The sequence below is a fragment of the Bombina bombina genome, chromosome 4 (genome assembly GCF_027579735.1).
Source record: "Bombina bombina isolate aBomBom1 chromosome 4, aBomBom1.pri, whole genome shotgun sequence".
In the NCBI taxonomy this organism is placed as follows: Eukaryota; Metazoa; Chordata; class Amphibia; order Anura; family Bombinatoridae; genus Bombina; species Bombina bombina.
Genome location: NC_069502.1, coordinates 277,587,558 through 277,731,736, shown reverse-complemented (window position 1 = coordinate 277,731,736; position 144,179 = coordinate 277,587,558).

The window sequence follows — 144,179 nt, the reverse complement described above, 5'->3', positions numbered from 1 at the left end:
CATTGCACTTCTCTGGTGAGTATTGCAAGTCTCCCCCTGATCTGTCCAACACACGAAATCTCATCTTCAACACACCGAAGGTTCTCTCGATAGCACTTCTTGTACTACGGTGTGACTCGTTGAATTTGATCTCTGCACGTGTATGGGGCGATGGTACTGGTGTCAAAAGCCAAGGCGTACACGGATAACCACTGTCACCTACAAATAAAAAAATAAAAAAAATTATTACATTGGAAAAAAATTAGTCGGAAATCTATATGCACTTTTAGCAATACAGAAATTAATGAAATAAATAATAAAATAAATGAAAAGATAATAAAATTATTTTTCAAAAAAACAAAAAAAAAAAAAAATTTGTCTAAAGGGTATATACATATAACAAAAAAGCAATGTCCTTCAAAGTTGAAAACCAAAATTAAACATAACACAATAACACAAAAAAATATAAAGTTAAACTCACCCAATAGCCAACCATGGGGCATGTCTCCACGTTCAAACGATGTAAATAATGCTGATTGTTTGAGGATATGGTAATCGTGGCAGGAACCAGGAAATCCTGAACGCACAGCCCAAATTTTTAAGTTGGCATCACAAACAGCCTGAACATTCAGTGAATGGAAGCTTTTGCGATTCCTGTATTGCTCCTCCCTTAAAGCTGGTGGTCTTAAAGCTATGTGGGTGCAATCAATTGCACCAAGAACATTAGGCATACCAGCTACTTGATAAAATGATGCCTTAACTGTGTGCCATTCTTGCACATTCCTGGGCACAAAAATAAACTTATTCAGATGTTTCAACACTGCTTTTAAAACGATTCTTAGATGCCTGCAAAATGAAGGCTGGCTAATGCCCACCACAGCACTAGAGACTGCCTGAAATGAACCAGTTGATAAGAAATGCAAAACTGCTAATAATAATAATTTTAAAAGTCCAGGTATCGCCCTTGTTCTTCTTGTCCTAGGGTCTATGTCATTTTGGATCAGAGAGTAAAGATTTATTATACTCTCCCTATTTATACGAAATCTTTGCTTTATCTCCTTATCAGACAATGCCTGTAGTCCACACCGGGGTAAAAAAACTCTAGGCACTCTTTGGCCTCTCCGTATGGGCATATTACCATCAGCAAGACGATTTTCACGGCCCCTTGCCAAAGAAATAGCAGCCAACAGTAGAAAATATTCCATCTTCTCTCTCGCAAAAAATGAAGTAAATGAAATGTTCTCCTCAGTGGATATGGAGAACTTGGAGGGCATAATTGTAGGAGAATATTAGGTTCTCCCATGGCGCAAAATAATGATAAATATGAAATTTGGCGATCTGCTAGTCGATTTGATGAAAATACGACCGAAAAAGTGCTGTTTTAAGCTTCAATCGGCGCACATGTGCGCCTTGGCGAGATAGAATAGAGTGGTCAGATTTTTCGGTCGTAAATCAGGTGTTTTGGTCGTATTTTGTTTAATAAATAGGAGAGAATTTACGCCGGCGTATTAATAGGCGTAAATCTAGGAGAATTGCAATGATAAATGGAGCCCAATATATATGCAATATACTCCAAAATGTTCCTTATACATTTTTTCTTTTGTTGTAAAAAATGTGTTTTGTATTTTGGTGTGTTTTGATTTGGAAACAAGATTAGCAGTAGGGGATATTAATATCCTGCATAAGAAACATGGCCATGATTTTTATCATACCCAACAGTGGGCTAGATTACGAGTGGAGACCAAGGCTTTTTGCGCACATAGGGTTGCGCTTTTATTCAAACTGAAAGTTTTTGTGCAATCATAAACTTGACACCGGCAACAAAATTATCGCAACAGCATTAACTTCTCCTATAGAAGTCAATTGAATGCGAAAACTGCAAAAAAAAGCAACACCCATACTTGCTCGCTAACCTGACCTTGTATATTCAAGATTGCTAAACAGACAGGAATTACTAATATTTCATATTACAATGTTCTTCACATAGCATTCCTTATTATTCTTAAATACTTATTTCTATATATACACACCTGTATATATCCATTCACATAGTTTGCATTAAAAAGTTATAAGGCTCAAAGTGTTAGAAAAGAAAGGCTGCAAGGGGCTTTAACATAGAGATAGATACACATGTCTAAATAATGTACTTCCTATTATTAAATATATAGTAATAATACATATGTATTATTATTATGTAAAATACATATCTATACATATATATCTATATGAATGAATATATAGGTATATAGATAAATATATATAGAAATATGTATTTACAATAAAAAGGACATTATCCTATAAGTGAAGAATGTTGGAATGTAAAATATATACAGTAAATTTACAGTAAAACACTGAATACATCTGTACACACATATAAGCATACATATAGATACATATACATATTTAAAGTGTATGTATCTCTATGTTGCTGACTTTTTTTTCTAATACCCAAGACCTCATATCTTTGAGCCCTTATAACTTTTTTGTACATTTTTTTTTAAAATGATCTTTATTAGACAATGTTATTGGGATTGTAAATGTACTTTTAAAGATATTTTTGATGTGCTTGTGCAACTTTTTTTATCTTGCGTAACAATTAACCAGAAGTCACACTAACCCGGCGCGCGTTACATTCAATTGCTCTCAAGCGAGCGTGTTTACTTTCAACTCGTAATAAGCACACTACTTCAGAAGCGTGCAAAGAGCCACAATATACCCCTTATTGCTTGTGCGCAACAGTTAGCGCTCCACTCATAATCTAGCCCAGTGTGTCTTGAATAATTTCTTGCATTGTAAAATGTTTCATAAAAAGACGCTGCTTCTAACACTGAAACTAACGAGCCGCTTCTTTCACGTTGTACCGATCGCGTTTATGAAAATCTATATTGTACTATACCGTTTTACCGTTTATTCAATCCCGATTGTTACAGTGAGATTTTATAAACACGTTTAAATATTGAAGACATAAATCTAAAAAAGTTTTGTTTCTGTAAGTAATGGGTGCTACAATATTTAGACTTCCCCATTATCTATCTTATGTCTTCTCCTGAGGACAGTTAGGGACAGATATAAAGGGACATAAAACAAAAACATTGTTTTAATGATTGAGACAGAAAATGCAATTTTAAACAACTTTCCATTTTATTTCTACTATCCAGTTTGCTTCCTTCTCTAGGTATCCTTTGTGGAAAATAATAATACCTAGGAAGGCTCAAGAGCAACGCATTACTTAAAGGGACACTGAACCCAAATTTTGCAATTTTAAGCAACTTAAATCATTATTTGGAAAAAAGGCATCTAAGCTTTTTTTGGGTTCAGACTCTGGACAGCACTTTTATTGGTGGATGAATGTATCCACCAATCAGCAAGAACAAACCAGGTTGTTCACCAAAAATGGGCCGGCATCTAGACTTACATTCTTGCATTTCAAATAAAGATACCAAGAGAATGAAGAAAATTTGATAATAGGAGTAAATTAGAAAGTTGCTTAAAATGTCATGCTCTATCTGAATCACAAAAGAATAAAAATTGGGTTCAGTGTCCCTTTAAGCAATACAAGAAAAAAACAACCATTTGTATTTTTTTTACATTGTTTCACAATGCATTACTTAGAGCTAGCTGCTGATTGGTGGCTGCACATATATGTCTCTTGTCATTGGCTCGCCAGATGTGTTCAGCTAGCCCCCAGTAGTGCATAGATTCTTCATCAACAAAGGATGCCAAGAAAATGAAGCAAATTTTATATTAGAAGTAGATTTTTTAAAATGATATCCTCTATTTGAATAATGAAAGTTTAAATGGGTTGTATGATCCTTTAACTTGTTAGATGCCCATGACGAGGCATGCTCATCATGCCCATCTCTTCTGCAGTGCGTGTGAAGAACACAGTCCTCCTGGGGACTCCCACACTGCAAATGGGGAATGGAGACTGCGAAAGCGATATTTGAGCTCCATTGAGTAATACCAGCACACGCTAATGTGCGCTGATATTACAAATTGAGCGTAATGTGAACCTGAGCTTGCATTCGCATTGCTGGGAAGCATTGTGCTCATGAGAGCGAGCTTCCATAAGCTCCAATGGGAGCCTAGTTCTCATGCTGAGAGACATGGCATGAGAACCTAGCACAGCGAAGGGAGCGCAGCTATGGCCAGCAAATTTAAATATTTATGTATACGATTATATATACATACATACATACATATATATTTATGTGTAACTATGTATATACACATATTAACATATAAATATATATGTATACGATTATATATATACATACATACATACATATATATTTATGTGTAACTATGTATATACACATATTAACATATAAATATATATGTATACGATTATATATATACATACATACATACATATATATTTATGTGTAACTATGTATATACACATATTAACACATAAATATATATGTATATACACATATTAACACATAAATATATATGTATATACACATATAAACACATAAATATATATGTATATACACATATAAACACATAAATATATATTTCTTTCATGTAATTAGCAAGAGTCCATGAGCTAGTGACGTATGGGATATACATTCCTACCAGGAGGGGCAAAGTTTCCCAAACCTCAAAATGCCTATAAATACACCCCTCACCACACCCACAATTCAGTTTTACAAACTTTGCCTCCTATGGAGGTGGTGAAGTAAGTTTGTGCTAGATTCTACGTTGATATGCGCTCTGCAGCAAGTTGGAGCCCGGTTTTCCTCTCAGCATGCAGTGAATGTCAGAGGGATGTGAGGAGAGTATTGCCTATTTGAATGCAGTGATCTCCTTCTACGGGGTCTATTTCATAGGTTCTCTGTTATCGGTCGTAGAGATTCATCTCTTACCTCCCTTTTCAGATCGACGATATACTCTTATTTATATACCATTACCTCTACTGATTCTCGTTTCAGTACTGGTTTGGCTTTCTACAAACATGTAGATGAGTGTCCTGGGGTAAGTAAATCTTATTTTCTGTGACACTCTAAGCTATGGTTGGGCACTTTGTTTATAAAGTTCTAAATATATGTATTCAAACATTTATTTGCCTTGACTCAGAATGTTCAACATTCCTTATTTTCAGACAGTCAGTTTCATATTTGGGATAATGCATTTGAATTAATCATTTTTTCTTACCTTCAAAAATTTGACTCTTTTTTCCCTGTGGGCTGTTAGGCTCGCGGGGGCTGAAAATGCTTCATTTTATTGCGTCATTCTTGGCGCGGACTTTTTTGGCGCAAAAAATCTTTTCCGTTTCCGGCGTCATACGTGTCGCCGGAAGTTGCGTCATTTTTTTACGTTATTTTGCGCCAAAAATGTCGGCGTTCCGGATTGGGCGTCGCTTTTGTCTCCACATTATTTAAGTCTCATTTTTCATTGCTTCTGTTTGCTAGAAGCTTGTTCTTTGGCATTTTTTCCCATTCCTGAAACTGTCATTTAAGGAATTTGATCAATTTTGCTTTATATGTTGTTTTTTCTCTTACATATTGCAAGATGTCTCACGTTGCATCTGAGTCAGAAGATACTTCAGGAAAATCGCTGTCTAGTGCTGGACCTACCAAAGCTAAGTGTATCTGCTGTAAACTTTTGGTAGCTATTCCTCCGGCTGTTGTTTGTATTAATTGTCATGACAAACTTGTTAATGCAGATAATATTTCCTTTAGTAAAGTACCATTGCCTGTTTCAGTTCCTTCAACATCTAAGGTGCAGAATGTTCCTGATAACATAAGAGATTTTGTTTCTGAATCCATCAAGAAGGCTATGTCTGTTATTTCTCCTTCTAGTAAACATAAAAAATCTTTTAAAACTTCTCTCCCTACAGATGAATTTTTAAATGAACATCATCATTCTGATTCTGATGATTCTTCTGGTTCAGAGGATTCTGTCTCAGAGATTGATGCTGATAAATCTTCATATTTATTTAAAATGGAATTTATTCGTTCTTTACTTAAAGAAGTACTAATTGCTTTAGAAATAGAGGATTCTGGTCCTCTTGATACTAATTCTAAACGTTTAGATAAGGTATTTAAATCTCCTGTGGTTATTCCAGAAGTTTTTCCTGTTCCTAATGCTATTTCTGAAGTAATTTCCAAAGAATGGGATAAATTGGGTAATTCATTTACTCCTTCTAAACGTTTTAAGCGATTATATCCTGTGCCGTCTGACAGATTAGAATTTTGGGACAAAATCCCTAGAGTTGATGGGGCTATTTCTACCCTTGCTAAACGTACTACTATTCCTACGTCAGATGGTACTTCCTTTAAGGATCCTTTAGATAGGAAAATTGAATCCTTTCTAAGAAAAGCTTATCTGTGTTCAGGTAATCTTCTTAGACCTGCTATATCATTGGCTGATGTTGCTGCAGCTTCAACTTTTTGGTTGGAAACTTTAGCGCAACAAGTAACAGATCATGATTCTCATAATATTATTCTTCTTCTTCAGCATGCTAATAATTTTATCTGTGATGCCATTTTTGATATTATTAGAGTTGATGTCAGGTTTATGTCTCTAGCTATTTTAGCTAGAAGAGCTTTATGGCTTAAGACTTGGAATGCTGATATGGCTTCTAAATCAACTCTACTTTCCATTTCTTTCCAGGGTAACAAATTATTTGGTTCTCAGTTGGATTCTATTATCTCAACTGTTACTGGTGGGAAAGGAACTTTTTTACCACAGGATAAAAAATCTAAGGGTAAAAACAGGGCTAATAATCGTTTTCGTTCCTTTCGTTTCAACAAAGAACAAAAGCCTGATCCTTCATCCTCAGGAGCAGTTTCAGTTTGGAAACCATCTCCAGTCTGGAATAAATCCAAGCCTGCTAGAAAGGCAAAGCCTGCTTCTAAGTCCACATGAAGGTGCGGCCCTCATTCCAGCTCAGCTGGTAGGGGGCAGGTTACGTTTTTTCAAAGAAATTTGGTTCAATTCTGTTCACAATCTTTGGATTCAGAATATTGTTTCAGAAGGGTACAGAATTGGTTTCAAGATGAGACCTCCTGCAAAGAGATTTTTTATTTCCCGTGTCCCAGTAAATCCAGTGAAAGCTCAAGCATTTCTGAATTGTGTTTCAGATCTAGAGTTGGCTGGAGTAATTATGCCAGTTCCAGTTCCGGAACAGGGGATGGGGTTTTATTCAAATCTCTTCATTGTACCAAAGAAGGAGAATTCCTTCAGACCAGTTCTGGATCTAAAAATATTGAATCGTTATGTAAGGATACCTACGTTCAAAATGGTAACTGTAAGGACTATCTTGCCTTTTGTTCAGCTAGGGCATTATATGTCCACGATAGATTTACAGGATGCATATCTGCATATTCCGATTCATCCAGATCATTATCAGTTCCTGAGATTCTCTTTTCTGGACAAGCATTACCAGTTTGTGGCTCTGCCGTTTGGCCTAGCTACAGCTCCAAGAATTTTTACAAAGGTTCTCGGTGCCCTTCTGTCTGTAATCAGAGAACAGGGTATTGTGGTATTTCCTTATTTGGACGATATCTTGGTACTTGCTCAGTCTTTACATTTAGCAGAATCTCATACGAATCAACTTTTGTTGTTTCTTCAAGATCATGGTTGGAGGATCAATTTACCAAAATGTTCATTGATTCCTCAGACAAGGGTGACCTTTCTGGGTTTCCAGATAGATTCAGTGTCCATGACTCTGTCTTTAACAGACAAGAGACGTCTAAAATTGATTTCAGCTTGTCGAAACCTTCAGTCACAATCATTCCCTTCGGTAGCCTTATGCATGGAAATTCTAGGTCTTATGACTGCTGCATCGGACGCGATCCCCTTTGCTCGTTTTCACATGCGACCTCTACAGCTCTGTATGCTGAATCAATGGTGCAAGGATTACACAAAGATATCTCAAATAATATCTTTAAAACCGATTGTACGACACTCTCTAACGTGGTGGACAGATCACCATCGTTTAATTCAGGGGGCTTCTTTTGTGCTTCCGACCTGGACTGTAATTTCAACAGATGCAAGTCTCACGAGTTGGGGAGCTGTGTGGGGATCTCTGACGGCACAAGGAGTTTGGGAATCTCAGGAGGTGAGATTACCGATCAATATTTTGAAACTCCGTGCAATTTTCAGAGCTCTTCAGTCTTGGCCTCTTCTGAAGAGAGAATCGTTCATTTGTTTTCAGACAGACAATGTCACAACTGTGGCATACATCAATCATCAAGGAGGGACTCACAGTCCTCTGGCTATGAAAGAAGTATCTCGAATTCTGGTTTGGGCGGAATCCAGCTCCTGTCTAATCTCTGCGGTTCATATCCCAGGTATAGACAATTGGGAAGCGGATTATCTCAGTCGCCAAACGTTGCATCCGGGCGAATGGTCTCTTCACCCAGAGGTATTTCTTCAGATTGTTCAAATGTGGGAACTTCCAGAAATAGATCTGATGGCGTCTCATCTAAACAAGAAACTTCCCAGGTATCTGTCCAGATCCCGGGATCCTCAGGCGGAGGCAGTGGATGCATTATCACTTCCTTGGAAGTATCATCCTGCCTATATCTTTCCGCCTCTAGTTCTTCTTCCAAGAGTAATCTCCAAGATTCTGAAGGAATGCTTGTTTGTTCTGCTGGTAGCTCCGGCATGGCCTCACAGGTTTTGGTATGCGGATCTGGTCCGGATGGCCTCTTGCCAACCGTGGACTCTTCCGTTAAGACCAGACCTTCTGTCGCAAGGTCCTTTTTTCCATCAGGATCTGAAATCCATAAATTTAAAGGTATGGAGATTGAACGCTTGATTCTTGGTCAAAGAGGTTTCTCTGACTCTGTGATTAATACTATGTTACAGGCGCGTAAATCTGTATCTAGAGAGATATATTATAGAGTCTGGAAGTTTTGTTCCTTTTGGCAATCTCTTCTGCCAGAAGAGTTTCTGAATTATCTGCTCTTTTTTGTGAGTCTCCTTTTCTGATTTTTCATCAGGATAAGGCGGTGTTGCGAACTTCTTTTGATTTTTTACCTAAAGTTGTGAGTTCCAACAACATTAGTAGAGAAATTGTGGTTCCTTCATTATGTCCTAATCCTAAGAATTCTAAGGAGAAATCGTTGCATTCTTTGGATGTTGTTAGAGCTTTGAAATATTATATTGAAGCTACTAAGTCTTTCCGTAAGACTTTTAGTCTATTTGTTATCTTTTCCGGTTCTAGAAAAGGCCAGAAAGCTTCTGCCATTTCTTTGGCATCTTGGTTGAAATCTTTAATTCATCTTGCCTATGTTGAGTCGGGTAAAACTCCGCCTCAAAGGATTACAGCTCATTCTACTAGGTCAGTTTCTACTTCCTGGGCGTTTAGGAATGAAGCTTCGATTGATCAGATTTGCAAAGCAGCAACTTGGTCCTCTTTGCATACTTTTACAAAATTCTACCATTTTGATGTATTTTCTTCTTCTGAAGCAGTTTTTGGTAGAAAAGTACTTCAGGCAGCGGTTTCAGTTTGAATCTTCTGCTTATGTTTTTCATTAAACTTTATTTTGGGTGTGGATTATTTTCAGCAGGAATTGGCTGTCTTTATTTTATCCCTCCCTCTCTAGTGACTCTTGTGTGGAAAGATCCACATCTTGGGTAATCATTATCCCATACGTCACTAGCTCATGGACTCTTGCTAATTACATGAAAGAAAACATAATTTATGTAAGAACTTACCTGATAAATTCATTTCTTTCATATTAGCAAGAGTCCATGAGGCCCGCCCTTTTTTTGTGGTGGTTATGATTTTTGTATAAAGCACAATTATTCCAATTCCTTATTTTATATGCTTTTGCACTTTTTTATCACCCCACTTCTTGGCTATTCGTTAAACTGAATTGTGGGTGTGGTGAGGGGTGTATTTATAGGCATTTTGAGGTTTGGGAAACTTTGCCCCTCCTGGTAGGAATGTATATCCCATACGTCACTAGCTCATGGACTCTTGCTAATATGAAAGAAATGAATTTATCAGGTAAGTTCTTACATAAATTATGTTATGTATATACACATATTAACACATAAATATATATATGTATATACACATATTAACACATAAATATATATGTATATACACATATAAACACATAAATATATATGTATATACACATATAAACACATAAATATATATGTATATACACATATAAACACATAAATATATATGTATATACACATATAAACACATAAATATATATGTATATACACATATTAACACATAAATATATATGTATATACACATATTAACACATAAATATATATGTATATACACATATTAACACATAAATATATATGTATATACACATATAAACACATAAATATATATGTATATACACATATAAACACATAAATATATATGTATATACACATATAAACACATAAATATATATGTATATACACATATAAACACATAAATATATATGTATATACACATATAAACACATAAATATATATGTATATACACATATTAACACATAAATATATATGTATATACACATATTAACACATAAATATATATGTATATACACATATTAATGCATACTGTACATATATATGTATATACACATATTAACACATAAATATATATGTATATACACATATAAACACATAAATATATATGTATACGATTATATATACATACATACATACATATATATTTATGTGTAACTATGTATATACACATATTAACATATAAATATATATGTATACGATTATATATACATACATACATACATATATATTTATGTGTAACTATGTATATACACATATTAACACATAAATATATATGTATATACACATATTAACACATAAATTTATATGTATATACACATATTAACACATAAATATATATGTATATACACATATTAACACATAAATATATATGTATATACACATATTAACACATAAATATATATGTATATACACATATAAACACATAAATATATATGTATATACACATATAAACACATAAATATATATGTATATACACATATAAACACATAAATATATATGTATATACACATATAAACACATAAATATATATGTATATACACATATAAACACATAAATATATATGTATATACACATATTAACACATAAATATATATGTATACGATTATATATACATACATACATACATATATATTTATGTGTAACTATGTATATACACATATTAACACATAAATATATATGTATATAAACATTTCAGTGCCTTTTTTTTCTAACACCCCACACCTGACACCTTTAACCCCCATACATCTGCTTTTTGCAAAAATAAAGATGCTGCTATATTTATTTTTTTAATAAAGTATATTACACTCTATTTTTGGGGCATTTGGTGGACATTTATAAAATTAAGTTTTAACTAGAGATCTTATCTCTGTTTAATTTTTATAAGTGCTAAATGCTACCGCAAGCTCGTGGTAGCAATAACCAGCCACTTGTAATGGCTGATTATTTATTGTGTGCCCCCAACGGGCAAATTTGCGATAAATTAGAGCTCCACTTGTAATCTAATTGAGGTAAAGGGGTAGATTATTAGTTGAGCGCTGCTTCTTAACTTCCGTTTCAGGCGGCCTGAAACGATGGGGCTCTGTAGCAGCATCCGCTGTTTAATAAATGGAGCCCATAATTTGAGTGGGTACTTCACAGAATATTTTGTGTAAATGTAATGAATGCAGCTGAAAACACCTCTAGCAAACGAATGTGAACGTGGCTCAGCAACGAAAGGGGTAAGACCATGTTAAAAGAAATTTGGGACATTCTGTAAAACAATTCGGGCTAGATTACACGTTTTCCCATTTGCGGGTGCGCAATAAATAATCAGCCATTACAATTTGCTGGTTCCTGCTACCACAAGCTAACGGTAGCAATTAGCGCTCAGAAAAATTACCAGAGATCAGATCTCTGGTTAATTTTCTAAAAGTGCCCAAAATGTCCTCAAAAGAGGGTATTATAGTTTTTTTATTTAAAAAAAAAAAAGTTGTATTTTTTGTTTTAATAAAAAACAATTGCACTAGGCAGTTTTAAGGGCTTAATAGAGGCGGGTGTGGGATGTTAGAAAAAAAAAGTAACTGAAAAGTGCCTTTACATTGCGGTCTACGGGAACTGTTTGTTCCCTGTAAATATATACAGTATGTATATGAATATACACATTAACACATTAATATATATGCAAATAATCATACATATATATTTAATATTTGCTACCATCGCTGTGCTACTTACTCCCTTCGCTGTGCGAGGTTCTCATGCCATGTGTCACGGCATGAGAACGAGGCTCCTATTAGAGCCTATGGAAGCACGCACCCTGGAGCGCAATGCTTCCCAGCAATTGCTGTCAACTTGTAATACTAGCGCACATTTGCATGCGCTGGTATTTCTCAGTGTAATAACCCCTATCCCTCCGCTCCCGGAGTCCATCACAACTCTAATAAAGTTATTAACCCCTATCCCGCCTCTCCCGGAGCCCACCGCAACTAAATAAATGTATTAACCCCTAAACCTCTGGCCTACCACATCACTACCACTTACTAAACCTTTAAACCCCTAAACCGCCAGCCCCCCCACATTGCCATAAACTAAATTAAGCTATTAACCCCTAAACCTAACAACCCGCTAACATTACATTAAATATTAACTCATCCCTATCTTATAATAAATGTAAACTTACCTTGACGTCATTTAAAGGAAACTTCATTCTTCAAGAAGAGGATGCTCCGCGCCGGATGTCTTGAAGATGGAGCCGCTCCGCACCTGATGGATGAAGATAGAAGATGCCATCTGGATGAAGACTTCTGCCCGCTTGGATGAAGACTTCTGCCGGCTTCGCTGAGGACTTCTGCCGCTTGGATGAGGATGGATGTCTGTTCTTCGAAAACTGTAAGTGGATCTTCGGGGGTTAGTGTTAGGTTTTTTTTAAGTTTTTATTGGGTGGGTTTTAATTTTAGGTTAGGTACTTTGGGCAGTAAAAGAGCTGAATACCCTTTTAAGGGCAATGCCCATACAAATGCCTTTTTCAGGGCAATGGGGAGCTTAGGTTTTTTTTTTTTTTTTTTTTAAATATATTTTTATTGAAGAATAAATAACATTACAGAGTACAAATAATACAATTAAATCACAAGCGTATAAAGAGAAACGTTTGTTGACAGGATCCTGCCCCAAAAAGGCACATCACAAGTTGTGGAATCAATTATACTAAGAAGTCTAATAAGTTTAATATAACATTAACTGAGTGTCTGAACAGTGGTGGAAAATGCACGCGAAAGTAAAAAGTGAAAAACTTGGGCTCTATCTGTCAGCGTGCTGACGAGAGAGGGACTATGTGGGAGAACACCGGCGTTTGTGGAGAATAGGGCGAGAAGGAGGAGGAGGAAGAGGAGAGGGGAGAGAGAGAGAGAGAGAGAGGGAGGCAGAGAGGGGGGGAGGGGGAGAGAAGGAAAAAAAAAAAGTAAGGGGGAGGGGAGTATCTTAGAGACGTAAATAAATAAGTTCATCGGTAGTGTGGCTGGGGTGTCTTGAGGGGGAAGGGGGGGATCCAGTAGGGCATCCTTATGGAATGCAGATTAGTAGTGTGGGACCTCTTGTCCCCCGTTCAGACCACGAGTATCGCCTCCTCACCCAGGTGGTCCCAGGGCTCCCATGTTAAAGCATACAGATCAATTTGGTGTCGGGAGCCATAGACATAGCTTTCCATGGACCGAAAATAGGAGATGAGGCGAACCACGGCTTGCCAACTGGGGCACTCTGGTTTCTTCCAGCTCCTTGCAATTGATAATTTAACAGCCATCATGATAGTTATGAGCAAGATGCCGCTCGTTGCGGGGCAGAGCTTAGACCGGTATGAACAAGTGCCATTGCTGGGGGGAGAGAGTCAACCGGGAGCTTAGGTTTTTTAGATAGGTTTTATTTCGGGGTGTTGGTTGTGTGGTTGGTGGGTTTTACTGTTGGTGAGTATTTGTATTTTTTTTTAACAGGTAAAAGAGCTGATTTCTTTGGGGCAATGCCCCACAAAAGGCCCTTTTAAGGGCCATTGGTAGTTTAGTGTAGGCTAGGTTTTTTTTTTATTTTGGGGGAGCTTTTTTATTTTGATAGGGCTATTAGATTAGGTGTAATTAGTTTAAATGTTTGATAATTCATTTTTTATTTTGTGTACTTTAGTGTTCTTTATTTTGTGTAACTTAGTTGTTATTTTTTTGTAACTTAGTAATTTTTAATAGTAGATTTAAATAACTTGAGTAGGGTTAGGTTTTTAAATATGTAATATAGTTAATTTAATTTTTAGTTTAATGTAATTGCAGTATAATAGTTAGGGTAGGTTAATTAGTAGTTTAATATAGTTTATTTTAATTCTAAAGGTAAGTTTAAATTTATTATAAGATAGGGATGAGTTAATATTTAATGTAAAATTAGCGGGTTGTTAGGTTTAGGGGTTAATAGCTTAATTTAGTTTATGGTGATGTGGGGCGCTGGTGGTTTAGGGGTTAATAGGTTTAGTAAGTGGTAGTGATGTGGGAGGCCAGGGGTTTAGGGGTTAATACATGTATTTAGTTGCGGAGGGGTCCGGGAGTGGGGGGATAGGGGTTAATAACTTTATTAGAGTTGCGATGGGCTCCGGGAGCGGCGAGATAGGGGTTAAACATTTTAGTATAGTAGTGGTGTTTGTTGACAGGGTATAAATAAAGTTGGGAAAAAGCCGAATAGCAGCGAGATTGATAACTGCTAGTTAACAACAGTTTGCTGCTCATCGCCCGGTACTTGGTGCACGGCTTTTTGACAGCTTTTTTTTCATAAATAAGGAGAGCGTATTCAGGTCCGCGGACGCGATGTTAGGCGAGCGTATTGGTGCCGTCGAATGCAGCATAGTTGACGGCTTGATAATGCGGCTTCTTAGTCTTCTACATATTTTTGCTTGCCCTCATATTGTCTATGTTTATAAATCACAATGAGAAAGTGCTTTCCTTTTTTAACATTTTTATTAAATATTCATCAGCAACATGAACTTATAGACAAGAATTAAATTGGAAAAAAGAATATTCTCTTTTTGTGCAATTTCTCATATGCCACAATTCTTGTATTAATTAAAGTACAAAATGAAATTGATGGCAGATGAGAGATGTTTGATATAACTAGCCTTCCAGTGTTCCCAATTTAAATCAAATGTTAAACTTTATTTAGATCTTGGCCTTTTCTTCTATTGCATGTTAAAACCAGGATTATTTTTACATTGTTCTGTATTAAAAAAAGTATTAAAGAAAATGTATTATTAAGGGACAGTAAACATTAGGGTTTTATATTGTAAAAATATGCTGATTTTTTCAATAGACTTAAAAGGGACAGTAAAGTAAAAAAAATTTTTTTTCATGATTCAGATAGAGCATGCAATTTTAATTCTCTTGGCATAATTTGTTGAAAAATATATCATACTTAGATAGGCTCAGGAGCATCAATGCACTACAGGGAGGAGCTGCTGATTGGTGGCTTTAAATATATGCCTCTTGTATTTGGCTCACCAAATGTGTACTAGCTCACAGAAGTGCATTGTTTTCAACAAAGGATACCAAGATTAAGCAGATTTGACAATGGAAGTAATTAGGAAAGTTAACTGCATCAATGTGCATGATCAGCTGTTCTTGTCATGCAGGGGATCACTGATCAGAATATGTTTTCTGTGATTGCCTACACTACAAGCCGGGTATTGTCGGTGGCCTAGTGGGGAGCACTCCAAAACTTTTTAGAGAAGTGCCGGTGATGTCACAAAGGGGCGGGGTCATGGTAGCTGCAAGCTGCTTGAGGGAGGTTATTCAGCCCTTGCAATCTCATCTGCCTTGGCAACTACAGATGATTGAGACCCTTAATTCGAAAGGGAATCAAGTCCCACAAAATAAAAAACAAACATGGGTTTCCCTGGGGAGGGTATCTTTTAGGACACCTTATAAAAAAAATCTAAAATGTTTATAGACCCCCCCAATAAAGTTTATTTTATAATGTACACGTTCCTCTTTTTTTTAAAAAAACTGAATAACTAGGTTGTCATTGTGGTGACAGTGATCACCTTCCTAGCAGAACAAAATGTGCTTTTATTTAAATTCTGGCACAAAGGGACCCTCTGTTTTTTGTTTGTTTTTTTGTTTGTTTTTTTAAATATATTTTTTTATTGAGATTACAGAGAATTACAGCAACATAATTTGTCCATTTACAATGACAAATAATGCACATGTATGTATATAATAGGCAGTTGGTATATTACAATATTATCTATACAACAAGTTAGGGAGCTTAAGAAATATCTGTCAGTAACCATTTCGTTGAGGGAAGTAGTGGATATCTAGGTGGATAAGCACTTGCTGAAAATCCCTTCATGTATGATGATATATGAACACTTATGTAAATACTCAAAACATAGCTATTAGTCAATAAATGAGAGAGTAAATGGACTATTCTTAATGAAATCTCTTTTTTGGTGGAGTGAGAGTTTAAATTGAAATAGTAAATATAAAGGAGAAATTGGGGGGGAATCAGCGGGCAGGAGCCGCTAGAAAATTAAGAGGGGGGGGGCGAGTCCAAGGGATTTTAATAATATAATGGAAAGTATAATTGGACCTATTAATAAGCATATATCTTTTAGGGCCTACATAAAGCTAGAGAGGCGTATAGGAAAAAGGCCTACGTATATCAGAAGGGTATTCCCAAACAAAATTACACTGTGGGGAGTGTATGGAAATATATATTATTATGGAGAGTGTCGGCTATATATCATCTATACGTAACAGGAGGACTCATCGCCTGTAGAATGGGAGCTCTAATTGACTCAGATGGATGATTAGCATCTATTAATGTGAAGAAGAAGAGAGAAAAAAAGGTGAATAAAGAGCCTGACACCGCTGCAAATACAAAAACAGGGGACTAAGTACAGTTAATGTTCATCTTTATGTCAAATGTGAGGTATAGCTCTAGCTCTAGGTTGTAGCTGCTAGGGGGTGTTATGTTGGATGTTGGACGCTTCAAATGGGGGTGATTAAAGTGCAACACAGTCCCTTATATAGTCAATAAGGAGCTTTCTCAATATCTATTAGGTACCTCTAAACTATGAAAAGAAGCATGAAGCAAGTTAAGAGTGACTTGTTATCTGTTTGTAGGGAGCCCTGTATATAAATGTATGAACTCCTATGAAAGTTTGGGCTACTCTGTGTGTGCAGACTCCAACAATGAAACTATAGAGCTGGTAGAATATTAAGCCCGATGGTGTGCCTGCTTAGCTATCTCATCCAACCGTGTAGCTTAGGGTGCATAGTATATTGTATCAGTATGACATAAACTCTGAACCTCAAAAACATATTCTCTTAAACATCATAGGAATGTTAACAACCAAGGTACAAGACATGAGTATATAGCAGAACATATTAGGTATTTACTTTTATATTAGAAGTGAGGTTTTAAATTACCTCTGTGAAAAAACAACAGACTAATATAGATTCCTATATAGCCATAAAAGTAATTGGTCCCAGGTACTAACATTAAGCTAGGGTAACATACACTATTATTTAATGTTAATAAAGAAAAACAGACGTGTTGCAAAACTATGATATCAAGTGAGCAATAATGTCTATATCAGTGGGGTGGTAGTATAGTTGTCTATTATAGACCCAACAAGCTGTAGTTGCCATGGTCTCTCTTAATAGCGGTGAACTGTGAGAACTAGCTTAGAGGTTGCACTTGGGGACCCTCTGTTTTTAATACAAACCCAAAAGCATGTAGGGTCCCCTCTTTCATATCTGGAAAACATGACAATTTAGTAAGATGATTACAGCAGTAATAGATGACACCTGGCTATTTACTAATTTATTTCAATCTTAACATTTTTTGTATCACATGCCTTAAAATATAAATATAATAATGGTATATCCTCAATCTGCTAGACCTTCTGATAAAAAATATATAATTTCTGTGGGTCACTCACTTAAATATGATTTACAATATTATTTAAATTTAAACAGCAAAAAAAAGCTAAAAATCAGCTTAGCAAAGGCTTAGAGAAAGGGTTAACATTTTATGATCTGAATCATGAAAGAGAAATTTGGGGTACTGTGTCCCTTTAAAGTAATAAAGCTTATCAACAAGCTTCTTTTATGTATTTATTTTGTCATTGAAGTTGCATCCTGTATGCTGCACACCTCAGGGGCCCGATCCGATATGCAGCGTCGCCCGCAAAAGCCGGCGACGCCAAATTTTGCCCTGGTTTGGTATCACATATACGGTGTATCATACAACTTACGCGCGTATATTTCTGCCTTCGCCCGTATTTTTTTTTACCCATAGACTGACATACAAAACACGCGCAGTTTGGTATCCAATATACAGCGTAAGGACTTACGCGCGCAGAATTCAGAAAATCTACTCCATTCTCATCTCGCTACAAATTGCAGGCGCAGGAACCCTTGCACTGACTAAAAAAACAACGTAACTCCCTGGAAGCCTTAACAAACCCATACATTTAAGCAGCATCTCAAGGTTAAAGGGACAGTATACTATGATATTGCTTTTTTAAGGTTTATTTGTGTATTTGAAATAGTTTCAAGCCACAACATAATCAAATGGATTGAGCTTGTAGGTACTTTATCACATTGTGGACATATACTTGCTTATTTACTTTAAATTGGATTACCTTCATCTCTTTAGAACCCACTGGAGTGTAATTTATTCTAATGCTAACACAGCTTGGCACTGATGCCAAAATATATAAAGGGACAGTCAAGTCCAAAGATAACCTTCTTCTTTTAAATAGGGCATGTTATTTCAAACTACTTTCAGATTTAATTCTAACACTTGCTTTGTTCTCTTGGTATTCTTAGTTGAAAGCAAAACCTAGGATGGCTCATATGATCATTTCTAACACCTTCTTGAAGGCTGCCTCTTTGCAATTGTGTCAAACCAATCACAGACACCACAACCTCTCACCTGCAGACTTAAAACACCTGATAATGCCCACCCTATCAGTAACATCACTACTATATATACCAATGTGTCAATTTATATTGGATGTGAGATTGATTTACATCATACAAGTGAATATTACTATATGTACCCTTCAGAAACAACTATTGTGGATGTGAGTTATAGTACAAGAATATGTCAGAAACAGGATAATATTACCTTTTTTGGGCCATTTCCACACAGGCCTTATTATATGTTTAAACAATATTAGTGTACTAAAACACCCCTCACATGGACGTGGATGACAATTATATGGTAAATAACAGAGGACAAGATTTATGGTGAACTATAAGAATATTTTTTTTCCGGCTTCTTGGATGAGGGGGCTGAGGTGACTGGAGTGGATTTCCTGGTTCTCCTGGTTTGGGAAGCTTCAAATGATTCTGCTGGAGTGCTGGCCACAGATGATAGGCTGGAGGCAGTGTCCTGCTGGTGTGTGAAGTGCTCAACCAACACACCCAAGAGTTGGTTTTGTTCCCGCCATCTGTTGTCAATCTGCATCTGCATATCAGAAATAACTCTCATCATCTGCGACTGGTTTTGTACTATACCATTTAATGATGCTGCCATGTCCCTCTGCAGCTCTATGGTACGCTGGAGTAACCTCTGTTGGCTCCTGTGAAACCTGTGTTGGCCTTTTTGTATGCTCTTGCAGCTTGTTATGAGCCTCCTCTGGAGTGAAATGTATTCCTCGCCCAGGGGAGAATACAGTGGATCTACAGGCTCTTGAGCAGCAGTGATTCTAGGTGCAGGTTCAGCTCTATCTGCTGGTGCATCATGGACAACTGCAGCTGCTGGTGCTTCAGGGACAACTTCAGCTGCTGGTACTTCAGGGACAACTTCAGCTGCTGGTGCTTCAGGGACAACTGCAGCTGCTGGTGCTTCAGGGACATCTTCAGCTGCTGGTGCTTCATGGACAACTGCAGCTGCTGGTGCTTCAGGGACAACTTCAGCTATATGCTCATCTGAGGATGATGGAGCTCTCCCGAGGGAAGCGGATGGTGGAGCTCTCCCAAGGGAAGCGGATGGTGGAGCTCTCCCAAGGGAAGCGGATGGTGGAGCTCTCCCAAGGGAAGAGGATGGTGGAGCTCTCAGGCTGGATTGGTAGTCCCATTGATGACTATTCTGTGACCATCCAGCCTGTCCAGTTTGCATTTCTTGTGACATCCCCTGTGTGGAAAAGCCATGTCTGGCCTGATATTGTGTTGGGGGGGTTAAAGACATGGACCCTTCGTGGCTAACTTGGCTCCCCCTCAAAGCCAAAAGGATATTCCTCAGGCCAGGTATCTTGCCAGGGGTCGTATGCCAATGGTGGTGGCATCACTTCTGGGTCCTCAATGGAGGCAATCCAACCCTGCTCATGCCTGGGAGCATACTGTCCATGTTGCTGCCTGAAGACTGGTGGTGGAGGTTGCTGCATGACTGTGACTGGTGGTGGAGGTGGCTGCATGCCTGTGACTGGTGGTGATGGTGGCGGCATGCCTATTTGCAGCATTGTGACAGGAGGTTCTGTGGAGGAGTCAAATGATGATAGGGATTAGTACAGTCATATATATGTCCATGTGGGCATACAATATACATTGATACATGCTAGGGACAATAATCATTCTCATGTCAAACTGTATAACATGCATGTGCACAATGTGATTTGTGATATGAGGGATTTTAATCTGCACAGTATACAGGTATGTGTTTCATACAATAGTTATGTGTACATTTCAGTGATGGAGAAAATGTGTTCTTTAAGTGACACTATGGTCACACAATTTACTTTAGCCTGATGTAGGCACAGAACCTGCTTTCTGAGCTAAAAGTATTGTGATGGCTATAGTGTCCATTTACTGAAAACTCAACATGTGGCTTGTGGCCTGTGTTACTCTGAGACATGTTAGTATTGCACTATTCCACCTCATATCATGAATTGCATTGTGTTAAGTAGCATTAATGTGAAATATAATTGTAGATGTTTTTGTTAGTAGGCCAAATACCATGCTCCTCATTGTGTACATGAATGTGTGACATTAAAATTTTTTATATCTCAAATACATATAATACTGGTGTGTGGGATGTTACTCACCAGCATGAGGTGCTGTGGTTGCAGCCCCTGAGTCACGAGCCCCTGGAAGTCCACGGACTGCTGTGATACTCAGGGACATGCGTATCATCTCCTGCCAGGTGTTGTATTCGGTTTCCAGGGGTGGACCACCGCCTGTTCCCCTCTGGTGCATGGCTTCCTGCCCCATCTTCTCTTTTCACCCGCCTCTTACAATCGTTCCACCTTTTTTTAAGTCCCTCGACAGTCCTCCACTGGGGCCACACTGTTTACAGCATCCTCTACCACCAACCATCCTGCCTTACGCCTTCGGGCAACACCTTTGCCCTTCTCCTGGCCAAAGAGGGCACTGTGGTTGTCCATGATGGCCTGGACTAGCGCAACATTCTCATCAAATGAGAAGTTTGGGCATCTCATGCGCTCCTCCTCTGTGGCCACCTGGCTTCCTCCCTGGGATGTCCCTGCTGTGGGTTCCTCCCTATCCTCTCCCTCCTCCCCCCTGCTGTCCCCATGTGCACCCTCTGTCCCTCTTCTAAGTGTGCCTGGTCTCTGGGCATCTCCCCTCCCATCATCCCTTCTAACTCTCCCTCTCCCCACTCCACTAACTCCCTGACGGGGACCCCGCTGCTCCTCCTGTCCGCTACAATACTCCTCTCCCTGCAACTCCGCTCCCCTCCTCCCCTCCACCCTACCTCTCTCTGCCATCCTCACACTACACACACTCACACTCACTCCCAGTTCAATCACAACCAAACACTCAGCCTATCACACTGTAAAATTGAAATAAAATGTGTGAGGTGTTAGAAAAAAAAAGTGTTGCGCATTTTTAGATGGAGTCGCGGGTAATTTTTACGAGTGTTAGCCAAATTTTCATAAAACTACACTTTATTGAGACTTTACGTGAACAAAATACTGGTGTAAGTACTTGCGACGACTAAAATGTGTATTTGCGCACTTTTCGGAACAACGCCAGTTTGTCCTATTTACGCCACTTTAGCATCTGATGGCGCCGTATATTGGATAGCCCGATGTGCGAGGTGAAATTACGGGCGGCGTAGGTTCCCTCGCTTGCGCCGAAAACTACGCCATATATCGGATCGCGCCCCAGATGTAGGCCTTTCGTCATTTATTTTAACGAGCAGTACAGCCAATAGCCAGCGTGTAGTGTGCTCTCCTGTGTTCTCTATATGCTCTCAGTGTTTTTCTGCATAGACCATGTATGCTCAGTTTCAACCATCGATCCAATACAAAAAAAACAAAAATAGTGAATCACAAAGTCATATGCATTACAATAAATGACTACTTATGATTACTGATTAACAGCACTTGTATACTTTTTTTCCATTTCCACCATGTATAAGGACGGCCTTCAATAGTTACTAATTAAACTGGCTGAGCACACATATCTCAGCATATCTAGCAAGAGCTACTTTGGCATAGACCAGGGTAGATAAAAATCTATTTTTTTTTTATTTGATTTTTTTTATTTAAATCAGATATTATTTTTAATTTATATATTTTTTTTTTATTTAAATATGATTTTTTTTTTTTAAATAAAATGCTTTTTGAGGAAAACTTTTTCTAAAGATAGTTTCTATTTGAGACACATTATAATCTTAAGGTTATTCATCCTGAAATATAAATTTGTTTTTACTTATATATCAAGATACTGTATATTCATGGCTCTAATGTGTAATTTATTTGGTAGATTAATTCAATTAATCCACTCACAATGTAATGCTCTCCCAGAGGTTTCTGTCAGATTATTCTGGGCAGCTTTTCTATCTTAAAGATCTATCTGAAAGATATTATCACATATTATTGTTTTTTGTAGTTCTCAAAACTGTGAATATGTATCTGCAGAAATAACATGCCCCTTCTTCGCAGCCATTTTTTTTATAAAATAGACATTAAAGGGACATAATCACGAAAGAAACCATTTGGGTTTCAAATAGAGCATACAATTTTCAGATTTTAGCTTTACTTATTTTCAAATTTGCTTCATTCTCTTGGTATCCTTTGTTGAAGGAGAGAAATGTTGTACTGGGGCCTAGCTGGACACTTTGGGTGAGACAGCAGCTAGCTTACAGTTTTGCATTGCTTCTGAGCCTACCTATGTATGCTTTTCAACAATGGATACCAAGAGAACAAAGCAAATTAGTTTAATTTTGACTTTATTGTCCCTTTAAGGGCATTGCTCCCCTGCAAATATATGTACACAGAATTAACCCATACTAAATTTCAAGAAGCTCACTAAATAGAAGATTGCTTGGAGAGGAATAGATCTGCACAAGGACCTAAGTGTGAGGAGGGAGGGACAAGCATTACAAATATAATGTTATTGTTTTAGTTAAATAAGACTGTTTAAATTGTTATTATTAAGGTAATAATTTATACTTCCAATAAAGTACAGCTAAAAAGTTTATCAAACAGGAATGATTAAACTGGAGATAGTTCACCTCCTAATAATTTAATTCATTTCAATGATCTATCTATGCATATCTAATGATATATAACCAAATCAGTAATGGTATAACTGGAAAAATAATCTGAAAAAGTTAATATTCTAAAAATGAAAACCTTGACTTAAATCGATTGAAATTGGTCTTACTGACTAGTGATTTAAAATAGTGATTTTAATCAAATCCATCCTGGCCTAGACCAACTAGGCCTGTGCCTAAGGCAATAGGATTTAATGTGCACCAATGTATAAGGGGTAGTTCAGTAGCATTATTTCTTCTCACTGCTATGCTCTCCGAATCTTTTATTTGTTAATTGTATTACAAATCAATGATATCTGGTTGTCTAATGGTGATAAATGACGGCTCCATGTGCCTCTGGTCTCTGGTTGTGGGAAACAGATGAGGTCATTATAAGTTATGGGGGTTGGGATGTTCGGATACAGCAGATGACCCAATGCCTAGAGTAGCCCAAAAAATATAATAAATCACATATATTTAGCATATACAGATATGTAAACATATACATATAAAACACAGTAAAAGTGCAGTAATGTGAATATTGTTTTATATTATCAGAAAACAAAGTACAATGATTTAACCTCATAAATAAAATATGGAACATGTTAATAAATGATCATTTAGAAGTAGATGTATCTGCACCAGTCCTATCAAAGTGGTGAGTCTAGTATTATGGTCACTTCTTAATTTATGTAATTTTATATATTAAAGATATAACCTTTTAGTATATATTCTATATTTTCTTATGGTAAAGTGACAGTTCTGAAATTCTAAATTCTGCGAAACTCATCAAAACAAACCAATTTCCTTTTACAGCAAGCGGCAATAATTATGATGATCTCAGACACTCTTTAAATAGACTATTTAACATATGATTCAGTAGTAATCAATACTAATCTATAGAGCATAAGCAACAAAAAGCTATTCAGGCTATTCCGAACTCGTTTCACAATGCACGAGAGCTAATATTGTTTTCACATATGCATTTTAACCTAGAAGAGTTTATCCTTCTCTGCTAGTTTGTGAAAATATATTTGTTACTCAGACGTTGGGTCCAAAGTTCTAAGTTCATCATCAACAGCTCGTTTACTTGATCATTTTTTTTAAAAAAGTAGTGGAATATTGTAATTAGTTGATAATTACTATTCTACTAGTGCACCACTCTTTCATAAATTCAAACAGCCAAAAAAAACAGATGAATACAGAGTTTTTGAACACCAAATTCTGACCTATATTACAAGTTGTGCGGTACGGCTATACCACTGAAAAATTGTCCTTTGTGAGCGGAATAGTCAGCTCACCCGTATTACAAGTCGCGCAGTATGGCTATACTGCTAGCGTTTTAGTCTATACCGCAACAATCCATTCCGGGTTTTACTGTTAGGGTTCATTTGTATTTTTTTTTATATAAAAGCTGTAAAACAGGGCAATGCCCTACAAAAAGGCCCTTTTAAGTGCTATTGGTAGTTTAGTGTTAGATTAGGGGGTGTTTTTATTTTGGGTTGGCTTTTTTGTTTTTATTGGGGTATTAGGTTAGGTTTAATTTTTTTTTTTTGGATAATTTCGTTTAATATTTTCTGTAATCGTAGTTTTTTTTATTTTTCGTAATTTTAAAGTTTAATATTTTTTGTAATGTTAGGGTTTTTTTTTCATAGTGTTAGTATTTTTTAATTTTGTAATTTAGGTTTTTTATTTTTGGTATATATATATATATTTTTTTTAAATAGTAATGCTAGCTTTATTTATAGTTTAAGCTTAGGTTTTATTTATTTCACATGTAAGTTTTTATTTAATATAAGGTAGTTATATTGTAACTTTAATTTTAAGTAAGCGGTGTTAGGTTTAGGGGTTAATTTGATTATTTTTGGTATGAGCGATGGGGGGGTCGGCGGTTTAGGGGTTAATAGGTTTATTTTAGTAGTAACAATGTGGGGGGGTTGGCGGTTTACTGGTTAATAGGTTTATTTTAGTTGTAGCGATGTGGGTGGGTGGCGGTTTAGGGGTTAATACTTTAATTCAGTGTTGGCGATGTTGGTGTGCGGCGGATTAGCGGTTAATAGGTTTATTGTAGCGTTGGAGATGCGGGGGGCGGCGGATTGGGGTTAATAGGTTTATTGTAGTTTTGGTAATGCCGGGGGTGGCGGATTAGGGGTTAATATCTTTATTTAGTGTTGGCGATGTCGGGGGCGGCAGATCAGGGATATTTAGACTAGGGGTTAATGTTAGGGTGTTAGGTTTATACATAACCTTCTTGTCTCCATAGACATCAATGGGGATTGCGTTATAGCGATCGCATTCTCCAATCGTAGGTGTTAGTTTTTTTCGTCACTTTTCTCCATTGATGTCTATAGGGGAATCCGTGCACAAACCGCATAACAAAATAAGTAACTTGTAATGGCAGCGCTATGGAAAGTGCGGCAACTTGTAATCTTGGTCTCTGATTGGAATGGTAGCCACTATATATATATATTTTTTAGTTAACAAGCAAAGAAATTGCCTTTCTAGATGCAAATTTCAACTAGGCTTCTATCTAAATATGAAACTCGTGAATGCAAATAAATAGTGAATGCATTAAACTTTTCTTCTATTCTGTCGTTTATTATTAAAATGGAGACAGGTTTTGCACTGCGGATGCCAAACCTGTGTGCGCATTAGAACTCTGACCTTTTTGTTCATAGAAGTGTAGATAATAGGTTAGTAGCAGGAACGTTTAAGCAGAGCAGCACAAACCACAGAAAACCTTTATACATATTAAAATTAAGAAACATTTCCTTAACAATTTAAAACATGCAAAACCAGTTTGTATATAAAAAAAAAGTAATACATTATAGAATGATCTAATTATATGGTGTTTCTAATCCGCTTATTTTTCTAGCCAGCTTTTCCCAGCAGTAAAGTTTAGAGTAGCTCTCTGAAGCATTTGTTTTTAGCCTTTGAAATAAAATATAAGGGCTTTACATAAATACATAGGTTTTCATTTCTTTAAGCAAGAATTCTTAGTTACAAAAGGTAACGTTTTGTTGTTTTCAAGGTTTGTTATGATAAAAAACAATTTAAAAACAAGTTTATTTAAGGGGGGACATAAAAGCCAACATTTTTCTTTTGTGATTCAGGTAGAGCATGCAATTTAACAGCTCTCTAATTTATTTATTTAATCTAATTTGCTTTATTTACGTTGCACTACTGGAGTTAACTGGTGATTGCATTTATATGCTTGTCATTGACTCACCTGATGTGTCCATCTAGCTTCCAGGAGTGCATTGTGCACCTTTAGCAAAGGATACCAAGAGAATTCAGTAAATGTGATGAGACATAAATTGGAAACTCATTTAAAAGGACAGTGTACTATTGTGAAGTTCCCTAAAATGTTTATGTAGGTTAGTATCTAAATCTTCTCTTTCTATATTACATAAGTGTTCCCTTATGTGGTCTCTCATGAACCTTTTAGTCTCACCTATATAAATTAAATTACAAGAGCATTGTAATAAGTAGAATACCCTCTTTTGTGAACAGCGAATCGGATCCTTAATAATCAATTGTTCTCCTGTTTCAGGAATGGTTATATATTTCTTCTTTGAACTATACTTGCAAGCTCTACATGAAATACAAGTGTAGAAACCATGTAGATCCTGGTTTCTCAACAGCCGGGCAGTGGCCCAGTACCGGGCCGTGATGGCCCTGCTGGTGGGCCCTGACCTGTCATGCCCCCACTGCACACTCTTACCCCACTGCACACAAGGGGCAGACTGAGACCAATCAAGGCCCCAGGAAAACTGTCTCACACTGACCCAAATGTATTCAAATGTATGCAAATTAACATGGTAGCCTCCCTGCTCTAACCCCAACAGGCCCATCAACCTCCAGAGCCAGGACCCCCAACATTAAGGGCCAAAGAAAGGGCCCCCAACCTCCAGGGCCAGACCTCACACTCCATGGCCCTCACAGCGACAGACCCTCGGCAGGACCCCCACACTCCAGGGCCCCCACTAAACCTACACTGAACTGCTTAGTTACTGATATGGCAAATCCCTGATGCTTACTATATATATATATATATATATATATATATATATATATATAAAAAAAACTACCAGGCCCTGGACATTTCCAGCTAAAATTTACCGGGCCTTGAGGTCACTTTGGTTGAGAACCACTGATGTAGGTAATTTCCCAATAGATCCTTTTCTTTAACGTATCTTTTTGGTCTCTTCCATTCACTTGGTGCACGTATAGTCTTGAGATTTTTTTGCTCTTTTGAAAATACATCTTCGGAGAGAGGAAACTAAATCACCTATCACCATGTCATTTTTAACTATGTGCCATTGTCTATTTAGAATACTCTTTTTTTTTAATTTTTTTATTATTTTTTATTGAATTTCCATAATACAGACATAAACATACAACAAAAATAAAATAAAATAAAATAAAAAAACAGAAAAAAAGCATCTATTGATCAAAGCAAGAGACAATATACATTTCTTGTGCATTTTACAGAAGCATAGTTCTTCAAAACAAATATTCTAGGGTAATCTGCACTTTTAATATTTTGAAGCAAAACAACGACTCAGCTAACTCAAAATATGACTCAGACCTGGCAGTCTACCAGACTGAGACTAAGTTCGGTCTCACTTTTTGTAATGTGAAAGACACTATGTTGTAGTATACATTAATTTAAATGAATCACAACTGCTGAGAGTATAGGAATTGTAGCAAGGTTTAAACTGGATAATAACATAAATTACTAAAAGAAGTAATGTCAGAATCCAAGTATAAACTTAGCAATTTCATATAAGGAAAAATAGCATTAGATATTTCTATAGTTGTCTCAAGTAAATGAATACTGGAGGTACAACAGAAAAACCGTGTCTATAACCAGAGAAAAAATAGACAGTGTTAACACATCAAAATAGCGTACAATGTAAATATAGACCTGAGACATAATATCTCATAAGTATATGAGTAAATTTGAGTAGGAGGTATTGTAGCAGAGATAGCAGCTTGTAACAAGGCATGAGGTTACCAATAGTACCTGGAGGGTAAACAAGAGACCTGTGAACCTGTAGAGAGATCTCACAGCTTGTAGCGGAGAAGCGGGTTGCAGCGCTGGAGCCGACAGGTTGGCGTGTGACGTCACCGCTCCACGATGCAGGGCGGAAGAATCAGCTGAAAGGAGCAAGCTGACAGCAACGGCTGAGCAAACAGTCAATCCGATATCAAGAGAGGTAGGCTGGGTAAACAGCAGGGGAAATTGGACAATCCGGAAAGGTTGGTAATTAGTTGAATTCCCAAAAGGTAACAAATTACTTGAGCTCCGTTTGAATCATACTGAGGTTAGTGGAAACAATAACAAGCAAAGTTGAAAGGTGGGAGGCGGCTTAAATAGCGTAGCAGGTGAACTGGTCAGAAAATTAAAGGCATAGTGTCAGTAAAAAATAACAAGGTTGTTGTTAGGCAATGTGTAATCATGACACTTTTACACATAACTCATTATTCCAGTACCTATAATTATCTTTGATTTATATAACCAATCTCTGCGCCGCAGAGATTTTCCCTTTTGACAAAAATCTGTGTGTATGATTCCGTAATTCTTTGAATTTAATTGCCCTCTTTGACTTATTTATTCAACAGCCTATAACGTTTTCTAAAAAAAAAAACAACCTCTTCCTTACTTAAAATGGTTAGCTAAAGTAAACATCCAGTGCATACTTCTACCATAAAACACCATCTCCCCCACTCCCAGAGGTACATGGAGTGGGGTGGGGGGGGTGCCCACAGGGGAGGGGGAGAGAGGAAGAGAAAAAAAATAAAAAATTACAATTATATTTAATCCTCCCTTCTACCTTTCTCCGTCCTCTCGGAGTATTTTGACTTAATCTTAATATTTTAGCTCATTTATACCCTCTTACCTGTCCCTCTCTGTTAACCACTGCGTGGGTAAGACTCCTGATACTACAAGATTTAGAAATGGTACTGCATTCTGAAATGGCTCCAAGAATTGTCGCTGCAACACATGGGGCCAGGAACTTATAAAACTTTTCCATTTGCTAAAGTAACTTCTATATTGTTTATCTGATCCAGCCTTCGAATTCTGCCTTTCTACTATCATCTGAGTTTTGATAACATTTACGAACTCTCTAATACTTGGAATTTCTTTTTGTTTCCATTTTTTAAACAACAAACTTCATGCCACCAGTATGACTAAATTTGTAAGATATCTATCACCAGTATTCTCTGTATATTTTAGGAAAAATATTTGGAACGGCTGCAGTTCTATTCTAGCTTTTAGGTGTCTATTTAACCAGTATTGAATCTTTGCCCAGAATTGTTTGACTTTAGGACAGCTCCACAAACAATGTAATAAATTTGCATCTGATACCGCACATTTGAAACAATTCCCGGACTGGGATGTAGACCATTTGGCTAATCTTGCTGGGGTCAGGTAAAAATTATTAATTTTTTTACATTGCGACTCCCTCCAGTTAATACAGTTAGTTGCTTCAACTGACAATTTTATACTTTCTATGATATCTGCTGCTTGTATCGTATCGAAATATTTTATGAATTTATCCCTGGCCTGATTCATATGCTCTTGTCCTCTAATCCTCAATATTTTTTGATACCACCAAGAAATTGACCTTTCCCCGCTTGATATAATTTTAGGACCTCGACTATTTGTTCTTGCCCCCATTCTGCTGTGACCTCTCTATTATATTTCTCAACATAATGACGAGCTTGCAAATATGCATAACATTTTTTAGCTGGGAGATTATATTACTCTGCCAAACTCTGAAAAGTCAGAGTCTTCCCTTCTCCCTCTTCTTTTAACTGTACAAATTGACTGAGTCCTTTCTCTCTCCACTCCTGAAATAGTCTATTATTGTGCCCTGGGGGAAAGTCCACACAGCCAATAATAGGTAAATAGGGGGACACCTGAAATTCTTGGCCTATTAACCTGCAATATTGCTGCCAGGCCCGGATAATATTTGCAAACGTTGGCATAGTGCTCACATTATGTGGTAATTTCTTATACGGGCAATGCAATATAGCTTGTAAGCTAAATGGAGTAATCAACTCTGTTTCTAGTTTATAATACGTTACATGTTCTGCCTTGGTCAACCAATCTAGTCCAAATTTAACCAGCGCAACATGGTTGTAATACTTGATGTTAGGTATTGAGAACCCTCCAAATTGTTTTATATTACTCAGTTTTTCCATTGATATTCGAGTTTTCTTTTTCCCCCAAATAAAAGAGTTACAAGCTTTATTATATCTATCAATATCCTTTTTTGTTATAAAAATGGGTAAGTTTTGTAACAGGAATAGGAGCTTAGGGAAAAAAATAGTTTTTATTAACATACACCTGGCCGATAGTGACAGATAATACAAACTCCATTTATTTAAATCTGATTGAATATTATCGAAAAATTCACTATAGTTTAAACGATACCACTCACTGGGGTTTCTGCTTATCTTGATCCCTAGATAATTAATAGTTTTAGCTTCTCTAAAGATATGCTTTGTGCTTACTCTTGTTTTGGTTACCCATAGCAGCTCAGACTTAGTAGGGTTAATTTTATAGCCTGAGAATGAACTAAACTTCGTTATAATTTCCATAAATCTTGGAATGCTTTCTGCTATATTCTATAGAAATAAAAGAATATTGTCTGCATAGAGTGAGATCAATACGCTCTCCCTGCCCAAATATACTGGATGTATTGCTTTCCTGATGTATATTGCCAGAGGCTCCAAAGCTAGATTAAATAGTAACGGTGATAGCGGCCATCCTTGACGTGTTCCTTTTTCTAAAGTTATATGTTGTGAGAGCTCCCCATTCACCAGGAATTGCGATCTTGGTTTGTTATAGATCAAATTAATCAGGTCAACCAGGCAGCCTGAAAAACCAAAATTTTCAAGTGTAGTTATCAGGTGGTCCCATTCAATAGAGTCAAAAGCTTTTTCTGAATCCACTGTGACTAATGCTACATCTCTATCCATTTTATAATTATGTTCTGTTCTGTCGTCCTGGTTGAACTGATGAAAAAGATCCAGCATTGTTAGAACCCTTCTCATGTTGTGCACTGAGTTTCTGCTCGGGATGAAACCCGCCTGGTCTGTATGTATCAAATTGCCCACTACTTTTTTAAGTCTATCCGCTATCACTGAGTATTTAGAATTCTCTTACTATTTTTATGTTCTCACTATAACCAGTGAAGGGTACATCAAACTTGTTAAAGTCTTTGTTTCCCTTTTCTCTGTATATTATTAATTCCTGTCTATTAGTTTTTCTTGCTTTCTCTAAAGCGGTATTGATAGTACAATCTTTATATGCTTGTTCACTAAATCATTGTTGAAGTACTGCCACTTGCGCTTCAAAATTCTAGAGCAGTTCTTTCTAACTCTGTCACGCTCTTCAAGGGAGCGTGTTCAGGAGTTGGGAGCTGTTGTGCAGAGTTGTCAGGTTCTAGGGTTAAAGTTGTATTTTGTCTGCGTGAGTCTTTCCTTTTTGGGATAATTAAACTGGTACAAGGGTTTTAGGAAATAAAGGTGAAGATTTTATTGATAGGTGAATTAGCAATGCAGAGAGATGCAAACTAGATAAAAGGCAAAGTCTCTGTGCAGACAATAATACAAAGTAACTTGGTAAAGACAGTCAAAGCAGGCAACAATGTAAATAAACTGTAGACAAGAAACTTGGCAATAACAGGCAGAATACTTGCACAGGCTGTAGACTGGAACTCTGTAGTAAAAGGTAGGAATGCAGATCTTGGCAATAACAGGCAGAATACTTGCATAGGCTGTAGACTGGAACTCTGTAGTAACAGGTAGGAAAGCAGATCTTGGCAATAGCAGGCAGAATACTTGCATAGGCTGTAGACTGGAACTCTGTAGTAGCAGGTAGGAATGCAGATCTTGGCAATAACAGGCAGAATACTTGCATAGGCTGTAGACTGAAACTCTGTAGTAACAGGCAGGAATGCATATGATCTAGACAAGTTATTTTGTAACAGCAGATGATGTGAGTATAGGCTGTAGACTGGAACTCTGTAGTAAAAGACAGGAATGCAGATCTTGGTAATAATACGCAGAATACTTGCATAGGCTGTAGTCTGGAACTCTGTAGTAACAGACAGGAATTCAGATCTTGGTAATAACAGGCAGAATACTTGCATAAGCTGTAGACTGGAACTCTGTAGTAACAGGCAGGAATGCAGATATGCTCTAGACAAGTTATTTTGTAACAGCAGACAGAATGTGAGGATAGGCTGTAGACTGGAACTCTGTAGTAACAGACAGGAATGCAGATCTTGGTAATAACAGGCAGTATACTTGCATAGGCTGTAAACTGGAACTCTGTAGTAACAGTTAACAAGCAAGCAAAAGTACTTGAGGCAGCCCTTAGGAAATATCAGAGAATTAGCCAAGGTCAATTGCTAGGAAATCAGTCCAGAAACAAAACACAGTGCCAAGGGAAAATCCAGAAGACTAGTCTCAAAATGAAGCAGTAATCAGGCACCAGAAAATCCAACAAATCTGCATTCAAACAGGAATCTGGACCAGAGGCTTTCTGTTCAAGGCCCAGAACAGAAAGTAAACCTGCCTAATATAGCAGGATGCTGATTATATGATTTGTTACAGCTGGTAGGCAGGCGGAGCCAGAGAGTCAAAGTTACAGCAAACAGAAAACGAATATTCTCAGCCTGTGATCAAGCCATCTGGTGGCGAAGAGATAAGTCAGCAGGCTGGGAAAGAACAGCAGCAGAAATAGAAATAGGTTCCAGGTTCAATTCTAGGCTGGATCATGACACTCTGAGGCACTGGTGTGTTGGGATATTTTCTTTCTAGCTTTTCAAATGACAGCTCGACAGTTAAATAAAATTATTAGAATATACGGCTTTAAAATGTGTTTTTGTGTCCCATCTCCCTTCACCTACTGAAATTTCCAAGTCTTAGAATGTGATATTCTCTTTACTCATGTCATATGTGAAATTAAGACCCCTATCAATCTAATTCATACTTGTAAAATATTCCTTATGTCCTTCCTCTGTGCCTGTCCATATAGACAATATTGTGTTAATTTGGAAACACTTATATAATATAGAAAGAGGAGATTAAGTTAATCAGCTATATAAAGATTTTAGGAAAGTTCACAATAACAATATCAAACACTTCAATATTGAAGAGGGGGTGATTTAGAGAAAAAAACTTTTAAGAAAAAAAGCAGAACTTATCTTTAAAATAGATACATTGTACCCAAAGGGGTTAACTTCTGAATTGGATATCTCCCAATTTTTCAATGATAACTAGGGGTATGCTTCCTTTTTTGGATATATACACAGATGATGAATTCTATTAATGTGTTTTAATAGGTATCTAGTTTGTAGATTTTGTATTTATATTTTAACGAACTAATATTTTTAATAAATGTTTCATTGATAAAAAACACCTAAGACTCTCAATACCACCTTAAATGATTGACAATAACGAAGAGCCAATAGGAAAAGAAGAGGCACTATTTATTATTTTAAACAGCTAGTAATGGACATCTTGAGAACAAACATGTGCACATGAACAAACGATCATGGACAGCGGTACAGATAGTACACCGACTGATCGCACAGAAAAATTTAACCAAACCATTTTTAAATATATATAAAGCATTGGTATTCACTATCTCCTTTGGTATAAAACTTTGACATGGCAGGAGATTAAGGGGCATATTTATCAAGCTCCATATGGAGCTTGATGCCCCGTGTTTCTGGCGAGCCTTCTAAAGACCACTGCTCCATAACCTGTCCGCCTGCTCTGAGTCGGCGGACAGAAATCGACAGAAATCAACCCGATCCAATATGATCGGGTTAATTGACGCCCCCTGCTAGCCGTGAATCTGCAGGGGGCGGTATTGCACCTGCAGTTCACAAGAACTGCTGGTGCAATGATAAATACTAAGAGCGTATATTGTCGTTATTTATCATTGTGCAGCTGACGTGATCCACAATATTGGATCATGTTCGCTTGCACAATGATAATTTGGCCCCTTTATCTCCTTTCCTCCAGCCTTAAATTGTAATCTATTGTCACAAACAAATTTCTTGGAATAAACAGAGCTTCTGCCATCTCTGTATATGAGCCTTGAATATATTTATATAAAGTAATCATGTCACCTCTCAAGCGCCTTTTTTCTAGAGAAAACAGACCCAGTTTGGCTAGCCTCTCCTCATAGCTTAAGTCTTCCATTTCCCTTATTATCTTTGTGGCCCTTCTCTGAACTTTTTCAAGGTCAGCAATGTATTTTTTTGAGATTGGTCCCCAGAGCTGCACTCCATACTCAAGTGAGGTCTTACCAGGGATTTATATAGTGACAAAATTATGATTTCCTTCCTTGAATCAATGCCTCTTTTAATACATGCTTATTAGCCTTAGAAGCCGCTGCCCTGCACTGTGCACCCATGTTTAGGTTGTTATCTATTACTACTCCCAAATCCCTTTTCTCCTCTGTTTGGCTAAGTCTATTCCCATTTAAATAATACATTCCCTGCTTATTTTACGTCCAAAATGTAGAACCTTGCATTTTCCCATATTAAATCTCATTTTCCATTTACCTGCCCATACTTCTTATTTTAGAAGATCCCCTTGTAACGCTAGTTCATCCTGCTTTGACCTAATGACCTTAAACAACTTTGTATCATCTGCAAAAATAGAGATGTTGCTATTTAATCCTTGCTCCAAGTCATTAATAAAAATATTAAAAAGAACAGAGCCTAGTATTGATCCCTGGGGAACTCCGCTGATTACCTTTGTCCAATCTGAGTATGATCCATTTACTACTACTCGTTGCTACCTGTCTTTTTATCCAGTTATTTATCCATGAGCTAAGATTTTCAGCTATTCCCAGTCCCTTCATTGTGTACATTAATCTCTCATGTGGAACTGTATCAAACGCCTTTGCAAAATCCAAGTATATAACATCAACTGATTCCCCTTTATCTATATTTTTTTGCTTCCTTGTAGAATCTAATTAGATTAGTTTGACATGATCTATTTCTCATAAAACCATGCTGATTTGAACTCATAATTTTGTTTACACCTGCACTCCATACTCAAGTGAGGTCTTACCAGGGATTTATATAGTGACAAAATTATGATTTCCTTCCTTGAATCAATGCCTCTTTTAATACATGCTTATTAGCCTTAGAAGCCGCTGCCCTGCACTGTGCACCCATGTTTAGGTTGTTATCTATTACTACTCCCAAATCCCTTTTCTCCTCTGTTTGGCTAAGTCTATTCCCATTTAAATAATACATTGCCTGCTTATTTTACGTCCAAAATGTAGAACCTTGCATTTTCCCATATTAAATCTCATTTTCCATTTACCTGCCCATACTTCTTATTTTAGAAGATCCCCTTGTAACGCTAGTTCATCCTGCTTTGACCTAATGACCTTAAACAACTTTGTATCATCTGCAAAAATAGAGATGTTGCTATTTAATCCTTGCTCCAAGTCATTAATAAAAATATTAAAAAGAACAGAGCCTAGTATTGATCCCTGGGGAACTCCGCTGATTACCTTTGTCCAATCTGAGTATGATCCATTTACTACTACTCGTTGCTACCTGTCTTTTTATCCAGTTATTTATCCATGAGCTAAGATTTTCAGCTATTCCCAGTCCCTTCATTGTGTACATTAATCTCTCATGTGGAACTGTATCAAACGCCTTTGCAAAATCCAAGTATATAACATCAACTGATTCCCCTTTATCTATATTTTTTTTGCTTCCTTGTAGAATCTAATTAGATTAGTTTGACATGATCTATTTCTCATAAAACCATGCTGATTTGAACTCATAATTTTGTTTACACGAATATACTCCTTCTCCCTGTCACTTTTAATCATGCTACTCTCCACGCATTTTAATGCATTTTAATGTACATATATTGTCCTACTTAGATTGTTTGCTATTTATCTACTAAAAAAAACTTTTAGAGTTTGACTTAGAATCCTTTGCAATTAATCTTTCATTTTCAATTTTGTCTAATCTGATTGTTTTTTTGCATGCTTTGTTACAATTCTTATAAATATGGTATGTTGAGTCAGTACTATTTTCCTTGAATAATTTAAATACCCTACGTGTTTTCCTAATCTCTCTTAATACATTTTTATTTAGCTACAGTACATTGGCTTGGATTTATTTATTTTACTTTTATAACCATATGGTATGTGTTGACATGTATATTTTTTTTAACAACGTTTTAAATGTTATCCATTTATCCTCTGCATTTTTATTAGAGAATACTTTGTCCCAATTTATGTTATTTAATTATTTCCTTAAATCATTGAATTTTGCTTTCTTAAAATTAAAAGTCTTACTTAAAACTTTAAGACACTGCTTCTGAAAAGTGATTTCAAATGTGAAATGTTATGATCACTGTTACCCAAATTTTATTTGACTTCTACGTTTGATATTGTATCTGTATTGTTTGATAGCACTAAATCCAATATAGTGTTACTCCTAGTTGGCTCCTTTATTAATTGTGACAAGAAGTTATCCCTGAGAACATTTAAAAATCTATCCCCCTTATCTGAATTACTAGTTTCATTGGCCCAGCTTATATTAGGGTAGTTAAAATCTCCCATGATTACAGCACTATTATTAGCAGCCTTTCCCATCGTCAGTCAGATCTTTGTTTTGAAACAACTTATCGTTTTATTGACTATCTGGAACATTTAATCAAACCAATTTTAAAGGTGGTTTCTGAACTTTTAATATATATTTTTTTCTTTTTTTTCCCTTTAAGATATTTTAGCAGGATTGGCCTTTGCTTAGGTTGTGTCATTTGGCATTATTCTAGTCGTAATATCTTACTAGATTATCATTAAATGTATTTTTTATTATGATTTTCTGATCCATGACTTTGCTTTTTAGCGCCCTCTTTTATTTATTATTTATTGTTTGATGTATTTAATCTATTTGTGAAGGGATAGATTTGTAGAGAGGCTTGTTAGTCTGTATACCTGCGCACCCATTAGTAAACCTTTTTTCTTTTTAGTTTGAATTTGGGTTGTGCTTCAGCATTTTATTTTTACAGTATCAATTGGAGACGTTTGGGGTTATTTCAAAAGAGCAGTATAACATATTTTAAATGGACTACAAATAATAAAAGAAACCCAATAATAAATACATTTTAATGTTAAAAAAGAATTTAAGGCTTAGTCTGTTTACGATTACGACATCTGGAACACACACTTAACTAATTATATTTTCACTCACACTGTATTGAGCTATTGTTTTTCTGTTGCTAGTGTTTGCTTCAAGAATATGATTTTTAGTTGCATCAAGTGCATCAGAGTCTCCTTGACAAAATGGGGTTGATTCAAATCTTTTTAATTTTCTCATTCTATATCAGAAAATAGGATATAGGATTTTTTATCAAAAATGTTACAATATTTCAGATTGAAACACAGCTGAGCTTGATAACTGTGATGAGATGCCACATCAGCATCCTTAACAAATAATTATGGCTATCAATCAACAAAAAAAGGAAATTATACACCAAACATAAAAAAAAAACTATTTTAGCTCTCTAATTACATTTTATTTCATCCCGAATGCCTCCACAGCCAATCAGAAACATTGACAAGATGGCCATGTGTCTTTTATAATGGGTTAATTGGATTAATGGAGCCCTTGTATGTGTTTGCAATGGGTTAGGGTGGCATTTATTTTTTTATTAAAATAAATTGAATGTCATTTTCTGATATGTATACATTGGCACTGATATCTGTATCAATTTTGCAACCGTGATATAATGTAGATATGTTTTATTCAAGTTTTTACATTTACATATTGGTGATCATGGCGTATTCAGCACTGTTTGTTATTTGGCATGAATTAGAAAGGGCTGTTGTTGACATGAGCTGTGCTATCTGTTTTTTTCTGGTGAGAGAATGAGCAGATTGTTGGCTTATGTGTGTTATCTTCCAATCTGTGGGTGATGAGCATTTATTAAGTGCCTTTGGCTGTTGAACTTAATGTGTGATAGCCAAAGCCGATGTTGCCGATGCATCATATGGATACAGTTTACCATCTCCACTCAGATCAGAAACAATCTTTTTTTCCAATAGGGATTGACAGACATCCAATTCCAAAACCATGGGTACTAATATAGAGTTGCGCCCTCCTTTGCAGCTATAACAGCCACCATCCTTCTAAGAAGGTTTACCACAAGATTTTTTAGTAGTGTGTCTGTGGGAATATGTGCCCATTCAGCCAACAAATCCATTTGTAAGGACAGTCACTCACTAATGTGGGATGAGAAAGTCTGATTTGCAATTGGCAATATAATTAATCCCAAAGTTGTTCAATGGGGTTGAGGTCAGGGCTCTGTGTAAGCCATTTGATTTCTTCCGCATTAAACTTGTCACTCCATGTTTTCATGGAACTCGCTTTGTGCACAGGGACATTCTGCCTCCTCTACCAAACTTTACAGAAGGCACTTTACATTCCAGTAGGAAGCATTTTTCTGGCATTCGTCAAACCCAGATTCTTTTGTCAGACTGCCAGATGAAGATGCCTATAAAAGGCTAGATTATGAGTGGAGCGCTAAAAGTTATGAGTGAATGAAAAGGAGTATATTGCAGGTGTTTGCGTAAGCCGGGTTTTTCACTTGTATTAGAAGTTGAAAGTAAACATGAATGCTCAGGCACAATTCAAGGTAAAGTGTGTGGGATATCATGACCTCAGAGCTCTGATTAACTGTTTCGCCAAACAAAAAAGTGTCACAGAACACATCAAAAATACATTACAAAGTTTAGTTACACTCATAATAACACCATCTAATAAAAATTATTTAAAAAAAAATACTGCACAAAAAAGTTATAAGGACTCAAAGATATGAAGTCTCAGGTGTTAGAAAAAAAAAGTCAAGCAAAGGCTTTAACATTGAGATACATACAAATACATGTCTAAAGATGTATTTGTGTATATTTGTATATATACTTATACTCAGAGTCTACAGTATTGTCTTAAAAAGCTAATAGAGGGAGAGGGGTATAGTGACCTGGGGTGTGCTGTGGTCACGTGGTCAGTATGCCAAAAAAAGGTGCATACTCAAAGAAGTAGTTTGATAAATAAAAAAGAGAAGGTATAGGGATGGGTGAGTGGGGTAACGCATAGGTGATGCCGAGAAGGTGTGAGGGATGAGAACAGGTAGATATAGAGTGAGACTCCTCCTACAAATTCAGGCTAACCAATGGTCAGCCTTACTACTTGTACTCAAAGTCTACAGTATTTTCTTAGAATGTTAATGGAGGGAGAAGGGAATATTGACCTGGGGTGTGCCATGGTCACAGGGTCAGTATGCCAAAAAGGGACAAAAAGAGACAGAGTAGGATAAAGGAAAACTGTTTATTACACAAATTGCGTAACAGTATTATTCAGTGCTAGAATGCCTGAGACATTTCAACTTGTGGATCGGGGATATACCTAGAATAGCAGGATAAGTTCCATCTCCCTAATCTCTTGATGATATGAGCAGGGACCCCATGACGTGAGGCTGCTGATACAGCTCCTATTTTAAAGCAATAGCCAGAGTAAGATTTAGGGTTTAGCCCTAAATTTACTAACAGGAAGCAACAGTGTTTAATAAATTGTGTTGTTGTAAGGGGAGTATTGGGAAATGGTAAAAGTGGGCAATCCCTGGGTCTATCCATTAATTGCAACATGAACTGATCCAGGAAAGCTACTGGGCACCATGAGTTATGAGTCTTAAAATACTTGATATCAATGCCAGCCCCTGACTGTCGTGTTTTACATGCATCCACATGCTGACAGAAATGATTGGGGTATCTGACTAACTGTTTAATGAATTCAACTGACCTTAAGAAACCATAAAAGGCCAAATATATGGCAGCTTTAAGGGACAAGCTATGTAACAGCCTGAAAGGAGACCTGGTTAACATATCAGACAGGTTGCGAAATATCACCCCGGTAATGGGGAGCTTGACAGCCATGCCAGGAGAGCTATTCTTTTGGATTCCTTTTATGATAGCTTTAATAGGGTGTGCTGCAAAAATAGAGGACCTATCGGGGTACTATAAGGCCTAGAAATGTTGAATTCCTGCCAAATACAACTTAATAGTGTTATGAAAGAGTAATAACCGTAAGTGGCAAAAGGCCACAAATTTATTGGCTATTACTAAAGTCACAGGGCTCGTTTCCATTGAGCCGTTAAAAAATGGAGCCGTAAGCTTACGAAGCAGCCGATAGCTAAAAGTAATTTACGGCTCCATTTTAGTACCAGGTTACCATTCAAAAGAATAGCGTGTTGCACACAGTCGCTCTTTTCGACCGTACATAAGTTTGCGCTTCCAGTCGATGTAGGATTCGACGAAAAGCACGCCATAACAAGTGCATTGCCATGATAACCCAACCTCTGTCTATAAGAATAACGGTTTGCGCCTGCACTCTTTACCTGTGATCTCTTCTAGAGAGAAATACACAGGAGCTAGTTTCGCTGGTAGGAGTTTGGTGGTTTTGAGAGTTATTTGAGAGTCAGTGGAGAGTTTGATATTTTTTTTCATTAACTCTTATTGTAGGCCCTGTATAATATTTGGAACACACACACACATCCATACATTAATTAATTAAAACACATTAGTTTATACACACACACACACTTTTATTTGATACAAACACATTCAATTTTTTTTTATTTCATTAACCCCCCATATCCCCATCTTATTTTATTTCACTTTCATTAATCCCCTATCCCACTTCTCATCTCCCCTTTAACTACCCTTCCCTTAACCACTATATAACTTTATTTTACTTTTATTCATTTATACATTTCGCCCATTCCTTTTTTGATTTACATCCCATATTTTGTTTTTGTATTTTTTTTTCTAATCTCATATATTTATTTTTTTCATTTGACTATTTAGCCCATCCCTTTCTTCATTTGCATACCTTATTATTTTGCTTTAATTTTGTTCTAATCATATTTTTTTTTTTTTTACTATTTAGCCCATCCCTTTTTTCATTTACATCCCTTTTTTTTAACCCACCCCCACATTTTTATTTATTTGCAGGGATATAGAATATAGATGGTTAGGTAGTTAGTTTTGGGGATATTTAATTTAGGGTTTAGTAGGTAAGCTAGGGACTTCAGTGTTAGGTTAGAGTTAGGGAGGAAGGAGAAAGGGATGGATATGCCAAGTGGAGTTGGGAGGGGGATGGCTAGGGGAAGGGCAGTTGAGAGGGGGGATAGAGGGAGGGGGGAAGTAGGGAGTAGTATGGGCATGTCTAGGAGCCGAGGTTTGGGTGGAGGATTTGTCCTTCCTCAAACCCTGGCAGAGGAGGGAAGGAGAGAGGGTGAAAGAGGAGTGGAGGTGGGAGGAGTGAGGAGGAGTGTGGAGGAGTCAGCCTCAACTAGGCACACAAAGAAAAGGGAGAGTGGGGCAGACTGTGGCAAGTGGGGGTGGAACTGGTGGTAGTCTGTCACAGCCTGCAGGGACAGAGGAGGGAGAGAGGGCTCCTCAGTCACAGGAGGGAGAGTCTGTGTCTGCTGGCCCTTCAGGTGTAAAGGGCAGGCTAAGAGAGGAGAGGTACTCGGAGGAGGAGAAGGAGGCTCTACAGGGAGTGCAGAATTATTAGGCAAATGAGTATTTTGACCACATCATCCTCTTTATGCATGTTGTCTTACTCCAAGCTGTATAGGCTCGAAAGCCTACTACCAATTAAGCATATTAGGTGATGTGCATCTCTGTAATGAGAAGGGGTGTGGTCTAATGACATCAACACCCTATATCAGGTGTGCATAATTATTAGGCAACTTCCTTTCCTTTGGCAAAATGGGTCAAAAGAAGGACTTGACAGGCTCAGAAAAGTCAAAAATAGTGAGATATCTTGCAGAGGGATGCAGCACTCTTAAAATTGCAAAGCTTCTGAAGCGTGATCATCGAACAATCAAGCGTTTCATTCAAAATAGTCAACAGGGTCGCAAGAAGCGTGTGGAAAAACCAAGGCGCAAAATAACTGCCCATGAACTGAGAAAAGTCAAGCGTGCAGCTGCCAAGATGCCACTTGCCACCAGTTTGGCCATATTTCAGAGCTGCAACATCACTGGAGTGCCCAAAAGCACAAGGTGTGCAATACTCAGAGACATGGCCAAGGTAAGAAAGGCTGAAAGACGACCACCACTGAACAAGACACACAATCTGAAACGTCAAGACTGGGCCAAGAAATATCTCAAGACTGATTTTTCTAAGGTTTTATGGACTGATGAAATGAGAGTGAGTCTTGATGGGCCAGATGGATGGGCCCGTGGCTGGATTGGTAAAGGGCAGAGAGCTCCAGTCCGACTCAGACGCCAGCAAGGTGGAGGTGGAGTACTGGTTTGGGCTGGTATCATCAAAGATGAGCTTGTGGGGCCTTTTCGGGTTGAGGATGGAGTCAAGCTCAACTCCCAGTCCTACTGCCAGTTTCTGGAAGACACCTTCTTCAAGCAGTGGTACAGGAAGAAGTCTGAATCCTTCAAGAAAAACATGATTTTCATGCAGGACAATGCTCCATCACACGCGTCCAAGTACTCCACAGCGTGGCTGGCAAGAAAGGGTATAAAAGAAGAAAATCTAATGACATGGCCTCCTTGTTCACCTGATCTGAACACCATTGAGAACCTGTGGTCCGTCATCAAATGTGAGATTTACAAGGAGGGAAAACAGTACACCTCTCTGAACAGTGTCTGGGAGGCTGTGGTTGCTGCTGCACGCAATGTTGATGGTGAACAGATCAAAACACTGACAGAATCCATGGATGGCAGGCTTTTGAGTGTCCTTGTAAAGAAAGGTGGCTATATTGGTCACTGATTTGTTTTTGTTTTGTTTTTGAATGTCAGAAATGTATATTTGTGAATGTTGAGATGTTATATTGGTTTCACTGGTAAAAATAAATAATTGAAATGGGTATATATTTGTTTTTTGTTAAGTTGCCTAATAATTATGCACAGTAATAGTCACCTGCACACACAGATATCCCCCTAAAATAGCTATAACTAAAAACAAACTAAAAACTACTTCCAAAACTATTCAGCTTTGATATTAATGAGTTTTTTGGGTTCATTGAGAACATGGTTGTTGTTCAATAATAAAATTAATCCTCAAAAATACAACTTGCCTAATAATTCTGCACTCCCTGTAGTTAAGTCCTGCTTGGAGAGGGCACCTCAGCTGGAGAACCCTAACCTGAGGGCGAGTGTCAGGAATAAGTTGTGGGAGAAGATATGAGTGGTAGTCAGCTGCTTAGTACACAATCGTTCTACTGCCAGCATAAAACATCATTATCACGACTACAGGAGGGAAACAAAGGCGAAGATGGCACAGCAGGCTAAATATGCATGTGGGAAAGGTTGTGGTCCTAGTAAGCGGATTCACCTGAAGTCATAGGAGGAGATGCTCTCTAATGTCATCTCTGGTGAAGCTGTCTTGGGATGCAAAGGGACTATGGACACATCAGTGCCAGCTGAGGAGGTCCATGAAGGTGAATATTAAATATCATATGTAATAAATGTTTTATTTGTAACAAATATATGTTACTAACAGAAATATACATAGGCTTTGTGCTTGAAATATCAATGTAATCATGCACATGTGTAATACGGAATATAGAATGTTCCTATTTGACATATGGTTAGTAATCAATTGTTTTCAAACATCAGTGGAAAACATACCTAGGTAGGTTGAGGACAAGTAATGTTTTACATGGTGCAAAGTCTGGTTGACACATTAACTTAAAGGCATAGCAAACCCAATGTTTTTCTTTCATAATTCAGATAGCGCAGCAATTTTAAGCAACTTTCTAATTTACTCCTATTATCAATATTTCTTTGTTCTCTTTGTATCTTTATTTGAAAAAGTAGGAATGTAAGCTAAGTAGACTTTGCATTTTTGGTTCAGAACCTTGGCTAGCGCTCATGATTGGTGGCTACATTTAGCCACCCAATAAGCAAGAGCAACCCAGGTTCTGAACCAAAAAACTGACTTTACTGCCCCTTTAAGTGCATCTTAACATAGTTGTAGTGGATACATTCATCATGATTTCTGCAGAGGCTATCTGCTCAAACAAGCAAGGGCATAGATTTTAATTCTTTCTAATCTATATCATATATATGGACTATGTGTAATACAAAGAGTCACTTGGAGGCACAATCTCTAAATATACACCCCTGGTTAAATATGTTTACGTTTTTTTGGAAATAATATATATATATATATATATATATATATCTTTAGGTACAAAAGCACTCTCACCAAACTGGTGCACCAGGGTGCAGAATAGGAATGATAGCTTAGCAAAAAAAAAAAAGCACTCTCTGGTTTTGAAAAACAAATAGTATATTTTACTAGTGTGACGTTTCGACGTTTCGAGGTATTCGTCTGAGGAAGGGGTGAATACCTCGAAACGTCTCACTAGTAAAATATACTATTTGTTTTTCAAAACCAGAGAGTGCTTTTTTCTTGCTAAACTATTTATATATATATATATATATATATATATATATATATATAGTATTGCAGAAGAAAGTGCACTCCAAAGGACTTGTATGATAATTCACCTTTATTCCGTGAACGTTTTCGAGCTTAACAAGCTCGTCCTCAGACAGACAAAATATGGTGTGTTGGGTATTTAGTCACGGTGGTGGTAAGTGTAACTGTTCATATTTTGTCTGTCTGAGGACGAGCTTGTTAAGCTCGAAAACGTTCACGGAATAAAGGGGAATTATCATACAAGTCCTTTGGAGTGCGCTTTCTTCTGCAATACTGGATATTACTTTTGCTGCACCCAAGGCTTAACTACTGAGGTTTGGAGTGCACTTTGTCTATCATTATATATATATATATATATATATATATATATCCATATATATATATTTCTATATATATATATCTATATACTCTATATCTATATATACAGTGTATATATATATATATATATATATATATATATGTACTGTTTTGAAGAATTTGAATCCAATTTGTTCATGGTGGACTCTATCCAGTTGTACTGGAGATATATATTGACGATCTCTTTCTGATTTGGAAGGGGACCCTACAGGAACTAGAATCTTGGTTTACCTCACTAAACTCGGTCAATACCACACTTAAATTCAAGATGCAATACGATCGAGCTATGATAGACTTCTTGGATGTCCAAATATACAAAAGCGGTGGCAAACTACATTCCACGTTGTTCCGCAAGGAAACGGATCGAAATGCCTTTCTACACAATGCCAGCTGCCATCCCCCGGACCTTTAAAAAGCATTACCCAAATCTCAATTCCTTAGGGTAATAAGGAATAATACAGAGGATGCCAACAGAGATATACAACTCCTGGAAATGGAAGATCGATGTCGCGTAACTATCCGAAAAAAATGCTTAAACAACAATGTGTGGCTCTTACCGATAGTTTACAGAGTAACAGAACTACTGAGGATAACAGAATGACATTTGTTACGAAATTCACTAGTAATTAAAAAGCAATAGCATCTACATTGCATAAACAGTGGGAGATTATCAACTCTGACCAATCTCTTCCTTTATTGAATATGGCACCTCCTCGAATTGGATACAAAAGGGCTAGATCCGTTTGGGACATACTGGTCAAGACTGACCCGGTAAACTGCTATAAGAAGACAACCTGGATGGATACGAAAAAACCTGGAGTATTTTGCTGCCTGGGATGCACAACGTGTGGGGGCCTGATTACAGGCTCTTCATTCACACATCCTTATAGGAGAAAGAGCTACAAACATCGATATTGTTTGACATGTACCACTTCGCACATCGTGTACCTATCACATTGCCAATGTGGCCTTTTTTATGTTGGAAAGACCTTTGATGACTTACATACACGTATGGCAAACCATCGTTCAGCCATTAGGATGGCTATCAATAAAGGATCATCAGAGCAACAGCACAAAGTGACTAACTTGAGGTACACAATTATCGATCATATTCCTCCTATGCCCAGAGGGGGAGATCGCAATAAACTATTACTTCAGAGAGAGGCAAAATAGACTTTTTTTTTTTTAACAAGTATTTTTCTTTTATTAGGGTAAATTGAACTGCATACAGGCATATCAAAACATTATGTCTCTTTGAATTACATCACAGATTCGAGACATTAAAATACACAGAGAAACAAACAAAAAGAAGATAACCAGCTGGTATATGAGCAACAGTGAGATGAGCCACTAACAGTAACTTTCTCTCAAATTAGCAGACACCTTAATAAAAAAAAATTTTTTTAACTTAAGTGTAAGGTCTCTTAACTTGTCATATCTATAATCTCTCGATCCAGTGGAATCCCGACAGGGCTATGTCAGGAGCCACCAGACCAAGTCTATCTTCTACCTATTCCCCTCTATTCCATCCAGGGTGTATCCCCTACCTTGGGGATCTGTCCTGACTTATTGTAAAACACACTCATAGTGCGGGGGTAGAAGTGTTGGCTATAGTAGATTCTGCATATATAGCAACGTAGTTGCGTTACATATTAGCGCGGAGGCTTAAACCTTACTGAGGGAAGGAAAGACCTGGTGTAGCTTATTCAACCTATCGTTCCAATGTTTCCTCACTATTTCCAGGCTGGCAGAGCAGAGGGGTTGCTGGTAGGGAGGGGGGGCGAGGGTTCAGCAGGAGGGGAGCAAAGGACAATCAGGCAGAGGGAAAGGGTAGGGTAGGGTATCACACGTGAGAGCACTCCTATCATCAGATCCATAGACTACGGATACCCACCTGTCTATAGGATTATTTATTGGCCTCCTAGTGGACCTCGTCTATGTGCCCAAAGGTCCCAGATTTTCCAGTATCACTCCATCCTATTCAGGAAGAGGTAAAATCCCTTTTCCATTAGAGCATAGGTTTCTACAATCTGTTGTACGTTAGCCAGGGAAGGTGGGGATGCTTGTTTCTACATTCTGGCTATCGCTAGTTTAGTGGCAGCAAAAAGAAAAATGGCTAGTTGTTTCTGAGTTTTTGGTATTTTTGGTGGAAACATGTTCAAAAGAGCTACTTTAGGGGCTTTCGGAATAGATATCTCGGATGAGTCGCATAACTGGAAAACTCCATTCCAAAGATGTTTCAGAACTGGGCACGACCACCATATGTGGAGATCTGAGCCAACCTGGCCGCAGCCTCTCCAGCACATGGGTGACTGAGATGGGGCCATCTGGGCCAACCTATGTGGGGTATAATGCCATCAAAGGCAAACATTGATAAATAGCTCCAGTGAATTAGCACAATGAAGTGTTTTTTTAGTGAGTGAAAATGATTGTGCCCAGATCTTTTCAGATGTTTGGATTCTCAGATCTCTCTCCCAGGCTTTTAATTGCCACACCTCCCCTGCACATACATCTTTCATTATCAATGAGTAGTGAATGGATAGGGGCCTCTTCAGGGATGTTCCAGATTTGCATTTCTTTTCCCATGGGGTTAAATCCCTCAGATCTGATGTTGGGAAACCCCAACTAACTAGGAATTTATGCAATTTGAATCTTTCAAATTGGAACCATGGGGGGATGCGAGTATCATCTCCTTGACATTTCAAATCAGCTGGTTGTAAGGAATTTCCTAGAGAGAGATCGGAAACTCTTAGTAGATCCCAGCGCCTCCACTGGGAACCGTGGGAATCTGGGAGGCCTCTCAGTAGGCCAGGAATCAAATGAATTGGGGATGGGTGTGGGGCAATTTCCTCATAATGTCTAATAGTTTTCCAGCAATCAAGAGCTTGTTTAACTATTGGATTTGAGATAACAGAGCTGTCAGTTTTATAATCCGGGATCTAGAGCAGATCTCCGAGAGTAGTGCCCGACGGAAGGGAGAACTGTTCCACCCTCTTCCAACCTTGCGTCATGTCACTCGTCTCCCATTGAGAAATGTGGGTCAGTCTCGCTGCCTCATAATAAATAGTGATGTTGGGGAGAGAAACTCCACCCATGTGGTGGGGTCTCTGCAGCGTCTTTCTGGAAATTCTTGTTTTTTTCCCCTGCCAGATATATCTGGCCATCAGAGCATTAAACTTTTCTAGGAGAGCGCGAGGGAGGTTCAGCGGGAGGCAGTGAAAATAATACAATATCTTTGGTAGGATGGTCATTTTAACCGAGGCTATGCGCCCCATCCAGGCGACTTCATGGAAGGACCATGAGTTAAGGAGTTCTCTAATTTCTGAGAGGAGTTTGTCATAGTTTTTGGTTCTGACCAACTCAATGTCTGGGCCCAATTGGACTCCTAAATGGGTGATTGTATCTGACGCCCATTGAAATTGGTAGTACTCTCGAAGAATCTCTTGTTCGAATTGCGGGATATAGATCGCAAGGGCCTCAGTTTTGGCCAGATTAAGCTTATAGAAACTCAAAGCGCCAAATTGAGAGAGAGTCTCAAACAGAGCTGGTAGAGACCCCAAAGGATTGGTCAGGAAGAGGGTTACATCGACCGCAAACAACGCTATCTTTTCTCCTCCTCCACCTGCCTCCTCCACTCGATGACTCACAGGGACTCCTCTTATCAAAGGTGAGTTCCTAATTGCTTGAGCCAATGGTTCGATCGCCAAGGCAAACACAATGGGCGAGAGGGGACATCCCTGCCTCGTACCATTAGTTATAGGAAAGTTTGAAGAACAGAAACCCAATCCTCTAACCCTTGCACTCGGTGTGCTATATAGGGCCTGTATTGCCTGAACTGTTTCTTTGGGGAACCCAAAGTTGGAGAGAACCTCCCACAAGTATTCTCATCTGACCCTGTCAAACGCCTTTTCGGCATCAAGTGACAGGGCCAGCATGGGGACTTTCATTCTGTATGCCTCCGAGAAGATATTTAAGATGCGTCTGGTGTTATCCGGCCCCTCTCTGCCCAATGTGAACTCCACCTGGTCCAGATGTAATAGGTTGGGAGTGATAGAGCGCAGTCTGTTAGCCCACAGCTTAGAGTACAGCTTTACGTCTATGTTGATGAGGGAAATAGGGCGGTAGTTCCCGCATTGAGAGGGGTCTTTATTTGGTTTTGGGATGGTCAGAATCGTTGCTTCTAATAACTCTTTTCTGAATGAGCCCTTCTCCCTAGCCTCCCCAAAGGTTTGGAGTAGTATAGCTGAGAGTTCCAGGTGGAAAGTTTTGTAGAACATGGCCGGGAATCCATCGGGGCCTGGGGCCTTTCTGTTTTGGAGTTGAGTGATCGCCACTTTCAATTCCGTGTTTGAAAATGGGGCTTGCACCAAATCTATCTCCTTCTGAGACATAACAGGCAGGTTTAGGCAGGTCTAAAAGAGGCTGCTTCCGGGTGGTAAATCGCCATAGAACAAGCCACTGAGCTGTTGTTCGTTCCTGGTAGAGCGCTTCTCTCTTTGTATGCAAATTATTATGACCCTGGGGAAGTCTCCCTATGGGTGATGGGGGAAACCAGACGTGGACTCCTTGCCCAGTGTGCTTAGAGGAATGTGGCTGCACCTCACTGACGAGGCCCATAGGAGGCCGAAACGATCGTCTGGGGTTGTCATGTTCCTTGTTCAGAGGAGAATTGCCTGGTATTTCGGGGCTGGACTGACCTTACTTGGCGGGATCAGACTGATATACTTCAGGAAAGTTTTCTTCTGTGAAAAGCACACTGGTCTAAAAGAGGCTGCTTCCGGGTGGTAAATCGCCATAGAACAAGCCACTGAGCTGTTGTTCGTTCCTGGTAGAGCGCTTCTCTCTTTGTATGCAAATTATTATGACCCTGGGGAAGTCTCCCTATGGGTGATGGGGGAAACCAGACGTGGACTCCTTGCCCAGTGTGCTTAGAGGAATGTGGCTGCACCTCACTGACGAGGCCCATAGGAGGCCGAAACGATCGTCTGGGGTTGTCATGTTCCTTGTTCAGAGGAGAATTGCCTGGTATTTCGGGGCTGGACTGACCTTACTTGGCGGGATCAGACTGATATACTTCAGGAAAGTTTTCTTCTGTGAAAAGCACACTGGTCTAAAAGAGGCTGCTTCCGGGTGGTAAATCGCCATAGAACAAGCCACTGAGCTGTTGTTCGTTCCTGGTAGAGCGCTTCTCTCTTTGTATGCAAATTATTATGACCCTGGGGAAGTCTCCCTATGGGTGATGGGGGAAACCAGACGTGGACTCCTTGCCCAGTGTGCTTAGAGGAATGTGGCTGCACCTCACTGACGAGGCCCATAGGAGGCCGAAACGATCGTCTGGGGTTGTCATGTTCCTTGTTCAGAGGAGAATTGCCTGGTATTTCAGGGCTGGACTGACCTTACTTGGCGGGATCAGACTGATATACTTCAGGAAAGTTTTCTTCTGTGAAAAGCACACTGGTCTAAAAGAGGCTGCTTCCGGGTGGTAAATCGCCATAGAACAAGCCACTGAGCTGTTGTTCGTTCCTGGTAGAGTGCTTCTCTCTTTGTATGCAAATTATTATGACCATGGGGAAGTCTCCCTATGGGTGATGGGGGAAACCAGACGTGGACTCCTTGCCCAGTGTGCTTAGAGGAATGTGGCTGCACCTCACTGACGAGGCCCATAGGAGGCCGAAACGATCGTCTGGGGTTGTCATGTTCCTTGTTCAGAGGAGAATTGCCTGGTATTTCGGGGCTGGACTGACCTTACTTGGCGGGATCAGACTGATATACTTCAGGAAAGTTTTCTTCTGTGAAAAGCACACTGGTCTAAAAGAGGCTGCTTCCGGGTGGTAAATCGCCATAGAACAAGCCACTGAGCTGTTGTTCGTTCCTGGTAGAGCGCTTCTCTCTTTGTATGCAAATTATTATGACCCTGGGGAAGTCTCCCTATGGGTGATGGGGGAAACCAGACGTGGACTCCTTGCCCAGTGTGCTTAGAGGAATGTGGCTGCACCTCACTGACGAGGCCCATAGGAGGCCGAAACGATCGTCTGGGGTTGTCATGTTCCTTGTTCAGAGGAGAATTGCCTGGTATTTCGGGGCTGGACTGACCTTACTTGGCGGGATCAGACTGATATACTTCAGGAAAGTTTTCTTCTGTGAAAAGCACACTGGTCTAAAAGAGGCTGCTTCCGGGTGGTAAATCGCCATAGAACAAGCCACTGAGCTGTTGTTCGTTCCTGGTAGAGCGCTTTTCTCTTTGTATGCAAATTATTATGACCCTGGGGAAGTCTCCCTATGGGTGATGGGGGAAACCAGACGTGGACTCCTTGCCCAGTGTGCTTAGAGGAATGTGGCTGCACCTCACTGACGAGGCCCATAGGAGGCCGAAACGATCGTCTGGGGTTGTCATGTTCCTTGTTCAGAGGAGAATTGCCTGGTATTTCGGGGCTGGACTGACCTTACTTGGCGGGATCAAACTGATATACTTCAGGAAAGTTTTCTTCTGTGAAAAGCACACTGGTCTAAAAGAGGCTGCTTCCGGGTGGTAAATCGCCATAGAACAAGCCACTGAGCTGTTGTTCGTTCCTGGTAGAGCGCTTCTCTCTTTGTATGCAAATTATTATGACCCTGGGGAAGTCTCCCTATGGGTGATGGGGGAAACCAGACGTGGACTCCTTGCCCAGTGTGCTTAGAGGAATGTGGCTGCACCTCACTGACGAGGCCCATAGGAGGCCGAAACGATCGTCTGGGGTTGTCATGTTCCTTGTTCAGAGGAGAATTGCCTGGTATTTCGGGGCTGGACTGACCTTACTTGGCGGGATCAGACTGATATACTTCAGGAAAGTTTTCTTCTGTGAAAAGCACACTGGTCTAAAAGAGGCTGCTTCCGGGTGGTAAATCGCCATAGAACAAGCCACTGAGCTGTTGTTCGTTCCTGGTAGAGCGCTTCTCTCTTTGTATGCAGGTTTAGACCTTTTAGGAAGGCTCTAATTTGGACTCGTGAAGGGGCAATTGCCCCTTCCATTTGGTGAAGATTATACAGGTTGGAATAGTAAGCCGCAAAGGCCTCTCCAATGTCTCTGGGGGAAGTCACTTGAGCATTCCCTTTGTTTATGGAAAGGATATGGGACGAGGCCACTCTGCCTCTCAACTTGTTAGCTAGAATGGTGGAGGCTTTGTTACCTTGATAGTATAGGAGGTTTTTTAATCTACCAACTGCCTCTTGGACCCTATTTAGTTCCAACTCTTTGAGCTGATTACGGAGGGTGTCTATTTCTGCCGTGAACTCAGGGGAGGGATTGGTTTTATTAAGGTTTTCTTTAGTCCTAAGCTGGGTTACTACCAGGCCGAAGGGTGCTCCTTTTAGTCTTCTGATAGAGGCCTGTTTGTGTATACAAACTCCTCTAATATAGGATTTGAGAGCTGCCCAAAGTGTTTGGTGCGAGGGAACAGAATTCGAATTGTGATTTAAGTATTCCTGTATAGAGTTGCGGATCAAAGGTTGAAACTCGGGGTCAGACCACAATGAGTCCGGGAGTTTCCAATTTGGGCTGGATGAAGAACTCATACCAGAGTCCAGTGCCACCAGGAGTACATCATGGTCGGACCAGGCACATGGCTTGATCTTAGAATCTTTAATGATATTTAGCGTCCACGTATCTGTGAAAAAAATAGTCAAGCCTTGAGTATGAGTGGTGAGGCCTAGAAAAATATGTAAAATCTTTGGTGGTTGGGTGGCAGGCTCTCCAAACATCAAAGAGGTTGTATTGGGAAATAATATCTCTGAATTTTTTAGCCGTAGAGACTGAATATGAGTGCACGGCTTTGCCCTGACCAACTTTTTTATCTAGGGATGGATCCCAAATCATGTTGAAATCACCGCCCACTAAGAGCCTTCCCGTCTTTATTTTGCAAATATTTTGTAGAATAGTCTTTAGAAACTTGCTGGCTCTGGTTAGGAGCATATATAAAATATCAAACAGAGACAGATGCGCCACATGGCCCAATATTGTAGTTTCCAAATTTATGTAGATTTTACTATATAGTTGAACTCACATGTATTGGAGCACCTCAATTGGTGCAAATGACACAGTCTGGGATCTATAACAGTCACCCAGCAGACCGGCCTCTCGAGTTGTTCAGGGTATTTGGTGAAGCATCCCCAATGATGCTATAGAGACAAGCTGGGATTAATTCAGTCACCCAACAGACTTAGCTCGTGGCATACAGCATGCAATAGTCCTCTCAGTGGTCTTTAGGTCAGTGATATCCTCAGATAAAAACCAGTTCATAGGCAGCAAGTGTTTATAGTAAAAGTTAAAATCACTTTAATAAAATAATATTAAATTGCGACGCGTTTCTCAGTCTCAGACTGTTTCCTCAGGCATAAATTAGATTATGCCTGAGGAAACAGTCTGAGACTGAGAAACGCGTCGCAATTTAATATTATTTTATTAAAGTGATTTTAACTTTTACTATAAACACTTGCTGCCTATGAACTGGTTTTTATCTGAGGATATCACTGACCTAAAGACCACTGAGAGGACTATTGCATGCTGTATGCCACGAGCTAAGTCTGTTGGGTGACTGAATTAATCCCAGCTTGTCTCTATAGCATCATTGGGGATGCTTCACCAAATACCCTGAACAACTCGAGAGGCCGGTCTGCTGGGTGACTGTTATAGATCCCAGACTGTGTCATTTGCACCAATTGAGGTGCTCCAATACATGTGAGTTCAACTATATAGTAAAATCTACATAAATTTGGAAACTACAATATTGGGCCATGTGGCGCATCTGTCTCTGTTTGATATTTTAGATTGCTTAATTGGATCCTGGTCTGGACCACTACAGATTGCTGCCTTGGTATTCTACTATCAAGACCTTTATAAAGGACAATATAGTGATCATTGTCACCCATTAACCACTATCTTTGAGTGAGATATAACTATCCTATTAACATTGTGATTATCAAATTGTTTAGGCTAACATCTATTTACTCTGTTCACAACGTATATACTAGTTTTGAGTGAGATACAACTGTCCTATTAACATTGTGATTATCAAATTGTATAGGTTAACATCTATTTACTCTGTCCACAACATATATACTAGTTACTACTGAATCAGTGTATCATCATTTATACTGAAAAGTGCATTTCTATTGGTAACATATAAGCTACCTCATATACTACATATTACCATTTATAGATACTCTCAAGGGCGCCCCCTTTTCTTTTGTTGTATTAATAATTTAGGAGCATATATATTGACCAGCGTGTAGACCTGGCCCTCTAGTTTACAGATTAGAATGAGGTACCTGCCCTCAGGGTCTGTCTCAAGGTAGTTCTGTTCATAGCTAACTAGGCGGTGGATAAGGACTGCGACTCCTCTGGTCTTGTCTGAGTGGGAAGCTACCACATAATTGGTATAGTTGTGACACTTAAATTGAAATGATGAGCTATTTACCCAATGGGTCTCCTGAACAAATACTACTCTAGCATTATGAAGTGACATGAAATTACCCAGGAGGCTACGTTTCGTAGGGGAGTTTAATCCCTTGCAATTAAGGGATGCAAAGGTTAGGTTAACCGGAGTGCTCTTCATCGTGAGGGAAACGGGGGCTAGTGATACACCAAAGGTGGACAAGAGAATGTGGAAGGATAAGAGAATGCAAAGGAGGGGAAGGGTATGTTCTGCTCCACCTACCTGGAACGTGGGTCTTTGGCTTGGTAGCTGGGAAGTGGGAAACCACATGCCTTGTCTGTCAACCGCAGTGGAATGAACTGTGGAGCAAAAAAAACTACTTATTAACCTGGAAAGAAAACGCTGACCAGAGATGAACCTAGTATCTATCTTTTGGTATATACAAAACAGGTCACCAGTGTTGTGGGGATAGGGAATGGTCCTCATATTGAGGATTATTAACTAGGTGAAACTCTAGTTATACTCAGTGCTAGGAAGAAGAATGTGGCGGCACTATTCACAGCCTAACATGGAAATTATCAGTGAACCCAATGGGTATGCTAACTCCTTGATCTCATCAAATGAGCTAATACTAAGTGGGGGGGGGGGGGGGGGGGAAAGAGGATCCAATCTAGATCTCAAGTCTAAAAAATAGATTCCCTACTGCCAGGAGGAATAGAGGGGACCGTGGGAAGTATTTTGTGCGAATGGTTTTAAAGTCTAAAGACTTTATAATAGAAATCTAATGTCAGTATCCTCTCTTCATACACATATATATTGGCTATACAAACTTGGTGCATTTACTAGTGAAGAAGATACTTATATAGAAATGAACTAATGCTTAAGATACATATCAGTAAACCTAGAACAAAAACAGTATACATATCTATACATCAACATTTGAACTAACATTGAACAAATATAATAGCACAGCAGAGGGATCATAACATTCCAATACTTGCCTGTAAGCCGGATTAATTTTAGTTATAGGAACTAGAGAGGTATCAATAGCTTAAGTGGGTTTGTTTGACTTTTAGCAAGAGTAGACATAACATCATATGGCAAGGACTGGTACTCCTATCTCCATTCACATTTTAACACCCCTATGAAAACGTACTATGGGCCCTATACCTACTTCTTGGGTACTTACTGTTATCTAGGTGGCTAGTGATAATTTTCTGAGAAATTTGTAGGCTCCTAATTAAGCTTATGAGACATAATAAGCTTAGTAGATGTTTAAGTCAGGGTCACTCATCCCTATAGATAGAGTTTTAGTGTTACGCTAGAGAGGGCTCTGACCTTACGTCCCTGATGGATGCTAGCTTAGCTACAGATTAGGATGTCTATTAGATTGCAAACAGTGTGGTACCACTACCTGGAATACAATAATAGGAGTCTTACAAGTAAAGCACATTCACATGTAAGATTGACAGACCTAGTAGCCTGGAAGAATGGACCAATACAGTTGACTTGCCTATAACATAAAATATAAAAAGAAAGACAGAACAAATCCTATATTATAAAAGGCCAAGTGTGTTTGTCCGAAGCTGTCATGCGCAGTAGGACAAACACACCTGGCCTTAGATTGACAGCTGGCACCAGACCTGGACCCTTACAGTGGCGCGTGGCAAACCCTGTTCTCGCGGTGGACACAGTTGATGCAGAGAGATGCTTCTAACTGATCCTCATGTGCCACAAACTACTCACGCACCACTGTAAGGGTCCAGGTCTGGTGCCAGCTGTCAATATAACTCACGTGCTGCTGCCTAAACTACGGAGCCAGATGTGAATGTAAGCTGATCCTGCACGCCAGTAGTGAGGATCAGCTTAGTAGCATAGTTAGTGGCTGTGAGGATCAGCTTACATTCACATGTGGCTCCGTAGTTTAGGCAGCAGCACGTGAGTTATATTGACATCTGGCACCAGACCTGGACCCTTACAGTGGTGCGTGAGGATCAGTTAGAAGCATCTCTCTGCATCAACTGTGTCCACCGAGAACAGGGTTTGCTGGGGATGATGTGGGCATGTCAGGGGCGGGCCGGGCGTGTCGGGGCGGGCCGCGCGCGGCCGTGTGTACAGGAGAGATAGCTCAAAAGAGGAGGGGGGAGAGATAGCTCAAAAGAGGAGGGGGAAGGGGGGAGAGATAGCTCAAAAGAGGAGAGGGGAAGGGGGGAGAGATAGCTCAAAAGAGGAGGGGGGGAGAGATAGCTCAAAAGAGGAGGGGGAAGGGAGGAGAGATAGCTCAAAAGAGGAGGAGGAGGGGGGAGAGATAGCTCAAAAGAGGAGGGGGGGAGGGGGTAGAGATAGCTCAAAAGAGGAGGGGGGAGGGGGGAGAGATAGCTCAAAAGAGGAGGGGGGAGAGATAGCTCAAAAGGGGAGGGGGGGAGAAATAGCTCAAAAGAGGAGGGGGGAGGGGGAGAGATAGCTCAAAAGAGGAGGGGGGGAGGGGCAGAGATAGCTCAAAAGAGGAGGGGGAGGGGGAGCGATAGCTCAAAAGAGGAGGGGGAGAGATAGCTCAAAAGAGGAAGGGGGAGAGACAGCTCAAAAGAGGAGGGGGAGGGGGAAGAGATAGCTCAAAGGGGGAGGGGAGGGGGGAGAGGAGGGGGGAGAGATAGCTCAAAAGAGGAGGCGGGGAGGGGGAGAGATAGCTCAAAGGGGGAGGGGGGAGAGATAGCTCAAAAGAGGAGGGGGGGGGAGAGATAGCTCAAAGGGGGAGGGGGGAGAGACAGCTCAAAAGAGGAGGGGGGAGAGGGGAGAGATAGCTCAAAGGGGGAGGGATAGCTCAAAAGAGGAGGGGAGGGGGGAGAGAGAGCTCAAAAGAGGAGGGGGAGAGATAGCTCAAAAGAGGAGGGGGGAGGGGAGAGAGAGCTCAAAAGAGGAGGGGAGAGAGAGCTCAAAAGAGGAGGGGGAGGGGGGAGAGAGAGCTCAAAAGAGGAAGGGGAGAGATAGCTCAGAAGAGGAGGGGGGAGGGGGGAGAGATAGCTCAAAAGAGGAGGGGGAGAGGGGGAGAGATAGCTCAGAAGAGGAGGGGGAGAGATAGCTCAAAAGAGGAGGGGGAGAGGGGGAGAGATAGCTCAAAAGAGGAGGGGGGAGAGATAGCTCAAAAGAGGGGGGGAGAGCAAAAGAGGGGGAGAGCAAAAGAGAGGGGGGGAGGGAGACGACAAAAGAGAGGGGGGGAGGGAGACAGCAAAAGAGAGGGAGGGAGAGAGATGGCAAAAGAGAGGGGGGAGGGAGACGGCAAAAGAGGGGGGGGGAGACAGCAAAAGAGAGGGGGGAGGGAGAGCAAAAGAGAGGGGAGGGAGAGAGCAAAATATAGGGGAGGGAGACAGCAAAAGAAAGGAGAGAGAGAGAGAGAGCAAAAGAAAGGGGGAGAGAGAGAGCAAAAGAAAGGGGAGAGAGCGAGAGCAAAATAAAGTTGAAAGAGCGAGAGCAAAAGAAAGGGGGGAGAGAGAGAGCAAAAGAAAGGGGGGGAGAGAGAGAGAGCAAAAGAAAGGGGGGAGAGAGAGAGCAAAAGAAAGGGGGGAGTGAAAGAGAACAAAAGAAAGGGGGAGAAAGAGAGAGCAAAAGAAAGGGGGGAGAGAGAGAGCAAAAGAAAGGGGGGAGAGAGAGCAAGAGAGAGGGGAGAGAGCAAGAGAGAGAGGGGAGAGAGCAAGAGAGAGAGGGGAGAGAGCAAGGGGTGGAACCATTGTACTGCAAAAAATGGCCCGTGTACACGGGCTTTAGAACTAGTACACAATAATAAGCAAAATCCCCCTCAAGGTTCCAGAAGTTAATGTAGGAATGTCACTCTCCCTTCATCTCTCAATTGTTGATGCAATGTTAGTTTTTAGTCCTACTTTGGACCGTGAACCAAATAATTAGGTGGTTTCATCTGAGGTACAGTCCCGAGGTGAGGTGAGAGTGACTCCAGAATTTCTCCCCAAGGGAGGTCTTTGGGGTAGAGGAGCCCATTCTTGCGCTGTAGCCTGAAGTGATGATGTTGAAGGGTGCGATTCTTTAGGATTAGATGTGAGTCTCCGGAGGTCCCATTTTTTTAGGAGATCCATCCCCTCATTGATGGAAGACACCGTGTGAAGAGAACCATTTCTATTGACAATCAGTTTGGTTGGGTATCCCCATCTATACTTGACATTATGTTGTCTTAGAACCTGTGTGAAAGGGGCAAATGATCTCCTCCTCTGAAGTGTGAATTGGGAAAGATCCGGAAAGACCTGGATGGCCTGAAACTTCTCTGGCACCAATGATTTGTTTGCCATTTCTCTTAAAATCCTTTCCTTGTGGGTAAAAAAGTGGATTCTGGCTAGAACATCCCTAGGCTTGTCCGCCGAGATGTTGCGTGGTCTTGGGGTACAATGAACTCTGTCTATAAGGAAGCTTGAGGTGTCCAGGTCTGCTAGGAATAAAACACAAAATTCTTTGATGAAATTTTCCAAGTCATTAGTTAGAATATCTTCTTCTGGCACTCCTCTACACCTCAGATTATTTCTTCTTGATCTGTCCTCTAAATCTGAGAGTTTAAGCTCCAGATCAGAAGGCAAAATAGACTTTTAATCTGGAGACTCTGATTCCTAAGGGTCTCAATACCCACCTTGATTGACAGGCCTTTTTGTGACTTGCCCCAGGTCTGCATGATGTTTATTGAGAGCCACGGTCCAGGATATTTTATTTTACTTTACTTTATTTTCTTTGTTGTTTTCCTCTTCTTTTTATTTTTTATTTGTTTTGAATTTTTCCATCTTCTTTTTTCTTTTTTCCTTTTTTCCTTTTTCTTTTTTCTTGCTTCTTTTGCTTTTTCTTTTTCCTTTTCTTGTGCTTTTTCCCATTTTTCCTATTTCGATTTTTAATTTTCTTTTTTTATTATTTTTATTACCATTATTATTATTATTTTATTTTATTTTTCTTTTTTCTAGTTGTTTTTTTCTAGTGGGTTTTATTTTTGTCTTTGTTTTTTTTATTTGTTTTGTATTTTATATTTACTTGATTCTGTCATGTGCTTCTCTTTCCTAAGTTGGTTACCAAGGCAACCCTCTTGTGATCTATTTTCCATGTCATTTATTTTCTATGTCATTTCTTTCTTAGATCCCTAGGAGTTGTTTTGCCATAGTTATGTATTGTATGGTAGATCACAGCTTGACCCGGTTACTGACCTTACCGTTTCTTAAATTGTGGATATATTTACTATCTGTATCTGTCTTTTGCTAAAACAGTAGGTTCACGCTGTGGGCTACTTTTCATGGTAGGATTGATCTGATTTTATGCAACATATGCACCGTATTCCTCTCTGTCTCTGATTTTCAGATAGTTGTTAGGTGGTTGCTATGACAACCACTACGGACAGGATACGATGCTTATTGACACATCGCAGGTCTTGGGGCCGTTTAGTATATCGGTCCATTGATAGGTTGGCTCTTTGTAATAAGCTTCTATGCAAATGTTTATATTACAGGTTAGCATTGCAGATGACAGCTTGGGCTGTTATTTCCCTTCCGCCTTTTTAGGTGTGGAATGGTTGTTATTTCAACCCGTTTTTGAGTTCTATTGATGCAGCACACGCAGGTTTCTGCATTGTTAGACTTGTATGTTTTGGCTTACTATATGTGCTAGATGTATTGCATTCCCTTTTTGTATTTCTGTTTTTGTTATTTTTGGTTGCTATGACAACCACCACGGAGGTAATGCGATGTAGACTAACACATAGTTGCTGCCTCAATGTATATTATTGATCTATTGTTTGTCTGTGCTTTGATTTTTTAGTAAGTAATTTTTGTAACTTTTTCACTTACTTTTTTGTTACGCAGACACACGCTGCCCTGGATGATGATGCCCATGTTTGGGGTAGACCTACCTGGGAGAACATGTTGTCAAGTGGTGTTCACAGAGGGGTATAAGTGCGGTGGTGGTTAAGTTAAGTTGTACACTTTATGTCTGAGGACAGATCACATTTGATCCGAAAACATTCACAATAAAGTGAATATCGTTTGTGGATGAAATTCCTTTGGAGTGCGCTTCTCTTGTTTCTGTATATATATATTTGATTTTCAAATGTAATGTGTTTTATCAGATTAATTAATCATAACAATTTATGTTTCAGAATCGAAACATGTGTATCTTGATACTCCTACCTCAGCATGCTTGAAGGGGATGAGCAACAGCCACTGGCCTATGAAGTTGAAAATGTTTCTATCACATCCCCATATTCATCTGTGAGGACATATCATCAGATGCAGCCTCAACCACTACAGCATCAGATGCAGCCTCAACCACCACAGCATCAGATGCAGCCTCAACCACCACAGCATCAGATGCAGCCTCAGCATCCACAGTATCAGATGCAGCCTCAGCATCCACAGTATCAGATGCAGCCTCAAAATCCACAGTATCAGATGCAGCCTCAACATCCACAGCACCAGATGCAGCCTCAACATCCACAGTATCAGATGCAGCCTCAACATCCACGGCATCTATACTATATGCCACCTCAACATCAGATCCAGCATGCTCCCATGGTACAACAAATGCCGCCACCACCACGATCACCACCCCCACCCACCAATGTCTGTCCTCAATTGCATATTGAGCCACCCTCACAGTCCCCAAGACTGAGTGACGACAACCCCACAGAGAGCCAGAAATATGTGCCGGAGACACAAGTCCCCCCATAGAATCAAATATTCTTGCACAGTCCCAGCAGGATGCTCTACTGCGTCTTATTCACAGGGAGCTTAGGCTGACCAGGCTCCAGCAGCAGCATGACTTCAGGAGGCTACAGAGCCAGATGAACATACATAATGCCTCACTCATCCGCCTGGCAGAGGCAGTAGAGAGGCTTGCAGATAGGCCACAAACTCACTCCTCACTTGCATCCTCCATCATCTCCCTGCAGGACCCTGAGTCACATGTTCTAGCCTCCCAGTCAGCTGGTGTGCGTTGGCCATGATGCCACACTTCCACCCCAAGTATCTCTCCTTCAAAGCCCAAATCCCCCCCCCCCCCGCAGGCATTAAGCTATAATTTTCTTTTTTAAATATTTTCAGATATATGATATCTAATTTTTTGTATGAAGCACTTTTTTAAGTGTGATTTCCATCTCATAAATATGTATATATTTTTCAAATCCAAATTACAAATTGTATTTCACAAATTTTTTAATAGCTGTTTATTGCAAAACATTAACAGCTTTATTCATTTTTATTTCACATGATGTCAATTAATATGCAGGTGTACATTGTTAATAAATATATGTGTACTTCTATTGAGACTATTATGCCATTTAAGAATATGTGTCTGAAATCAATACAATATATATGCTATCTAACATTGGTCAATGTGGCATGTGTAAATGTTATGATTAATATTCCACGAGCATATGTTGTTTGTTCCTTCAGATGAAGCTTATAAGGGTTATCCAGTTGTAGAAGAGTTGAAAAGTAAATACTCATTCCTGTTGATATGGCCAAATACCTTGCATTCATGCTTATAGTCATGTGTGGAATGTAATATCAGAAACTTATACCTATCATGACTAATGCACTCCTTTTTGTCAAGAATATTATTACATATTTAAACTTATTAGAGTCCTTAGAAATTTTGATGGAAAAAAAAGACATAGGGGGGCGGAGCCGGCCGAGGTAGAGAATGGCCGCACAATGCTGAAGCTCTAGCTTAACCGACCTCCTATAGGCAACCAACAAAGCAACCCATGCCTATGCTAAAGTACCGATAAAATTCGGCAATGCTACGTGTTCTCTGCACTGAGTCAGTCTAAAGCGTGGATACCGCAAAGTTAAAAGGAACATAAAGCCAGCGGGGACAAACATATGTGGAGCAGCCCACCCTCACCTGGAGCGGTAACAAAGCACACCTTTCTAACAGCTGATGAAAGTGGAGGTGAGGCCGGGACCCATGTTCGATCGGGGCGTATACGTGGATGCAGAGGGTAGTGCTGCAGTCGGAGGAAGAGCCTAGTCTGGAGGAGCTCGGTGGGGGGCTGCTGGGCTCCGAGTAGCGGTGTTGCGGTAATTACATAGCAACTTAACCTGCGCTGGGTAAAAGGTTGGGCAAGCCGTCAAGATATAATTGGCTCAAGTGAGGACTGAGTATAACTGCTATACACAATGAATGGCGGCCGCCAATGTTAACCCAGGGAAAGACCGCACCAGGATCAGGCTGCAGAGAATCCGACCCAGAAGGGAAATAGATGACCCAGAGTAGCTGCCCATAAAACGGGTAGGCGACAAGAGAGGTACTGCAATTATCGACATCATTTCTATTACAAACACCGGACTGTAACTGCAGAGCTTAGAAACAAGGGAGCCGCTGCAGGCAGAGGAGAGGATTATCGGGGCACAGTCCGGAGTAAGAAAGACAGTCAATATTATCAGCACAGCACAGAGGATTACCTATAATCAGATCCCTAACGTTGGCCAATTTCTACAACAAAAAGGGAAGGAAGAAAGGAGGAAAAGAAGGGGAGAGAAAAGAGAAAAAAGAAAAGATGGCCTCCAGAAAACAGACTAAACAAGATAAAGGGATTAAAAATAATATATCTAATGCCCCAAAGGTAGACGCCTATTTTAAATCAGCAGAATCCTCTCTACTGAGTCAATCGCCAGAAACCATGTCACCTCACAGACAAGCTTGTAATACACCTGACCCTAAATCATCCCCAATAACAAAAGCAGATTTAAAGTTACTACCTACCAAAGAGGATATACAAACCCTTATAGAAGAAATTAGTCAGGTTAAAACCTGCATAAAAAATGAATTTACCATGATTAAAAAAGAAATTGTGGAGATAGGGAACAGGGTGGCCCAATTAGAAGAAGAAAAAGAATTAGCCACAAGCTCCTTTGAATCTTTATCCCAGCAATGTAAACAGCAAGGAAAGGCTATAACTCTTTTACAAAATCAAGTGGAAGACCTGGAGAACAGGCAGAGGAGATCAAACCTAAGAATTAGAGGGATACCAGAGAGTGTCTCATATATAAATCTGGAGCAATATTTGTTACAATTTTTCTCTACACTGACAGGGGACGAAACATATACCGCAAAGATCCTAGAGCGTTGCCACAGAGCAATAAAACCTAGAGTAACTAGCAGTGATTCCCCTAGAGATGTAATAATTAAAATGGCTCACTATAAAGATAAGGAAGCTATTTTACAAGCCGCAAGAAAACAACATAGTATTAAGTATGAAGGACAATCAATCCAGATATTTACAGATCTCTGCCCAAGGACTTTACAAAAAAGAAGAGAACTTAGATTTTTAACATCGCATCTAAATCAAATGAAAATCCCCTAAAGGTGGGGTTTTCCTTTTGAATTAAAAGCCACATCAAATGGCAAGACGGCCACTTTACATACTTTGGAGGAGCTTAAAACCTTCTGCGATACACTGGAGATTAGTACCCCGGAAAGCAATATAATAAAGGGCCGAGAGAATGGGAGAGAGAATTCCTCACAAAATAAATCTGCTCTTTATGGGACAGTAACTCAACAATGGACCAAAGTTCCTGGAGGAAAAAAACAACTAGAGAAGGCAGTTTCCCAAGAGAACATTAACTGTTTACTAATACCCGAATAACCTTTTTTTGTGTACAAGTAAATTATAATCCCCCTAGGGTATATACAAAGATAAGCACAGGGTTTTAGGTCTTATCAAAGAATCCTATGATTTTACAATGTTATTTTTAACACAGCACAAATGTTGTTGTTTTTTTTTTTTTGTTTTTTTTTTCATATACCACAATGGTTGACAAAAATGGGGGGTCTCCCCCCCCCTTTTTTTTTTTTTTTTTTTTTTTTACAAAGGCTTTTTATGAAGTCACATAATATTATAAAGGTATTTTTTTTTTTTTATCACAATGGTTGACAATTTTTCGGGGGGCTGTTCCCCCCCTCTCCTTTTTTTTTTTTTTTTTTTTTGTCACGTGTTATTATAAAAGTTTTCACATTGCATTATGGGCGTTGTAATATGGTTTTTATATCACTAATTAATACAAATGTTTTTTGTGTCACTTGATATTACACTTGTTAGTTTAAATGGGGTTTTTTTTTTTTTTTTTTTTTTTTTTTTTCTCCTTCTCGCATAATGGGCGAGTAACATGGCTAAGGAGTCACATAGTATTATGTAATAGGTATAGTGATTATTAAAAGGTATAACTCACTAAGGGTATTTATAAGAGTATGCACAAGGCCCTTTTTTTTTTTTTTTTTTTTTTTTGTGTCACTTGATATTACACTTGTTATTTTAAAGGTTTTGTTTTTACCTCGCATAATGGGCGAGTAATATGGTTAAGGAGTCACATAGAATTATGTAATAGGTATAGTGATTATTAAAAGGTAAAACTCACTAAGGGTATTTATAAGAGTATGCACAAGGCCCTTTTTTTTTTTTTTTTTTTTTTTTCTCACAATGGTTGCTATGGATAAGAATCCACATATTATTACAAGGTATATCACATATCACAATGGATGTGTTCCTTAAATTTTTTTTTTTTTTTTTTTTTTTTGTTTTTTGTTTTTTGTTGTGCTACGTGATATATAATAGGGGCTGAGGGAGGAGTGAATAACTATAATAATAAAGTAGGTATTAAATCTAGGTACAAATTAAATAACATGATATAGTATAACATTAAAAGAGTATGGGTTACAGAATGTGTAATTATCATAAATTTTATTTTTTCTAACTGGTTGCCATAGGAGGAATTCCATCGTTTTTGGATTTATTTCCCCTATTTTTGATGAATAAATGTTGGTTATATGAAGTGTGGTCCCTTTTGTTGGGTTATATGTTTTAGTATTAATCAGAGAAAGAGAAATGGAGTAGGGATAGTGATACATAAAGACATACCCTTTCAACTCATACAAGAGGAAAAGGATGCGGAGGGGAGATTCGTTTGTTTAGTAGGGTTGCTATATAATAGACCAGTAACCTTAGTGAATATATATGCACCAAACAATGGACAGAAGTCATTTTTTAAAAAAATATGTAATCAAATATTAGACCTCCAAAAAGGTACGCTAATCTTAGGCGGCGATTTCAATATCTCATTAGAACCTAAAATAGATTGTTCGAAATCTAGAAGTAACATATCGAAATACATTATTAAAACAACTAAAGCTAACCTTTTATCTTTATCCCTGCTAGATGTCTGGAGGACTCTCCACCCAACTACAAGAGATTTTACCTTTTATTCAGCATCACAAAAATCCTATACACGGATAGATTATTTTTTTATAGATCAGAAGAGTTACATATTGGTTAAAAATGCCAAAATCCATAACATAACCTGGTCGAACCATTCAATGTTATCAATGGATCTGGAGTGGCCAGATAAACCAATAATAACATACCAGTGGAGATTAGATGATAATCTTTTAAAAGATATCCAAATAAAACAAGATATTGAAAACTCCATTGAGACATATTTTAGCACAAATAGTCCAGTAGACACCTCTTCATGTATTTGGTGGGAGGCGCATAAGGCCGTAATAAGAGGGGAATTTATAAAACATAAAGCGAGAATAAACAAGAAATCAAGAGAGTACTATAATAATCTTTTGGACTCTCTTTCTAAGATAGAACATAAACATAAAAAGGACCCCCACAATAGCCAACTAACTGAAAATCTTAAGGAGGCTAGAGAAAAACTGAACAACTATTTAATAAAAGGGGCTCAACGCAGAGCGATACAACTTAAAAAAATATTCTTTAATGGTGGTAATAAGGCCGGAAAACTGTTAGCAAGGGCAATCAAAAAAAGGTCATTACAATCATATATCCTTAGAATAAAAGACAAACAAGGCAATTATAAGGTAGGCAGCCAAGATATAGCTAAAGAATTCCAGACTTATTATCAACAGTTATATAACTTGGTTAATCAAAAGAAATCAGAAAGCTCCGTAGAGGATAAAATAAAATATATAAAGGAGGTAAAAACTCCCGTATTAACAGAAGCTCAAAAAGAGATGCTAGATGAGCCGTTTTCCCTACAAGAAATAAAGCAGGTAATCCAAAACCTGGTCATAGGGAAAAGCCCTGGGCCGGACGGTTTCAGTACAAACTATTATAAGGCATTTTCTGATTTATTAGCCCCCAAATTATGGGAATTTTTTAATTCTCTTAGCCAAGAATCGGCGTTCTCAAAAGAAATGCTAGAAGCAAGAATAATAGTACTACCAAAGCCGGATAAAGATCCTAGTGAGACTGCAAATTATAGACCGATCTCGCTGTTGAATAATGACATAAAAATCTATGCTAAACTAATATCTAATAGAATAAATAAGTTGCTACCGGAAATTATAAATAAAGATCAGGTCGGGTTTGTGCCAAGAAGAGAAACCAGAGATAATACGATAAAAGCATTACATTTAATAAAATATGCTAAATTACATAAAATACCATCAATAATATTATCTTTAGATGCTGAGAAAGCATTCGACCGGCTAGATTGGTCCTTTTTGCAGTTGGCACTGGAAAAATTCGGTTTTGGGGAAAATATTAGACAACGCATCTCTTATTTATATAAATCTCCTTCTGCCAAAGTGAAAATTAATGGCATACTCTCTGAACCAATTACAATCTCTAACGGTACGAGACAGGGGTGCCCTTTGTCACCCCTGCTATTTGTTTTATCCATGGAAATATTGGCAATAAAAATTCGTATGGACAGTAAGATTAAAGGCATTACGATAAGGGACCAAGAATACAAAGTAACATTATATGCAGACGATGTACTACTAACATTAACCGAACCGGTAAGGTCTATTATAAATTTAGAACACTTACTTCAAGAGTATGGGATATACTCAAATTTTTCAATCAATAAAAATAAATCGGAAGCACTTAAGATTTCGTTATCAGAAAGGGTATACCAAGAATGTAAAACACATAGTGCATATATCTGGAAAGATACCTCATTAAAATATCTTGGAGTTCAGTTAGCAATAAGTGATAGTAAGCTCTTCTCTGAAAATTACTCTAAACTATTTACAAACCTACAAACAGATTTAAAAAATTGGGCATCAAAGACATTGTCATGGATAGGCCGTATACATACAGTAAAAATGAACATTCTCCCTCGAATCTTATATATATTTCAGACAATTCCTATAAATATTCCATATACATATTGCATAAGCCTTCAAAAAATAATAAATTCATTTATCTGGAAACAAACAAAGCCGAGAATTAAAAGATCAATACTATATATGGGGAGGAAAGTAGGGGGCATGGGGGTACCAAATATTCAAAATTATTATAGAGCAATAACATTGCAAAGAATTTTAGATTGGCATATTAATGATAAAAATAAAGCATGGATATTGCTAGAAAATAACTTGGTATCCCAACAACCACTGAAAGACTTTATATGGACTGCAGTAGAAAGTAAACCAATAGGGATCAAACAATTTCCAATAATTAACCACACCTTTAATAATTGGATCAAAATAATAAAAGAATCTGTTAATATATCAACAATCCCTTCCCCTCTCCTACCAATAACAACGAATATAGAATTTCAGGGGGGACACATTCCTAGGTATCAGAACCAACAATCACAAGTTGAACTTATACCGTTAATTCAGTTTTTAGAAAATGGTAAACTTAAGCCCCAAAGTGAAATAATGAATTTAGCTAAAGGTAGATACGGTAATTGGTTTAAGTATTTACAACTGCAGAATTTTTTAGAACATCATCCAGAAAGAGCAAAACTAACTCGACAACTAACGAACTTTGAAAAAATCTGTCTCACAGAGGCCCCCATTAAAAGTACTATCTCACTCAGTTACAAATTACTTATGGCTACTGAGGAGGGTACAAAACATGGATATGCACTTAAATGGGAATTGGAAACAGGGATTCAATTAGAAGAAAAAGAATGGTTAAAAATTTATAAAAATACAGCTGGCTCATCTTCATCTTCTAATATACAAGAATTAAATTATAAAATCCTGGCCAGATGGTATTTGACCCCGGCTAGGTTACATAGTATCTACCCAAATGCCTCCAACCAATGTTGGAGGGGATGCGGGAAGGTGGGTAGTATGCGACATATTTGGTGGGATTGCCCTCTGGTTAGAAACATCTGGGAAGAAATGTCGAGGTGTATCCAAAGGATAAGTGGGATAAACGAGTTCCAATTAGATATCTATACAGCTTTACTAAATAAACCTATTAAAGGTATTTGCAAAATAAGAGCTAAATTAATAACTTATATATTAAATGGAACAAAATCTATAATAGCCAGAAATTGGAAAAAAAACCTATGTCCCTGAGAAAAAAATAGTCACTGATAGAATCAATGAACTTTTGATACTAGAAGAATATGAATATCTAAAAACTAATAGGGAACATATATTTCAGATGATTAGGTTTTATTGGGAGGAATATATGAACAGACCAGACGTAGGGTAGAGGAAGGTGGCCTGGAGGGGGGGGAGTTAAGTTTTTTTTTTTTTTTTTTGGGACACACTGAGGTATAAATGTAAGTAGAACAAACCAGCTTTATACCATGTTTAAGAATATATACTACGTTTGTTCAAGTGTATGTGTAAATTTTGTAGGTCATTGTAATGTTGTAACGATTTGTTGTGTATAATAAAAAATTTAAAACTGAAAAAAAAAAAAATAAAAAAAAAAAATAAACTTATTAGAGAAATGCATCTCTATAATCTTTATACTTGAGGATACGTGTATGAAATCGATACAGTATATGCTATCTAACATTATTCAAGGTGCATGTGTAAATTTAATGATTAATATTCCACAAGCATGTGTAAATGTTATGATTAATATTCCACGAGCATATGTTGTTTGCTCCTTCAGATGAAGCTAATAAGGGTTATCCAGTTGTAGAAGAGTTGAAAAGTAAACACTTCTTACAGTTGATATGGTCAAATACTTTGCATTCATGCTTATAGTCATGCGTGGAATGTAATATCTGAAACCTATACCTATCACGATTAATGCACTCCTTTTTGTTAAGAATTATTAAATATTTAGACTGATTAGAGAAATGCATCTCTATGATATTAAAGCACTGATGTATGCACAACATATATGTGATATAGAGGTGATTAATACATTTTAATTGACATCATATGAACAGACACAAACTCTCCCTGGGACAAATGCACTTTTAAATTGTTTCAATAACTCCATGTTAAAGACAATACTTCAAATCTCTTGAAGTATGTAATATTTAGCACTTATGTATTTTGGTTAATATTTTAAATATTGCAAATGTATTGTAATGATATTACATATATTTTATAAATATTAGTACTATGCCACATTATACTTTAATGTGTCATCATTTTTGTATTGAATAAATATGTTCAATGATTTTCACATTGAAAATTACATATGAATGAAGGTAAATCTGTAATAATAAAACTCATCTTCACGATAAACAAATTATTTTCTTTGACTTATTTTTCTATATTATTTTCTATCAGGTAACCATGCAATTTCAGTGTGCAATCTTAGGGGATTGTATGTATTGATAATTTATGTTTATTTTAAGAATTATATTGTATCTGTATTTGTCTCTTTAAAATGAGGATTTGACATATTTCTTAAAGGGATAATCTATTCAAAATTAAACTCATGAATTAGAGCATGCAGCATTAATATACTTAAATATGTACTCCTATAATCTATTTAACTTCATTATCATCTGTAATTTTGTAAAGCAGGAATGTTAGCTTAGGAATCTACCCATTTTGATTCTGCACATGGGGAGCGCTTGATGATTGTTGTCTAAATGTAGCCAACAATCAGCAAGTGCAACACAGGTGCTGAACATTAAATGGAATGCCTCCTAAACTTAAATACATGATTAAAATAAGAAAGAGAAAAAAAATAAATTGATTATGAGTACATATGTAAAGTAATTGGAATTGAATGCTTTATCTGATTCATGAAAGTTTTATTGTGAATAAACTATCCATTTAATTTAAAGTGAAATTACACAAATCTTTGATTCCATTATTTTGCTAGAACATATATATTTACAAACAAATCTAATATAATTATATTATTTATATTGCTTAATTTTCTTAGTATCCTTTGATGATAGTTGTATCTAGGTAAGATCAGGAGCAGCATAGAACCTAGGTTGGAGCTGTTTATTGTTGGCAATGTATATATCCTGGTTGTCATTGGCTCACCTATGTGCTCATTTTTAGTAACCAGGAGTGCATTGCTGCTCTTTAAACAAATGATACCAAAAAAAAACAAGTAATATTTTGAATAGAAGTAAAAAGATTTTAGATAATTATATGTTATACATAAATCATAAGAGAAGAGATGTGTTTAGGTCCCTTTAAAGATGAATGCATTGATTAGTACATAGCTGGAAATAAAGAAACATCCATCAGGACTATATTTGATAAAGTACACATTTATTTAGGGAAAATGTGGTAAATATGGGGATGAGGAGACAGGGAGGGGAGTGGTATTTCATTTCTGAGAATCTGTAACAATGACAATCTTCAATCAGTAAAACATTAAACGAAAACGCGTATTATTAAAAAACATAATAATAAATAACTAAAAGGTCTCATTACAATACTACAAAAGTACCTGAAAAGAAATATTGAATAGTTGCAGTTCTCTCCAAATAGGCATTGAGTGGTTGGGGGTGATTTATGACATCAGGCTCAAAGATTTCACCTGGGGACTGTGGGGTGGAATTAAATCATTTAACATCCCATGCTCCTGTGCCATGTTGTATAGACAGCAACCTGCCACTATGATTTGTATTGCTTTTTCTGGACTGTTTTGGAGATCCCCCCCTGATCTATCCAGGCAGCGAAAGTGCATTTTTATAACACCAAACACTTTCTATTATAACACGTGTTCTGATATGTGCTTCATTATATCTGCATTAAAACAACAAGAAATATGATTATAATATATAATGTGAAGACAAATCAAATGCCAATGAGATAACTACATTCCTGGTTTGATCTTATCACTCTTTTTTACATTTTTACATAAATAAATATATTTATATTCAAGCAGAGAGATTTATAACAGCTTCACTGATAATAGATGATTTGGATTTGGACTGTCCCTTTAAAGGCACTCAGTACAACATTATTATGTCTGTGATAGAGTGATATATATATATACACACAGGAGAAAATCAAGCAACACATATATGTGCACAAACACAGATTATAGTGAGCATTTTGCAAGGCACAATCAATATTTCTGACATACAAGAGTGGCAAACAAATATATTTTTCCTTAATTCAGCAGGCCCCACAACCTGGTTCTCCTTCAATGGTGTCCAAATCCATTTTTTAAGGGGATATGCAGAATCAGCAGAAATATATATATATATCCTATCGTATGTCTGTCCGCGTGCTCAGAGCAGACGGACAGTTTATGGAGCAGCAGTCTTTAGACCGCTGCTTCATAGCTGGTGTTTCTGGCGAGCCTGAAGGCTCGCCAGAAACACGGGGCTTCAAGCTCCATAAGGAGCTTGATAGATATGCCCCTATGTGTGTTTTTTTATAGCTGTGTGTTGCTGGTTAACATGTGAAACTGGTGAATCAATGAATACCATGTGGGGGGCTTATCTTCAACTCATATAATCCTTAATTTATTGGAACTGTTTGTAAGTATATACTTACTCATGACATTTATTTTTGATATAAACTATAATTTCAACATATATGTAGTTACATTTCAGAAATTCAAAGACACTGAATGTAGTTAGAATATTTTTCTATTTAAATATATCAGCCTTTATCATAACATTAAAAAGTAATTATTGTAATTATATCATTCATATAGGTCAAATATAAATATACAATTATCATACATATATACATGTAGGCGAAGATTATTATTAGCTATAATTATATTTATATATTTCTACATACACTCATTTCTACATATTGCAAGCCAAAAGCTTATTTGAGCCTTGGCTCTCTGAGTCTAAAGTGGCTCTTTGATTAAAAGTGGCGGAGTTACTCACTGGAGTACATCTACATTAGGGTTGCCACCTCAGCCATGTTTTACTGGACACTTATGAGTTACACATGCTGCAGGGTGTGCTGGGAGGAACATGTATTGTGTTTCTGGACAGCACTATTCATATTCCTCCCTGCACACCCTGCAGCATGTGTAACTTATAAGTGTTCTGTATTTTAAGGGACAGGTGGCAACCCTAATCTACATCCACACTGCTTCTAATGCTACTTCATCTCATCTCTCTACAGGTAATGTCTCCCTGCCTCTGTCTCCCTGGCTGCTGTCAAATGTCCTTTAATTTCCTCCTAGAATCTCTGGTAATGTCTCCCAGCCTCTGTCTCCATGGCTGCTCTTAAATGTCCCTTTAATTCCTGCTAGAATCTCTGGTAATGTCCTCCTGCCTCTGTCTCCCTGGCTGCTGTTAAATGTCCCTTTAATTCCTGCTAAAATCTCTGTTAACCATTTGCTCTGTCTCCATCTTGTCTACCTGTAATTATTTTATCAGATACTTTGTATAATTGTAATGCATCCTGCCACCCTCCCCCCCCCCTCTAATTTTCAAGTGTGTAACTCCTGGCTAGCCCAACTGCTTTTAATCAGCTGCACAGAATTATTCCATCACACCCATTTCTACATATTGCAAGCCAAAAGCTTATTTGAGCCTTGGCTCTCTGAGTCTAAAGTGGCTCTTTGATTAAAAGTAGCGGAGTTACTCACTGGAGTACATCTACATCCACACTGCTTCTAATGCTACTTCATCTCATCTCTCTACAGGTAATGTCTTCCTGCCTCTGTCTCCCTGGCTGCTGTTAAATGTCCTTTTAATTCCTGCTAGAATCTCTGGTAATGTCTTCCTGCCTCTGTCTCCCTGACTGCTGTTAAATGTCCCTTTAATTCCTGCTAGAATCTCTGGTAATGTCTTCTTGCCTCTGTCTCCCTGGCTGCTGTTAAATGTCCCTTTAATTGCTGCTAGAATCTCTGTTAATGTCTTCCTGCCTCTGTCTCCCTGGCTGCTGTTAAATGTCCCTTTAATTCCTGCTAGAATCTCTGGTAATGTCTTCCTGCCTCTGTCTCCCTGGCTGCTGTTAAATGTCCCTTTAATTCCTGCTAGAATCTCTGTTAACCATTTGCTCTGTCTCCATCTTGTCTACCTGTAATTATTTTATCAGATACTTTGTATAATTGTAATGCATCCTGCCCCCCTCTAATTTGCAAGTCCAACTGCTTTTCATCAGCTGCACAGAATTATTCCATCACACTCATTTTTACATATTGCAAACCAAAAGCTCATTTGAGCCTTGGCTCTCTGAGTCTAAAGTGGCTATTTGATTAAAAGTGGCGGAGTTACTCACTGGAGTTAGAAACTGCAGACCAACTAACAGGTAAACTTAATAACTATACAATGCTCTCCATGTCTTTTCTGCTCTCTCTGTCTGCCCTTCTCCTAAAAATCACTGTATGTCCCTATAACAACAATCCCCACACTATCCACATCTCACCCTCCCTTCTCTTATCCCCTATGCTGTCCTCTCATGAACTATTCTGTTTCCATAAAAACACTTCCCCCTCTAACTCTCCTGTGTATAGTCATACGCACTCCTACAAGTCTCACTCTCACCTTCTGTCACTCTCACTGCTACTACTGCTTGCTGCTGGTGATGTCTCTCCTAACCATGGCCCTGCAGCAATCACCACACTTTTACACTCTCGCTCCGTCTCCCACAGCAAAAATTTTAGGTCACACAATACCAACAATCTCATTTCCATTAACACACAGGGCCTATCCCCTCTCTTTTCTTGTGCCCTCTGGAATGCTTGCTCTGGCTGTAACAAATTTACAACTGTTCACGACTTGTTTGTTTCCAAAGCTTTTAACCTTTTAGCAATTACTGAAACCTGGCTATCTTCCTCTGACACTGCTTCCATTGCTGCTCTCACTCATGGTGGTCTTCACTTTAGCCACACACCTAGGCCAGGTGAGAGACATGATGGTGTTGTTGGCATCTTACTCTCCCCCTCCTGCTCCTATCAGTACCTATCTCCATTTCCATCTCTCCTTTTCTTCCTTTGAAGTCCACTGCATCCGCCTGTTCTCCCCCCTCTCTCTCAGAGTGGCAGTTATCTATCGCCCCCCTAGACCAACCTCCCAATTCCTTTACAACTTTTCTGCCTGGCTTCCTCACTTTCTCTCTACAAATACACCTACCCTAATTCTGGGGGACTTCAACATCCCTATTGACAACCTATCTGCCCCTGCTTCTAAACTTCTCTCACTCACTAACTCCTTCGGCCTCTCACAATCCACTCTATTACCTACCTACTGTGATGGACACTTGATTGATCTGGTATTCTCCTATCTCTACTCTCTCTCTGATGTGGACTGTCGACCATTTCCCATCTCAGACCACAATCTGCTCACCTTTAATCCCAATATAGATGCTAAACCTACTTCCCCCTCTCTCCCCCGCACCAGTAGAAAGCTGCACAATGTGGACCCTCCCCAAATCTTCAATCTTATTCATATACCCCTCTCCCACACTTCCAAAATATCCTGCCCTGACCTTGCTATAACCCACTATAACAATACTCTCTCCACTGCACATGACACTCTCGCTCTGCCCCAACTTCGCAAAGCCCCACGTCGTCAGCGCCAGCCCTGGCACTTTCAACAAACACGCCACCTACAAAAATGCTCACGCACTGCTGAACGTGCCTGGAGGAAATCCCGCTCTGAACCTGATTTCCTGCACTTTAAGTTCATTCTTTACTCTTACACCTCTGCCCTTCACTTAGCTAAGCAAACATACTTCTCTTCTCTTATATCCACTCACTCTTCAAACCCTAAAAGACTCTTCTCCATTTTCAACTCTCTCCTCTACCCACCTGCAGCACCCCCTTCATCTGCATTCAGTGCTCAAGACCTTGCTGACTATTATTTCAATAAAACACTTGCCATCGAAAGAAACATCCCAAGACAAACCTGCAATCTCCCAACTTCTCTCCCAGTCACCCCCTCTGCCACTCTCTGCTCCCTCCTCCCAACTATTGAGAGTGAAGTGGCTTCCCTTTTGTCTTCCTCTCACCTCACTACCTGCCCACTTGACTCTATTCCTTCACATATAATCCCCCCTCTGTCTCCCACTCTCACTCCGGCTCTTACTCACATATTCAACCTATCCCTTTCTACCAGCTCATTCCCTGCCTCCTTCAAACATGCAAAGGTCACCCCCATCCTCAAAAAACCCTCCCTTGACCCTAACTCCCCTGCAAACTACGGCCCCATATCACTGCTCCCGCTAGCTTACAAATTCCTTGAAAAACTAGCTTTCAACCGCCTAACCCAATTCCTGTCCTCCAACTCATTGCTCCACCCCCTGCAATCTGGTTTCCGTCCCCAACACTCAACTTAGACTGCCCTCACCAAAGTTACTAATGATCTCCTTTCTGCTAAAAACAAAGGCTACTACTCTATACTCATGTTACTTGACCTCTCTGCTGCCTTTGACACTGTTGACCATCAACTTCTCAGCTCTCTTGGGGTCTGTGACACTGCCCTCTCCTGGATTCACTCTTATCTCTCTAACAGATCCTTCTCTGTCTCTTTTGCTGGTGACTCCTCCTCTCTTTTGCCTCTGTCTGTTGGAGTACCTCAAGGCTCTGTCCTGGGTCCTCTACTCTTCTCTATTTACACTTCTTCACTGTGTAAACTTATCAACAGCTATGGCTTCAGCTATCATCTCTATGCTGATGATACCCAGATCTACCTTTCCACCCCTGCACTCTCTCCTTCTGTCAATTCTCACATCAGCCACTGCTTATCTGGCATTTCCTCCTAGATGGCCTCTCACCACCTTAGAATAAACATGTCCAAGACCAAACTACTTCTAATTCCCTCCTCTAACTCTACTCCAGTTTCTAATTTTTCTATCACTGTTGGCGGCACCACTATCTCCCCATTACCCCAAGTATGCTGCCTCAGAGTCACTGAGTTCATCCTGCCGCAACCACCTACACAATATTTCCAAAATTTGTCCATTTCAAAGTGCTGAAACTACTAAACAGCTAATCCACTACTAACTGGCCTCCCTCTCTCCCACCTCTCTCCCCTCCAATCCATCCTAAATGCACCTGCCAGGCTAATCCACCTCTCTCGACACTCTGTTTCTGCTGCACCTCTCTGTGAGTCCCTTCACTGGCTCCCCATTCACAACAGAGTTAAATTCAAAATTCTCACCCTGACCTACAAAGCCCTCACCAATGCTGCCCCACCCTACCTGTCCTCACTTATCAACAAATATACTCCTGCCCGCCCCCTAAGATCCAACAATGACCTGCTTCTTGCATCCTCTACCATCACCTCCTCTCATGCTAGACTACAGGACTTCTCTTGTGCGGCACCAACCCTCTAGAACCTCTCCTCCTTTAAATGTTCCCTAAAGACCTTTCTGTTCAGGGAAGCTTATCACCCAACTTATTAACAAACTAACTTCACTTAACTAACAGTTGCTCTCTATCTCCTCACTAATATCATTCTCACCTTTGCAGTCCCCACCTCCTGTTTCCCATCCTCCTACCCATTTAGATTGTAAGTTCCCACGGGAATAGGGCCCTCAATTCCCCCTGTATTTATCTGTAAAATTTGGCCTTTTATCGTATTGTTTCTCAATTGCACTGTTATCCTTGTACCCATGGGCAGCGATGCAGAATCTGTTGGCGCTTTATAAATTAAGAAAAATAATAATAATAATAATAATATATGTATTGAGAATATATATAGCATCCCTGGACAAAGGTTGCATTTGGAATAGTTAGATACTATATGCTTGCATCTATTTTTAAATGTACATATATATTGATATTTCCTCCTTTACACCTAGTTAAGCTGGGTGTAATACTTGTCAATGTATCGACAGCCTCAGACAGTAAATTAACGGTTAGTGCTTTCATTGGAAACCTGGTATAATTTATCAATTAACGACTTTTATTACTTTCTATGGGACTACGGCTGCCGATATTGAGGTGTAACGCGCCATTGGAAACATTCTATAAATTATATTGCTTCCGACAGCACATTTAATGGTTTGCAAGTGCACGCAAACCGAATTACGGCTCAATGGAAATGAGCCCTCATTTGGGATATAAAGACTGCAATGACTGGAAAGTGTTCCAAGCCATGTTATATGTTTTTCTAGTGTTAGCTGACAAGGATTTGTTGATTAAAGTGACTGCGTTGAGCCAGTGAGTATTTAGGTCATTGTTACCAGCAAATGGTGTGGGACAGGAGTCTGTGTCTGGAACCTGCTGGAAAAACATGGGGTAATTAAACCGAGTTAAGGCATCAGCAGCTGTATTATCAACACAGTTAAGAAAATAGCAGTGGATATAAAATTTGTATTCGAGGGATAGTTAAATGAGTCTACGTAGAAAAGACATAATAGGTAAAGAACTGGACCTACCCTTGTTAATAATATTGGAGGTGGAATGATTGTTCGTGGAAAAAAAACTATGGTATAAACTGTTCACTGATGACCCCAATCCTGTGCTGTGGCAACTATGGGATAAATTTAAAATAACCAAGTGGTCTGAGTGAACCTGGGTATAATCAGAATCTCATCTAGCCAAGGCCCTGCCAGCTAGTGAGTGCCAAAAATGGCTGCAAATCCTGTACATACATATATATATATATATATATATATATATATATATATATATATATATATATATATATATATATATACTGTATGTGTATATATGTGTGTGTATATACACATATGTGTATGTATTTATATATTTATATGTGTACTCTCTGTATTTACAGACATATATACACATATAAACACATAAATACATTATGTATACATATATGTAAGTGCATTGGAACCTTTGCAGTTAAAGGGACACTGAACCCAACATTTTTATTTCGTGATTCAGATAGAACATGCAATTTTAAGCAACTTTCTAATTTACTCCTATTATCATTTCTTCTTCGCTCTCTTGCTATCTTTATTTGAAAAAGAAGGCATCTAAGCTTTTTAATTAGTTCAGAACTCTGGACAGCACCTTTTTATTGGTGGATTAATTTATCCACCAATCAGCAAGAACAACTCAGGTTGTTCACCAAAAATGGGCCGGCATCTAAACTTGCATTCTTGCATTTAAAATAAAGATACTAAGAGAATGGATAAAATTTGATAATAGGAGTAAATTAGAAAGTTGCTTAAAATTTCATGCTCTATCTGAATCATGAAAGAAAAATTTTGGGTTCAGTATCCCTTTAAGTAGATCAAAACAAGTAAAACATATTTATGCAGTATTTATATTTAATAAAGTGCTATACTGTGTATTTACTGTAAATATTTCACATTCCAATGTAGCAGAATATGTTCAAAGTATTTGTAAATAGATATTTATATATATATATATATATATATATATGTGTGTGTGTATTTATCTATATCTATATATATAATCATGTATGTGTGTATATATATATATATATATATATATATATATATATATTATATATATATATATATATATATATATATATATTATATATATATATATATATATATATATATATATATATATATATATATATATATATATATATATATATACCAACCATAGGCCTAGATTTAGAGTTTGGCGTTAGCCATCAAAACCAGCGTTAGAGGCTCCTAACGCTGGTTTTGGGCTACCGCTGGTATTTAGAGTCGTGTAGGTAAGGTCTAACGCTCACTTTCCAGCCGTGACTTTTCCATACCGCAGATCCGCTTAAGTCAATTGCGTATCCTATATTTTCAATGGGATCTTTCTAACGCCGGTATTTAGAGTCATGGCTGAAGTGAGCGTTAGAAATCTAACGACAAAACTCCAGCCGCAGCAAAAAGCCAGGAGTTAAGAGCTTTCTGGGCTAACGCTGGTTCATAAAGCTCTTAACTACTGTGCTCTAAAGTATACTAACACCCCTAAACTACCTATGTACCCCTAAACCGAGGTCCCCCACATCGCCGCCACTCTATTAAAATTTTTTAACCCCTAATCTGCCGACCGCACACCGCCACCACCTACGTTATCCCTATGTACCCCTAATCTGCTGCCCCTAATACCACCGACACCTACATAATATTTATTAACCCCTAATCTGAAACCCCCAACGTCGCCTCCACCTACCTACACTTATTAACCCCTAATCTGCCGACCGGACCTCACCGCTACTATAATAAATGTATTAACCCCTAATCCACCTCACTCCCGCCTCAATAACCCTATAATAAATAGTATTAACCCCTAATCTTCCCTCCCTAACATCGCCGACACCTACCTTCATGCATTAACCCCTAATCTGCCGACCGGACCTCACTGCTACTCTAATAAATTTTTTAACCCCTAAAGCTAATTCTAAGCCTAACCCTAACACCCCCCCTAAATTAAATATAATTGAAATCTAACAAAATAAATTAACTCTTATTAAATAAATTATTCCTATTTAAAGCTAAATACTTACCTGTAAAATAAACCCTAATATAGCTACAATATAAATTATAATTATATTGTATCTATTGTAGGATTAATATTTATTTTATAGGCAACTTTGTAATTATTTTAACCAGCCAATCAGAATTTTCCTACATTAATTCCGATTGGCTGATAGAATCCTATCAGCCAATCGGAATTCGAGGGACGCCATCTTGGATGACGTCCCTTAAAGGAACCGTCATTCATCGGGAAGTCGTCGGTGAAGATGGATTTTCCGCGTCGGCAGGATAAACATGGATCCGGAAGAAAGAAGATTGAAGATGCCGTTGATAGAAGACTTCAGTCGGATCATAGACCTCTTCAGCTCCCGCTTGGATGAAGCCTTCAGCCGGATCATGGACATCTTCAGCCCCCCGCTTGGGCTTGGATCAAGACATCGGAGGCTCTTCTGGACCGATCGGTGAACCCGGCGTGGTGAAGACAAGGTAGGGAGATCTTCAGGGGCTTAGTGTTAGGTTTATTTAAGGGGGGTTTGGGTTAGATTAGGGGTATGTGGGTGGTGGGTTGTAATGTTGGGGGGGGGGGGGGTATTGTATGGGGTTTTTTTTTACAGGCAAAAGAGCTGAATTCTTTGGGGCATGCCCCGCAAAGGGCCCTTTTCAGGGCTGGTAAGGTAAAAGAGCTTTTCTATTTTAATTTTAGAATAGGGTAGTGCATTTTTTTATTTTGGGGGTCTTTGTTATTTTATTAGGGGGATTAGAGTAGGTGTAAATAGTTTAAAATTGTTGTAATATTTTTCTAATGTTTGTAAATATTTTTTTATTTTTGTAACTTAGTTCTTTTTTTATTTTTTGTACTTTAGTTAGTTTATTTCATTGTATTTATTTGTAGGTATTGTATTTAATTTATTGATAGTGTAGTGTTAGGTTTAATTGTAGATAATTGTAGGTATTTTATTTAATTTATTTATTGATAGTGTTAGGTTTAATTGGTTAGGTTAGGATTTATTTTACATGTAATTTTGTAATTATTTTAACTAGGTAGCTATTAAATAGTTATTAACTATTTAATAGCTATTGTACCTGGTTAAAATAATTACAAAGTTGCCTGTAAAATAAATATTAATCCTAAAATAGCTACAATATAATTATAATTTATATTGTAGCTATATTAGGGTTTATTTTACAGGTATTTAGCTTTAAATAGGAATAATTTATTTAATAAGAGTTAATTTATTTTGTTAGATTTAAATTATATTTAAGTTAGGGGGGTGTTAGTGTTAGGGATAGACTTAGCTTTAGGGGTTAATACATTTATTATAGTAGCGGTGAGGTCCGGTCGGCAGATTAGGGGTTTATTATAGGTAGGTGGAGGCGATGTTGGGGGCGGCAGATTAGGGGTTAACAAATATAATATAGGGGTCGGCAGTGTTAGGGGCAGCAGATTAGGGGTACATAGGTATAATGTAGGTTGCGGCGGTGTACGGAGCGGCAGATTAGGGGTTAAAAAAAATATGCAGGTGTCAGCGATAGCGGGGGGCGGCAGATTAGGGGTTAATAAGTGTAATGCTAGGGGTGTTTAGACTCGGGGTACATGTTAGAGTGTTAGGTGCAGACTTAGGAAGTTTTTCCCCATAGGAAACAATGGGGCTGCGTTTTGCAGGTGTTAGGTTTTTTTTCAGCTGAAACTGCCCCATTGTTTCCTATGGGGGAATCGTGCACGAGCACGTTTTTGAAGCTGGCCATGTCCGTAAGCACTGCTGGTATTGAGAGTTGCAGTGGCGGTAAATTATGCTCTACGCTCCCTTTTTGGAGCCTAACGCAGCCATTCTGTGAACTCTAAATACCAGCGGTATTTAAAAGGTGCGGGGAAAAAAAAGCATGCGTTAGCTACACGGGTCGTTACAGACAAAACTCTAAATCTAGGCGATAGATTGCACCGCACCTCCACCTCAGAAAATCACAGGTACTTCCAGAAGTAAAAGTATAAAAGCTATTTCTTTATTCAGCTTGTTTAAAAAAAATGTAGAAGCCTTAAAAACAGTGGAAAAAAGATCCAAAAGTGCAGGTTAGGACTGATAGCCAAACATGTTTCGGGCTCTCTCCTGGCCCTTGTTCACTGGCATGGAACAGAGCACATATCTGCAAGTATTTAAAGCCCTAATGTGTGTTGCAAACACCTGTGTGTAATTAATTGATGGTAGCAAATCATTATTTAAGGCTTCAGTTTCACATTTATTACATAGTCAGACTTGTTACAGTGCACCTATTGAAATCTTCAGTCTTAAAGATTAAGGTGGTTGTAAATGGATTTTCAAATGCATTTGTTTTTAACATAATAGATTAAATGTCCATTATCCATATAATTTAATAGAAAAGATTTACATCCAGTATGGAGTTAAGTCCCCTGGATGTTTACATTGCAATTTGAAGAAACTGTTAGTTGCATCCTCTGCATGATAGCAAATATATGACATACGTTGTATTGCAATTGATGTTATATCTGATGTCATATTCATTGCCTGCAACAGATGAGGTAAATTTGTTACCTGTCTTAATGTGTGTACATGTTTTGCAAACATTACTGTGGCATTTGTAACAACCAACTCTATTGGGTAACCATGTGTGTTGTTTTTTAGGTAGCATAGAGGGAGACAACACATTTCGGAGAGCTTTTGCTCTGCGAGTTGCAAAATGGCACCCATTGATAATAACTTGTTTCAATTTATATATAGGTATAGATATATATTGCACCAAAAAAAATCACATATATATATATATATATATATATATATATATATATATATATATATATATATATATATATATAAATATGTATTTATAAATAAATAAAACATATTCTGCTATGTGAAGAACATTGGAATGTGAAATATTCATATTTTTATGTTGCGTTAGTGCACTTTAGAGTATGCTATTGGATTGGCTTGCGAGTAGGGTGTTAGTCCCCCCCCTACACATTTTTTGCTCTATTGACTTCTATGGGGGAATAGGTTATTCGGCTTATCCTGCCCGTCGGGTTAGCGCAAGAGCGAAAATATTTTACTTTCAACTAATACCCGTCCTACTCGATTCGCGCAAAAACGTTTTTCTAGCAGTTAACACTCGATCAGGAGCGTTAAATAACACTTTACTTGTAATTTGGCCCTAAGTGTGATTCATTACTCCAAAGTCCAATGATGTCATGGTTTATACCACTCTAACCAGTGAGTGGCATTGAGCATGTTGATGTGAGGCATGTGTGCAGCTGTTTGGCCATGGAAACTCATTTCATGAAGCTCCCAATGTACAGTTCTTGTGCTGATGTTGCTTCTAGAGACCATTTGTAACTTGTAGTAAGCAATGCAACAGATGATAGGCTATACACTTCAGCTCTCGGCAGCCCCGGTCTGTGAGTTTGCATAGTCTACCATTTTGTGACTGGGCTGTTGTTGCTCCTTAACACTTCCAATTCACAATAATGCCACAGTTGACTGAGACAGATCTAGTAGATTTTACGGCAAAGGTTGCATCCTATGGCAGTGCCACCTTTAAATTAGCTCTTCACTACTACCTGTTGTACACCCAAAGTCTGAATTGTAGTCACCTGTTAGCTATGGGTGTAGTGGAAACACTTGCACTCAATAATTAATAGTGGTGTCCACATATATTAGTCATATAGTGTATTTAATATAGTGTGTTTTATATTTTCAAGCTATTAAAATGGAAACAAATACAATTGTTTTGTTGTGTGTGCATGCGGACACATCTGGGTGCATGTGTGTGTCAGCATATGTGTGTGTGCGCCTGTTTTAGTATATATGGATGCCTAAATAGGGTAGATTACAAGTGGAGCGCTATGATTAATCAGCCATTACAAGTGGCTGGTTATTGCTACCGCAAGCTCACAATAGCAATTAGCGCTTGTAAAAAATAACCAGAGATCAGATCTCTTGTTAATTTTATAAATATGCCCCAAATGGCCCTAAAATACTGTCTAGTGTAGCTTATTAAAAATAAAGACGGCAGCCTCTTTATTTTTTAATAAAATGACTGCACTAGGCAGTATTTTTTAGTTAAATTTGGTGGGAGTGGAGTGTTAGAAAAAAATGTCACTGAAAAGTGCCTTTATATTGCAGTCTATGGGGAACTGTGTGTTCCCTGTAAATACAGTATATATGTATATGCCTATATACCTGTACATATATATTTATGTGTTAATATGTGTATGTACACATTTTAACACATAAATATATACGTATATCAGCATATTCATATATATTTATATTTTGCTGCCATCGCTGCACGACTTATCCCCTTCGCTGGAGCCTATGGAAGCGCGCTCTTGTGAGCACAATGCTTCCCAGTGATGCGAACATTACCGTTTGCTGGTATTAAACAGTGGAGCGCAAATATTGCTCCACTTGTAATCTGGCCCAGTAGCGGATCTACTTAGCAGAGGGCCCTGGTGCAAAACTATTTTTGGCCCCCCAAAGGTAACTCGGTAGTAAGTATTAGTAAAAATATTCATGCTGCTCTGTATAATGATTATGGAGGATAGTTAGATGGACCAGCAACTTGCACTAATAAAAAGCTCCACTGTATTAGGATTGTACACATTCTGCAGACGCCTATGTATTGACTGGTTGGTATGGGCCCCCCAGCATTTGGGCCCTGGTGCCACTGCACCTGCTGCACCAATGGTAGTTCCGCCCCTGATCTGGCCCATAGTATGCAAGTGCATGTATGTGTTCCATGTGTGATTGTCCTTACTTACAACCTTTCAACTTGAGACCATAAAGACTTCATTTGAAATTCATGTCATGAACAGAAAAAGGTAACATTGTAGTAACTTTTTGAAGAAGAAATTTTCACACAAATTTTTTTATTCTAATTAATCTTTAAAGGGTCAATTTACTATACAATTGGTTTCCCCTTAATGGGACAGATTACAAGTGGAGCACAAAATATCGCTTTAGCTAATAAGCTAAAGTGATATTTGCGCTCCACTTTGTAATACCAGCGTAGGATAATGTGCGCTGGTATTACAAGTTTACAGAAATGCAAACACGAGCTCACGTTTGCATTGCTGGGAAGCATTGCGCTCACAAGAGCGCGCTTCCATAGGCTCCTATGGGTGCCTTGTTCTGATGCTGACACAGACAGCATCAGAACCTCGTATAGAGAAGAGGTAAGTAGTGCAGCGATGGGCAACAGTTAGTAAATATATATCAGCCAGATTACGAGTTTTGCATTATGGCTGGTTATTTCTACCGCTCACCTTTAATAGCACTGCTATTACAGGTTTGCAAAAAAACGGTGTTTGTGGGCAATATGGCAGCGTTGAGCTCCATACCGCACACAGCTTTAAGCTGCTTTGACGTGTTCGTGCATGATGTACCCATAGACATCAATGGGGAGAGTCGGTTAAAAAAAAGCCTAACACCTGCAATAACGGAACGTAAAACTCCGTAACGCAGCCCCATTGATGTCTATGGGGAAAAAAAATGTATGTTTAAACCTAACACCCTAACATAAACGCAGAGTCTAAACACCCCTAATCGGCCGCCCCTGACATCGCCAACACCTACATTACACTTATTAACCCCTAATCTGCTGCCCCCAATGTCGCTGACACCTACATTACACTTATTAACCCCTAATCTGCCGCCCCCAATGTCGCCACCACCTACATAAATTTATTAACCCTAAATCTGCCGCCCCTAACATTGCCGCCGCCACTACACTAAAGTTATAAACCCCTACACCTCTGGCCTCCCACATCACTAACACTAAATAAATATATTAACCCCTAAACCTAACCCTAATCCTAAATCTAACCCTAACACTCTTAATTTTAATATAATTAAAATAAATATAAATAAAAATTACTATTATTACCTAAATAATACCTAAATACTTACCTGTAAAATAAAACCTAAGCTAGCTACAATAAAACTAATACATTTTAGTTATCTTAGGTTTTATTTTTATTTCACAGTTAAGTTTGTATTTATTTTAACTAGGTAGACTAGTTAGTTAATAGTTATTAACTATTTACTCACTACCTTTTCAAAATAAATACAAATTTACCTGTAAAATCAAACCTAACCTGAGTTACACTAAACCTAACATTACACTAAAATTAAATAAATGAAATTAAAAAATACATTTATCTAAATTACAAAAAATAATAAACACTAAATTACACAAAATAAAAAAAGAAATTATCAAAAATAAAAACAAATTACTCCTAATCTAATAGCCCTATCAAAATAAAAAAGCCCCCGCAAAATAATAAAACCCCTAGCCTACACTAAACTGCCAATAGCTCTATTGTTCCAATCAGCCAATAGAATGCAAGCTCAATCCTATTGGCTGATTGGATCAGCCAATAGGATTGAAGCTCAATCCTATTGGCTGATTGCATCAGCCAATAGGATTTTTTTACCCTTTAATTCCGATTGGCTGATAGAATTCTATCAGCCAATTGGAATTCAAGGGATGCCATCTTGGATGACGTCCCTTAAAGGGAACCTTCAGTGTACGGCTGAGACCGTATGAAGAGGATGCTCCATGCTGGATGTCTTGAAGATGGAACCGATCCGTGCCGGAAGGATGAAGATAGGAGATGCCGTTTGAATGAAGACTTCTGCCCACCTGGAGGACGACTTTTTGCCGCTTGGATGAAGACTTCTCCCAGCTTTGTTGAGCACTTCTTGCCGCTTGGATGAAGACTTCTCCCGGCTGGATGAGAATGGATGTCCGGTCTTCAAAAACTGTAAGTGGATCTTCGGGGGTTAGTGTTAGTTTTTTTTAAGGGTTTATTGGGTGGGTTTTATTTTTAGATTAGGGACTTTGGGCACCGTAAAAGAGCTAAATGCACTTTTAAGGGAAATGCCCATCCAAATGCCCTTTGCACTTTTAAGGGCAATGGGGAGTTTAGGATTTTTAGGTAGGTTTTTATTTGGGGGGTTTGGTTGTGTGGGTGGTGGGTTTTACTGCTGGGGGCTTGTTTGTATTTTTTTTTACAGGTAAAAGAGCTGATTTCTTTGGGGCAATGCCCCACAAAAGGCCCTTTTAAGGGCTGTTGGCAGTTTAGTGTAGGCTAGGGGTTTTATTTAGGAGTAATTCGTTTTTATTTTTGATAATTTCTTTTTTTATTTTGTGTAATTTAGTGTTTAATATTTTTTGTAATTTAGATAAATGAATTTATTTAATTTAATTTATTTAATTTTAGTGTAATGTTAGATTTTACTGTAAGACAGGTTAGGTTTTATTTCACAGCTAAGTTTGTATTTATTTTAACTAGGTAGTTAGTAAATAGTTAATAACTATTTAATAACTAATTTACCTAGTTAAAATAAATACAAACTTACCTGTGAAATAAAAATAAAACCTAAGATAGCTACAATGTATTAGTTATATTGTAGCTATCTTAGGTTTTATTTTACGTTCAAGTATTTATTTAGTTTTAAATAGGAATAATGTAGGTATTAATTGTAATATTTGGAATTATTTTAATTATGTTAAAGTTAGTGGGTATTAGGGTTAGGGTTACGTTAGGGTTAGGGTTAGACTTAGGGTTAGGTTTAGGGGTTAATAACTTTAGTATAGTGGCAGTGACATTGGGGGCAGCAGATTAGGGGTTAATAAGTGTAGTTAGCTGGCGGTGATTTTGGGGGCAGCAGATTAGGAGTTAATAACAGTAATGTAGGTTGCGGCGATGTTAGGGACAGCAGGTTAGGGTTTAATAAGTGTATATAGGGGGCAACGACATTGGGGGCAGCAGATTAGGGGTTAATAATATTTAACTAGTGTTTACAATGCGGGAGTGCGGCGGTTTAGGGGTTAATATGTTTATTATAGTGGCGGCGATGTCCGGAGCGGCAGATTAGGGGTTAATTATTTTATTTTAGTGTTTGCAATGCGGGAGGGCCTCGGTTTAGGGGTTAATAGGTAGTTTATGGGTGTTAGTGTACTTTTTAGCAACTTTAGTTATGAGTTTTATAGTACAGCTTTGTAACGTAAAACCCATAACTACTGACTTTCAGGTCGCGGTACAGAGCTTGTAATTATTGGCTGTACTGCTCACTTTTTGGCCGGACAGGCAAACTCGTAATAACGGATGTCCCATTGAAAAAGGACTTTTTGAAAGGTGCGGTAGTTACGTTGCGTGACGGCCAAATAGTGTGCGGTACAGCTATACCTGCAAGACTCGTAATACCAGCGGTAGTGAAAAAGCAGCGTTAGACTCATAACGCAAAACTCGTAATCCAGCCGTATGTTTATGTGTGTGTGTGTGTGTATATATATATATATATATATATATATATATATATATATATATATATATATGTGTATATATATATATATATGTGTATATATACAGTGTATAAGTAAATGAATTGGATAGAGTATGACATTTTAAATTACTTTTCAGTTTACTTCTATAATCAATTTTGCTTTATTCGCTTGGTATCCTTTGTTAGTGAGTAAAACTAGAGGACTCACAAAAGCCGGTGTCAGCTATTTTTAGACGGATGTAGCAATGACATATACGCCTATGCAGAGCGTATATTTTACTCGTCGGAAGCTGTTTTTACTCCCATAAACTAACATAGAACCAGCGTCGCAAGTTGGTATCACATATTCAGATCAAAGACTTACGCATAGAAATTGGAGACATTTTACTCCATTTTCACCTCGCCACACAGTAACTCCCTAGAAGTTTTAACAAACACGTAACGCATGCGCAATACCTACCTGTCAACTGCCATCCCCCCACCACAATAACTAAATAAAATGTATTAACCCCTAATCCGCCAACCCCCACATCCCACAGTACCTAATATATGGCTAGATTACAAGTTTTGCGGTACAGCTTTTAATGCTGAAAAATTCCAGCGTAATGGCCAGGAACGCATATTACGAGTCGCGACGGTATAGCTATACCGCAAGCATTTTAGCCTGCAATGCAACGTCCATTCCGCACTCAAAAAAATGACATTTGAGTGTGGGATCTGTCACCCACCCATATTGCGACTACTAAATAAACCTATTAACCCCTAAACCTCTGGCCCCCCACATCGCCGCCACTAAATAAACCTATTAACCCCTAAACCACCAGTCCCCCACATTGTAACTACTAAACTAAACCTATTAACCCCTAAACCGCCGGCCACCCACACTTCGCAAAACACTAAATTAAACTTATAAACCCCTAAACCTAACACCCCCTAACTTTAAATTAAAATTACAATATAACTGTCACGGATACCAGACTGCCAAGTCTACCCCCACCCCCCTACTACCTGGCTAACTTTTTTTTAGTTCTGATTTGGCCCTTTCATGGCTTACGGGATCTTCCAGATTCTTGCTATCTGTTGTTTTGCTGTTTGTACTTCGTTAGGAAAAAGCTGATCTCTGACCAGGAAAATCCCTCTCCGGCTGGCTGGACTCCTGGAACTGCTGGTCGGCCGCATCACCTCAGACACCCGCTAGCATTTACCCCAGGTCGCTCCAGCGGTCGCTTACCCCAGAGCTCTTTTGGGTATTGATAGCTCCTAGAGAGGACCAGAAATTGGGGTCATTGTCAGAAGGGAGCTGTCTTGGGAACCGGGGGTTTTGGACACCCCTACCTCCATACGTTTCCCAGGCTGTAACTCCAGTGCCCAGAAATGGATCATGCTCCTTTTGGACTGTGGCATCTGGGGACAGAGAGCTTTCCATTGACACCTTGTAAGTGCCACCACTCTCCCGGGATCACCCCGAAACTGGAACTCTATGGGACTATAGCTGCTATGGAGGTGTCAGACTGTCTGGAGAGGCGGGAATGGTGGGAGATCTTGGGATCAGATAAGGCAGTGTGTGTTTCCCAATAAAATCAGTTCTTATTCCATCTGAATACTGGTCTTGTCTGGTTATTTGGGTGGGCTCTGGCTATAATCACTTTCCAGCTATACAGCTGCAGGCTCCAGGGAGGAAGCAGGACCCTTTGGGGGAGCTACCCAGTCGGGGTAGCCGGTATCCATCACATTTGGCTGGCAGCGGTGTGATCTGCCTCTCCACACAGTTCCTGCTGACAGAGGAGAAGCGCCTTAGTAGCCTGCATCTATGGAAGCCGAGTTCCTATGGAGAGTACAAGAGGCACTGGCCCAGATAAACGGTCCTGGTTCTGAACAGGACAAGCTGAGATGGAGGAACATTATCCGCCAGCAACTATGGAGGGAGGCGCTTCAACAAGAACATCACTATTATGGAAAGGTCCTCCCCACTGCTGATGAGAGGTACTGGGTCCAGCTAGACTTATGAGTGCCTTTCCGGGGAGAGCAGCCCAGGGGGGAATGCTATCTACACTAGGTGAACTGGTCCAGGCAGAGAGGATGGCTACAGGGCCCTCCGATGGCATGCTATGCAAGTGCCGCCATGGCTGGAGGATGATGTCCCCCCAGAGAGATTTGGTGGCCCTGGAATATTATTTGAAGAGATGTCAGGGGACCCAGACTTGGGAAGTGAAGTGGAGTGAATTGGAGGACATTAGTGGGAAATGAGAGAGACTGCTGAATCTCTTGGGGGTACCCTGGCTGCAAGACGATCTGGAATGCCTAGCTGCCCACGAATGGGCACTGGAAAAGGCATACAAGAGGCTTCTAGATCTTGTTCAGCAGCATGCTACAGAGACTGCAGGGAGCTATGGTACAGCGATCGGCAATGCATTGGACTTTTCCTCAGACGAGTGGCCACCAGGATTGAGGTACCAAGAACTGCTAGATCTCAATCAGGCCCGGGCTTATGGTCTTGGACAAGGGAACCACCCCAGCAGAAGCGCTGGCAACAGGGCAGAGAGCCACTGACTTCTGCCCTACACCTGTGACATCTCTGGAGTCCCAGGGAGAGGAGGTAGTCGACCTCTCTTCCTGGATCCAGGAACCAGAGATTATAGATCTAAGTGACTTTTCCTCAGAGGAGTGGCGACGAGCTAGATCTCGATTATCACCCTGGCCCCAAGCTTGTGGGCAAGGATTCAATGGATGGAGAAATCATCTCATCCCCCAAGTGGCAGAGCCATCCCCAGGGAGTGGAGGTAGCCAGCCTCCCTCCCCACCAACAGAACCCTTTCCCGAGAGAGGAGACAGCCAGTCTCTCTCCCCAGCAGCATAGCCATCCCCAGGGAGCAGAGGTAGCCAACCTCCCTCCCCAGCGACAGAACCCCTTCCCTTGAGAGGAGAGAGGAGACAGCCGGTCTCTCTCCCCAGCGGCAGAGCCAGTTCCAAGGAGAGGAAACAGCCGGTCTCTCTCCCCAGCAGCATAGCCATCCTCAGAGAGTGGAGTTAGCTGACCCTCCCCAGTGACAGAACCCCTTCTCAGGAGACAAGACAGCCAGTCTCTCTCCCCAGCAGCAGGGCCATCCCCAGGGAGCGGAGGTAGCCTCCCTCCCTCCACAGCAACAGAACCCCTTCCCAGGAGAGGAGACAGCTGGTCTCTCTCCCCAGCGGCAGAGCCAGTTCCAGGGAGAGGAGACAGCCGGTCTCTCTCCCCAGCGGCAGAGCCATCTACAGGGAGCGGAGCCAGCCATCCTCCCTCCCCAGCAACAGGGCACCTTACCGGGAGAGGAGACAGCCGGTCTCTCTCCCCAGTTGCAGAGCCATCCCCAGGGAGTGAAGGTAGCTGACCTCCCTCCCCAGCAACAGAACCCCTTCCCGGGATAAGAGACAGCCGGTCTCTCTCCCCAGTGGCAGAGGCAGTTACAGGGAGAGGAGACAGCCAGTCTCTCCCCAGCGGCAGAGTCATCCCCAGGGAGTAAAGGTAGCCGACCTCCCTCCCTAGCGACAGAACCCATTCCCGGGAGAGGAGACAACTGGTCTCTCTCCTCAGCGGCAGGGCCATCCCCAGGAACCAGAGGTAGCCGACCTCCCTCCCCAGCATTAGAACCCCTTCCCAGAAGAGGTGACAGTCGGTCTCCCTCCCCAGCAGCAGTACCTCTTCCAGGGAGCGGAGACAGCCAGTCTCCCTCCCCAATGGCAGAGCAGTTTCCCAGGGAGCAGAGGTAGCCGACCTCCCTCCCCAGTGGCAGATCCCCTTCCCTGGAGAAGAGACAGCCGATCTCTCTCCCCAGCAGCTTGGCATGATCTCTGCCCTTTACCCGTCCAGGAGGATTTTCCAGTGGGGGTGATTGAGGTTATAGCCCCCTCTTGGGAACTCCAGGAATGCTGGGCAGTCTGCCCATGTCCCCAAACTTGGGCTGCAGCAGCCCCAGAAACCCTGCATTCTCCCCAGTGGCTGGCCAGATTGCAGGGAGCAGGGGCAATCTGCCTCTCTCTTGGGTGGCAGATGCCTTTCTTGGGAGAGCCCCGAATCCCCTCTTTGACTGTGAATTGTGGAAGGGCACAGTTTCTGGGGCCTGAGTTGGAAACCTATTGTGACAAACTGAGTGATGGTATGTGGCCTTATGTAAATATCCCTGCACCCCAGGGTGCAGGGGATAATTGCCAGCAGGTTTCAACAGGGCTGCCACGTACCCAGAGGGAATGGGATGACCTCGCCCAGCAACCTAAAATTTTAGTGCCACCACCGGACAGCACCAAGCCAACCTGTTGGGGTCTACCCGGGTCTGCTGGACTAGAAGGGGGGAGCACTGTCACAGATACCAGACTATTAACGTATTAACCCCTAAACCTCCAGCCCCCCACATTGCCACCACTAAATAAACCTATTAACCCCTAAACTGCCAGCCCCCCACATCGTAACTACTAAACTAAACCTATTAACCCCTAAACTGCCAGCCCCCCACACTTCGTAAAACACTAAATTAAACAATTAACCCCTAAACCTAACACCCCCTAACTTTAAATTAAAATTACAATATAACTGTCATGGATAGCAGACTGCCAAGGCCACCCCACCCCCTACTACCTGGCTTTTTAGTTCAGATTTGGCCCTTTTGTGGCTTACGGGTTCTCCCAGACTCTTGATATCTGTTGTTTTGCTGTTTGTACTTTGTCAGGAAAGAGTTGATCTCTAACCGGGAAAGCCCCTTTCGACTGGCCATGCTCCTGGAACTGTCGGTCGGCCGAATACCCCCGGACACCCGCTAACATTTACCCCAGGTTGCTCCAGCAACCCCTTGCCCCAGAGCTCCACTCTTTTGGGGATTGGTTGCCCCTAGGGAGGACCAGAAGGTGGGGTGATTGCCGGAAGGGAGCTCCCTTGGGAACCAGGGGTTTTGGACACCCCCACCTCCATATCTTTCCCAGGCTGTAATTCCAGGGACCGAGAGCATTTCAATGACACCATGGATCCCCCGGGATCACCCTGAAACCGCCACCTCTTTATCACTGGGACTCTATGGGACTATGGCTGCTATGGAGGTGCCAGACTGTCTGGAGGGGCGGGAATCGTGGGAGATCTTGGGATCAGATAAGGCTCTGAATATATAAGCAGTGTGTGTTTCCCAATAAAATCAGTTCTTGTTCCACCTAAATACCGGACTTGTTTTGTTATGTGGGTGGGCTCTGGCTATAATCATGTCAGGGTTTTCTCCCTGTTGTGTTTGCCATGTGCTGCTGGCAGCCATTTTACTCACCTCTCTTCCTGACTATGGTGCATTGTGGGGGATGCTGCTCATTACCTGCACTTCCTTTTATGACCAGACTGGTGTGCATCATCCATGTGAGATAGGATGCAGTCTCAGAATTGTGATGTCATCACTTATTATTTAAAGGGCCTCTGTTCAGTATGCTTTGCCTTTGCGTTGTCTCAGACCTGTTTGTGAGAGTTCCTGTGTATTAACTGGCTGCCTGATGACCTTCCTGGTTCCTGATCCCTGGCTTGTTACTGACTCTGCTGTTTTCCTTGTTCCTGATTCTGGCTCGTCAGACTATTCGCTTTGGCTTCTGACTTGACTCGTCTGACTACCAGCTCTGATTTTGACTCCTGGCTTGTTATTTGACTTGTGGACTTTTTATTATTTTTTGCTATTAATAAAGGTGTGATTATTTTTGCACTTCTCGTCTCAGTCTGATTCTTGGCACCCTGACAAATCACTTTCCAGCTATACAGCTGCAGGCTCCAGGGAGGAAGTAGGACCCTTTGGCGGAGCTACCCAGTCGGGGTAGCCGGTATCTGTCACATTTACTGCCATAAATAGCAAGAGTCTGGGAGATCCCGTAAGCCATGAAAGGGCAAAATCTGAACTAAAAAGGAGTTAGCCAGGTAGTTTACATGTGAAATAAAAATAAACCTAACAAACTATAAATTAACCTAACATTACTATTCTAATAAAAATTTTAAAAAAATACTAATTAAAAAATAAATAAATTACAAATTAAAAAATTGAAGACCTAAATTAAAAATTTTTTAAAAATAAACCTACGAAAAAAATTAAAAACATCTAAGATTACAAAAATAATAAACACTAAAATTACAAAAAATAAAAAACACTAAGATTACAAAAAATAGTAAACGAAATGATCAAAAATAAAAACAATTACACCTAATTTAATCGCACCAATAAAAATAGCCAATAGGATGCACAGTCAAAGGAAAACGGGATCCAGCAGCACAATGGTGGTAAAAAAGAAACATTTATTTCAACACTTAAAAAAAAGTACAAACATGGACAAGTAAGGCTGACGCGTTTCATGCCCCCTAGTGGCACTTACTCATAGACTGCTGAGACCTAGCAGGATATCCTCTTATATAGTGATTTACAAACTACAGCAGGTTAACCCTTAATGTCCTTACAGAAATTAACTAATAACAACAACATTAAAAGCATTTGACTAACACATACCAGATCTAGATTATATCATCACGGACAATCAAAAAGTAAAAAAGAACGTCAAAGAAAAATATTATTAATTTAACTACATAGTACATCATGTGTATATACAAATTAAGCAAACCTTTGAATTTCATGATGGACTAATGATAATCATAGTGATAAATGAGAAACAATTCATAAGGAACAATGCATGAGAGATAATTCATAATCAATGATGTATTACTAAATTATTAAATTATTAAATACCAATAATCCACAATGATGTCCCTATATTAATATAGTATAATACACAATGTTGAACATATGAGAAATAAAATATGAGAGTTAAAATATCTCTCCAATATATTCCTCATCAAATGTTCTCAATCATAACATTCTCTGTCCTGATACTCCCAAACCCGATCATTGTTCTGAGATTCAAATCAGAACCCTTAGACGAAAATAATAGGGGATGAACATAATTCTACAATGTAACTTCAAACAAAATAACTGATATCCCATTCCAAATTCAAACCCAGGGGGGTTCTGGATTTCAGCTAATATATCCAGTATAGTTCTATTTTATCAAGAATTCTATACCTATTACCCCCTCTGAGTGGAATAAGGGCTAAGTCAATAATTTTCACTGAGAAGTCACCAATACAATACTTTGGATGACAATAGTTTTGAGTAATTTCTTTCATTCTTGAACAACAATGAAATGAGTCTTGAATTTATAGGTGGATTTAATCAGATGAGAACTGAATTTTTAAGTGTTGAAATAAATGTTTCTTTTTTACCACCATTGTGCTGCTGAATCCCGTTTTCCTTTGACCATCTTTGAGCAGTTGGTTTACTGCTCCTTTACCGGCATTGCACACTGCCTTTGTAGCCTCTTGTTGTTACCGTAGTTTTTTAATTTTTGTGGCGTCTGACATCACTGTGCCTGGAATCGCATAGGACCTGTGGATTTGGAGCCGCCACCTTCTATTGTTTGTATTAATAGGATGCAAGATACCTGTTTCAAAATAGTGTACCTTGTATTTCTATTGGCTGATTTGATTCTTCGAATTCAAATCAGCCAATAGGATGAGAGCTATTGAAATCCTATTGCCTGTTCAAATCAGCCAACTGGAATTCGGTAGCTCTCATCCTATTAGCTGTTTTGAACAACCAATAGGATTTCAGAAGCTCTCATCCTATTGGCTGATTTGAATTTGAAGAATTAAATCAGCCAATAGGAATGCAAGGTACACCATTTTGAAACGGGCACTTTGCAATCAACTTCAGATGTCATCGCTGGTCCAAGATAACTCTGCTCTGCGCCACTGGGATGAAGATAGAAGACGCCCCAGCAATGGATGAATATGTCGCAGCCTAGATGAAGACTTCTCGCCGCCTGGATGGAGATGAGTGTCCAGACTTCAGGAAACGTGAGTAGATATACTGGGGTTAGTGTTAGGTATTTTTTTATTTTTTGGGGTGGGTTTTTTTCAGATTAGGGCTTTGGGTAAAGTGTAAAAGAGCTGAATGCCCCTTTAATGGCAGTGAAAAAGAGCTGAATGCTCTTTTAAGGGCAAAGCCCATACAAATGCCCCTTTAGGGGCAATGGGTAGCTTAGGGTTTTGGGGGGTTGGTTGGGTGGTGGGTTTTACTATTGGGGGGACTTTGTATTTATTGCCAGGTAAAAGAGCTGTTTAACTTAGGGAAATGCTCTACAAAAGGCCCTTTTAAGGGTTGGGGTGGTTATTTTGGGGTTTTTTTTTTAATTTTTTAGGGCTATTAGAGTATTTTTTGTAATCTTAGAGTTTTTTTATTTTTCGTAATTTAGTGTTTATTAGTTTTTGTAATTTTAGATTTTGAAATTTTTTTTCGTAGTATTAGTTTTTTTTTATTTGTAAATTATATATTTTTAATTTTATTAGAATAGCTATGTTAGGTTAATTTATAGTTTAAACTTAGTTTTTTTTATTTCACAGGTAAGCTTTTATTTATTTTAAGATAGTTATATTGTAATTTTAATTTAAGTTAGGGGGGTGTTAGGTTTAGGGGTTAATAGTTTAATTTAGTGCTTTGTAGAGCTGCAACAACTAATCGGCATAGTCGATAATAATCGATTATGAAAATAGTTGTCAACGAATCTCGTAATCGATTAGTTGGTTTGCAATTAGTTGGTCTGTGCACAGCACCAGCTGCTTCACTCTGATGAGCTCCTGCACATGGTATTGTGTTTTATGGTTATGTCCTTAGCCTAAAGGACATCTACAGACGTTTACTCTTCACTTTTTCAGGACACTATAGGTCTACATCTACTCCTGACTTATGTGCAACCCAGAAATAAAATAGGAGTCACAATTTGGATTGTTTATATTAAATCAGGTGATTTGGGACTATGCTTTGCATGATATAGTGCCAAGCTTGTTATTTACACCTAGCCCTAGATTGATGGCATTTGTTATATAAATTGATGTCACTATTACCTGTTTGCACAATTTTTAGTAGATTGCTTGCTATTGCTGATTATATGTACTCTATAGATACATGTGTAAGGCTGTATCCTTTTATTGATATATAGTCTCTAGCCCTTTTGCCTTTTTTTTTTCTTCTATTTTTAATTAATTGGAATATGTACCAAATTCAACCTCTGTAAGTATATATCTGTTATTTTAAGAGTGGACTAGATATTTTTCCCCCTAACCTTATAGCTGGTTATTTACCAGTGCATATAGATATTGAAGATATTTTTATGTTAAAATGAAGTCCAGGCTTACTTTGTTGAGAGGCCCCTTGCATTGGTGGAGAACTAACAAAGATAAATAGCCCACCTTGGTGAAATTGGCAAAACCATATTTATGCATCTCAGGCACCTCAACACCATCTGAGCAGGCAAAATAGCTTGCAAAAAAGAGAGCCAGCCTTAGCCAGGAGCATGTGGTCATGATGACATTTTTTGCATTTCAATGCAAAGTTACTGAAAGAGTGAATAGCAGAATGTTATCAGCAGTGGTAGTTTATCTCTTTCTACTTCGACCTCTTTTCAAACAGTTTGTGGTTTTGTTTTGCTTAATTAAAAAAAATTGTTCGGCTGCTTAAAAAATTGAACCAACAGTTGTTTTAATGTAAAGTTTTAGTTGGAAGTTTATATTTATAACACTCAGTATGTGGATTTTATTTTAAATATAGGGATTTTTTTTTAACCGATTAGTCGATTAATCGAAAAAATAATCGTAATAATAATTATGAAAATAATCGTTGGTTGCAGCCCTAGTGCTTTGCAATGTGGGGGGGCGGCGGTTTCGGGGTTAATAGGTTTATTTAAGTGTCAGCGATGTCGGGGAGCGGAGGAATAGGGGTTAATAATTATATTTAGTTTTGGCGATGTCGGGGAGCGGCGGATTAGGGGTTATTAGCTTTTATTAGTGTCGGCGATGTCAGGGAGCGGTGGATTAGGGGTTAATAACTTTATTTAGTGTCGGGGGCGGAGGATTAGGGGTGTTTAGACTACGGGTTTATTTTAGGGTGTTAGGTTTAAATGTAACTTTCTTTTTCCCATAGACATCAATGGGGTTGCATTACGGCGATTTGCCATTCCGCACTTCAGGTGTTAGTTTTTTTTCTAACACTTTCTCCCCATTGATGTCTATGGGGCAAAGCGTGCACGAGCACGTAAACCCAGCCCTTGGCTTTTGTGTGGTATTGAGCTCAACGCAGAGCACAAGGAGGTTTTCAGTAACTAGTAATGGCAGCGGTATGGAGAGTGCAATAACGCAATTTTTTGGACGTTAGTTTCGCACCCTGTTTAGCGCAAAACTCGTAATCTAGGTGAAAGTTATTAACCCCTAATCCGCCACCCAACCAAAATGCAAAGTATCTAATTACACTATTATCCCCCAATCTGCCAACCCCCCACATCACAAACTACCTATTAAAAATATTATTATTAAAACCCCAAAACTATTATTATTAAAACCCCTAAACCACCATCCCCCACAACACAATCTACCTAATTAACCTATTAACCCCCAAACTGCCATCCCCTCACAACGCAATCTATCTTATAAACCTAACAGTAAAACCCCCCACCCACCCAACCCCCCACAATAAAAAAGACCTAACTCTAAAAAAAATCTAATTTACCCATTGCCCCTAAAGGGGGATTTTTTGGGGCATTGCCCATAAAAGACCAATCAGCTCTTTTGATGTCCATTAAAAAATAAAAAAGTCCTATCCTAAAAATAAACACCCAAAAAACTAACTCTAACCCCAAAAAATGTACTCACCGTTCCTGAAATCCGGAAATCCATCTTCTTCCAGGTGGAGAAATGTCTTCATCCAGGCAGATCAATTTTCAAATCAGCCAATAGGATGAGAGCTACTGAAATCCTATATAAAAGGGGTACCTTGCATTCAATCTTCAGTGTGTGGCGGACAATCACATGAAGAGGACCTCCACATCACTGATGACCACCGCTGTTGAGGAGGACCACCGCTCTGGATCCGCACATCGGTAGACCGCTGCACACCTCCGGCAAGAAGAAAGAAGATCGTCCCGCGATGGATGAAGATGGATCAGCCTGGATGAAGACTTTTCTCTGCCTAGAAGAAGATGAATGTCTGGACTTCAGTAATGGTGAGTAATTTTTTTGCAGTTTTTGTAAAAGAGCTGATTTCTTCAGGGCAATGCCCTACAAAAGGCCATTTTATGGGTGTTTTTATTTTGGGGTGGCTTTTTTGTTTTTATAGAGGTATTAGATAAGGTTTACATTTTTTTTATTTTGGATAATTTTGTTTATTTTTTTCTGTAATCTAGTTCTGGATCAGCCTAGATTCAGATTTTGAAAGAGAATCTCAAGACTTAGTAGCACGTTTTATGGAAAGAGGTTACAGCGGGAAAATGGTTGAAAAGGTATCTAAAGAGGTTACTATTTTGGACAGGGAGCAAATGCTTGGTAATGGCAAACAGAGACCGGAACGTAAAGGTCTAAAATTAATTACCAAATACTCAAATCAATTTTCTGAAGTCTGCAGTATAATCAAAAAGTATATGCCCATTTTATATGGAGATGATAATTTGAAACATATAGTGGAAAAAGGTTGCGACTTCAAATGTGCTTTCACCAAGTTTGCTCCCAGACCATGGTCCGCGTAGCTCATGGTTGAATGCTGTGGGTACCTATAAATGTTGTAAATCCCTCTGTAAATCATGCAAATATTTGAAACAAGGAAATGGTTTTGAATCATATGTAACAAATGAATCATTTACTATTAGAGGATGTGTAAAATGCTCTTCTACATTTGTTATTTATTTGGCTGAATGCCCAGAGCACAGACAACAGTATGTTGGGTTAACTACTAGGGACATACGCACTAGGATCAAGGAGCATTTAGGATACATTTCAAATGACATACATTGTTCAGCACCTTCTAGACATTTCATTGAGACACATGGGAAAATGTTGATACTTTCAAATGGAATGCGATTGAAGCTATTTGCAAGCCACGAAGAGGTGGCAGCAAACAAAAAATACTTGAAAGACAGGAGATTTACTGGATCCATAAATTAAAAACATTGGTCCCGTATGGATTCAACTCACAATTTGATGTGATTAACTATTGGGAATAAAACACTTATAAATATTAATCAGGGCAATGAGTGTACACTAATACATATCGATTCAAATACAGCAGGAGATTATAGGTTAACATCCTTTTAACTAAAATAAGTACCCAAAAAAATTGGATTATTATTTCTGTTATAAATCTATTTTTATTAGACAACACACCATAGGGGAAGTATAGCTACACATAGATGCATATTTCCTTATAAAACATTCTAATTATTACATGATATGTACCCACAGAGCATATACAAGGTATTTATTAAATATCCAACAGTAACTGAACGTGCTACTCAGAGGGTACCATCTTATTATGTTATTAACTAGATTCTTGTTCCTGAATAATATTAATCAATCAAAACTGAACAACTAAAATGTATATATGTCACTGTTTAACTATAATTCACCCTTGATGATTAACAAATACTAAGAAAAGTTTTTATATGTTATATGAGTAACAAAATGACTATGGTTGGCATTGCAATTATTAACTGAAATCAATTATGGTTTTTCTTTTTTTCTAAATTAGGGGTGGAGTATTACCCTATAAAAGCACATCTTCTGAGAAGGAGGGATATGTCTATGATTACGGCCAGACTGGCCGAAACATGTTAGGCAGTGTTCACTAAAATTTGTTTTATTTGGAGATTCTGCTGCTCAGGGTCTTTTTACCTTGACAACACTTTGTTTATTAAAGTTTGGATTTTTTACCTCATAACGGGAGTTTGGGGAGCTCCATTTCCTTACCAGAGCGTCCGGTGACGTCATCTTCCCAGGACAGAGAGAGGGGACGTGATTTGTGAGTGCACCCGGAAGTCAGGTGACTGCGCTGTTCTGTTGGCATTTCCGCTGCTGTGGAGTGGATGGCTAGAGATGCATACAGGAGAAGATAAGCTGTCCGTTGAAAGGAAGAATTGGCGATTGAACGTAAGGAACAGGATCATTCTATCTAGGGTATATGGATATTGCCCCGAAGAAGTGAGTAGATGATCTAATCTGTTTAAAAGGTTCATGCTCCCTGTATGCTGTTGCCTCCATGTTGCTGCCTATTGCTTTATAGCTATCCGCTTTGACTGTGCACTATTTCCTATCATCTTTTTAGCTTTACCCCTCCACTGGCTGCAGGCTTTTAAAGTCTTATAGAGAACCTACCACTGCACTCGTGAACAGTTTTTTCTTGATATGTGTGTATATATATATATATATATATATGTATATATATATATGTATATGTATATGTATATATATATATATAAAACTAAAAATCTTAGGCCTAGATTTGGAGTTTGGCGGTAGAAGGGCTGTTAACGCTCCGCGGGCTTTTTTCTGGCCGCACCATAAAATTAACTCTGGTATCGAGAGTTCAAACAAATGCTGCGTTAGGCTCCAAAAAAGGAGCGTAGAGCATTTTTACCGCAAATGCAACTCTCGATACCAGAGTTGCTTACGGACGCGGCCAGCCTCAAAAACGTGCTCGTGCACGATTCTCCCATAGGAAACAATGGGGCTGTTTGAGCTGAAAAAAAACCTAACACCTGCAAAAAAGCAGCGTTCAGCTCCTAACGCAGCCCCATTGTTTCCTATGGGGAAACACTTCCTACGTCTGCACCTAACACCCTAACATGTACCCTGAGTCTAAACACCCCTACCCTTACACGTATTAACCCCTAATCTGCCGCCCCGCTATTGCTGACACCTGCATTATATTATTAACCCCTAATCTTCCGCTCCGTAAACCGCCGCAACTTACATTATCCCTATGTACACCTAATCTGCTGCCCCTAACACCGCCGACCCCTATATTATATTTATTAACCCCTAACCTGCCCCCCACAACGTCGCCGACACCTGCCTACACTTATTAACCCCTAATCTGCCGAGCGGACCGCACCGCTACTATAATAAATGTATTAACCCCTAACCCGCCTCACTAACCCTATCATAAATAGTATTAACCCCTAATCTGCCCTCCCTAACATCGCCGACACCTACCTTCAATTATTAACCCCTAATCTGACGACCGGAGCTCATTGCTACTATAATAAATGGATTAACCCCTAAAGCTAAGTCTAACCCTAACACTAACACCCCCCTAACTTAAATATAATTTAAATCTAACGAAATTAATTAACTCTTATTAAATAAATTATTCCTATTTAAAGCTAAATACTTTACTGTAAAATACATCCTAATATAGCTACAATATAAATTATAATTATATTATAGCTATTTTAGGATTAATATTTATTTTACAGGTAACTTTGTAATTATTTTAACCAGGTACAATAGCTATTAAATAGTTAAGAACTATTTAATAGTTACCTAGTTAAAATAATTACAAATTTACCTGTAAAATAAATCATAACCTAAGTTATAATTAAACCTAACACTACACTATCAATAAATAAATTAAATACAATTGCTACAAATAACTACAATTACATAAACTAACTAAAGTACAAAAAATAAAAAAGAACTAAGTTACAAAAAATAAAAAAATATTTACCAACATTTGAAAAATAAACAATTTTAAACTAATTACACCTACTCTAAGCCCCCTAATAAAATAACAAAGACCCCCAAAATAAAAAATTCCCTACCCTATTCTAAATTAATAAATGTAAAAGCTCTTTTACCTTACCAGCCCTGAACAGGGCCCTTTGCGGGGCATGCCCCAAGAAAATCAGCTCTTTTGCCTGAAAAAAAAACATACAATACCCCCCCCCCCAACATTACAACCCACCACCCACATACCCCTAATCTAACCCAAACCCCCCTTAAATAAACCTAACACTAAGCCCCTGAAGATCTTCCTACCTTGTCTTCACCATCCAGGTATCACCGATCCGTCCTGGCATCCGGTGCTGAAGAGGTCCAGAAGAGGCTCCAAAGTCTTCCTCCTATCCGGCAAGAAGAGGACATCCGGACCGGCAAACATCTTCTCCAAGCGGCATCTTCGATCTTCTTCCATCCGGTGCGGAGCGGGTCCATCTTGAAGCAGCCGACACGGATCCATCCTCTTCTTCCGTTGTCTCCCGACGAATGACGGTTCCTTTAAGGGACGTCATCCAAGATGGCATCCCTCGAATTCCGATTGGCTGATAGGATTCTATCAGCCAATCGGAATTAAGGTAGGAATATTCTGATTGGCTGATGGAATCAGCCAATCAGAATCAAGTTCAATCCGATTGGCTGATCCAATCAGCCAATCAGATTGAGCTCGCATTCTATTGGCTGATCGGAACAGCCAATAGAATGCGAGCTCAATCTGATTGGCTGATTCCATCAGCCAATCAGAATATTCCTACCTTAATTCCGATTGGCTGATAGAATCCTATCAGCCAATCGGAATTCGAGGGATGCCATCTTGGATGACGTCCCTTAAAGGAACCGTCATTCGTCGGGAGACAACGGAAGAAGAGGATGGATCCGCGTCGGCTGCTTCAACATGGACCCGCTCCGCACCGGATGGAAGAAGATCGAAGATGCCGCTTGGAGAAGATGTTTGCCGGTCCGGATGTCCTCTTCTTGCCGGATAGGAGGAAGACTTTGGAGCCTCTTCTGGACCTCTTCAGCACCGGATGCCAGGACGGATCGGTGATACCTGGATGGTGAAGACAAGGTAGGAAGATCTTCAGGGGCTTAGTGTTAGGTTTATTTAAGGGGGGTTTGGTTAGATTAGGGGTATGTGGGTGGTGGGTTGTAATGTTGGGGGGGGGGTATTGTATGTTTTTTTTTTACAGGCAAAAGAGCTGATTTTCTTGGGGCATGCCCCGCAAAGGGCCCTGTTCAGGGCTGGTAAGGTAAAAGAGCTTTTACATTTATTAATTTAGAATAGGGTAGGGAATTTTTTATTTTGGGGGTCTTTGTTATTTTATTAGGGGGCTTAGAGTAGGTGTAATTAGTTTAAAATTGTTGTAATATTTTTCAAATGTTGGTATTTATTTTTTGTAACTTAGTTCTTTTTTATTTTTTGTACTTTAGTTAGTTTATGTAATTGTAGTTATTTGTAGCAATTGTATTTAATTTATTTATTGATAGTGTAGTGTTAGGTTAATTGTAGGTAATTGTAGGTAGTTTATTTAATTAATTTATTGATAGGGTAGTGTTAGGTTTAATTATAACTTAGGTTAGGATTTATTTTACAGGTAAATTTGTTATTAATTTAACTATTTTAGCTATTAAATAGTTATTAACTATTTAATAGCTATTGTACCTGGTTAAAATAATTACAAAGTTGCCTGTAAAATAAATATTAATCCTAAAATAGCTACAATATAATTATAATTTATATTGTAGCTATATTAGGATGTATTTTACAGGTAAGTATTTAGCTTTAAATAGGAATAATTTATTTAATAAGAGTTAATTAATTTCGTTAGATTTAAATTATATTTAAGTTAGGGGGGTGTTAGTGTTAGGGTTAGACTTAGCTTTAGGGGTTAATCCATTTATTATAGTAGCGATGAGCTCCGGTCGTCAGATTAGGGGTTAATAATTGAAGGTAGGTGTCGGCGATGTTAGGGAGGGCAGATTAGGGGTTAATACTATTTATGATAGGGTTAGTGAGGCGGATTAGGGGTTAATTACTTTATTATAGTAGCGGTGCGGTCCGCTCGGCAGATTAGGGGTTAATAAGTGTAGGCAGGTGTCGGCGACGTTGAGGGGGGCAGATTAGGGGTTAATAAATATAATATAGGGGTCGGCGGTGTTAGGGGCAGCAGATTAGGGGTACATAAGGATAACGTAGGTGGCGGTCGGCAGATTAGGGGTTAAAAAATTTTAATCGAGTGGCGGCGATGTGGGGGGACCTCGGTTTAGGGGTACATAGGTAGGTTATGGGTGTTAGTGTACTTTAGGGTACAGTAGTTAAGAGCTTTATGAACCGGCGTTAGCCCAGAAAGCTCTTAACTCCTGCTATTTTCCTGCGGCTGGAGTTTTGTCGTTAGAGCTCTAACGCTCACTTCAGAAACGACTCTAAATACCAGCGTTAGAAAGATCCCATTGAAAAGATAGGATACGCAATTGACGTAAGGGGATCTGCGGTATGGAAAAGTCGCGGCTGAAAAGTGAGCGTTAGACCCTTTAATCACTGACTCCAAATACCGGCGGTAGCCTAAAACCAGCGTTAGGAGCCTCTAACGCTGGTTTTCACGGCTACCGCCGAACTCTAAATCTAGCCGTTAGGTTTTGAAAATCCTTTGCTCTTAAAACAAGGGGGGCAGGGTTACACTGAGAATTTTTAGTGCTAATCATTTTAAAATTTACTCAACATATATGCTTTTACCAAAGGAGCACTGTTTAAAAAACAAACAAAAGACAGTATACAATAAACATACCCACAATAAGTACATGAAAGAAGGTATTATCCATTATCAAATGAGAGGTTTCATGCCCCTTTAGGTATCATTGGTGACTCGTACCTAGCACCCCATGTGGAGAAGAGACTCTTAAAAAGAAGGAATCTCAGGTGTCTATCTGCAAAATACTGTGACTAAAGTGATCACCTAACAGAACCATAGATATATGGAACAATATTACGGTAGGGTATCCCATATGTTCCTCCACAATACAAAGACAAACTTAAGACTCCTTATTTGAAATCAGCAATACCTATCCTTCAAATGAGCGGTCCTGTGTCCATCCAGGTGCTAGCTAATTGATGTTAGTGTTAAAGTTAAGCCACCTCTCCGGGAAATTAGAGTTTTGTGTAATTTTAAATGTATGCAATATTTGTATGGTTAGATATTTTATACCTACTCGTTTTCTGCGTAAATTGCAAAATAATAAAATATCTGTTGCTTTTAAAATATTAAATTTAAATGCACAATATAGGTATAAAATCCTAAGTGTAGGCATTTGGTAAAGTGAAATGATGTGAAGTAAATGGGAGTAGGTGTGAGTGTGTCTGTGTGATTTGTACATGTCAGTGTGAGTTTCTGTGTGTGTCATTGCACATAAGTCAGTGTGTGTCTTTATGTGTCATTGTACATAAGGCAGTGTAAGTGTGTCTGTATGTCTCACTGTACATAAGTCATCATGAGTCTGTCTCTATGTGTCATTGTAGATGTCAGGTTAAGTGTGTCATTGTAAATATGTCAGTGTGAATGTTTGTGTGTGTGTGTCTCTATACATCAATCAGTATAAGTGTCTCTATGTGTCACAAATACAGAAAACAGTGTGTTTGTGTATCATTGTCTATAAATCAGTGTAAGAGTGTCTGCGATTGTACATAAATCAGTGTCAGTGTTTCTGTGTGTCATTGTACATAAGTCTGGGTGAGTGTGACTGTGTGTCATTGTATATAAGTCAGTTTGAGTGCATCTGTTTGTGTCATTATACATAAATCAAAGTGGGATAATATGTCGGTATATACAAGGTTACAAAATTATTTATTATTATCTTAGCAATAACCTCCAAGAAAATGTTGGTGTACTTATTTCAGCAGTTGCCAACCAATTAAAAGTATATTAATTAATATTTATTCCTTTGTTCTAGATTATTTAAATTTATAAACACCTTGAATTATATTTATGTAGATACTAGATTATGAATTAATTATACACGCTTATTCCGTTACAATATTCTATACAACAGATCATAAAAAATATATCTTTAAAATTAACCTTACAATGAATCACATTAAAACAGTGGCATTGCTACAGGGGGTTAAGGGGGGGGGGCAGCTGCCAGCCCTGGTGCATGTGTGAATTTGTGAATAAGTCAACGGATATATATATTTTTAATTGTTTTATTGAGTATTTGGGCCAGTCTATTTTATTTTTAGACTGAATGACTGAGTAGTAATATGAGCAGTGCACTTCCCCTTGTTCAGTCGGAAGAACTCCCATATACCCCATGCTGCTATACTAGCCTCCTCCAGTTCCAGCCAGCCGGTCATGTTCCTACACAGCACAAGGAACACATGACCGGAGACTGGAGAGGAAGAGGGAGGAGCCAGCCAGGCACTATGCAGGTCGAGCTTGAGAGCGCGGGAAGGAGCAGGACCAGCCAGCAGGCAGCAAAGAAAGGGGTAAGTCACACAACAACAGGTTTACTTACTAGGACACACAGCTCACTCCACGGTCAGACAAAAAAAAAAAACACATTAGCTTGGTGACAGTCTCCTTAGAGAATCTGTAAAATGCTGGCTGCTGTACATTCCCCTGAATCCCCTGTCATAACTGCTGACGGCTCACTCTGTAACAGACTCCACGCCGGTCACTCAGACAAAAAAAAAACACATTAGCTCAGTGACGGTCTCCTTAGAGAATCTGTAAAATGCTGGCTGCTGTACATTCCCCTGAATCCCCTGTCATAACTGCTGATGGCTCACTCTGTAACAGACTCCACGCCTGGTCAATCAGACAAAAAACAAACAAACACATTAGCTCAGTGACGGTCTCCTTAGAGAATCTGTAAAATGCTGGCTGCTGTCCATTCCCCTGTCATGTTTTTTCCGGTATGGCTGACAAGCCATTTTCCGGTATGGCAGATGTCAAAATCTACAATGTCTGCAGACATGACTACATTGCAGATTTTGACATCTAGAAGATGGAGTGTTGTCACTTCTGCCACCTTGTCAGCCATTCTGGAAAAGAACATTATGGCAGGGGAATGTCATGTAAGTACAGTGAGGAGGTCTGGTAGGCAGGGCTAGCTTTAGGCATCGCTCTAGATGTACAATATTGTATTTATGTATTTGTTAATACCTGAGGCTTTTACAACATTGCTTGTTCTTTTCTCTGCTGCTATCCAGAAATGCAGCGATCATGTGGAGCTACTTTATCTCCTCTCTTACTTCATTTAATTTTAACAGAGTACAGACTCTGCTGAAATGAAATAAAGCAGAGCTGCAGAAAGACTACATGCAGAGCAACAAGTGGAAGCAGAAAGGCATCCCTGCTGTATGTCTGAGATGAGTGTAGGCTTTTCATGAATATTCAGAGTGGCTAAGCAAGAACTTTGTTCAGGTCATGGATTTTATTGGGGTCATCAATAAGCTTTCAGGAGATGCAGGGTCTCAGCAGCTCTTAGTGCAGTTTCTCATGGTTTTGTCATTTCAAGTTATATAACACCCATCTTTATTAAAACGTGCATTGCCTTTCTGTAATATTTTCCAGTGTCTCTGTTGTGTCAGCGTCTGTGTGCCTGTGCCTCTATATGAGTTTCTGTGTCTCTGTGTTTGCATGTGTGTATCTCTATGCTTATATCTTTTTGTGTCTGTGTGTGTATGTGTCAGTCTGTGTATGTCTGTACAGAGACATCAGTAATAATTTAGTGTCCTGTCTCCCAAAACACTCTGTATCTGTGTGTCAGTATGTCTGTCTCTCTGTATGTGTGTGTCTATGGGGCCCATTTATCGAGCTCTGGATAGAGCTTGTGGGCCCGTGTTTCTGGGGAGTCTGTCTCTTTCTGTGTATGTATATGCCTGTGTGTGTCACTGTGTTTCTGTGTGTCTATGTCAGTGTGTCTTTCTCTCTGTATATGTGCATCTGTGTGTATTTGTCTGTATATCTATGTGTATCAGTGTGTGTCTTTCTGTGTGTGTTTAATGCAATTCCAAAAATAGGCCCACCAAAATCATCAGCTCCAAGCCCATGCAGCCCTTAATCTGGCATTGGCCGCATCACTACAGGGCACTCTGGCCGGCAACATCTAGATAGGTGAAACCCAGAGGAGGAGGAAAAAAACATAATGTATGCATGTATCATATTAAGATTTAGTTTTCTTCTTCATGGTGCTGAGCTGTATCCTGTCCTGTTCTTTTTCCCGCTGGGGGGGGTGACACCATGAGTTACCACACCGGGTGACACCAACCCTAGTGACGCCACTGGTCATTTTACAGCTAAAATAAAATAAAATGGACACTGTGTGCTGGATCCTTATTAAAGGGACATCAAACCATAAATTGTATTTCATAAACAGACAGACCAAATAACATATTATAAAAATTTTTTTCCAAAGTACTACTCTTGTCCATTTTACTCCATTGTCTTGGTATTCTTTGAAAAAAAAGCAAAAAGAAAAAAAAAGAAGCAGGTAGGCAGGCTGAGAAGTGTGCATATGTCTGGAGCACTATATGGCCACCTGTTTTTCAACAATGGATACCAAGAGTACAAAGTAAATTGTCAATAAAAGTAAATTTAAAAATTATTTGCTTTATCTGAATTAGAAAAATATGTGTGTGTGTATGTATGTGTGTGTATTTATGTATGTATGTGTCGGTGTGGGTGTATGCATGTGTGTTTAACTATGTGTGTGTATGTATGTGTGTATGTATGTATAATGTGTATGTATGTATGTGTGTGTATGTATTTATGTATGTATGTATAATGTGTTTAACTGTATGTGTGTGTGTAACTGTATGTATGGAGGTGTATGGATGTGTATGTAAGTATATATGTGTGTGTGTGTGTATTTGTGTATGTATGTGTCGGTGTCTGTGTGTGCATGTGTGTGTATATGAATGTTTGTGTATGCATGTGTGGTGTGTTACTGTGTGTGTATTTATGTGTCTGTGTGTATGTATGTATGTATAATGTGTGTGTGTGTGTGTATGTATGTGTGTGTGTATGTATGTATAATGTGTGTAACTGTGTGTGTGTGTAACTGTATGTATGGAGGTGTATGGATGTGTATGTAAGTATATATGTGTGTGTAGGTATGTGTGTGTGTATTTGTGTATGTATGTGTCGGTGCATGTGTGTGTATATGAATGTTTGTGTATGCATGTGTGGTGTGTTACTGTGTGTATTTATGTGTCTGTGTGTATGTATGTATGTATAATGTGTGTGTGTGTATGTATGTATAATGTGTGTGTGTGTATGTATAATGTGTGTAACTGTGTGTGTGTGTAACTGTATGTATGGAGGTGTATGGATGTGTATGTAAGTATATATGTGTGTGTAGGTATGTGTGTGTGTGTGTGTGTGTATTTGTGTATGTATGTGTCGGTGTCTGTGTGTGCATGTGTGTGTATATGAATGTTTGTGTATGCATGTGTGGTGTGTTACTGTGTGTATTTATGTGTCTGTATGTGTGTGTGTGTATGTATGTATAATGTGTGTAACTGTGTGTGTGTGTGTGTGTAACTGTATGTATGGATGTGTATGTAAGTATATATGTGTGTGTAGGTGTGTGTGTGTGTGTGTATTTGTGTATGTATGTGTCGGTGTCTGTGTGTGCATGTGTGTGTATATGAATGTTTGTGTATGCATGTGTGGTGTGTTACTGTGTGTATGTATGTGTGTGTTTGTGTGTATTTATGTGTCTGTGTGTGTGTATGTATTTTGAATTAGCTTGTCTTTTAAGTATTAGGTTAGTACAATAAAAAGGTATCATTGCATACCGCATTGCTCTGGTATTTTGGAATCTTATTTATATATATTTATTTCGTTTATTTTCAGTGGTATTATTTAGTGGTTAAAATTATTAGTGCCCCCCCAGTTTTGACTGTGGTATCTTATGTGCCCCCCCTATATATTGTTTCTAGAGTCGCCACTGCATTAAAATACCTCAATAAAATATGGATCGCTAACTTAACAGTGCTTAATTAATAACTATCAGAGATTTAACCACAATAACCAATTTATGTACAGTTCTGAAAGAGTTCACAAATAATGACTGACTTATAAACCTGGAGTGCAAAATCCTGTCTAGCAAATAAATTACTTAGCATTCAATGTGACTGATTCAAATTTGCACAGGACTGTGGATATAAACTTAAAACACCAAATATGCTCTTTAAATTACCAGCTGCAATCTAATTATAGCTTTAGAATACCTTTGATTTAAAACATTAAAAATATAGAGCAATCATATTTATCACCAAATAAACCAATTTGAAGTTCAGGTTTTTCAGATGAATCCAATTCACCTCATATGAGAAGTATCGCAATTATGGATAAAGAAAGTTAGGCCCAGGCTTGCTTTATAGACACTGTGTTTCAAAAGGCAGCAGTTCTGAGTCAGTCAAAATTCCAGCAAAAGATCAAAGACACCTTTTTCTCCTATGCATCAGGCTTTTATCAATTGATAAGGCTGCATCTGTTTTGTAGTCATTGGTTAACGTTTTGGATATGCTCTTCCGGTGCTGTCTCTGATTGGCCCTCGGATCTGAACATTCAATTGGCTTACTGGGAAGGTATGAGCTCTAACTATCAATTTGTTTGGCTGTCATACCAGTTTTAGTCAACTAGGGGGTAGCAGGCATCTAGAAATGCAGTCTCATTATCAATATTGCTAACAGTAAATACAGTTTACTATATATCTTCAAATGTATATGTGACGAATCAAACCTTCTCAACGTCACAATAGAGGGGTGTGGGCATGAAGGGGGTTAATGTCACACAGCTCTGGTTCCCTTAACCTTGCAACTCTACAAAAGGACCTTAAAAGGGACACCACATTAACCCCCAAATCCTGTCCACACTGCTCTAAAAATATCTGCCACCACCAAAACTTCTAAATTAAAGGGGCATTTGGGAACCCCCAAAATTTAACAATTAGGTAACGTGCCTTTCAACAGAGTGTGAATTCAGATATTAGAGCCCTAAAAGGCAGAATGAGATTTTCTATGTGTTTAATAACAAAAATATCAATACAGGTTACACAGTGCGAAGTTATAAAGACATTCAAAATAACATACAGCTGCAAAGTTACAATTATTTAAAAAGAAAAGGGGACATAAAAATAATAGAAACACAATATCTTACTTATTACCAAATTCCTTTAGATATGTAGAGAACTGCTGTTCATGATGTTAGTGGCTTTGGTCCCAGGACAATTCTACCTAAAAGTCTTTCTGTTACATACACTTAAACTAAACTTTCTTTGTCTTGTCAAAGACACCGCCCTTGTTATAATTTACGATGAGGTTTAGCCAATACAACAAGTCTTAGCTCCCAGTATCAGTCTCCAAGGGGAGGAGCTTTTTGCATTCCTACACAAAGTTACACAAAGAACACTAGGCTAAGGAGGGGGAAGGGGGGGTCTCAGCTTACAGTTTCTCTGAAAACAGATTTCACACAAAGAAAAAGCAGTTCACATTAACCCTTTCCAGGCTGAGACCACAATACCACCTCTGCCGTGTAGCCAATCCAGGTAGCAACTACTCAACATGATTGAATCAAGACAGTATATTTAATATACTCACTATTTTCTGATATTAATAAATTATATGTTCAGCATGTGTGGGACCATATAATACTATTTAGTGTGAGTATTTTCATACTAAACATGAGTATATCTCTAGTACCATATTACGAAGTAATTCCTATACATTTAAATATTTTAGATGTATTAAAATCACATTTTTATGAGGGGACTTAAAGGGAATCTAATATTTTCAGTATGAATTTAATTAACATATCAAATCATATTCTAAAAAAACATTGTTTTGAATGCATGAGAACACAGATATGATATACTCATAATATTTTAGAAGATGTATATTGTCATCTTTTTCAGTTATTATAAATATGTAGTGTATAATTATATGATATGACTCACCATGCAGGCAATCCTGTATCAGCATATATTAGTCCCATCTGGAGCCCAATCTGTCCCTTAGATGTCTGGAAGATAGAAAAACAAAAATATGTTATATATTTTAAAATAGGGTCATGCAGTTGTTCATTTAATTTATTACAAACCTGAAATGCATTTCTCAGATCAATATATATATATATATATATATATATATATATATATATATATATATATATATATATATATATAAACATTTACACAGTCTGAGTATCAATGAAATCTTTGAGAATTATACAGTTCATATAGATGAATTTCTAACTTCTCTTTACTGATTCACGGTGATGTAATATCTGAACTCCATGGATTTGAACTCAGCATGGGACAATTTAATACCCAGATGATATGAGGCACATCCTTTGAGAATCTTTGTATATTCCACTATCCTTGCAGACTAAGCGACTGTTGTCTACAGGGGGTCTGTAAGTTTATTACCCATCTTGGGCAGAAAGCTCCATATATGGGTGTTTAAACTTGAGTGTTATATGCTAAGATTACTTTGAAAGCAAATCCTTTGATGAATTTGGACAAAGGTTTGCAATGCGTCCTTGACAGCAAGAAAGGGGGGTGGGATTACAAACTCAGACCATTTGATAGCGAGAATTGTAATGTTATAGTAATAACTGATACCAATAGCTTCATATATGATATCTATTTCAATATATCTTTATATATATATATATATATATATATATATATATATATATATATATATATATATATATATATATATATATTATTTAATAACACTCACAGATATCCTGACAACATATGCACAATAAGTACATGAAAGAAGGTATTATCCATTATTAAATGAGAGATTTCATGCCCCTTTAGGTATCATTGGTGACTTTTACAGTACTCCTCGACCCTAGCACACCAAGTGGAGAAGAGACTCTTTCAAAGAAGGAATCTCAGGTTGCTATCTGCAAATTACTGTGACTAAAGTGATCACCTAACAGAAACATAGATATATGGAACAACATCGGGGTAGGGTATCCCCTATGTTCCTCCACAATAGAAAGACAAACGTAAGACCCTTATTTCAAAGCAGCAATACCTATGTTTCAAATGAGCAGTCCTGTGTCCATCCAGGTGCTAGCTAATTGATGTTAGTGTTAAAGTAATTTTAAATGTATGCAATATTTGTATGGTTAGATATTTTATACCTACTCGTTTTCTGTGCAAATTGCAAAATAATAAAATATCTATTGCTTTTAAAATTTTAAATTTAAATGCACAATATAGGTATAAAATTCTAAATGTGGGCATTTGGTAAAGTGAAATGATGTGAAGTGAATGGGAGTAGGTGTGAGTGTGTCTGCTTGTGTGATTGTACCTAAGTTGGTGTCTCTGTGTTATTTGTACATGTGAGTGTCAGTGTCTGTGTGTGTCATTGCACATAAGTCAGTGTGAGTGTCTTTATGTGTCAATGTACATAAGTCAGTGTAAGTGTGTCTGTATGTCTCACTGTACATAAATCATCATAAGTCTGTCTCTATGTGTCATTGTAGATGTCAGGGTGAGTGTGTCATTGTAAATAAGTCAGAGTGAATGTTTGTGTGCGTGTGTCTCTATACATCAATCAGTATAAGTGTCTCTATGTGTCACAAGTACAGTAAACTGTGTGTTTGTGTATCATTGTCTATAAATAAGTGTAAGAGTGTGATTGTACATAAATCAGTGTCAGTGTTTCTGTGTGTCATTGTACATAAGTCTGGGTGAGTGTGACTGTGTGTCATTTTATATGTCAGTTTGAGTGCATCTGTTTGTGTCTCTGTACATCAATCAGTATGAGTGTGTCTCTGTGTGTCATTGTACATAAGTCAGCATGCATGTGTCTGTGTGTGTGTCAATGTACATACTGTATGTCAGTGTGAGTTCGTCTGTTTGTGTCATTGTAAATAAGACAGTGGGAGTCTGTTTGTGTGTGTGTGTGTGTCTCTATACATCAATCGGTATAACTGTATTTATGTGTCACAAGTACATAAAACAATGTGTTTTTATATTATTGTATATAAATCAGTGTAAGGGTGTCTGTGATCTGTAAGTTAGTGTCAGTGTATTTGTGTGTCATTGTACACAAGTCAGTGTAAATGTGTCTGTCATTTTTCAAAGTGAGTGTTTCTGTGGGTGTGTCTCTTTACATCAATCAGTATGAGTATCTGGGTGTGTCTCTGTACATCAATCAGTATGAGTGTCTCCATGTGATGTAATGGTACCTAGGTCAGTGTGTCTATGTCATTGTATATAAGTCAATGGGAGTGCATCTGTTTGTGTCATTGCACACATTGTACATGACAGTGTGTGTTTCTCACTGTACATAAGTCAGTGTGAGTGTGTCTGTGTGTGTCACTGTAAATAAGTCAATGTAAGAATGTCTGTGTCTGTCATTGTACACAAGTCAGTGTGAGTGTGCCTGTGTATCATCGTACATAAGCCAGTTTAAGTGTGTCCGTGTGACACTGTACATAGATTAATATATGTGTGTGTGTCTGTCTGTGTATATAAGTTAGTGTAAGAGTGTCTTTGTCTGTCATTGTATACAAGTCAGTGTGAATGTGTCTGTGTGTCATTGTACATTAGTCTTTGTGAGTGTGCGTACATTTTATTATTATAAAAAGGGGTTAATGACAGTAGAAGCACCATTTTTTTAGAGATGAGAGACAGCTGGAGCATAAAAGTCCAGCCACAGGGGTTCACTCGGTGGTCTCTTTTGATGGGTGAGGGTGGCCTCTTCCTAAAGGATAGCTGCATCCCCTTAGTGGGTTTTGGATAGGATGTTTTTGCCAGCTTTTTTTTTTTTCTACCTTCTTAAACATTTACGGCTAGATTTAGAGTTTTGTCGGTAAAGACCCGAGTAGCTAACGCCGGCTTTTTTCTGGCCGCACCATAAAAATAACTCTGGTATTGAGAGTCCACATAAAGGCTGCGTTAGGCTCCAAAAAAGGAGCGTAGAGCATTTTTAACGCAACTTCAACTCTCGATACCAGAGTTGCTTACGGACGCGGCCAGCCTCAAAAACGTGCTCGTGCACGATTCCCCCATAGGAAACAATGGGGCTGTTTGAGCTGAAAAAAAACCTAACACCTGCAAAAAAGCTGCGTTCAGCTCTTAACGCAGCCCCATTGTTTGCTATGCGTAAACACTTCCTACGTCTGCACCTAACACCCTAACATGTACCCCGAGTCTAAACACCCCTAACCTTACATTTATTAACACCTAATCTGCCGCTCCGTAAACCGCCGCTACTTACATTATCCCTATATACCCCTAATCTGCTGCCCCTAACACCGCCGACCCCTATATTATATTTATTAACCCCTAATCTGCTCCCCACAATGTTGCCTCCACCTGCCTACACTTATTAACCCCTAATCCGCCTCACTAACCCTATAATAAATAGTATTAACCCCTAATCTGCCCTCCCTAACATCGCCGACACCTAACTTCAATTATTAACCCCTAATCTGCCGACCGGAGCTCACCGCTATTCTAATAAATGTATTAACCCCTAAAGCTAAGTCTAACCCTAACACTAACACCCCCCTAAGTTAAATATAATTTTAATCTAACGAAATAAATTAACTCTTATTAAATAAATTATTCCTATTTAAAGCTAAATACTTACCTGTAAAATAAATCCTAATATAGCTACAATATAAATTATAATTACATTGTAGCTATTTTAGGATTAATATTTTTTTTACAGGTAACTTTGTATTTATTTTAACCAGGTACAATAGCTATTAAATAGTTAAGAACTATTTAATAGTTACCTAGTTAAAATAATTACAATATTACCTGTAAAATAAATCCTAACCTAAGTTACAATTAAACCTAACACTATACTATCATTAAATTAATTAAATAAAATACCTACAATTACCTACAATTAAACCTAACACTACACTATAAATAAATTAATTAAATACAATATCTACAAATAACTACAATGAAATAAACTAACTAAAGTACAAAAAATAAAAAAGAACTAAGTTACAAAAAATAAAAAAATATCTACAAACATAAGAAAAATATTACAACAATTTTAAACTAATTACACCTACTCTAAGCCCCCTAATAAAATAACAAAGACCCCCAAAATAACAAAATGCCCTACCCTATTCTAAATTACTAAAGTTCAAAGCTCTTTTACCTTACCAGCCCTGAACAGGGCCCTTTGCGGGGCATGCCCCAAGAAGTTCAGCTCTTTTGCCTGTAAAAAAAACATACAATACCCCCCCCCAAACATTATAACCCACCACCCACATAACCCTAATCTAACCCAAACCCCCCTTAAATAAACCTAACACTAAGCCCCTGAAGATCTTCCTACCTTATCTTCACCATACCAGGTTCACCGATCTGTCCTGAAGAGCTCCTCCGATGTCCTGATCCAAGCCCAAGTGGGGGGCTGAAGAGGTCCATGATCCAGCTGAAGTCTTCGTCCAAGCGGGAGCTGAAGAGGTCCATGATCCGGATGAAGTCTTCATCCAAGCGGGAGCTGAAGAGGTCCATGATCCGGATGAAGTCTTCTATCAAGCGGCATCTTCAATCTTCTTTCTTCCGGATCCATGTTCATCCCGCCGACGCGGAACATCCATCTTCACCGACGACTTCCCGACGAATGACGGTTCCTTTAAGGGACGTCATCCAAGATGGCGTCCCTCGAATTCCGATTGGCTGATAGGATTCTATCAGCTAATCGGAATTAAGGTAAGAAAATTCTGATTGGCTGATGGAATCAGCCAATCAGAATCAAGTTCAATCCGATTGGCTGATCCGATCAGCCAATCAGATTGAGCTTGCATTCTATTGGCTGATCGGAACAGCCAATAGAATGCGAGCTCAATCTGATTGGCTGATCGGATCAGCCAATCGGATTGAACTTGATTCTGATTGGCTGATTCCATCAGCCTATCAGAATTTTCCTACCTTAATTCCGATCAGCCAATCGGAATTCGAGGGACGCCATCTTGGATGACGTCCCTTAAAGGAACTGTCATTCTTCAGTTGGACGTCGCCGGATGAAGATGGGTTCGCGTCGGAGGTCTTCAGGATGGAGCCGGTCCTCATCGGATGAAGATAGAAGATGCCGCTTGGAAGATGATGGTTGCCGGTCCGGATCTACTCTTCTTCCCGGATAGGATGAAGACTTTGGAGCCTCTTCTGGACCTCTTCAGCCACCGGATGATGGATCGCCAGCCCCCGCTTGGGTTGGATGAAGATTTTGGAGCCAGGACGGATCGGTGATACCTGGTAGGGTGAAGACAAGGTAGGATGATCTTCAGGGGCTTAGTGTTAGGTTTATTTAAGGGGGGTTTGGATTAGATTAGGGGTATGTGGGTGGTGGGTTGTAATGTTGGGGGGGGTATTGTATGTTTTTTTTAAAGGAAAAAGAGCTGAACTTCTTGGGGCATGCCCCGCAAAGGGCCCTGTTCAGGGCTGGTAAGGTAAAAGAGCTTTGAACTTTAGTAATTTAGAATAGGGTAGGGCATTTTTTATTTTGGGGGTCTTTGTTATTTTATTAGGGGGCTTAGAGTAGGTGTAATTAGTTTAAAATTGTTGTAATATTTTTCTTATGTTTGTAAATATTTTTTTATTTTTTGTAACTTAGTTCTTTTTTATTTTTTGTACTTTAGTTAGTTTATTTCATTGTAGTTATTTGTACATATTGTATTTAATTAATTTATTGATAGTGTAGTGTTAGGTTTAATTGTAGGTAATTGTAGGTATTTTATTTAATTAATTTAATGATAGTATAGTGTTAGGTTTAATTGTAACTTAGGTTAGGATTTATTTTACAGGTAATTTTGTAATTATTTTAACTAGGTAACTATTAAATAGTTCTTAACTATTTAATAGCTATTGTACCTGGTTAAAATAAATACAAAGTTGCCTGTAAAATAAATATTAATCCTAAAATAGCTACAATGTAATTATAATTTATATTGTAGCTATATTAGGATTTATTTTACAGGTAATTAAGTTTTAAATAGGAATAATTTATTTAATAAGAGTTAATTAATTTTGTTAGATTAAAATTATATTTAATTTAGGGGGGTGTTAGTATTAGGGTTAGACTTAGCTTTAGGGGTTAATACATTTATTAGAATAGCGGTGAGCTCCGGTCGGCAGATTAGGGGTTAATGTTTGAAGTTAGGTGTCGGCGATGTTAGGGAGGGCAGATTAGGGGTTAATACTATTTATTATAGGGTTAGTGATGCGGATTAGGGGTTAATAACTTTATTATAGTAGCGGTACGGTCCGGTCGGCAGATTAGGGGTTAATAAGTGTAGGCAGGTGGAGGCGACGTTATGGGGGGCAGATTAGGGGTTAATAAATATAATATGGGGTCGGCGGTGTTAGGGGCAGCAGATTAGGGGTACATAGCTATAATGTAGGTGGCGGGCTTTGCGGTCGGCAGATTAGGGGTTAATTATTGTAGGTAGTTGGCGGCAACATTGTGGGGGGCAGATTAGGGGTTAATAAATATAATACAGGGGTCGGCGGTGCTAGGGGCAGCAGATTAGGGGTACATAAGTATAACGTAGGTGGCGGTCGGCAGATTAGGGGTTAAAAAAATGTAATCAAGTGGCGGCGATGTGGGGGGACCTCGGTTTAGGGGTACATAGGTAGTTTATGGGTGTTAGTGTACTTTAGGGTACAGTAGTTAAGAGCTTTATGAACCGGCGTTAGCCCAGAAAGCTCTTAACTCCTGACTTTTTTCTGCGGTTGGAGTTTTGTCGTTAGAATTCTAACGCTCACTTCAGCCACGACTCTAAATACCGGAGTTAGAAAGATCCCATTGAAAAGATAGGATACGCAATTTACGTAAGGGGATCTGCGGTATGGAAAATTTGCGGTTGAAAAGTGAGCGTTAGACCCTTTTTTGAGTGACTCCAAATACCAGAGTTAGCCTAAAACCAGCGTTAGGAGCCTCTAACGCTGGTTTTCACGGCTAACGCCAAACTCCAAATCTAGGCCTTAGGTAATAAAGTTTTAATAAATAAAGTTTTCGCTTTCTTGAAATTTTCCCAAAACTTAAAAGTTTTATAACAAGAAGAGTCTCTTAAGAGTAAGGTGTTTTTTATGGCCTGATTATCTAAAAGTCTCTGGGCTTACAAGATTCTCTAATAATTCTTGCCAGTACTTTGAAGCCAGCTGTAGAATTTTCTAAAAGCAATTTTTACCCTGAGAACAGTGTTTCACACAAAGGAGTATTCCCTGCATTAAAGGGACATTAAACACTAAGAGCTAAATAACTAGAGTGCAATCTACAGTGCATGGCACAAAGAATAATACACAATCTGGTATTACAAAGAGATGTGATATTTTAAACAGAGCATCTTAACATCGGCAAAAACTTTTTTAGTGAGCTCTATACTTTTAAGGGATATTGCAGGGAAAGCTATTAGAATGCTCATTCCGCTCGTGAGCTGAGTTAAGTGTAGCACTCAAGCGCAATCCAAAATACCACTGTAAAATGTAGTGCCTTTAAGACTTGAAGCAAAACATTATTACTATTAAAGCACTGAAATATATGCAGAACTCCACTACTTTTGCACCATGGGCTTATGTTTACGAGTTAAGGACCTATTTATGACAGATATACCTCCACCCTTATGATGGCAGATATTGATAGGTCCCTCATAGAGGCACTAAATATCCTGCTGACTACTAGACTGGATGAAGCTTAAGGTTTCTAAAGGGTTAATATTTTTTTTAATTGGTCTGCGAGTATAAAATGTGATGTTGCATAGCTAAATGCTCTCGTAGTATTTATAGATTTAACATAATAGTGTTCTAACAGTTGAGTTCCATTATTTAGATGTCTGCTAATTGGTGACATTACTGCTAAAAGATGATTTTGTTTATCTGTCACAGATGCGGCAGTAAGAAGGCAACTTAGATGTCTTTTTATCCATAAGCCTTACTTGCTTAATTAGTTATTGTTCAGAATATATATTACTAGACTAAATTTATTAGATTGTTCCCCTCCCAGAACTCTCTGATATTTGTACCCTAGTATTGGGGCCAAGTTGTTACAGGTTCCTATTAATAAAACCCCTTTTTTCTATTTAATAACCCTTTGAATCTATGTCATAATATGGGTAGCAGTAGCCCCCATTGTAGGTTCATGTCCCGCAGTAGTTGTAAGATCTAATAGTAGTTTGCAAGACTAGTAGTTGATTCATTTGTATTTTCTTATAGGCCCCAAAAACGTTATATCCATTAATGATATATCCTTTGCCACAATAGCTTGTTATCTTGCTAGGCAATTTCTGAATATTCCTTGTTGCACTGAAGGGGAAAAAAAATCCTTGAAATAAAAAAAATTGCTTAATAAAATTGTATTGTTAAATTGCATTTAAAATTAATATAAAATTGTTCTGAAAAAAATTGTATATTATGGAAAAATTAAAATTGGTATTAAAAAAACACAGGAAAAAATATTTAATGTATACAGTGGAAATCAAAATAAAACTGTACTGCAGAGGCAAAAAAACGCTGTTATATATAGAAGAAAATAGAGATGATAGTAAGAAAACAGGGTAATCTGATTTGTATCGGCTTCGGCAACACTATTTCATTTTTAAAATGTGTTCCCTGCTTCTTGTTAAAGGAAAAGTACATTTTCAGCCTCTGCAGTAATGTTATAGATTACCCTATATGTGATCATTACAGTCGCTAAGTTTTTAAAAAAAAAAATATTTCTAATTTTGTAGATATATGTTAGAAAAATTGCGTACTGTATTCCTTCTTACTCCTCCCACCCAACCATTTCCATATTGATGAAGATTACACGTAAGATCAGTCCCACCCGCTCTTACGTGTACATTCGTGCGTGTTCTCGTCCGTCTACGCATCTTGCGCATGCACACAATTGCACAATTGTTGTTCTCTCTCTGTAAGCATATCAGACGGCCGCAGTAATTAGTAAGTTAGGTATGTTGGGACACCAGTGGGGGACCAATTAAAACGGTCTAATTGGAACACGTCATTAATTAACAAAAAAAAAATAATAAACACAGGCAGAGTTATGTCGGTAGGAGCGTTCTATGAAAAAGGTAAAGAAAGATTACGATCGGAATATATGTAAAGAAAACGATGAATGAAACTCGTACTTATTTTAGTTATACTTGTGAATGCTGCCTGGCTGAGTGCCAAAGTTTACTTTTCCTTTAACTTCACTCTCCCCTACAAAGTTTCCCTTTCTAGCAGACTTCAATACTTTCTATGGGCGACTTCTCGCAACTTGCACAGACTGCTCAGCTTTGAAGAGAATTCTCTGAGGGCAGCCCCTGTGAGTGTTAGTTGGTGTTTTATGTTTGATCTGGCAAATAATAATCGTGTCCTCGAACATTAAACGCTGTAGTGCTGTGGAAATAACGTATTAAACTTTAAATAGGTAAATATTATAATAGATATCCTATGCACTCTAGTTATTGCATTAAGCAGCCTACACATAAAAATGTCCCTGCTTTGAATGTTCTACAGGCCAGCACTGATGTGAATAACACCTAGAGTATTTACTCATGCCATATGCTAAAGGAACTGCATCTGTTGTGCTTCCCTGGCTCCCTGCCTAGTGTTATACCCTCCTGACTTAATCCACATGACCGTTCTGTGACCTCTAACTTGCAAAATCTGCTGGATCTGCAATCTGAAGCGAAGAAGACAAGCCAGAATATTAATGTGGTCTTTATCGTGTATTGCCCTCTTACCTTCATTCAGTTTATGCATTTACTGTGTCATAACTGCTTATGAATTGGTATATCGTTTGCAGCCCCAGTACTTACAGATCACCAGCAGATCAACCGTACACCACAGATCCTTAAGTGACCAAGTCACTGATTAACCTCCTTTGTCCGGATAATGACTTGCCTGCAGATGGTCCTTGGGGGTTATAAAATAACTCCTTATATTTTGCCAATAACACTGTTTTCACCTCCGTAGCAGGAAGCTGCCATCTAATCGTATTGCAGTACGCACTTATATCTACGTGTTGGCATCCACAGAGGTTTTTTTTCCAGTGGAGAGGGAAAAAAACAAAATGAAATGCCCAAACTAACCAAAACAAAATAATCAGTGATAACATATGCGGCAGGAGAGAGTTGCTTGTGTATATATGAGCTGCATGTCATTTTTAAAATATCTCATTGGCATCAAAAGAGTGACTTATTAAGCGGGTGCTCCTGCTGAGCTATAAGAAGCAAACAATATTTTATTCACGGACACATACATTTCACAGATTGGGACGTATATATTCTATATATTTTTATTTTTTATTCTTGGAAAAAAGAAGCTGTGCTTCCTTTCACCTTATATTAGAATGGAAGCTGCCAAAGAATTATCTCACATACTCCCCATAATTATTTATATTTGTCCACAGAACACTTGATTTTTAAACTGCTCTATTTTTTTGTTCTGCCACTATACTTGACAGAGTGGGTAAACGTGATGGTGAACGACTGGAGGCTGTTAATGTAGTTTTATGTCCCCTGTTTCCACATTGTTAGCTGACCTATCACAAAGTACGTTTACTCAGTTTTCTATACGTTTTTATACCACAATCTTCTTACCCACCATTCATGTTATATGTATCACAGCTACTTCCCAGGTGATAAACCTTCACAAATGTACGCAGCCAATCAATGAATAATATTATGCAACATTAAGGGACATTAAAGCCATTATTGCATATATGATTCAGAAATTAATTAATGCATTGCAATAGGTCTGCATACAAAATAAATGTTTTAAAATATTTTAAAACAGTTAACTTGTTAATAATATTTGCATTTTTAAATACTTATCCCTGAATGTGTGGCAAATTAATGATAAATGAGCTTCTCACACATACAATCCTTGTGCAGCATTTAGGATGGCCAGGCCTCTCTCAATCAGTGGATAAACCACAATTTTCAGATTTAAATTACAGGAAAAACAGGCAAAATAAACAATGAACCTGTACTGTAATTTTTTTTTACTGTGCATAATTATTTACAACTTATTAGGAATACTATTTTAAGATTTATGTCCATTTTATACTCCTGGCTTAATCTCCCCTAGATTATGTAGTATATTTAACTATGTTTTCAAATCATATCTACTTATTGTATCCCTTCATTTATATTATTGAATATTTTGATAATATTAATAATTAATCCTCAGATTATACTGTAACTGTAGTTTAAAGGGACAGTATACACTCATTTTCATATAACTGCATGTAATAGACACTACTATAAAGAATAAGATGCACAGATACTGATATAAAAATCCAGTATAAAACTGTTTAAAAACTTACTTAGAAGCTGTCAGTTTGGCTCTGTTGAAAAGGTAGCTGGAAAGCCCACTGCAAGTGGCAAATAAGACACTCCCCCCCTCCCCCTTCTTTTGCATATGAAAAGACCCTTTACACAAACAGCAGCAAGCCGGAGAAGGTAGCTGACAGTATTCACATAAAACTTTGGGGCTTGGTTAGGAGTCTGAAAATCAGAGCAATGTTATTTAAAAATGAGCAAAACTATACATTTATTTAAAAAAAACTTTATGGGCTATATAAATAGATCATCTACAAAACATTTATGCAAAGAAAAAATGAGTGTATAATGTCCCTTTAAGATTGGTTTCCCCTTAATGTATTTGTAATGAGTTTTATACCAACTGCAGAGTTAAAAATGTATCGGCGAGATTACGAGTTTTGCGTTAGAGGCTATGCGGCGCTAACGAGCAGTTTTCTCTCACCGCTCACTTACCTGCAGCGCTAGTATTACGGGTTTTTATAAACCCGGCGATAAAAGACAAAAAGTGAGCGTAGAGCAAAATTTTGCTCCACACTTCACTTCAATACCAGCGCTGCTTAAGTCAGCATTGAACTGGTCATACGTGCGCGTGCACGATTTCCCCATAAGAATCAACGGGGAGAGCAAAAAAGCATCGTATAACTCAGTAACGCAGCCCCATTTATTCCTATGGAGAAACACATTTTATGTTTACACCTAACACCCTAACATGAACCCCGAGTCTAAACACCCCTAATCTTACACTTATTAACCCCTAATCTGCCGTCCCAACATCGCCGACACCTACATTATACTTATTAACCCCTAATCTGCCGCTCCGGACATCGTCGCCTTCTACATTATACGTATTAACCCCTAATCTGCTGCCCCCAACATCGCCGACACCTACATTATTAACCCCTAATATGCCGACCCCAACATCATCACCACCTACATTATACTCATTAACCCCTAATCTACCGCTCCGGACATCGCCGCCACTATAATAAACATATTAACCCCTAAACCGCCACAATCCCGCCTAGCAAACATTAGTTAAATATTATTAACCCCTAATCTGCCGTCCCTAACATCGCCGCCACCTACCTACATTTATTAACCCCTAATATGCTGCCCCAACGTCGCCGCCACTATACTAAATGTATTAACCCCTAAACCTAAGTCTAAGCCTAACCCTAACACCCCCTAACAAATATAATTACAATAAATCTAAATAAAAATTAATATTATTACCTAAATAATTCCTATTTAAAAAAAAATACTTACCTATAAAATAAACCCTAAACTAGCTACAATAACTAATAGTTACATTGTATCTAGCTTAGGGTTTATTTTTATTTTACAGGCAACTTTGTATTTATTTTAATTAGGAAAAATAGTTACTAAAAAGTTATTAACCATTTAATAACTACCTAGCTAAAATAAATAAAAATTTACCTGTAAAATAAAACCTAACCTAAGTTACACTAACACCTAACACTACACTACAATGAAATAAATTAACTAAATTAACTAAATTAAAAACAATTAAATAAATTAAATACAATTAGCTAAAGTACAAAAAAACACTAAATTACAGAAAATAATAAACTAATTACAAGATATTTAAACTAATTACACCTAATCTAATAGCCCTATCAAAATAAAAAAGCCCCCCCAAAATAAAAAAAACCCTAGCCTAAACTAAACTACCAATAGCCCTTAAAATGGCCTTTTGCAGGGCATTGCCCTAAAGAAATCAGCTCTTTTACCTGTAAAAAAAAAAATACAAACAACCCCCCCAACAGTAAAGCCCACCACCCACACAACCAACCCCCCAAATAAAATACTAACTAATAAAAGCTAAGCTCCCCATTGCCCTGAAAAGGGCATTTGGATGGGCATTGCCCTTAAAAGGGCAGTTAGCTCTTTTGCGGCCCAAAGCCCTAACCTAAAAATGAAACCCACCCAATACACCCTTAAAAAACCTAACACTAGCCCCCTGAAGATTGACTTATTTTTCTGAAGACCGGACATCCATCCTCAAGGAAGCGGCAGAAGTCTGCATCTAATGGGGCCGAAGTCCTCAACGAAGCCGGGAGAAGTGGTCCTCCAGACGGGTAGAAGTCTTCATTCAGACGGCATCTTCTATCTTCATCCATCCGATGCGGAGTGGGTCCATCTTCAAGACATCCAACACGGAGCATCCTCTTCATCCGAGTCTTCTTACTGAATGATGGTTCCTTTAAGTGACATCATCCAAGATGGTGGCCCTTAGATTCCGATTGGCTGATAGAATTCTATCAGCCAATCGGAATTAAGTTAGAAAAAAATCCTTTTGGCTCATGCAATCAGCCAATAGGATTGAAGTTCAATCCTATTGGCTGATTCAATTAGCCAATAGGATTGAGCTTGCATTCTATTGGCTGTTCCAGAATGCCAGCTCAATCCTATTGGCTGATTGCATCAGCCAATAGGATTTTTTCTACCTTAATTCCGATTGGCTGATAGAATTCTTTCAGCCAATCGGAATCAAAGGGATGCCATCTTGGATGACGTCACTTAAAGGAACCATCATTCAGTAAGAAGACTCCAGATGAAGAGGATGCTCCGTGTCGGATGTCTTGAAGATGGACCCGCTCCGCGTCATATGGATGAAGATAGAAGATGCCGTCTGGATGAAGACTTCTGCCCGTCTGGAGGACCACTTCGCCCAGCTTGGATGAAGACTTCTCCTGGCTTCGTTGAGGACTTCGGCCTGGTTGGATGAAGACTTCTGCCGCTTCCTTGAGGATGGATGTCCGGTCTTCAGAACAGTGAGTCGATCTTCAAGAGGTTAGTGTTAGGTTTTTTTAAGGGTGTATTGGGTTGGGTTTATTTTTAGGTTAGGGCTTTGGGCCGCAAAAGAGCTAACTGCCCTTTTAAGGGCAATACACATCCAAATGCCCTTTTCAGGGCAATGGGGAGCTTAGGTTTTATTAGTTAGCATTTTATTTGGGGGTTTGGTTGTGTGGGTGGTGGGTTTTACTGTTGGGGGGGGTTGTTTGTATTTATTTATTTTTACAGGTAAAAGAGCTGATTTCTTTGGGGCAATGCCCAGCAAAAGGCCCTTTTAAGGGCTATTGGTAGTTTAGTTTAGGGTAGGTTTTTTTTTTATTTTGGGGGGCTTTTTTTATTTTGATAGGGCTATTAGACTATGTGTAATTAGTTTAAATATCTTGTAATTTGTTTATTATTTTCTGTAATTTAGTGTTTGTTTGTTTTTGTACTTTAGCTAATTTTATTTAATTTATTTAATTGTTTTTATTTTAGTTAATTTATTTAATTGTAGTGTAGTGTTAGGTGTTAGTATAACTTAGGTTAGGTTTTATTTTACAGGTAAATTTGTATTTATTTTAGCTAGGTAGTTATTAAATAGTTAATAACTATTTAGTAACTATTCTACCTAGTTAAAATAATTACAAACTTCCCTGTAAAATAAAAATAAACCCTAAGCTAGATACAATGTAACTATTATTTATATTGTAGCTAGCTTAGGGTTTTTTTATAAGTAAATTTGTATTTATTTTAGCTAGGTAGTTATTAAATAGTTAATAACTATTTAGTAACTATTCTACCTAGTTAAAATAATTACAAACTTGCCTGTAAAATAAAAATAAACCCTAAGCTAGATACAATGTAACTATTATTTATATTGTAGCTAGTTTAGGTTTTTTTTATAGGTAAGTATTTAGTTTTAAATAGGAATTATTTAGTTAATGATAGGAATTTTATTTAGATTTATTTAAATTTTATTTAAGTTAGGGGGTGTTAGGATTAGACTTAGGTTTAGAGGTTAATAAATTTAGAATAGTGGCGATGATGTTTGGGGCGGCAGATTAGGGGTTAATAAGTGTAGGTAGGTTGCGGTGACATTGGGGCGGCAGATTAGGGGTTAATAAAAATAATGTAGGTGTTGGTGATGTTGGGAGTAGCAGATTAGGGGTTAATAAGTATAATGTAGGTGGCAATGTTAGGGGCGGCAGATTAGGGGTTAAAAATTTTATTTTAGTGTTTGCAATGCTGGAGGGCCTCGGTTTAGGGGTTAATAGGTAGTTTATGGGTGTTAGTGTACTTTTTAGCACTGTAGTTGTGAGTTTTATGCTTCAGCATTGTACCATAAAACTCTTAACTACTGACTTTTAAATGCGTTAGGACTCTTGACGGGGTAGGGTGTACCGCTCACTTTTTGGCCTCCCAGGACAGACTCGTAATACCGGCACTATGGAAGTCCCATAGAAAAAAGACTTTACAAAGTTTACGTAAGTCGTTTTCGGTAAGGCCAAAAAAGTGTGCGGTGCCCCTAAACCTGCAAGACTCGTAATACCAGCGGTAGTGAAAAAGCAGCATTAGGACCTGTTAACGCTGCTTTTTCAGCCTAACGCAAAACTAGCCGTATGTTTTTTTATGTATTTTTTTTCATATAACAAATAAAATGGTCTCTGTTCGCACGCAGAGCAGACCTCATTAGCTTATTTCTTAATATTTATACAAAATCCTCATTTTCTTTCTATACACAGTGATACCAATACAGAAAGAACAATGCAACAAACATTTTAGTACCTCTCTGTTCAAACCCCACATTTTTTCTAACCTTTCTCGTTTACATAGCTTTTCTGTTGTAATTACGTAAAGAGACATTATACACAAATGTTAAAGCATTTGAAAGTGATGCAGTATAGCTGTAAACATTGGATTAGAAAATATCATCTAAACATCTCCATAAAAAAGGGAAGATATTTTACCTCAAAATTTCATCAAAAACAACATGCCATTGTAAAGGGACTTTAAGCAGCCAATCGGGATGCTAGTCCCAGGACCTGCAAGGAAGCATGCATCTGGCATGTGCAGGCACAGTCTGTTATTTCCCTCTAAATTTAAAGGACAGTCTACACCCGCATTGTTATAGTTTAAAAAGATAGATAATCCCTTTATTACCCATTCCCTAGTTTTGCACAACCAAAACAGTTATATAAATACACTTTTTACCTTTTATCTAAGCCTCTGTAAACTGCCCCATTATTTCAGTTCTTTTGACAGACATCCATTTTAGCCAATCAGAGCTAGCTCACCTGAACTCCCTGTACGTGAGCACAGTATTATCTATATGACACACATGAACTAACACCCTCTACTGGTGAAAAACTGTCAAAATGCAATGAGAGAAGAGGCAGCCTTCAAGGGCTTAAAAATTAGCCTATCAACCTCCTAGGTTTAGCTTTCAACTAAGAATATCAAGAGAACAAAGCAAAATTGGTGATAAAAGTAAATTGGAAAATTGTTTAACATTACATTATCTATATGAATCATTAAAGTTTATTTTGGACTAGACTGGCCCTTTAAGGAAGTTTACTATGAAATCTCACAAGATTTCAGTGAGATCTCATGAGATCACAGTAAAACAGTGTGACATAAGCATTAATGATGTTGATTAGCTTAGATTTTTCATCATGCAGCTGGCAGTACCTGAAGAATAATTGTTCACAGAGCACTTACTATTGTGAACTGAAGAAATTTTGAGGTAAAATATCTTCCTTATACAAAGATGTCCAGGTGATATTTTATTATGTCCCTTTAAATATTGAAATTTTCAGTATATGTGAGGACACAACAAGCAAAAGCAGCTATTTCAAATGACATAATCAGGGTAAAGGAGCTATCTGTAAACAATTTAATACACTCCAGCAAGTACAATTGATCATTAGAAACACATTAAAGTAAAGAGAAAAATCACAGTACACTGTCCCTTTAAGTAATGTTTATACATAGTTAAGATGCAATTATCTGTGCTTGAGCTGCTAAATGACAGGACTCCCACTGTAATAATGATCCATGTGCAAAGAAAACATATAGAACAGAAATAAATACCAACCAACATCAGTGTTTTGCAAGAACAGGCTCTACTCCAGTCTTTTTAAATTTAATGTTCAAAAATGTTGATCTCAAATATTTTGGCTTGTTTACAGACTGCATAACAAGCCATTTTAAGTGTGTCTGCTTAAATTACTTTGCCTGCCCAAGCTACATATCCAATATATCCGGCATATCTTGATTTCCTACACTTGGTTTGATTAAGCATGTGAAATCCTATACCTCACAGGAGTTTCTGCAGACATTTTGTATGTGAAAGCAAAACCTAAAACGCCTATTAAAAAAATGGAGAGCTTTGTGCAGAAATGGATTCCTCATTACTGATAACTGCCTTTTGTGTTTAATTTGCAGTTTGTTGACTTCTCCTAACAAACTCACAAACGGTGTGCAATTAACCCTTTCATCCCAGTTTTGATTAACAGTTTTGTCATATCCAATTAGTTGTAATTATGAAAGAGTATTGTAAAGTTCATGTTTTAGACCTGTATATGTTTTATAGTTTAAAAGTGTGTTAACATTTTAATAAAACCAAGAAATGGTAATGTTTGCTAAAATGTTAATTAAGGGAATACTGAACCTAATTTTTTTCTTTCATGATTTAGATAGAGCATGCAATTTTAAGCAAGTTTCTAATTTACGCCTATTAAAAAATTGTCTTCATTCTCTTGTTATCTTTATTTGGAAAAGCAGGAATGTAAGCTTACGAACCATTTTTAGTTCAGAGCCCTAGATAGCACTTGCTGATTGGTGGTTACATTTAGCGACCAATCACCAAGCGCTACCCAGGTGGTGAACCAAAGATGGGCCGGCTCGTAAGCTTACATTCCTTGGAATACCAATGGTGGTCCCAAAGCAAGGTATATGATGATTGGAATGTTTTTTTAAACTTGAAAATGGTATCACACTGCATAAATTCATTTGAAGAGTTTTTCCAATAGACTGGAATGAACATCATTTATAGAAAACTCTCAATAGTTCTGGCAGTCAGTAAGAGTTGTTACAAAACCCTTTTTTTTTTTTTTTTTTTAAATCAGTTTTTATTCAGAGAGAGGGTGAACACATGGGCACAAACATTTATCCCATAGCAAGACATGTAACACATACATAGTATTCACATATTACATCATTATAAAGGCTGTACAATAATGAGATAGAAGCAACAGGATACAGATAATCAGTGGTAGATTACATCTCAGAACTCTCCAACCTTAACACAAGCGAACTGTATCCTGCACTATCATATGCCGGGATGTCCGTAACCCACATGTTGACAACTCCCTCATTTTTTGTAATGTGGAGAGATTAAAACTTCTCCCCTACTCAATTTAAACCCAGTTAACCCCCAACCCCCCCCCCCCCTTAATATTCCCCTTGAACAGAATTATTCTTATCCTATAGTGTACACAGTGTTCTCTTATAAGTAGGCAAGTGTTCAATCTTAGATATCTTGCTGGACCGGCAACGGATAGGGCGAGAGAAAGAAAGAAAGAAAGAAAAAAAAAAAAAAAAAAAAAAAAAAAAAGAGGGGGGAGAGAGAGAAGATGATTAAAAAGTGAGATGACTCCACTCTCCTCTCAGAGAGTCTTCCAGAAAAGTAATAGAGTTACGAAAGGGCAGGAGGACTTGCCTTTGTATCTCCAATTCAAATGTTAGAATCAATCTGCGCCATTTCCGTAGAAATGAGCTTAGTCGGCTACCCACATCTACCCTAACATCTACTTGTTCAATAAATAGTTGTGTTCTTAGCATGTTTTTGAAATAAACCATTGTAGGTGCCCTGTTAGTTGTCCAGTGATTAAGTAAACACTTCCTCGCCAGCAGAATAAGTAAGGTCAATTCTGAGTCAGTCTGTCTGTGCTGTTCCTCCCACTGCATAAACAATACCGCCCTAGGTGTAAATTCAAAAGAAGAACCCATTTTTGTCTTAACCCAGTATTGTAGTTTACTCCAAAATTGACTAACTTTCGGACACTCCCATATACAATGCAACAGACCAGGAGATTCCGCAGAGCACTTGGAACATTTATTGGGCCAATCCGGTATCCATTTAGCTAGACACTTGGGGGTCATATACGCTTTGTGTATGAACCTTATTTGGGTTTCCCGCAAATTCGCCGACAGGGTGGCCTTTTTGACTCTCTCTAGCCCCCTCCGGACCTTATCCCACGTGATATCCTGCAATCCCTCTTTCTGCCAGCCTTCCACAAAGCTCAGATGTGCGTGCGGCATTCGTCTCTGTAAGAGAGTTTGGTAGATCTCAGATAAAGAGAACCTCCCCATTTTAAATAAGGCCTGTGACAGGCGAAATGGTGAGCCCTCCCAAAAGCCCGGCTCATCCCTTATTATCTTATTCACATAGTGGCGCACCTGGAGGTACGCGTAGAAATGGGCTTGTGGAATATTATAATCCCTCTGTAGAGCTGCAAAGGATTTTACAGTTTTCATCAGTGGATCTAACAGCGCATTTATGCTTGTCAGACCTAGTTGCTCCCAGGAGCGAAATGGTTTTGTGTCCATACCTGCTGGAAAATCCGGATTGCCACTCAGTGGTAGATATGGAGAGCCCAGATTCACCTTACCTAGATACTTATGAGCTAAGTGCCAGGCTTTCATAGGGTCCTGGTATAGAAGATTCCCAGTCAGTAATTTAGCCGCTCCCGATTTTGACAAGTGTGGCAGATACGCTAGAGATATACCCTTTAACACTGCTCTCTCCAAATCCGTTCTGTAAAAGTGGCCCGTGCCTATCTGCCAGTCAAGTACCAGGCGAATCATGGCCGCCCAATTGTACAGCCTGAAGTCCGGCAGTGCTAGCCCTCCATTGAGATAACTCATGGATAATTTTGTTGCTGAGATACGTGGTCTGCCTCCACGCCACACAAAGTAGCGCATTGCAGAATTTAAAGATTTCACATCAGTTTTATTAAGCAGAAGAGGTAGCATAAGCAAGGGATATAAAAGACGAGGGAGGATCGCCATTTTGATAAGGCTGAAGCGTCCCATTAGCGATATGGGTAATGACTTCCCGCTTTTCATCTGGCAGCAGAGTTTTGCGCATAAGGGGGCCAAATTAATGGAATATAGCTTGTTGGGGTTCACATGGATCTGAATACCTAAATAGGTAATCACCTGATTCGCCACTGCGAACGGATACTCTTGCGCCGGTCCTTCACCCCTGTGCAGCCATAGGATTTCTGATTTTTGCATGTTGGCTTTATAGCCCGAGAAGGACCTGAAATCTCGCAACGTCTGTACAATAGACGGCACATGCACCTTAGGGTCTTGCACAAACAGCAACATATCGTCTGCATATAGTGCGAGATGTTGGGAATGACCAGCTACTTCAATGCCTGGGAAGATTTGACGTAATTTAATTGCTAGTGGCTCCAGTGCCAAATTAAACAACAAGGGAGACAGCGGGCACCCCTGTCTTGTACCCCTTTGTAATACTATGTCAGACGAGAATAGGTTGTTAACGCATATGTTAGCTATAGGTGAAGAGTATAAATTGGTGATAAAAGAGACAAAGGACCCAGAGAAGTTAAAGCTGGACAAGGTATGTAACAAATGTCCCCATTCCACCCTATCGAAGGCCTTCTCTGCATCCAAGGACAGCAGGAAGGCCTCCGGGAGCTTCCCCCCTTCCCCCGATTGTTTCAAACTCCAAAAGTATTGTAGCACCTGCAGGATTCTACGTACGTTTACCACCGAGGATCTCGCTACCATAAAGCCGGTCTGATCCTCGTGTATCAAGTCTGGTAATATAAATTTAAGACGTTCCGCTAATAATTTAGTCAAGATCTTGTAATCGGAGTTCAGTAGTGATATGGGTCTGTAAGACTCCGGGAGAAGCGCATCTTTACCCGCCTTAGGGATAAGAGTGATGTGAGCAGCCGTGAAGGTCTTAGTTGGTTTACTAGCTTCCGTGAAATAGTTCTGAAAAAGATCAGTGAGCACGGGGACCACTCTTTTTTTTTAATAACCGATAAAATTCGATCGGCAGCCCATCTGGGCCTGCTGCTTTGCCCAAATTCAAAGTCATGATTGTCCTATCCACCTCTTCCCTAGAAATAGGCGCATTAAGCTTACTCAATTGGTCGTCCGACACCTGTGGTAACTCGATAGAGTCCCAAAATGCCTGCTTAGTCTCCTCTGTGTCCCCTTTGTTGCTAGCATAGAGGTCAGTATAATAAGAGGCAAACGTCTCCACTATGCATTTAGGGTCCTTAGCCAGAGTGCCCCCTGACCTAATGGCCGCTATGAAACGAGTAGAGGATTTCAAGTTGACCAAAGAGGCCAGCAGTCTGCCCGATTTATCCCCAAAGCGGTAGTATCTACCCCTAGTTCTCAGGAGGGCTTGTGAGGCTTGATACGCCAATAGCGCATCATATTCCTTTTTCGTATCCATATACTTCTGGTGGTTAACCAGTGTGGGCGAGGACCTATACAAACGGAGCTTATCCGCCAACTGCTCTCTCAGCTTCTCCAGCCTCTCTGTGTGCAGTTTTTTCCTACGTGACAGGAAGGCTAGAATATCACCCGTTAGGACTACTTTGGCTGTATGCCAAAAGAACTCTGGGTTCGAGCGATGTTGCGCATTATTAGTTTGAAAGTCATCCCAAGCCTGTTCCATATATTGTTGAAATTCTTGGGATGTCAATAGGTACTGGGGAAATCTAAGAGTCCTGCGCCCCGACGCCCGGGGCAGTGTGTCTAGGAAGAGCCCCACAGGGGCATGATCAGAAACCACCACCTCCCCTATTTTAGTATCCACCACTTGGGGGATCAAGGAGTTTGAGACCATGAATAGATCTATACGTGACATAGTGGGAGAGGATCTGGAGACACACGTGAAGTCCCTACCGTCCGGATTCAGCTTGCGCCAAATATCCACGATATCTAGAGCAGATGTCAGAGATTGAAATGTATCCACTTCAAATTTGCAACTGACCTTAGTCTGCAATCCCCCAAGTTGTCTACTCTGGTCCCTAAGCCTGTTGCACTGCGGATTGGGGGCGAGGTTGAAGTCACCCCCCAGTATGATAGGAGCATCCAAGAATGGAGTCAGTACCTCAATCAAACCTTCCCAAAATGATCTGTCTTTCTTGTTGGGTGCATATATATTGCACAACGTGTATCTCTTGCCCGCAATTGTAGCGCAAACTATAATATATCGTCCCTCTGGGTCAGTCACTACCGACACGTTATCCATCTCTAATTTTTTCCCAAGCAGGATTGCCACCCCTCTGCTGGCTCATTTATAAGACGCAAATTCCACCCTACCAACCCAGTCCCTTTGTAGTTTAGCGTGTTCTATGTCATTAAGATGTGTCTCTTGTAAGAACGCAATGTCTGCACCTTTCTTTCTAAGTTGTGTAAGTATAGTCTTTCGCTTAACTGGGGAGTGTATACCCCCTACATTCCAAGAGTATATACTAAATGTTAATGTTTAATGTGATCTTCAGTGTAAGAGAGAGAAAGACAGAGAGAAAGGGAAAGGAGAGGAAAAAAAAGAGAAAAAAAAAAAAGGGAAAGATTCTCACCCATCTCCATGCCAGCCCATCAGGTCCAAGAACGCAAGGATAACTCTCATAGTAGTACAGCCTATAAAGGAGCAGTTTCAAGAGACATCCTTGAATAAGTTTTGCCCAATCATTTTCCTCTACCGACACATGCCTGTATGTGTACCAGTAACCTTTATACTTGTGAACCTGCAGGATTGAACTTTCAAACATACCGGTGACTCCTTTACTCAACCTGCAGGAAATAAAAAACATGAGCATATAAAGCAAAGGCAATCCTGCTTCAAACCTGCCTATTGTCTTCCTAGTTTTATAACATACTTGCCCTGAACCCCTCCCCTCCAGATCAAAACAAAGAAAGCAAGTCAGATATTTAGCCCAGAAATGTCTATCAAACACCACCCCCCCCAACTGAACCATGAACCTTAACCAAAGGAACAAACCCGTGACCTGTGCACAGGTATAGCAACTTTTCTTATCTTCCACCTTCTTTATCTGCATAAAGTGTGGTTGCATCTAGACAACAACAAAAAAATGAGCCACACATTGTTCTGTACAGACAGCCCTCTTCCTAGCCTCCCCCCCCCCGCAGCATATCTAGGACTTCTGGAGCCATCCTCCGCGTCCAAAAACTCCTGTGCTGCCTGTGGAGAGTCGAAAAATTTAGGACCTCTAGGGGTGGCAATTTTAAGCTTAGCTGGGTAAAGTAGATAGGCCTGCCTGCCCTCCCTATGCAATCTAGAGCAAATTGCCGAGAATTCCCTGCGTTGTTTCACTAGATCTGCAGAGTAATCCTGGAAGAGTAGAAGTCTAGAGTTCTCGAAAGACACTTCCTCCATCCTCCTATACGCCCTAAGGACTGCCATCTTAGTTTGAAAGTGAAGGAATTTTATCATTACAGGTCTTGCCTGCGCATTTCGATCCATGGCTGGTCTTTCTGGGCCTACCCTGTGTGCTCTCTCTACACTATGCACTAAAGTGTCAGTGGGAATCCCTATCAGAGATGGGAGAGTAGTTTCAACAAATTTCAAAATATCATTTGCTTTGATGGATTCAGGCAGACCTAACAGACGGAGGTTATTCCGCCGTGATCTATTTTCTAGATCGTCAATCTTTTGTTGGAGAGCTATAGTGTGTTTTCCCAATGCTACCAGCTTATTAGTGTTTATATTCTGCGTGTCTTCTAAATCTGACACCCTCCCCTCCACCTCCGACACTCTAGTCGAAAATTGTTTCACTTCCTCTGCAAGCGTATCCACCCCTTTTTGCAAATTTTCTATCTTGGGTAAGAAAAGCGTGGATATTTGTTTTACTATAGGGTGCGGGTCTAGGACATGGCTTTCTGGGATAGGGTCAAAGGAGGAAGCCTGTATACCCACATCAGAACCAACCTTAGCTCTGCGATCAGTGTTTTTATTCCTGCTAGCCATTTTGTTTGGTACTAGAAATTTCTCCATACACTAACAGCGGTCTATTTGCCGGCGTGGGTTTTGAACAACTATTCAGCTTGGTAAAATGCCCTCTACAATCCCTTCACAGCTCAGACAGTTGTTACACAAATTGGTCAATCAATCTATATAACATAACAATACATGTCAGTATGTACAATCAACACGTTATGAAATGCTATTCAACCTGCAAGACAAATAAGTGATTAGGGCAGCGTTCAGTATTTAGCCCTGCATGTGTTATCCATAAACTCCTCTCCCGAGCAGACCTATGATTACACAAAATGAGCAAGCAGTGCCAAAAGCATATCAATACAGTTCAAAATGTACCGTCCATATGTCCATAAATGCCATGCATCCTGCAAAATAAACGAGTGGTTAGAGCCTAAATTGCACACATTCAGGAAAGGAGGTGTAGTAATGACTCCTTTGCAGAGATCTAATTACAGGTCGTCTGAGATAATAATTAGAGGCTCCTGCAGATGAAAAGACCCTGTAAAAAGTTAATGTTCAGGCCTCAGTGTGCTCTCAGGCCCCTATAGTGCATCTTGCATCCAGCAGAATAACATGGAACCGGAAAAGTCAGTGTCTAAGGGCTAAGGCAAAACAGGGTTTTACTGTGTAGGTTCACTCCCCAGCATATGCACTCCGTATCACTTATATTTCCCAGACCTTTGAATCGGCCCAAGTACAGTCAATTTTTTAAGGGAGAAGTAGGTAGAGTCCAGTAAGCCCTTAGTGGATACTAGTATGGTGAAATCTGCAAGTGTTAATAAAGAAAGTCTCAGGGGGGAGCGGTTGTTCAGCAGCCCAGACAACCCTGTTAGTCCCTTTATTCAGAGGTATCCTATAAGAAAAAGTTCCAAGCCTCTATACCTCCTCACCACTATCAGGCTATTTATTGAAAAGAGAAAGATAGCTGAGGCCGTACGCCAGCACAGCCCTGTCTTACCAAGCACGTTCTCCTTTCGGCAGGCCTACCCGACTTGGGTCGCTCCCCTCCCTGCTCCGGTAGTTGCGATGGGAGTAAACAGAGCAGGTCTCAGAGATCGGGAGCTTGTTTCAAGGGCTCCGACTAATCTGGCCCTTGCGATGCACCGACAGGCTGTTGTAAGGCTGTGCCCTCCTTGGCTGGATCTTCAGTGCTGTTCGCGCCTTCAGCGCCACGTGGCTGCTCTCCGCTATACCTCCTCAGCCCGTGAGAATTAGAGAGGGGCAAAGCGCATCCCTCGGTACATGCAGTGGGTCACCAATACTTCTGACCGCTCAGTCTGGGGCTTGGGCAAGTACGATGCAGGCTGCTTCGCCACTCCTGTTCACCCTTCTTATTCAGGCCAAGATGGCCGCTGCTCTCCTTATGTCGCCTACCCGATTTCTCCTTCCAACACTTGTAGGGCGGACTTCAGTGGGGGCAGATGTATATCGCCTGCCTCTCTAGAGCCCGGACACGATCCCTGTCTAGGGCAATTAGGCTCGGGTTATGAAACTTAGAGGTAATTTTCACTTTACACTAGTAGCTGACACGGAGCTCTGTGCCAGAGCTGCTACCTCTAAGCCCACCCACCGGAAGTCACAAAACCCTTTTTACTCTTTAAAGCTCAAATGCTACTATCTTAGGAGAAAATTATATATATATATATATATATATATATATATATATATATATATATATATATATATATATATAAACAAAACAATTGCAACTCCTCCCCCATAATAACTTCACCCACTGAATACTCACCAGTTTGCAAATGAGTCTACATCAGTGATAGGTTTGCTCTCATTGCACACTTTTTCTTACCCTGTGGATAGTACAGGTATGGACATAAAGCCCCAGATTACAAATTACTAATGATAGCGCAGGTAACGATACACATTATCACTGGACTGCATTATCATTTGCCTTCAACTTGATATTACAAGTCCATGGTAAATCCCATTTACCAGAAAATGGTTAGCGTGCCCGACATCGCTTCTGCACAACCTATACTTTCAATACATATTGTGACTTGCTAAATTGTGCTAGTTTTACAAGTTGAAAGTTATAGATAGCTCACAAAAGCCAAAACTGTGCTGGAATATTTACCACGACTTGAGACCTGAAGTAAAGTGTAAGGATAAAAAAAATGTTTTTCACAAAACACATCAAAAATACATTAAAATAAACAATTACACTCATATATACACTTTTTATTAAAAAAACATAATTTATGCTTACCTGATAAATTTATTTCTCTTGTAGTGTATCCAGTCCATGGATCATCCATTACTTGTGGGATATTCTCCTTCCCAACAGGAAGTTGCAAGAGGATCACCCACAGCAGAGCTGCTATATAGCTCCTCCCCTAACTGCCATATCCAGTCATTCGACCGAAACAAGCCGAGAAAGGAGAAACCATAGGGTGCAGTGGTGACTGAAGTTAAGGTCTAAATTTAGACTTAACTTCAAAGGACTGGGCGGGCCGTGGACTGGATACACTACAAGAGAAATAAATTTATCAGGTAAGCATAAATTATGTTTTCTCTTGTTAAGTGTATCCAGTCCACGGATCATCCATTACTTGTGGGATACCAATACCAAAGCTTAAGAACACGGATGATGGGAGGGACAAGGCAGGAACTTAAACGGAAGGAACCACTGCCTGTAGAACCTTTCTCCCAAAAACAGCCTCCGAAGAAGCAAAAGTATCAAATTTGTAAAATTTTGAAAAGGTATGAAGCGAAGACCAAGTCGCAGCCTTGCAAATCTGTTCAACAGAGGCCTCATTTTTAAAGGCCCAGGTAGAAGCCACAGCTCTAGTAGAATGAGCTGTAATTCTTTCAGGGGGCTGCTGTCCAGCAGTCTCATATGCTAAACGGATTATACCCCGAAGCCAAAAAGAAAGAGAGGTTGTCGAGGCCTTTTTACCTCTCCTCTGTCCAGAGTAAGTAACAAACAGGTGAGATGTTTGGCGAAAATCTTTAGTAGCCTGCAAGTAAAACTTCAATGCACGGACTACGTCTAGATTATGCAAAAGACGTTCCTTCTTTGAAGAAGGATTAGGGCATAATGATGGAACAACAATCTCTTGATTGATATTCTTGTTAGAAACCACCTTAGGTAAAAACCCAGGTTTTGTACGCAGAACTACTTTATCTGAATGAAAGATCAGATAAGGAGAATCACAATGTAAGGCAGATAACTCCGAGACTCTTCGAGTCGAGGAAATAGCCATCAGAAAAAGAACTTTCCATGATAGAAGTTTGATATCAATAGAATGAAGGGGTTCAAACGGAACCCCTTGAAGAACTTTAAGAACCAAGTTTAAGCTCCATGGGGGAGCAACAGGTTTAAACACAGGCTTAATTCTAACTAAAGCCTGACAAAATGCCTGAACGTCTGGAACTTCTGCCAGACGCTTGTGTAAAAGAATAGACAGAGCAGAAATCTGTCCCTTTAAAGAACTAGCTGATAGTCCTTTGTCCAAACCCTCTTGGAGGAAGGACAATATCCTAGGAATCCTAACCCTACTCCATGAGTAATTCTTGGATTCACACCAATGAAGATATTTACGCCAAATCTTGTGGTAAATTTTCCTGGTGACAGGCTTTTGTGCCTGTATTAAGGTATCAATTACTGACTCGGAGAAGCCACGCTTTGATAGGATCAAGCGTTCAATCTCCATGCAGTCAGTCTCAGAGAAAGTAGATTCGGATGATTGAAAGGACTTGTATTAGAAGGTCTTGTCTCAGAGGCAGAGTCCATGGTGGAAAGGATGACATGTCCACTAGGTCTGCATACCAGGTCCTGCGTGGCCACGCAGGCGCTATCAATATCACCAATGCTCTCTCCTGTTTGATTTTGGCAATCAGACGAGGGAGCAGAGGAAACGGTGGAAACACATAGGCCAGGTTGAAGAACCAAGGCGCTGCTAGAGCATCTATCAGTGCCTCTTCTGGGTCCTTGGACCTGGATCCGTAACAAGGAAGCTTGGCGTTCTGGTGAGACGCCATGAGATCCAGTTCTGGTTTGCCCTAATGGAGAACCAATTGAGCAAACACCTCCGGATGGAGTTCCCACTCCCCCGGATGAAAAGTCTGACGACTTAGAAAATCCGCCTCCCAGTTCTCTACCCCTGGGATATGGATCGCTGATAGTTGGCAAGAGTGAGTCTCTGCCCAGCGAATTATCTTGGAGACTTCTGACATCGCTAGGGAACTCCTGGTCCCCCCTTGATGGATGATGTAAGCCACAGTCGTGATGTTGTCCGACTGAAATCTGATGAACCTCAGTGTTGCTAACTGAGGCCAAGCTAGAAGAGCATTGAATATTGCTCTTAACTCCAGAATATTTATTGGGAGGAGTTTCTCCTCCTGAGTCCATGAACCCTGAGCCTGCAGGGAGTTCCAGACTGCACCCCAACCTAGAAGGCTGGCGTCTGTTGTTACAATAGTCCAATCTGGCCTGCGAAAGGTCATACCTTTGGACAGATGGACCCGAGATAACCACCAGAGAAGAGAATCTCTGGTTTCCTGATCCAGATTTAGTAGAGGGGACAAATCTGTGTAATCCCCATTCCACTGACTGAGCATGCATAATTGCAGCGGTCTGAGATGCAGGCGCGCAAATGGCACTATGTCCATCGCCGCTACCATTAAGCCGATTACTTCCATGCACTGAGCCACCGTGGGGCGCGGAATGGAGTGAAGAACACGGCAAGCATTTAGAAGTTTTGATAACCTGGACTCCGTCAGGTAAATTTTCATTTCTATAGAATCTATCAGAGTCCCTAGGAAGGAAACCCTTGTGAGAGGAGATAGAGAACTCTTTTCTTCGTTCACTTTCCACCCATGCAACCTCAGAAATGCCAGAACTATCTCTGTATGAGACTTGGCAATTTGAAAGCTTGACGCCTGTATCAGGATGTCGTCTAGGTAAGGAGCCACCGCTATGCCTCGCGGTCTTAGAACCGCCAGAAGTGAGCCCAGAACCTTTGTAAAAATTATTGGGGCTGTAGCCAACCCGAATGGAATAGCTACAAACTGGTAATGCCTGTCTGGAAAGGCAAACCTCAGGAACCGATGAGGATTCTTGTGGATCGGAATGTGAAGGTAGGCATCCTTTAAGTCCACTGTGGTCATGTACTGACCCTCTTGGATCATGGGTAAAATGGTTTGAATAGTTTCCATCTTGAATGATGGAACTCTGAGGAATTTGTTTAGGATCTTTAGATCCAAAATTGGTCTGAAGGTTCCCTCTTTTTTGGGAACCACAAACAGATTTGAATAAAACCCCTGTCCTTGTTCCGTCCGCAGAACTGGATGGATCACTCCCATTACAAGGAGGTCTTGCACGCAGCTTAGGAATGCCTCTTTCTTTATCTGATTTGCAGATAATCTTGAAAGGTGAAATCTCCCTTGTGGAGGAGAAGCTTTGAAGTCCAGAAGATATCCCTGAGATATGATCTCCAACGCCCAGGGATCCTGAACATCTCTTGCCCACGCCTGGGCGAAGAGAGAGAGTCTGCCCCCTACTAGATGCGTTGTCGGATAGGGGGCCGCTCCTTCATGCTGTCTTGGAGGCAGCAGCAGGCTTTCTGGCCTGCTTGCCCTTGTTCCAGGACTGGGTAGGTTTCCAGGCCTGCTTAGATTGAGGAAAAGTTCCCTCTTGTTTTGAAGTAGAGGGAGCTGATCCTGCACCTGCCTTGAAATTTCGAAAGGCACGAAAATTAGACTGTTTGGCCCTTGATTTGGCCCTGTCCTGAGGAAGGGTATGACCCTTACCTCCAGTAATGTCAGCAATAATTTCTTTCAAACCAGGCCCAAATAAGGTCTGCCCCTTGAAAGGAATGTTAAGTAATTTAGACTTTGAAGTCACATCAGCTGACCAGGATTTAAGCCATAGCCCCCTACGCGCCTGGATGGCGAATCCGGAATTCTTAGCCGTTAGTTTAGTCAAATGAACAATGGCATCAGAAACAAATGAGTTAGCTAGCTTAAGTGTTCTAAGCTTGTCAATAATTTCAGTCAATGGAGCTGTATGGATGGCCTCTTCCAGGGCCTCAAACCAGAACGCCGCCGCAGCAGTGACAGGCGCAATGCATGCAAGGGGCTGTAAAATAAAACCTTGTTGAATAAACATTTTTTTAAGGTAACCCTCTAATTTTTTATCCATTGGATCTGAAAAAGCACAACTGTCCTCAACCGGGATAGTGGTACGCTTTGCTAAAGTAGAAACTGCTCCCTCCACCTTAGGGACTGTCTGCCATAAGTCCCGTGTAGTGGCATCTATTGGAAACATTTTTCTAAATATAGGAGGTGGGGAAAAGGGCACACCGGGTCTATCCCACTCCTTACTAATAATTTCTGAAAGCCTTTTAGGTATTGGAAAAACATCAGTACTCACCGGCACTGCATAGTATTTATCCAGCCTACACAATTTCTCTGGCACTGCAAATGTGTCACAGTCATTCAGAGCAGCTAATACCTCCCCAAGTAACACACGGAGGTTCTCAAGCTTAAATTTAAAATTAGAAATCTCTGAATCAGGTCTCCCCGATTCAGAGACGTCACCCACAGACTGAAGCTCTCCGTCCTCAGGTTCTGCATATTGTGACGCAGTATCAGACATGGCTCTTACAGCATCTATGCTCTCTGTATCTCGTCTAACCCCAGAGCTATCGCGCTTGCCTCTCAATTCAGGCAATCTGGCTAATACCTGTGACAGGGTATTATTCATGATTGCAGCCATGTCCTGCAAAGTAATCGCTATGGGCATCCC